Here is a 127,492-nt window from a genome sequence, read left to right on the forward strand (position 1 = left end):
AGTGTGAAAATAAAATTATCTCCCGACCACACTTTATCGGTCGTGTAATCAAAGTACCGGTGTTGACACGTTCGACACGTGAGAGACAGGGGGTGGGGAGGGGGAGAGATTAGCTGCAGCGTCAGCAACAGTGGCTACAGGTAGCAAAGTTAACACGAGAGAGAGTAGCTCTAGTGTCAGAAAGAAGTTGCCACAGGTAGCAAAGTTCACACATTCGACACGAGAGAGAGTAGCTCTAGTGTCAGAAAGAAGTTGCCACAGATAACAAAGTTCACACATTCGGCAAAACTTGATCTGGCAACCCTCTCTCCATCTTTGAAACACCGCTCGCCGAGCTATAAATAGCTTATCAGTTTGTTTACAAACATAGCATAGATTTTCGTGGGTTACTGCCCTTAGACTACAATGTGTTCTAACTCCGAACACCCGGACACAAAGATATACGTGTCCTGTTGCACTACCTCTACACGTGATAAAAATAAACACAATTAAAAACACGTCATGATTATTACAATTGTATATAACTTTATGTAGTTTATTTATAAGTTTTAGAACGTTTAATTACTATTGAATATAATCTGAAACACACACACACACACAAACTTCGCTGTATTAAATCCTAAATTAGACTATATTAATTTTTATCGATGTTTCATCGTTCTTTAATTTATGACATTTTATTTTACTTATACCTGTAAATTGTAATCTACACATTTTTTTAAAATACCGTAATACAAATATATTTAAGACAAGTAATCAAGAATTACCAATACAAATTCTCGACTACTTCACTGCACATGTTTACAAAGAAAACCACATACAAGTGCACCAAAGATTACGTTTGGTTTATCTGCAGCCACATACGTCACCATCCAACTGTCATACATCAATACAACAACAGAGTCATGATACATTTTGTAAACAAAACATAATCAAAGAGAATGTAAAAAATCAAATGGTTTAACTACTGTATACACCTTTGAAAGTCTTCTCCTTGAGCTTACGGAAGATGCTGGTGGTGGAGTAGAGTTGAGGAATAGGCGAAGCATCATTGGTTAATGTACTCATAACACAGCCAATGCTACACTTTGTTTCTCAACTTAATGGAACTAAACTTCACCGAACAGAACTGAACTTGAAAGCAACTGTTCAAACTGTTTTTGTAACTTGCGATCATCTGTCCTCACAGCTTTTCTTTTACTGACCTCGGTGTTTATAGCAACTCTTTCATCATCTTCCTCTCTCACACGCAGGCTGTTTGAAGAAAACTGTCAGAGATTCTGTGTGTCTCAAATCTTACTCGATTCCTTGTATCTCAAATCTTACTCGATTCCTTTATCTCAAATTTTACTCGATTCATTGTTTCTCAAATTTTACTCGATTCCTTGTTTCTCAAATTTTACTCGATTCCTTGTATCTCAAATCTTACTCGATTCCTTGTTTCTCAAATCTTACTCGATTCCTTGTATCTCAAATCTTACTCGATTCCTTGTATCTCAAATCTTACTCGATTCCTTGTATCTCAAATCTTACTCGATTCCTTGTATTACAAATCTTACTCGATTCCTTGTATCTCAAATCTTACTCGATTCCTTGTATCTCAAATCTTACTCGATTCTTTGTATCTCAAATTGTAATCGATTCCTTGTATCTCAAATTGTATTCGCATTTCAAAGCAAAATATCGCTCGATTGACGGTTCGGAAAAAAAAAAATCTCGTACATTGGAACATTTGTAAGTCGGTTACACAAGTACATGTCTTGACACCATTAACATTCCTACAAGCTATAGACATAAAAACAAAAAACAAGGCAACGTTTCTGGATTTCATTTTTTTATTTTACTTTTTTTTAAAATTCCAGACAGAAAAAAAATAGATTTCTCATTTCCAAAAATAAAATGAAATAAAACGTTTGAACATTAGATAAACTGTAATACAGAATCCTAACATGGGTTAGTCCTTATGTACTGTAGTAGACAGCAATGCATCTTATACCACGACACATGCATTACTGGTGTGCCACTGTTGATGGCTGGTGGAATACAGTGCAGTCATTTACCATCTGTGTACTGTATTGTGGGATAGTGCACTGCTCGTGTTATGTGCACTTTAATCATATACATCTAGTGCACTTTGTCCCAGTACACTGCTGCTGCATTCTGTGCAATACTGATGCACCAACTACACAGTCTATGCACTCAGTTGATGTACTCAGTACACAGCTGATGTACTCACTACACCGTCTATGTACTCACTACAAGTCTATGCACTCAGTACACAGTCGATGTACTCAGTACACAGCTGATGTACTCAGTACACAGTCTATGTACTCAGTACACAGTCTACACACTCAGTACATGGCTGATGTACTCAGTACACAGTCTACACACTCAGTACATGGCTGATGTACTCAGTACACAGTCTACACACTCAGTACATGGCTGATGTACTCAGTACACAGTCTACACACTCAGTACATGGCTGATGTACTCAGTACACAGTCTACACACTCAGTACATGGCTGATGTACTCAGTACACAGTCTACACACTCAGTACATGGCTGATGTACTCAGTACACAGTCGATGTACTCAGTACACAATCTACACACTCAGTACATGGCTACCATTGGTGTGTAAAATCTGCACCAGGTTTTAAGGGAGACAAAAAAAAAATCAACAGATCAGGAAAATCATTGGTAACATTTTGTTTAAGATTAACTATCCTACATTAAATTAAACCTAATGCAAAATATAGCCCAACTTCATAAACCAATTGAAAATGATTCATGAAAATAAAAATTGTGTTTGATTTGTCTTTTTGCATTGTTTTAAGTTAAATTACAAACCACAGAAATGGATGCTATAATTACACAAATTTATGAATACCCCACTTCATCTTGATTAATAAAAAGTGGTTCATCTTCAGAAAAATGTTTCCTATAATATAAAAAAATTTCAAACCAAGAAAGACTGTCACATTTCTTACAAATATTAATCCATTGTGAAGGGAGATAATTACTTAAATGATTTTTAATGAAAACAAATTAGATGAGTTGTTTCCCCTACCTCACATTTTTATCCCTTTTCAAAATATTTGTTTTTATAAAATTTTAATTATAAAAAACTGCACGTTTTAAAAATTATTATTTAAGTTAATGACACTCCATCATAATTACATAATTTTTATTGCTCTAACTCGAAAGCACTTTTTGAGAGTCTGTTTAAACTGGGAGCTAGGCTGATAGGGTGCTCTCCCTGCGACTGCCGGGTTTGATGATGACTGAGTCGCCGGTGTAGGTGTGGTTGACGAAGCTGGGCAGCGTGCGGCTGTGGTTGATGCTGCTGTTGGAGCTGGAGGAGCTGGGGGACAGCTGCTTCTGGCGGTGCTGGGCGCCATTTTTCTTTGTGCAACACGCCGCGCACCACTGGTCTCGTACCTTAGGGTGGACAGGTGAACACAGGTGTTTAGATAACACAGGTGTTTCGGGAACACAGGTGTTCAACTAACAGAGATGTTTATTGAACTGTTCGTGTATTTCAATTACTTCAATGTGTATGTGTTAAAACCAGTAATGTGTTTTCCTTCTTGTGTCTAGATCATGTAACCACACAAATCAGCCACATGAAACCACATTATGTAACCACACGAACCAGCCACATGTAACCACATGAACCAACCACGTGTAACCACATGTAACCACATGATGCAACCACAGGAACCAGACACATGCAACCACACGAACCAGCCACATGTAACCACAGGAACCAGCCACATGTAACCACACGAACCAGCCACATGTAACCACAGGAACCAGCCACATGTAACCACACGAACCAGCCACATGTAACCACACGAACCAGCCACATGTAACCACACGAACCAGCCACATGTAACCACACGAACCAGCCACATGTAACCACACGAACCAACCACATACCTGCTTCCTCCGTGCCACCATGAGCACAAAGATGAGAAACCCCTGCAGGGAGCTGAAGATGGTGAAGGCGTATTGGAATGGCAGGCGGGCGTCTTCAACAGCCAGGAACCCAAACAGCCAGGTTAAACCTAAAGGATGGCAAGTTTAACACTCAGGTTAAACCGGTAGAATGTCAAGTTTAACAGTCAGGTTAAACCTGTAGAATGTCAAGTTTAACAGTCAGGTTAAACCTGTAAAATGTCAAGTTTAACAGTCAGGTTAAACCTGTAAAATGTCAAGTTTAACAGTCAGGTTAAACCTGTAGAATGTCAAGTTTAACAGTCAGGCTAAACCTGAGGGGATGTCAAGTTTAACTTTCAACAGTCAGGATAAACATGAAGGGATGTCAAGTTTAACTTTCGACAGTCAGGTTAAACTTGTCAACAAGGAAGTGTCAAGTTTAAGGTTAGGATACAGTTAAACAAGAGGGAAGATTTGGTCAAATGGTAGAGTGTTCGACTGTTAACCCAAGTTTTGATCCCGTGTTTGAGTCGGTAGGACGTCATGAGCCCAAACAAAATGACAGTGACGTCCAAACAAAATGACAGTGACGTCCAAACAAAATGACAGTGACGTCCAAACAAAATGACAGTGACGTCCAAACAAAATGACAGTGACGTCCAAACAAAATGACAGTGACGTCCAAACAAAATGACAGTGACGTCCAAACAAAATGACAGTGACGTCCAAACAAAATGACAGTGACGCCCAAACAAAATGACAGTGACGTCCAAACAAAATGACAGTGACGTCCAAACAAAATGACAGTGACGTCCAAACAAAATGACAGTGACGTCCAAACAAAATGACAGTGACGTCCAAACAAAATGACAGTGACGTCCAAACAAAATGACAGTGACGTCCAAACAAAATGACAGTGACGTCCAAACAAAATGACAGTGACGTCCAAACAAAATGACAGTGACGTCCAAACAAAATGACAGTGACGTCCAAACAAAATGACAGTGACGTCCAAACAAAATGACAGTGACGTCCAAACAAAATGACAGTGACGTCCAAACAAAATGACAGTGACGCCCAAACAAAATGACAGTGACGCCCAAACAAAATGACAGTGACGTCCAAACAAAATGACAGTGACGCCCAAACAAAATGACAGTGACGTCCAAACAAAATGACAGTGACGCCCAAACAAAATGACAGTGACGCCCAAACAAAATGACAGTGACGTCCAAACAAAATGACAGTGACGTCCAAACAAAATGACAATGACGTTAACCTATCGAAGAACAATTTGTCAACGATGTCAAAAGGACACTGTATTGAGACATGACTTTCTCGGCAGGACACAAATGGTGGTCCTGTCTTACCTAACAAGACAAATATAGTGGACCTGTCTTACCTAACAAGACAAATATAGTGGACCTGTCTTACCTAACAAGACAAATATAGTGGACCTGTCTTTCCTAACAAGACAAATATAGTGGACCTGTCTTACCTAACAAGACAAATATAGTGGCCCTGTCTTACCTAACAAGACAAATATAGTGGACCTGTCTTACCTAACAAGACAAATAAAGTGGATCTGTCATACCTAACAAGACAAATATAGTGGACCTGTCTTACCTAACAAGACAAATATAGTGGTCCTGTCTTACCTAACAAGACAAATATAGTGGACCTGTCTTACCTAACAAGACAAATATAGTGGACCTGTCTTTCCTAACAAGACAAATATAGTGGACCTGTCTTACCTAACAAGACAAATATAGTGGTCCTGTCTTACCTAACAAGACAAATATAGTGGTCCTGTCTTACCTAACAAGACAAATATAGTGGCCCTGTCTTACCTAACAAGACAAATATAGTGGACCTGTCTTACCTAACAAGACAAATATAGTGGACCTGTCTTACCTAACAAGACAAATATAGTGGACCTGTCTTACCTAACAAGACAAATATAGTGGACCTGTCTTACCTAACAAGACAAATATAGTGGACCGGTCTTACCTAACAAGACAAATATAGTGGTCCTGTCTTACCTAACAAGACAAATATAGTGGACCTGTCTTACCTAACAAGACAAATATAGTGGACCTGTCTTACCTAACAAGACAAATATAGTGGACCTGTCTTACCTAACAAGACAAATATAGTGGCCCTGTCTTACCTAACAAGACAAATATAGTGGACCTGCCTTACCTAACAAGACAAATATAGTGGTCATGTCTTACATAACAAGACAAATATAGTGGATCTTTCTTACCTAACAAGACAAATATAATGGTCCTGTCTTACATAACAAGACAAATATAGTGGACCTGTCTTACCTAACAATGTCTTACCTAACAAGACAAATATAGTGGCCCTGTCTTACCTAACAATGTCTTACCTAACAAGACAAATATAGTGGCCCTGTCTTACCTAACAAGACAAATATAGTGGCCCTGTCTTACCTAACAAGACAAATATGGTGAATGCGGCCTTGAGGTTTGTCTCCCGTGTCTTGCTGTTGGCCTGGGTACTCCGGAGTCCCTTGGGTCGGGTCACCAGACTGACGATGATGACGAAGAACATGATGATGTTGAAGAGAACGATGATGCCCACTGGCAGGGCGAAGGCGTAGTAGAAGGCGTGCAGGTCCATCCAGCAACTGCGGGGAGAGAGTGTACTCACGAGGTCAAGGTCACGACACCAAGGTCAAGACATCGAGGTAACAACACCAAGGTCACGACATCAATGTCACGACACCAAGGTCAAACACAGATACATCACATCATTGTTTAATGTTGTAAGGAATTAGGTTATAAGATCAAACACTAATCAACACGTAATTGATTAGTTGTAAGAAAGAACTCACTAATTTGACCAAACAATTGAGCCCTAATGAGCACGTAATTAATTAGTTGTAACAACGAACTCACTAATTAGACCGCCCAAGGTAAAGGTTGTAGTCTGTGGCCAACACTGCGATGACAGGCAACAGGGGTAGACCTGGAGAAGACATCAGGGTGGGGCTCGGGTTAAACGGTCAACATTTGGTTAGGTTTAGCTTGGGTTAAATGGTCAACATTTGGTTAGGTTTAGCTTGGGTTAAACGGTCAACATTTGGTTAGGGTAAGATCGGATCAACATTTGGTTAGGTTTAGCTAAGGTTAGATGGTCAACATTTGGTTAGGGTAAGCTCGGGTTAAACGCTCAACATTTGGTTAGGTTTAGCTCGGGTTAAATGGTCAACATTTGGTTAGTGTAAGCTAAGGTTAGAAGCTCATCATATGATGAGATTGTGAGACATTTCAAAGTTAACCCAGCCCTGAGAAGTCGATGGAGTGGAGTGGGGTGGGGGACAGTACACACGGCCAGGCGTGTACCTAGTGCTATCTCAGCTACTACATCGGCCATTGGACTCTCTGGTGTGTTTCACACTGCATGCTGGATCTCTGTGTTGTCAGTGGGGGTCATTTGTGGAAACTTACCCGACAACAACATGGACAATCACACAAACAATCACACCACGTCAACCAGCACAACAGCGACTACACTAACAACTAAAACAACCACAATCAAATCAATGTCAGCCACACATGGTCTAAAAATGCGACTCATCCCACACATATAAGAAAACTGTGACTCACCCCCTAACCACACGTATTCTAAAAGTGTGACCCCCCCCCTCCCCATATATATTCTAATCGTGAAACTCACCTCCCCCTCCCCACACGTATTCTAACCGCGCGACTCACCCTCTCCCCCCCCCCCTTCCCCAAATATTCTAACCATGCGACTCACCACCCCTTCTCCTCACATATTCTAACCGTGCGACTCACCACCCCTTCCCCTCACATATTCTAACCGTGCGACTCACCCCCCCCCCCCCAAATATTCTAACCGTGCGACTCACCACCCCTTCCCCTCACATATTCTAACCGTGCGACTCACCCCCCCTTCCCCTCACATATTCTAACCGTGCGACTCACCCCCCCCCCCCAAATATTCTAACCGTGCGACTCACCACCCCTTCCCCTCACATATTCTAACCGTGCGACTCACCACCCCTTCCCCTCACATATTCTAACCGTGCGACTCACCCCCCCCCCCAAATATTCTAACCGTGCGACTCACCACCCCTTCCCCTCACATATTCTAACCGTGCGACTCACCCCCCCCCCCAAATATTCTAACCGTGCGACTCACCACCCCTTCCCCTCACATATTCTAACCGTGCGACTCACCACCCCTTCCCCTCACATATTCTAACCGTGCGACTCACCCCCCCCCCCCCAAATATTCTAACCGTGCGACTCACCACCCCTTCCCCTCACATATTCTAACCGTGCGACTCACCACCCCTTCCCCTCACATATTCTAACCGTGCGACTCACCACCCCTTCCCCTCACATATTCTAACCGTGCGACTCACCACCCCTTCCCCTCACATATTCTAACCGTGCGACTCACCACCCCTTCCCCTCACATATTCTAACCGTGCGACCCACCCCTCCCCCCACATATGACTCACCCCAGGCCGGCAGCACGGTCTTGAGGGTGTAGCGTGAGATGTAGGTGCCCAACACCTTGACGAATGTCAGGTACTGCAACACGGCCTCTATCAGCATCCAGGCGAAGGAGACCAGGATCAGGTAGTGGAGCAGGACGGAGACGGTCAGACACACAGGCCGGATGCTCGTCTGCTTCACCCCCACCAGGAAGGTCGTCTGGAAACACAGGAGGGCTATGGCCATGTTGAATAACGTCTGCTGGGCCCGACCCTGGCGGAGTTTTCTGGAAGGACCAGACGGTTAGAGGGACAGTGATACAACCGTGTAAGGGGGACAGTGATAAAAGTTAATAAAACGGTACAGGGGGGGGGGGGGGGACAAGTGCCAGGTACGGCCAGGTGAAACGAACAACCTACAGCCTGTGTGTACTCACTTGAAGGCCAGAAACGTGATGATGGTGATAGCCAGACCAAATATGGACAGGCCGATGCCAATTAGAGAGAGAATACTCAAAGACGTCTCGTTTTCAGCGGAGATGGGTTTCTCGTCTCCATAGAAGTCCTGGAGTCAACAGACAAATGATTACTGCTACACGTGAGCAATAACGTGCGATATGGCTACTTAAACGTGAAATTCTAGATTTTTAAATGTAACATTTAGACATAAATCTAACAAAATGTTGACTGTAGACATAAGGAAAGTTTTTAAATTGAACATTTCGACATAAATCTAACAAAATGTTGACTGTAGACGTAAGGAAAGTTCCAGACTAACCAGCAGGATGGCAAAGTTGGTCAGGTGATCACACAGACAGACGTCCCGCCCGTTCAGGGTACCGTTGTAGGTACACCCCTGGTCCGACCACCTGGGGGTGGGGCCGCTCTCCGTGTCCCAGTAGACGCACCTGGTTCGTTTCTCTCGGTCCTTGTCGTCCTGAGCAGTGGAGGGGGGGGGGGGGGGCAGAGAGGGAGGGAGAAATGATCAATGTGGGTGGAGAGAGAGAGAAATGATGTGACTTATCAATGTGGGGAGAGAGATAGAGACAAATGATTTGATTGGTCAATGTGTAATGAGAAACGAGTTAAAATATTGCTGGCCATAGAGAATGTTGTAAATATGCTACAAGCAACAATAAACGAGAAGTTTGGAGCGACACGTCACCAGGAAGGGTTTGAAGACCAGCCGGACCTTCTCCTGTAGCCCGACGATCTTGAGACCCCCCAGACTGGCCGAGATGATGGGGCTGTTGAGGGTGCTCTGGGGGAAGGCTGTCTCGCTGGCCGTGAACAGGGCTGTCTTCCTGTACAGGAACATGGTCAGCCTCAAGGACTTGTCCGGGTCCTCTTTGTACACTGGGGGGGGGGGGGGGGGGGCGGGGGGGGGGGGGGAGAGATCACTATTATGAAATCACATGTTTAACATTGGTACAAATAAGACGTCAAACGGTAAAAAAGCTCTAATGTCTTTTGAGGTACTAACGATATTCAAAACAAGACCCAGAAAATATGTCCATTCATCATACATTCACATATGTGCGGGGTAAATTTTCATTTGATATAACACTTGATAAAACATATAACAAACAAGTCCACTTGATATAACATATAACAAACAAGTCCACTTGACATTACATAAAGCAAATAAGTCTTACTTCTCATTGAGTTTTTGACAAGACTTTCTGGCAACTCAATGGCGATATCAAAACCTGGCAAGTTTTGTTCCGACCAAGTGCGGTTCTGGGATGGAAAAAATATAAACACAAATAAAATGTCGTGGTCAAATGTTTGCATGCAGCAAACCTCAGGTCGTCAAGAGAAGAGTAGGCATCAAGTGAATCAGTGAATCGGACCCAGCTCCACAGAACTTGATAAATCGTATTTGTCTACTTGATAAATCATATTTGTCTACTTGATAAATCATATGTGTCTACTTGATAAATCATATTTGTCTACTTGATAAATCATGTTTGTCTACATTGGACAGTGGTTGACTGGACAGAGGCAGGGAGAGTGTTAGACCAACTCTACTCTACTTACTCTATAAGTGTTGAGTAAATCACTGACCACCGCCATATCATACCTTGATAGTGAGATTACGAGGTTCTGACAGGGTTTAGAAATAACACTGTCCACAATCACGTACCTTGATAGTGAGAATGCGAGGTTCTGCCAGGGTTTAGAAATAACAGTGACCACAATCACGTACCTTGATAGTGAGAATGCGAGGTTCTGCCAGGGTTTAGAAATAACAGTGACCACAATCACGTACCTTGATAGTGAGAATGCGAGGTTCTGCCAGGGTTTAGAAATAACAGTGACCACAATCACGTACCTTGATAGTGAGAATGCGAGGTTCTGCCAGGGTTTAGAAATAACAGTGACCACAATCACGTACCTTGATAGTGAGAATGCGAGGTTCTGCCAGGGTTTAGAAATAACAGTGACCACAATCACGTACCTTGATAGTGAGAATGCGAGGTTCTGCCAGGGTTTAGAAATAACAGTGACCACAATCACCTACCTTGATAGTGAGAATGCGAGGTTCTGACAGGGGATCAAACATGCAATAACTACCATCACCACCTACCTTGATAGTGAGAATGCGAGGTTCTGACAGGGGATCGAACCAGCTCTCCGACTCCGTGGCGCCGAAGCCAATGACGACATCACCGGAGCTCTTGATGTTCCAGAGTTCCATGGCCACGTTGGGGGTCACGTACCGCACCCGGGGGTCGGACCCCATGTCCACCTTAGAGCCGAAACTTTCAAGGTCAGCCACAAGTCTGTCGGGAAACAAGACACAATTAAAGACTTTATTAGATTTGATTCACTAACCAATTCAGACCGACTTCTCCTTTTTTAAAACAATTCAGCTAAGTTTTTTAAGTCAGCGAAAACGATATCCGACATGCTTTGTGTTGTGTTGTTGTATATTGCCTAAAACATTTGATGTAAGGTGCAGATTTGTGTTGGCCTTTTGCTCGTGGTGACCTTTTGCTGGTGGTGACCAACAGAAAAGGTGACCAACGAGATGGTGACAAGAGGAATGATGACCCGTGAATTGGTGACGCCGAGGTACACTATGGATGGTTTACAACTTCACCATCCCGAGATGAAATAAGTCAAAAGTGAAGAAACGTTTTGTATTGACACAAACAGAAATATCTAAACAAATGTTTAGACATCACGCCTTCCTCAGATTCTGTTAACACAGCTACTTCTATAATGATTACCTGGGCACATTATAATTTTTTTTTTCACTGACAAGGCGTCCACCTAGCTAAGGTGAGTACTTGACCCACGTGAGGGGTAGGAAAGGCGACTTGGCCTAGCACTGACCACACTATGTACGAGTCTGCCGATGTCACAAAAACATAAGCTCTACTTCATCTGCCCTATTTGACCGTCAAGTCCAAAATACCTTCACTTTTTACTCTTTACTTTAATGTCTAAAAAAGTTCAGATGTTTGAGATGATTTATGTGATATTAGATAAAAAAAAAAGTCACATGGCCATGGAACCAAGTCACAGCCATCTGCCCAAAACGTAACTCCAATTAACTTCCAAAAAGTCACACTGACAGTATTCTTCAAAAAAAAAAAAACAATTTAAGTTTTTACATGTATGTATGTACAGAATGCTAGAAAAGACAACTCTACGACAACTTGTCTAACCGTTCAAATTTTAATAAGTAGCCAATAAAAATTTAATAAAGAAAATTCTACTACGACTTCAAGCTTTCAAAAGATTTCAAGCAGCAGATAAACAATTGAGTTAGAGAGTACCACGTTCTAATTTTAGCGACACGAGCACTGGACGTTGAAGGGTTATGCGTCGGGTCATCTGTTTATAGGCCAATCGGTTGACACTTTTTTTTACGCGGGATAGCTATACGGGAACAAGTTAAAAATACATGTGACGTTACGTCTGCGACTGGGAGGAAGGGGGTGGGGGTGGGGTGAGGGCTGGAATGTGAGAATTGTTTTTTTTTATTCCCGAAAGGTACAATGTTATAAGACTGCTACATGTAAGAGTAGCATGGCCGCTACAAAAAAAAGGGGGGGGGGAGAGATAAAATTTCGGGGGGTGATGGACGCTGGTTGAAGCCGATATTGTATTTATAAATTCTATTTCAACGGGGTAGATGTGCTTGATAGATACTCAGTGCATTAGGCCTAAAGTTTGCGTGGAGTGGGTGGAGACGGTGGGGTAACTAATTATTAAGGTTGGAAGGATTCCGAAGGATAGTGTCAGAGGCAGGATTTTGTCGTGGTCGGGGTGGGTTTGGGGTGGGGTGGTTAAAAATATGTCCATGTACTGGTCCTGTAACCACAAAAAAAAACGTTAAATTGTGGTTTTATGGCATTTAAAAGTTACCAGCACGAGCCAGACGGTAGCAGAAACATTACGATGTCACAAACTTAAAAACTTCCGATGTGCACAGTGTTCAATATTTTATTCAAGCGGTTCTCAATTTCTTTTTCTTCTCCAAGATCAAACACGTATGTGTAAAAATAAAAGCTTAACTGATTGTAAATAAAGAAACCGATGTATCTCCATGTTTTTGTGTTTACATGGTTTTAGAGATAAATAGCTGAATCAAAGTGTAAAAATAATAAACTTACTATAACCCTAGGTCTAATTCCAAAGACTGAGAACCGTTGGGCCTTAGGGGAGTTTTGGAACAGTTTGTGTAACAATACAGAATCTACACAGCGGGGTCGCAACATTGTGGGTAAAACAGGGATTTATTCGAGCCGGGGTCTAACTTAGAGAATGTTATACACGTTTTTCACGTTGTTTTTTTATAAATCCAGGGAAGGGGGTCTGGTGATCCCTCGAGACAGTGTAAGTCCATGGTATGGGGGTCTTATGACCCCTAAAGCCATAGCTAGTTCTCTCCCATTTCTTGGCTCTTGAAACGAACGTCTCAAAATGAGATATATCTTTTTTGTTGGTGTAAGTAATGATGGGTTGAAAGCTACCCCCCCCCCCTCCCCTGTCACTCACCCCAGCACACAAAAATACACGTGATTACAACGTGATTACAGCATGATTACATCGTGATTACAACGTGATTACATCGTATTACACATGATTACAGCTCAGACTGATGGTATTTTAAAACCCTCTGCTTTTCTTAATAAAAATGTTTACAGTAATTATCTGCTCCTTTTCGGCCTTTTCTTTTTTTAGACATGTCAAAGTGGTGGCAACATGGTGTGTACAAACACACACACATTCAAACACACACACTCACACATTCACACACACTCACACACATACTCACACACACTCACACATTCACACACACACTCACACACTCGTACACACACTCGCAAACACACATACATACACACACACTCACACACGCGCGCGCCCACGCACACTCACACATTCACACACACACTCACACACATACTCACACACACTCACACATTCACACACACACTCACACACATACTCACACACTCGTACACACACTCGCAAACACACACACATACACACACACACTCACACACACGTGCGCCCACTCACACATACACACGCACTCACACATACGCACTGACACTCGCACACTTGCACACACATAAACAACTACACACACATACAAACAAGGACGTCAAACTATATCACACATATTCCATTGCCCGCACATACCCACATATACCTACACAGGCGCAGATTATAGTTTAGGTTATGCCTGTTAACACTGATCTTTTGTTTAGGACCTGATCAGTGACAATGATCTTTTGTTTAGGACCTGTCCAGACCATATCTCACCACTTTAAATAAAAATACCCCCCCCCCCCCCAGTTTAGATAAGCTTCTTTGATTCCTTGCATGACAATACGACTGACATTCCCACGCCAGTAGACTTCACTAAATTACTCCAGCCCCTCCCCCCTCAGTTCTCTCTCACCCTACCCCCCCCCCCCCACCACACACACATTCCCAACTCTCCTTAATACCCTTACAAAACGGATTGGAGCTCTAGAATTAATTGCCTATTGACGTAAGCTCCTAACGGTGGGGGTGAGGGAGATACGGCTAGGAAGAGCTTCACTGAGGTAGGGGGGATATGGCAGGGAGGTGCTCTACTGGAGAGGGGGGGGGTGAGATAAGGCAGTGAGGGCTCTACTCAAGATCTGCTTGCATCGATATTCAAATGATACGTTTGACTTTCCATATCGGTTATTTCTCCTCTGCATTTCACGGCCGTTATTACAAGATGATTTATTCAGTCATGGGGTCTCACAGGGACGGGCCAACGTTGCTTCTCGTGCCACTCCATTACCCCCCCCCCCCACCCCCACCCCATCCCCTCCCAACTTAGCCCGTCCACGGACCTCCATATGGATGGGAATTACAGTAGTTATGTAAAGATTGGCTCCGTAGCTGTAAGATTATATTGACGGCTCTATGGCTCAGGCGGTGCAATCACATATGCTGCAAGATGATCGTATGTTTAGACAGTCAATCGTTGTGTACGGTTTAGACAGTCAATCGTTGTGTACGGTTTAGACAGTCAATCGTTGTGTACGGTTTAGACAGTCAATCGTTGTGTACGGTTTAGACTTTAGACAGTCAATCGTTGTGTACGGTTTAGACATTCAATCGTTGTGTACGGTTTAGACAGTCAATCGTTGTGTACGGTTTAGACTTTAGACAGTCAATCGTTGTGTACGGTTTAGACAGTCAATCGTTGTGTACGGTTTAGACAGTCAATCGTTGTGTACGGTTTAGACAGTCAATCGTTGTGTACGGTTTAGACAGTCAATCGTTGTGTACGGTTTAGACAGTCAATCGTTGTGTACGGTTTAGACAGTCAATCGTTGTGTACGGTTTAGACAGTCAATCGTTGTGTACGGTTCAGTCTTTAGACAGTCAATTGTTGTGTACGGGTGCTAGGGTAGACAGAGCACCGACAGGGCCCTGAGCTAAAGCACCGACAGAGCCATGAGATAGACATAATTTAGTTCTTCAGATTTTCTTTAGATCACGTGATACAGTTCGGTTGACATAGCGTGTATATGTTGGTTTGTCTTGGACTTTGGGCTCGACAGTATTTTATATCTCGCAAGATATAGCTCGTGTTTCTACATGTAGCCAACATAGCTGTTAGTATTTAATGTTGACAACATACCTGTCAGTATGTGACGTGTACACAGTATATCTGTCAGTATTTAACACACTGACAACATATTTGTCAATATGTGGCATGTACACAGTATTTCTGTCAGTATTTAACACACTGACAACATATTTGTCAATATGTGGCATGTACACAGTATATCTGTCAGTATTTAACACACTGACAACATATTTGTCAATATGTGGCATGTACACAGTGTATCTGTCAGTATTTAACACACTGACAACATATTTGTCAATGTGTGGCATGTACACAGTATTTCTTTTAGTATTTAACACACTGACAACATATATGTCACTATGTGACATGTACATTACATATCTATCATCACTCCACATTGTGTAGTGTCAAATGTTTGTTTAAAATAACATTATTTAAAACAAATCGTTCCATCAATAAATCAGCAGAAGTGACCTAACGTTTGTTGTATAGATCTGTAGACACCATTTTTGTTCCATTAACGCCCCAATTAATCGAACATGTTTTAAAGCGCGCCGGTTATGAATATTTATCAGACAATTCGTTTGGCTGTCATTTGCATTCCCCCCCCCCCCCTCTCACCGCGACTCCCCAGACACACACACACACACCCCACATTCTGTTCACACGGGGGTCACGACCCAGATATTGAGAAGGGCCCGGAAACGACAAAATCACGTGATTCTCCAGCCGCAGCCAATGGGTACAGGAGAGGAGAGTTACCTGCCCCTGACTCAAACATTCATGAGAAAACAAAACGGGATGGCTGCGCTTTCGATCAGGGATTTATAATTAACCATGGCGTTGCCGGGTAATTAAGATTTTTTAATGAGTTTTGTTCTCCAGATCTGACCCGGGGAACAGGTACAGACTAGCAGGTGTGGGGCTGGTTTATTATTTAACATGGAGCTAACGATGACAAATTCATTGGCCAGTCATCGATTGGAAGTTAACTTTAAGTAACACGTAACAGTAAACAGTTAACATTAGGTAACGTTAGGTAACAGTTAACTCTAGGAAACAGTTAATTTGAGGTAAACAGTTAACGTTAGGTAACGTAGAGTAACAGTTAACATTTAGTGTTAACTTCAACTTTAACTGCGTGAAAATCTAATGGTCAAATTATCATCTGATAGAGTTAATATTGATCTTAAGACTAGAAATAGGGTAGGAGGAGGTCACTCGCTATTTTAGAAAATATTCCCGCACCAAAACACAGGATGGCGGTAGACTTACTGTGGGCCTACCCATAACTTGCCCAATGGTAAAGAACCCAGGTACAAGAATGCACGCAGACGTGAACTAAAAGCACTCGGCATGGATACGACAGCTAGGGGGTGGACGTGACCCACTAATTTACCGTCCTAGTCCTAATGTTATAGACGGCAGCACAGAATGTCACCGCACTCTTCATCCTGGGTAGGCATACAGTAGGTCTTCTACCATCCTGGGTAGGCATACAGTAGGTCTTCTACCATCCTGGGTAGGCATACAGTAGGTCTTCTACCATCCTGGGTAGGCATACAGTAGGTCTTCTACCATCCTGGGTAGGCATACAGTAGGTCTTCTACCATCCTGGGTAGGCAAACAGTAGGTCTTCTACCATCCTGGGTAGGCAAACAGTAGGTTTTCTACCATCCTGGGTACATGTCCCATTAATCAAAGAAAGCTTTAGCGAAGTACGGTGACCATGCTAGGTAAATTTGCCCGCACCATGTTGTCATACTAGAGACCCATGTCGCCAGAAAGAACAGAACCTACGTCACGTAAAGAACATGATGTTCTCAGTATTTGATCAACATCTGTAAGTTAACATGGCGTCGTAAAGTGGAGCAGCCGCCCCACCATCTCTCACCCCCACCGCCTTCCCGCCAAATTAACTGGTTTTAAAACACACGTCTGCAGAGAGAAGGACGGGGATAGGGAGACGGAAGGGAGACGGAAGGGAAAAGGGGGGGGGGAGAGAAAAAAAACAAGAGACCAAACTTGTGTGCATGTCAGATGGTCCATCACACCTGGTCTAGCTTTCTGACGTCAGTGGTAACCTCCGCTGTAATGTCACCTTGACCTTGTAGATAGCAGTGGGGAATGTGAAGTACTTCGTGTGGAACACAATGACTGCACTCATCATGCGACATCAAATTACTTTAGGTTACTGATTGGTCAATCAAGATTCGCTGAGTTGGTTCTATAAAGCGCCACTTTTAGGGGTGGGGTTGGGGTGTGTAGGAGGGGGTGGGGCAAATAACAGGGTGCTGAGTTGTCAGGTGCAGCCAACCCTGAGCTTAACGAGTGAGTAGTTTTGTTTACGGCGCTCAAACAGTGTGTCTAAAATTAGAACGGCTACCGTGATAAATGACGTCATGGACATGCGCGTCACTGTGTCAATAAAAGATGATAAGCGTCCAGAATAATATCAATGATGTCATAATGCTATTTTTAGATACAGGGACATTAACGATGTGATCAGCTGTAATGTCAGAATCTTAGTTCTCGTGTCAAGGTCGACTAGTGTCAGTCTCCGCGCGCTACGGGGTCAAAGGTTGTGTGATAGCACAGGCCGTTACGTCACCGTGTGATCGCCTTGTTACGGCCTTGTTGTCTAATTAATTAACTGGTGTTGATTGTCAAAATTAGGCGTAAGGTTTCACCGTACAGAGAAAGTTTCAAAGACGTGTAAAGTGCACAACATACATAACAATGGGCACTACACACTACACAGTGCGACACAACACACCAGATGGCAGTCGTGTGATGTGCGAAATATCCTACTTGACACCCCATACTACTGCACCTCCACACCTGGAGATGGAGCCTCCTTCCAACCCCACTCGTGGGAGTAAATTTCCCTCCCCCTCCCCGGCAGTAATTCCCTCATTCCCACCCACCCAACCCCATTCATTTCCATTGATCCCTGCTTCCCACCCCACCCTCTTGCACTTGATCCCCTCCACCACACCCCTTGCAGTATGCCCCACCCCCGGCCATATGTCCCACCCCACCTCTACAGTATTTCCCATGCTGTAGCATGTCATTAACCTACTTGAGTCCCAGATAAAAAGTGCCGCTAAACATTTGTTGACCAGCACGTACCGATGTGCAGAGAGAAATGTCGCTGTTGTCGCTGGTGTCGCTGTTCACTTTTGACACTTGCACCTCGGTGTGTCTCAAGTTCATTTATCCAGCCGATAGCAAGGGTTCTCAAACTTTTACAGTAGCTCACTTTGGATGTAAGGGTGCTAACGTTTGTAGGGGTGCTGAGGTATGTAAGGGTGCTCTCATCTCCCGATGACAACATGTTACAGGACCGCTCGCGTCCCCACATGCCAACATATCTGTCACCACACAAATTAAAATGGTCAGGTTCGTGTAGCTAGCATGCGTAGCTATTTTAGCTAGCACTAGTTGCTGTGTTAGCTAACACTAGCTACCGTGCTACCAGCATCAGATGTGATCCACTGACCTACTGAGGGTGTCTGCACTACGATCACGTGAACATATCATTAGCCTGTTAGCCCGTTGTATTTGCCTTTGTTAATTAGAAGTGTCGAGAACATTCTATAGGAGGGGGTGGCTGGATTAGTTCTTGAAAGGGTACGTGTTAATGTATGTGTACACTAACCCATTACTGCGTGTAACCCAAGTGTGTACATTACATTCTGGTACACTTCAGTGGCGGAACTAGAAAAATTGGGCCACCCCGCACAAATTTTTGTTAGGCCCCCCTCATATATATATATATATATATATATATATATATATATATATATATATATATATATATATATATATATATATATATATATATATATATATATATATATATATATATATATATATATATATATATATATATATCAAACACGACATGCGAACATAGGATATTCATTGCTGGCCTGTTCGGGTTTTCAAAAAATTGTGTTTTTTTTCAATTAAAACAAATTACAACATCATGCCATGTGTGTAAGTGCATTAGTGAGTTTTGAGAAGACAAGCAGTGAGTTTTGTAAAAATCAGTTTTATTTTATTTCTGCTACAAGACCTCGTATCCTCTAGTCGTTCAAAATAATATAAACCATGAAAGCATTGTATGTAAGTTATGGTGTCTCGTGTTATGTTTATTTTCATGTTTTTTTTTCGAATTTATATTATTAATTTTAAATACATTTCCTTTTTATACAATGTTATTCATAAGTAAGTACTTTACAAACAAATTATAATTAAGAGAAGTAATTGCTTTTTAATTTGTTTAGTACAAATCTATTAAAAGGAGCTAATGAGCACCCTTATTTGACTATTTAAAAAAGGGAAATAAGTCATGGAAGTGGTTTGAACGTTTGCTTAGCTTTGATAAGTTTGATTGTAGGAGAAAGGACTTGGCTTTCACAGTGGTTTAAAAACAAAGGGAAACATATACAAGAGCGTGGGATGGTGTCTATAGAAGCTACGGTTATCTTTTTTACAAAACAACCATCAAGTAAAAAAAAAGCAAGGAAATTATTTTTTTTTAAATATAAAAAAATTATTTTGGTCGGATGTGGGCCCCTAAATGGCGTGGGCCCCCCGCATTGCGGGGTCTGGCGGCACTGTAGTTCCGCCCCTGGTACACTTTCACACAAACACACAACGGCTGGTCTTGCTATGTGGTAAAACCTCATTAACCCTTTAGGTAATGCAGTGCTTGGTCGGGTGTGTCTAATACTGTAAGATTTACATTCACATTGCTGCCTTTTCTTACACTTACATCGTTAATTTTGTTAAATATTCAATAAATAGCTGATGATTACAACTAACAATAGCATTGGTTTTCTTAGAACGAAGATTTTGTCCAGATTTGATAAATTCCAACACTATTTTCGCTAATTATATCCATATAACTTTATTTGAGGCGCTCAAAGTAGATTTAATTAGATCTGCTAAATTCGACATATTCCAACGAAAATTGATTTTCTTACAGCCTCATTTGATTTATTCCAACCAGCATAGATTTAATCTAAACATATTTTATCGCCGTTGATCATTTTACTCCACCAAAATTGTAAATAAATCCGTCATAAATTTTGCTTAACACGTGCGACTCTACAGCTCATCTGACAATAATCGCGTCCATCTTTGACCTAGATAAACTGGGCCAGGATCACGTGCCACATACAACTTCCGGGTTATGTATCAGCAGGCACGAAGTAGTTCCGGTGTAGCACATCCCACCAGCAGTAGCAGACGTGACACCACAGGCACTGCTAGAGCAACATTTGTCTAGCGTCACACTCGTGAATGGCCTGCACGTGCAGTGCTGGGAATCTATTCTGCTGAGTCAGCCTTCAATGTATGACTCAGGTAGAATGGTACAAGTTAGTTATTTTAGGCGGTTCTAGATATAAAAAGTTAGAACTGGTCATTGAGACGAGTTCATTGCGCCAATGTAAACAAACCAGGTCTAACTGTTAGCGGTGGTTGTTGGACGAAGATAGCGGTGGTTGTTGGACGAAGGTAGCGGTGGTTGTTGGACGGGTTGGACGAAGTTAGTGGAGGTTGTTGGACGAAGTTAGCGGTGATTGTATGACGGGTTGGACGAGTCAGGAGAATGTTGTTTGTGACAGACGTCACGCCCCGCGTCACACACGAGACATGGTCGTAGCACGTGAAACCTTGTCACGTGTCGTGTCACATGACCTTTGATGTGTTGTGTGTCGTGTGTAGCGGCAGGCTATTTACCTTGACCTAGGCCCACACACGACAGTTTCATGCTTCATCCTCCCCAGTCCCCTCTCTAAACTCTCACTGCTAAACTATGTACGTCCTTTTCCCCATTCCCTCCTCCACACCAGTAAGGCATATACACCCAGTCCCTTCTCCCCAACACCAGACCATATTTACGACCCCTCCCCCCACTGCCTAGTACGACACTATATGCCCCCCCCCCACCTGTTAAACGCTGACGTACTAATCAGGCATGAGTCGGATTTTCTCACCCCAACCACGTGTTCAAGTTGACGCCATCTTGTTTTTTTTTTGTTGATGATTAGTTGTGAGTTGTTTCCCGTGAGCGAGTTATTATTTATAGATGTCTGCTTGGTGTATCCCCGGTAACAGTCGTGTGATGGGGGGGGGGGAGGTGGTCCTCTGATGACTGGTGGTGTGTTTAATGGTGTATCAATTATTGCTGGGCGTAAAGGTCATCGAGTACAGTATAGTTCTAGAACAGTCTGTACAACTAGCCTGCTGGTATAAATACACATTCGCATATTGATACGCATACATTAATCATGGCGTGGATCCGCAGAGCGTATACAACAAACAACAACTCTACAACAACCCTCACATCGACCTACACAACGACCCACACATAAACGAACCCTCACGTTCTAGACACTTATCACAGAACTATCATACAGCAGTAGATACACGCCCTATGACAGGACCAGATTTAACAAAGCAGACTTTCGAGGAACAAATCAAACTGAACTGACATTCGCTGGAGTAAATCAAACTCGGCTAAACTTCAGGGAACAGAGTCTACATTTTGTGGGTATTTAATGTGGTACTTACCCCCCACCCCCACCCTACCCTCTAGTTACTTAAGGTAATGTAAATCTAAAGTTACAATTTTTATATTTTGCTACTCAAAGTTGGTGAAGACAGAAAATATTTCACCAAACGTCGAAGATTCAATAACTGACCTTTGACCTATCCTAGAGGGACAGTTCAAACCCACGTGATCGACAACACGTTTTGTAAACATCCGGTGCTAGGTAAGCGAGACCGGATGTGAGACATGATCGGGTCGGCGTTAATCTAGCTCGGGAGTGTGGCTTTAATCTGTCCACTACCTTAATCCGTCAGATAAACCAATAGGTCAGACATTAAACATGGCATTTGATATGTCAGACATTAAACATGACATTTGAGATGTCAGACATTAAACATGACATTTGATATGTCACACATTAAAGATGGCATTTGATGTGTCAGACATTAAAGATGACATTTGATGTCAGACATTAAACATGACATTTGATATGTCACACATTAAACATGACATTTGATATGTCAGACATTAAACATGGCTGATAATGTCACACATTAAACATGACATTTGATGTCACACATTAAACATGACATTTGATATGTCAGACATTAAACATGACATTTGAGATGTCAGATATTTAACATGACATGTGGCACCACGACACCTGTAGATTCCAGTCCTACGTCTTGTGATGTCATACAGGTGTATAGAGCGCCTGAGTAACCTGAGGTGGCCTTAAGATTTTTTACCTGTAGCATCTCCAGGTTGTAGACCGGCTCAGATCTTACCTGTCTGCCATCTGGCTAGACCAGGTGCGTTGATAGACGGCAGTCATCACATGACCTGCCCCCCCCCCCTACCCCCCACTCCAGACGGACGAAAGCCAAGCACCAGCATTATGACGGGCATAAAGTAATTATTATGGCTTTTTATTTATAGGCAGTTAAGTTTTAACAGCGCGTCCTATTAGCTACAATATATTTTGGGACTTTTGGGTAAGGTTCTCTGTGAGATTTTTTTTCAGTCATCTTTTTGGGTTGATACAGCCCCTATACATGGTCTTTTTGATACAGCCACTATACTTGGTCATCTTGATACAGCCACTATACATGGTCATCTTGATACAGCCCCTATATATGGTCTTGTGTATGGTGGCACATGTTTGATTGGTTATATCAGAATGTTGGCCCAGAAAATATATCAGTATATTGACCCAGATAATATATCGTATGTTGGCCAACTTCTATCAGTATGTTGAAACTGCATCGTTGAGTAGAACCTCCACAAATCTCGCGTGACCCCACCCCACGTGATCCAACCCACGTGATCCGACCCCACGTGATCCCACCCCACGTGATCTCACCCCACGTGATCCGACCGCACGTGATCCACCCCACGCGAACTGACCCCACGTGATCTGACCAAGCGTGATCCAACCCACGTGATCCGACCCCCACGTGATCCAACCCCCACGTGATCCGACCCCACGTGATCCGACCCCACGTGATCCGACCCCACGTGATCCGACCCCACGTGATCGGGCTACATGTGAGCAGATCCCAGCTGATTCCATCACAGGTAAATTGTTTATGACCTAACAAGCGACAGGTGTAAAACCAGTGCTGGGATTGTGTACTCAACTTCAAGCCCACCTAGACATTTCCGGTACTGGCAAACCGGAAGTGACCTTATCTACAAAATGTAATTTTAAACTTGTTAAATTAGTTAGATCTAATTTGCCTAAGGAAATTCTAATTTGTAACAGCTACTATGGACATCATTATTTAAAGTATATTTCATTTATATAATCCTTTAGCGAACATCAATTATGTTTAATTAGTTGGTGTGTGGACCCCTAGAATATATGGTGGTCCAACGGTCCATATAGTGAGTAGTTATCGCCTTTCTAACTGTTCTTAAGTTGTATGGCTATCGGCCTTTGTAACAGTCCATATCGTTGGTGGTTATCAGCCTTTGTAACGGTCCATATAGTGGGTGGTTATCGGCCTTTGTAACAGTCCATATAGTGGGTGGTTATCAGCCTTTGTAAAGGTCCATATCGTGGGTGGTTATCGGCCTTTGTAAAGGTCCATATCGTGGGTGGTTATCAGCCTTTGTAACGGTCCATATAGTGGGTGGTTATCGGCCTTTGTAAAGGTCCATATCGTGGGTGGTTATCGGCCTTTGTAACGGTCCATATTGTGGGTGGTTATCGGCCTTTGAAACGGTCCATATCGTGGGTGGTTATCGGCCTTTGTAACGGTCCATATAGTGGGTGGTTATCGGCCTTTGTAAAGGTCCATATCGTGGGTGGTTATCGGCCTTTGTAACGGTCCATATAGTGGGTGGTTATCGGCCTTTGTAACGGTCCATATAGTGGGTGGTTATTGGTCTTTGTAACGGTCCATATAGTGGGTGGTTATCGGCCTTTGTAACAGTCCATATAGTGGGTGGTTATCGGCCTTTGTAACGGTCCATATAGTGGGTGGTTATCAGCCTTTGTAACGGTCCATATAGTGGGTGGTTATCAATGTGTACCAAGTTTATTACACGGTAGAGAAATCTGTGTCTACTTGATCTTTGTACACAGTGACTGTCACTGTTATACGTGTGTAATGTCCTATTACACGCTGGTTGTCAATGTCCTGTTACACGCATGTAATCACGTGACTTCTAACAGCACGAGACGAGCCCCACCCTCGACAAACCACCAGCAACCGGAAGTGTGGTTGACTTGATATCACCCAGGGTACACGGTGACAAAGTATCGAAGCTTATCTTGAGCTAATAAAAATCATTATCGTTGCCCTTAAGGGTGCCCGGGTCAAAGGTTGGACACGCCTACAGGTAAACATGGGACCCACCCGTTTAACAGGAGGTGTGGGTTACCAGGTGACCTGCGGGGACCTACCGCAGGGTTTGTTTCCACACGTGTGTCATTTGGTTAAAGGTATCGGGACATTTGGGGTTATGACATGTGATATTATGACATTTGGGGTTGTGACATGTGATATTATGACATTTGGGGTTATGACATGTGATATTATGACATTAGGAGTTTTGACATATGATAATAACATTCAGGGTTGTGAGTTTTGTTGATGTGACATTTGATATATCATCCAATTAGGGCGTCCAACCGTTGGCAGAGTTTCTTTCATGCATATCATCAGACGGGGAGGGGGGGGGGGGCGGACAGTTACCTCTCCCCCTCCTCATTCTGATGAGATGTCTGACAGAAACTGACCGTTAGATTTAGTCAAGCAGTCACTAGCGGTACCAAACCTGCCTAATTTGACGTAGAACGCATTCTTTAAACAGACTGCACGAGAGTACCCGTTTCCCATAGGACGTTAAGCCGCGCAAAACGTTGAGGAAATAAATTCGTTTGAAAATCCAATAAAAATTGTATTCCCATTTGTCCGTGGTTGCCAATGATACGGAAAGAAATGTACCCATTGATATATTTGAAAAACTGTTTTGTACCGTCAAGATCCACTTTTATCGGCGTTTAATTCTTCATCTTCGTCGTCGTTCTTGGCGTTATTTACATCGGCGGGGTCAGATAACAGGTCAAACGTCGTGGACCAACTGGACAGTGGTCTCGGTGGTCTCCTGGTCTCGGTGGTCTCCTGGTCTGCGGTGGTCTGCGGTGGTCTCCTGGTCTGCGGTGGTCTGCGGTGGTTTCCAGGTTTGCGGGCACCCTGTACAGGTTTTTTCTGAGTGGGGTGTATTGGTGCCAGTCTAGATGGCGCCATATGGTACATGTAGAAGCACAGCATGACATGTGCGACGCTCTCTGGGCCATGCCACATGGGCCATCTAACTGACCTCATGTGGTTGGGCCATTTGGGGCCATGCCACATGGACCATCTAACTGAAATCTCCTGTAGTTGGGCCATCTGGGGCCACGCCACATGGGCCATCTAACTGACCTCATGTGGTTGGGCTATCTGGGTCATGCCACAAGGGCCATCTAACTGACCTCCTGTGTTGTTTCTCCCATCCATCGAAAAGTGGGTTAAATATTTCCCGTGACGTCACCTAATTATTCCGTGAATCTCTCCAGTGAGGCGCTATATACCGCATGCTAATTTATGTCACATTCTTGCCGCGGCGCGTATGGCACACAGAAGCAACGCCAACAGTTGTAATATTAAAATAGCCCGTCAGTCTAGCCCCACCCCCCATCTGTTGCACAGAAAACAAAACCTGGCGTAAACAACTTAAGCCCCTTGCAGTTTAAAACGGAAGCGAATAATTTAACCCAACGTTCGCGGAGACACCAAAATATTCATGCGACACTATCACAACGTCGAGAGTTTCACCTTGGAGTCTTAAAGTCCGCTTTTATCATGTGAAAGAAATGTCATTCTGAAATGTTATCATTCCAATTGTTGCTGTCTCGAGATGGAGTGGATGTTTTGATGGTGTTGTGACAAGCATACCAACACACCCTCGCCACATCCACAACAGCCGACGTGTTTTGATTTGCTTTAAATCATCGCTGTCACAGCGAGGCTGTCTAATGTTATAAAATTAGTTTTCGTTTTACGTCTCGGGTTTTTGAACAGCAACAGCGAAATGTGACGTGGGCTGACCGCGCCACTCTAGACCTGACTAGGCAAACACAGACAGGCCGAGCCGGCGACGCGTTGCCTCCCCTTGCAGACATTTTGTAGCTGGAGTTGTCGTCCCCGCGCGGGTTGTCCGCCCCATATAATAGCAGAACTGAGTCGTCTGACTTGATTCTATTAGCGGCCTCAAGATCACACGCCACATGGACTATTCTATACCCCATTTAGGGTAAGTACTTGGTAATAGTTTTTTTCTGTACTAAATGGGACGAGGAGGGGGGGGGGGGGTAGTACAGTCAATGGGAGAAAAATGGAAGTCAAAATAACGGAATTTATTTTACCGTTTTCATCTTGTAAACCGAGAACTTATGGTAGTATGTGCGTAATAGATTCTGATTTAGCACAGAGCGCCCTATCAGACCCAATGGTGACAGATTTAGCAGATAAAGAACCAGTCTATCCTCGCAGTGACAAGGTGATTTCAAGCATTAATCTGGGAGTGTGTTGGATTAGGGGGATGTGATGTCTATATTTGGGATATTGTATGTCCTCTATATTAGGGATACAGGATGTCCTATAAATTAGTTCTTGCTATGTGTATAAGGGACTGTTACAGCTGTATAAAGCGTGTGTGTGGGGGGGGGGGGGATGTTATTCGTCTTTATCTGGGAGTGTTATATGTCTGTAAATGGAAGTGTTATACGCCTGTATATAGAAGTGTTATAGGTCTGTATATGGAAGTGTTATAGGTCTGTATATAGGAGTGTTATAAGTCTGTATATGGAAGTGTTATACGCCTGTATATAGGAGTGTTATAGGTCTGTACAATGGTGTTTTTAAGGTCGTGTATAAGGTCTGTATCAGGAAATGTCCAGATTAGTGGGTGGTTTACACTGATCGCAGAATGTCTGTTTTAGAAAGTATTGTAAGTCTGTATTAGAAAGTATTGTAAGTCTGTATTAGAAAGTATTGTAAGTCTGTATTAGAAAGTGATGTAAGTCTGTATTTAATGTATTGTATGTATGTATTAGAAAGTATTGTAAGTCTGTATTAGAAAGTATTGTAAGTCTGTATTAGAAAATGTAAGTCTGTATTAGAAAGTATTGTAAGTCTGTATTAGAAAGTATTGTAAGTCTGTATTAGAAAATGTAAGTCTGTATTATTTAAAGTATATTTCATTTATATAATCCTTTATCAGTGTTATAATTTTAGCGAACATCAATTATGTTAAATTAGTTGGTGTGTGGACCCCTAGAATATATGGTGGTCCAACGGTCCATATAGTGAGTAGTTATCGCCTTTCTGTATTAGAAAGTGATGTAAGTCTGTATTTAATGTATTGTATGTATGTATTAGAAAGTATTGTAAGTCTGTATTAGAAAGTATTGTAAGTCTGTATTAGAAAGTATTGTAAGTCTGTATTAGAAAGTGTGTTAAGCCTGTATTAAGGTGGGTCTCAACTAACGGACACTGTGTCACATTATAGAACCAGAGTGTGTCGTATTAGATAGGCAGAATGTGTCGTATTAGATAGGCAGAGTGTGTCGTATTAGATAGCCAGAGTGTGATAGAGACACAACGTCAAGTTGCGACACAGTGTGTCTTGTGCTTGTCAAGAGTTTAGGGTCAAGTACCCAACACACACAGACAGACGCAGTTACCCGCCCTTGTAGTCTGGTGATCAAATTTGTCAACACGCGTGAAAGTTGTATGTTGTATGTACAAGTCTTAGTGAATGTTGAATGTTGAAATATACACGTTTTAATGAATGTTGTATGTTGTATGTACACGTTTTAATGAATGTTGTATGTTGTATGTACAAGTTTTAATGAATGTTGTATGTTGTATGTACAAGTTTTAATGAATGTTGAATGTTGTATGTACACGTTTTAATGAATGTTGAATGTTGTATGTACACGTTTTAATGAATGTTGAATGTTGTATGTACAAGTTTTAATGAATGTTGTATGTTGTAAGTACAAGTCATATTGTATGTTATAATGTACAAGTCTTAATGAATATTGTATGTTGTATGTATGCATTTGTGTATGTTGTATGTGCAAGTGTTAATGAATGTTTTATTTTGCATGTATACATCTTAAATCATGTTGGATCTTGTATGAGCAAGTCTTGATGAATGTTGTATGATCTACGTGATATCTGGATGAATGTTGTAAACTGGAATAGATTCGCGTGAAATGGTGACAGGGGTCAGTTTGCTGGTGGTGGTGGTGGTTGTGTGAATGTGTGTGTTTATGTGTGTGTGTGTTTGTGTGTGTGTGTGTATGAGTGTGTGTGTGTATTTGTGTGTGTGTGTGGGGGGGGTTGAATGCTGACCTTTTTGTTAGTTTGTAGCTTAGTAAACACGAGATCGTCATCACTGGCTTAAACAAACACATTCTGTGCTGCTTCAGTGGGAATGGTGGGGGTAAGCATGCAACTAGGCAAACTAGGCAATCAAGAAACTAGGCAAACTAGGCAATCATGCAGCTAGGCAAACTAGGCAATCAGGCAGCTAGGCAATCAGGCAGCTAGGCAAACTAGACAATCAGGCAGCTAGGCAATCAGGCAGCTAGGCAAACTAGGCAATCAGGCAGCTAGGCAATCAGGCAGCTAGCCAATCAGGCAACTAGGCAATCAGGAAATTAGGCAATAAGACAACTAGGCAATCAGGAAACTAAACAATCAGGCAACTAGGCAATCAGGCAACTAGGCAATCAGGAAACTAGGCAAACTAGGCAATCAAGAAGCTAGGAAATCATGCAATTAGGCAATCTGAAAACTAGGCAATCAGGCAACTAAGTGATCTAAGCAATCATACAACTAGGCAATTAGGAAAACAAGGCCACTGGACAATCAATTTACTAGGCAAATTAGGCAATCGAGTAACTAAACAATCAGAAACAAGGCTACCAGACATGTAGGAAATCAGACCACATAGTATCAAACTAGACTTGATCCAGACCACAAAGTATCAAACTAGACTTGATGTAGACCACAAAGTATCAAACTAGACTTGATCCAGACCACAAAGTATCAAACTAGACTTGATGCAGACCACATAGTATCAAACTAGACTTGATGCAGACCACATAGTATCAAACTAGACTTGATGCAGACCACAAAGTATCAAACTAAAACTTGATGCAGACCACATAGTATCAAACTAGACTTAATCCAGACCACATAGTATCAAACTAGACTTGATGCAGACCACAAAGTATCAAACTAGACTTGATGCAGACCACAAAGTATCAAACTAGACTTGATGCAGACCACATAGTATCAAACTAGACTTGATGTAGACCACATAGTATCAAACTAGACTTGATCCAGACCACAAAGTATCAAACTAGACTTGATGCAGACCACATAGTATCAAACTAGACTTGATGCAGACCACAAAGTATCAAACTAGACTTGATCCAGACCACAAAGTATCAAACTAGACTTGATGCAGACCACAAAGTATCAAACTAGACTTGATCCAGACCACAAAGTATCAAACTAGACTTGATGCAGACCACATAGTATCAAACTAGACTTGATGTAGACCACATAGTATCAAACTAGACTTGATGTAGACCACAAAGTATCAAACTAGACTTGATCCAGACCACATAGTATCAAACTAGACTTGATGCAGACCACAAAGTATCAAACTAGACTTGATGCAGACCACATAGGATCAAACTAGACTTGATGCTGTTTATGCCCCCTAGTCATTAGACCATTGCTGAAGACAATACGATCAGCCATTCAAATTACTAAACAACTGAGCTAATGGAAAATCAGACCATGAAGCAATCAAATAACTAAGACAGTCAGACAACTAAGACAGCCAGACAACTAAGACAGCCAGAAAACCAAGCATTCAGTCAGACAACTAAGACAGTCAGACAACTAAGACAGTCAGACGACTAAGACAGTCAGACAACTAAGACAGTAAGACTACTAAGACAGACTACTAAGACAGTCAGACAACTAAGACAGACAACTAAGACAGTCAGACGACTAAGACAGTTAGACAACTAAGACAGTCAGACAACTAAGACAGTCAAACAACTAAGACAGACAACCAACCAAGCATTCAGTCAAACAAGCAGGCCATACCAACAAGACCAGTTTTTTTCAACTATCTCAGTGGCGCAGGTTTAGCTCTGGTGTAGAATGTCGTCTGGAATTTCAAGAATTAGTCACGTGATACGGACACTGACTCTTGTCAGTCTCTTCTGTCCTGTCAAGTTTTGGTCGTGTCTTTGACGTCACGGTACTGTTGGTCATGTGTGTGACGTCACTCACGTTTTGGTCTATTTGGTCGTGTCTTTGACGTCATTGAAGTGTTGGTTGTGTCTGTTTGTGTGTGTGTGCATGGACATAGAAAAATAGCAGCTGAAACTTAAAACAAAAGGCTATATTCTTGATTCAAGTATGTAGATGATGATCGCGTGATGTTGTATTCTTATAACTCGGTGAAGTTGTGTTCAAGTGTTATGGATTGTTGAGAAGACAGTTTGTGAACTATGGTCGGCTTTAGCCTGCAACCGATAGGGGGCGCTGAGCTAATTACTTTGTGGATTAGTTAGACAAGTAAAAAGTATCCACATCCACAGACAATTGGTGAGCATCCAATTCCACATAGTCAGCCACAGATAACAAATGTTTACAACATCCACATAGCCACAGATAACAAATGTTTACAATATCCAGATAGCCACAGATAACAAATGTTTACAACATCCACATAGCCACATATAACAAATGTTTACAATATCCAGATAGCCACAGATAAGAAATGTTTACAACATCCAGATAGCCACATATAACAAATGTTTACAACATCCAGATAGCCACATATAACAAATGTTTACAATATCCAGATAGCCACAGATAAGAAATGTTTACAACATCCAGATAGCCACAGATAACAAATGTTTACAACATCCAGATAGCCACAGATAACAAATGTTGTTGACTTACACCCACAATACTGAAGGGCAGCTACAAACTTATGTCAGCGTGTTTGTGTGTATGTGTGTCTGTGTGTATGCGTGTGTATTTGTGTGTGTGTGTGTGTGTTTGTGTGTGTCTATGTGTGTGTGACCATTCCACCAAACCATGTCACAATACAGTTGTCTGACGTATCCAGTAAACCAAACATTGGGGGGGGGGGTCAAGTCAGTCACAGTCCCCACTATTCCGTTATACGGCCCCAGGCTGACGTCATCGTCTTGTGTCGATCCATCGCCACCTACTGCTTAAATTTGTCTTAATCTGAATCCTAACACATTAACAGTGCCATTAGTCACTACCATTAGCCACTACCATTAGCCACTACCATAAGAGTGGGATAACACTAATGTAAGATGTCACCACTGACTTGTGAATTACCCTAACGTTATGTGTATGCTATGTTATGTTGCCTGATTATGTTTGCCATAATCCTTGCTTTAAGCAGCCTTAATTAACTGTTTGTTTAAACATATCCAATTAAAAGCTAAGCTGAGACACACATCACCCCCTCCCCTACCCCCTGCCCTACGTATCAATGGGGGGGGGGGCTGTTGTGACAACCAAGTATAGCTTTAATGAGTGCTTAATATTCCGATCAGATTTAGTTTAAGAAAGCACTACCGACTTTTTTTGGAGTATTCCCACGATATGAACATCAGCGATAACCCTTCGGAGAAGGAAAATGTTGTAAATGGGTCGCCCATAAAACTGTCCAATAAAATAAACACAGGAAAAAATCTTTCATATCAAATTTTAACTCCATTACGACAGCTGGAATATTGCTGGGGTCTTTTTGACTACCGCGTTTGTCGGTGGTTTATTCGTTAGTTTAACACCCACATAAGGTGTGGACACACGATCCGGTGGACTGTGTCCAAGCACTTCTGTGTCTGTCTGTGTCTAGAGACCGACACACGTGTGTCACCAGGGTCGGTTTGTTTGTGACATCATGACATGACTGTCATAATTAAACTTCACAGACCTCAATAAAAGGCAATTCACATTATGATTCATATATTGTGAGTCAACTATACATTCTGAGTCAACTTAACAATTGTTGAGTCAACTTTACACTGTTGAGAGAGGATCTAATTTGTGTTACACTTGTGGACTCTGTGCCCGACTGTACTTGACTCCGGATATGACTCTCATATGACTCCGGGTATGACTTTCATATGACTCTTATATGACTGGGCCTTCAAATTCTCACACAAACTTTGGGTACTACAATATTAGGGTTGGGTTTGAAGCAAAACACTATGTCCCCAACCCTAACATTGTAGTAGCCAAAGTTGTAAACTGCCCACAACCCTGGGATTCTACATTACACCGAACCCAGAATTTCTCAACCCGGTTTAAAAGCAGGTAAAGGAGGTCATTAACCCCGCCAGATAGACCCCCAGCCTATTTTGTGGACCCCCTCATTTTACAGACCCCTTCATTTGGTAGACGTTTAATATTGTGGACCCCTTCTTATTGAGGACCCCCTCATTTCGTGGACCCCCTCATTTTACGGACCCCATCATTTGGTGGACCCCTGTATATTGTGGACCCCCTAATTTTGTGGACCCCCCATGCCCTCCTGACAACGGTCCCTTTATGTAAGATTGGCTTGTCACCACACCGTTATCTTTCCTTCTGGGAAACAACTCTACATTCTACCCCGTCATGTGGAGTCTAGTTCGTCGCTGACTCAAGTCTTTCTAAATGTATGACTCAAGTCTGTCTACCAGCACAAAATGTCTGCCAAGACTTCCTCAGATTGCTGGGTGGGATGGGACACTTTTGTCAGGCCAGGCTATAAATAACGCCCCCATTGATACATGCGTCACGTGATTTGAGGAGGGAGGGTCAGGGGAGGGGACTAGAGACCTGATCAGGTCACACTGTGAGACTGGCGCAGGGAGAAAGGTCTTCCGTAAGGAGAAAGGTCTTCCGTAGGGAGAAAGGTCTTCCGTAGGGAGAAAGGTCTTACGGTCTGTTTATAGGTGGCATCACAGGTATGTTCAAAGATATTGTGATGGTATTTTAAAGGTATTGTGATGGTATTTTAAAGGTATTGTGATGGTATTTTAAAGGTATTGTGATGGTATTTTAAAGGTATTGTGATGGTATTTTAAAGGTATTGTGATGGTATTTTAAAGGTATTGTGATGGTATTTTAAAGGTATTGTGATGGTATTTTAAAGGTATTGTGGTGAAGCCAGGCTTGAATATTCTAGGCGTCGAAAGAGTCCTAAGGTTTCAAGGATTCTAGACAGATACCAATTAGCCAGAGGACATTTCGTCTGTTCGCTGTTTGTTCGTGTGTATATCTCTACGTCGTGGTTTCGCATAACAAATAATGTTATACACAACGTCGATTCATACCGTTGTGTTACACGTTCGCATGTACTAGCGTGTTGGTAGACTTCGTCTTCTAACGGTCGTGGACACGCTTGAATGAACATCTGTGCTTCTGCCTCCCATCTGACATGGAACCAGTGTGGTCGTGTCGCTAGCTGTTAGCACTACAACCTCAGCGTCCGAGGTTCGGAGACCAATATTATAAGCATGATGAGCACACAGAACAGGCTTGTAGGAGAACTGTGTAGCACATCCCTGTCCTCCCCTTGCCAGTCTAGTACTGATGGGGTACTGATGGGGTACTGGGGGCGTATCATGTTGTGTCATTCATGTACTTGCCTTCCCGCCCACCCACCAACCCGCCCACCATGTGTTGTGCTGTAGTGAAATATGTTCACCGCAGTTTCGCAATATAAAAAAATAATAATCAAAAGGTAATCTCACGTGATTTAGTCAACCGTGACGGGAGACAGACGAATTACGTGAGAGAGGTTTACTCTAGCCATCTGATTTGGGATGGGTTCAAGACGGATTTGGCTTAACGGATTTGGTTTAACGCTCCGGTAAGAAGTAAAGCAGCCCTTCTTTCCTCCCACGATGAAGGCTACATGAGATCGTAGGGAGGTATGGGGGGGGGGGGGGGGTGAATACAATCTCTAAACACCAGCGGGGGAGGAAGGGTGGGGTTCTGTCGCCCAGGTAGACTGGCTTGAAATTATGAATGGATTGAACACCTGACATGACCCTCTCTCGCCTGACACACTTTTTTCACCCCCCCCCCCTCCCGCAGGTAAAGTGGGATGGGAAAAAAAACTCTTTCATTTTGTGACGTTTCATTTTCGACTAGCTATCAGCTCGCTCGATCACAGCAGATTAATTTACCGTTCGTTAGTTGTACAGCGATGAAAGACATTTTGTCCAATCACAGCTTAAACTCGGCTAAATGACGGGATGACTAACTAGGTAGTGGAGCTACACATTAGTGAAGCTAACTACACATTAGGTGGAGGCTAAAGATGACTAACTAGGTGGTTAATTGCTACTAACTACGCGTCAGGTTAAGCTAAAGATGACTAACTAACATTGACTAGCTATGATGTGAAGAAGTAGCTGTCTGTACTGCTACCAAATCGTGTCCACATCAGCTTTAAGTTGGTGAGGTCATTAGCTGAAAGAGATTAGATCGAATGCTCCGATATCTTCACTAGTCGTTGGTTTCATCGAGATATTTGGACCAGTTCATGTGCGTTGATTGTTGTAATCGATATTATTAGCTGCTTTGACGGTTGTAATCAATGTTTTTAGTTGTTTTTTATACATTTCACTTTGTTTATATGTACAGCCTGGTATTTATAACAACCTATTATATCTTGATGCTAACCTACTAATTGTGGCTGCTTTGTATTCTATAGTGCAACAATGTTTTTTTTTCTTGTTAAAAATATTTATTCCATTCAAGTAATGCAGTTCGATAAATAAATAAATGCCATTTTAAAACATTTTTTCGTGACTTTACTTTTGGTCTCCTCAAAGGATTTATAGTTTATCTAAATCTTGGACTCGTGTATTTGTGAGCAAATCATCAGGCAAGTTACGTTATTTAATTGATATTGTTTATTTCCCCCCCCCCTCCTTTACCGGAGCAGTCCCGTGGTAGTGACGTCACCAGCATGAGATGACCTGACGGGCCATGGCCAACTACGTCAAGCGGCTGCGGGCCTGCCTGGCCCCCCTCCTCCTCATCTACACCGTGTCCGTCACCTACTTCCTCGCCCAGACGGCCTGGGGTAACGCCCCCGAGGAGGGCGTGTCCAACCGGAAGCACCCAGCCGTCATTGACGTCTTGGTGCAGGAGGAGAGACGTCACCTGAGGAGTTTCCAGGACATCGTCCAGAGCAACCGGTAATCACGTGACACATAGATAACAAACGTAACCCTAACCACTGCACAGCTTTTAGAAGTTAAAGGATGTCATAAACCATGTTTAGACTTAACTCTGGATTAGCCTTCAAGAAACTTCCATCCCTAATCTCAATTAGCTTTATAAAACTTAACTATAATCTTTAGTACACGTGTCAAGCAATGTCTTACTTAAATGCAGTTTACAACTTAATCTAAACTTTCACTATCGTTTAGCTAACGTTTATCTCAGTGTCTCATATTGATGTCAAGTTTAAACCATATTTCAGTAACTAACTTTCTTTTCTCCCAGGGATTCGAACCCGCCCTCTTACATCGCTGGCAGAACACGTCGGAACCTCCAGGTGACCAACTCCAGCGTCATGGACCAGGTGTTGATTCTAGACGAGATGGGGACAGACGGAGTCAGGGAAGACGCAGGCAGCGTCAGACACCCTGGTGACGTCACAGTTGCCAGCGACGAGGGACTGGTCGGAAAAAGTGACCGCGACCTCGGACAGAATTCCGACTCGCAGAAGCAGACGTTCACAGACACGAAGCAGACGTTCAAAGTGGAGGTGGAGCAGTGGGACCACGGGGAGGGGCATAGGGGAGGTCACGTGATGAACAAGGCGGTCCACAGACCGGCGCCCAGTCTCCCGAAATGGCCGGCCCAGCAGAAGATCGGCCCCCGACACGCCGAGGTCAAATACTCCATCGAATACTGCGACGGCATCTTCAAAGACCTGGGTACCACCAGCAACATCTGCGAGAGAAGGCTGGCCACTGAAGGTTCTGACCAGCACATCCCGCCCAGCAAAACTTCCTTGTCTTTCATCGTCCTGGGGGACGTCTACATCTTCTCGTCCTTTCTCGACACGAGGGTCACCCCGCCCTTGGTTCGTTTCATTACCATAGGGATTCAAGGTCGCGACCTGACGAAATCCTACTATTGGTGTGTTTTTGATGTTCCAGTCAGAGGAAGTAACGACACACACACGGACACACACACGGACACAGCGACACACACGGACACAGCGACACAGCTGGAGTACTGGGCAGCCAGCGACGGACATAAAAAACCTGCCCAGTTTTACATCCTGTCATGTCCGGTTCCAGACCTCGCCCTGCCGTCCTTCTACTGGCGGCACCAGGGGACGATCCGTGTGGTCATCGGTGACCAGCACAGCCCGCGGCTCAACCCCGGCCAGGTGGGCGTCACCGTCCCCGTGGTCAACAACCTGGCGGGGTCAGCTCGACCCAGGGGCGGTAACTCGTCAGGAAACAAGCGGGAGTATTTCCAAAAGATGGAGCAGGACCTACAGCTGTTGACCAACGTCATACAGGCAGATAACAACGACGATGAAGATGTTAGTGTAGATAATAAAAACAACGGCGATGATAATATCAATAACGGTAACAAATTCTTTTTCCAAACCCCAAACTTGGAACAGCCTGATGGCGATGTAAATAATAAAAATGTAAACATTTTCGCCGAACCGGAAGTGGAGAACTCTGAGTCATTTTCGGAAATTTCCGACTACAAAATTGTTGCCTGCGTGGCCCCACTTCAGGGCAACATCGGGGTCATCCAGCTGATTGAGTTCATAGAGCTTCAGCTGTTGCTAGGCAACCACCACATCGTCTTCTACGCATTCCAAAGCTCGGAAGAGATGAGCAGCATCTTGCGGATGTACGAGAGGCGAGGCCTGGCGACTGTCCTGGCCTGGAAAGTTCCGAGCCCTGGCTCCATCTGGGCCAACGGTCGAGACGTGGCCCTCAACGACTGCCTGTACCGGACCATGCATTTATTCCACTACGCCATCTTTCTAGACATCGACGAGTTCTTCGTCCCGAGGGCCACGCCGGACATGCCGTCCTTCCTGCGCTACCTGAAGGCCGTGCACCACTTCAACGCTTCCAGAATCTCCGACCTGGTCTTCAGCTCGGCCTACTTCCCGGCGCCCACCAAGCAGGAGTACAAGAACGTCAGCCTGGCGCCAGACTTCACCAAGGACGTCAGCCGCATGGCCACCCTGAAGAGCGTGTTCAGGTCGTACCACAACCAGCAGCACACGCTGCGCATGCTCAGGGGCGAGAAGGCGTTTCGAGTGGGGCCGGGGGAGCGCCGGAAGACGTCGTTCAACATCAGCCCGCGCTACGCCGCTGTACACCACTACAGCTTCTGTCCGCGGGTCACGGCTGACCCAGGCAAGACCCAGGCTGGTCTTAACGTCAGTAAAACTTTCAACGACAACAACGTTTTGACGCAAAATCAAAATACCGGGGAGTCAAGACAACAGATTCCCCGCGAAGACAAGGCAGCTGTTTCCGGTGACCTGACGAAAGGTCACGTTTTAGTGACGTCATCGCCGGCAAGCACGGCCCCTGTGGATATGTGCCTACACAAAAAGGTGGATTGGATTATGTGGAGGTACAAGGCCAAGTTAATCGAACGGACTAAAGAAAGTATTCGCCGCCTAAACAAAGGTTCAGGGTGAAGTGGGTCAAGTGGGAGTTGCCAGATAAATATTTATAAAAGCTGCCGAACGGGACCTGGGTCACGCGACAAACAAAATTAAAAACCTGCTTTGTAGATCGCTCGGCTAGTTTTGACAAATCGGGCTTTGTAAATAGCCTGTGTAAATGGTAGGTGTAAATGGTCGGCATAAATGGACGGTGTAAATGTTTGATGTGAAACATGGGTGTGAGTGTTATAATTACGGCTGATTTTAAACGAGCCATTGATGGAGGTTTGGTCCCTCCTCAGCAAACGTGACCAGTTCGTCGGTTCAACATCCACGCTAACCTTGACCTTTTGACACGTCGGCCTCTGTACCACGTGATGTTGACCCGTATACGCAGACAACTAGGCCGTTGTTCATCTCATGTAACTGACCCAGTAACCCCTCCCTCCCCCCCTCCTCACTCCAACCTGGAGTGTCAGAGACCACAGGAAAACAACTGGGATGTGACGTCATGGGGCCAATGTGCTGGCTCGTGCAACACCACAACACCGATATCTGATTGGATGTTTGATCTCTACCGTCTAGAACGTATAGCAGTGGTCAAACTTCACACGGCCAAATTTTTATCAGTATCATATTAGACGGTCAATTTTGTACCAGTAGCAAACTTTATTCGGCCAAGTTTGTAAGAGAAGCAAAGATTTAGTCAGTAGCAAACTTAAGACGGCCTAGAATGTATCAGTTTCAAACTTCAGAAAGTTTATTTTAGCAACAGGCTAATTTTTTACCCTCTCCCCCCCCCCCCCATCCGCCTCCCCCTGCCCGCCGGGGTGGAGTGACAGACGCCTTACGTCACACCAGCAGACGGTACACATGGCCTGACATTGTGGCGGGATTTTTTCGCGGGCTGTCGTCTGCAAAAGGTCTTCGCTGTGGCATAAAGCACACAGGTTTTGCTAACGACAAGCACACGTTGCCTATGTACACCTTGAAAATAAATACAAAAGCTATTTATAAATGTTGAAGAATTTTCACGATTTGATTTTAAGGTGTGTTGAATCTTTGTAATGAAACATTTATGTAGCACGATAAAATGGCTGTTTCGTGATGTTGTTCCGTTGTGGTGTGTGTATGTTGTTCTGTGCTGGCGTCTGTACCAACAGTAAATTAATGACATGTAATTGTATAATTTAGAGAACAGCCCATCACACCCATAAGAACAAATGTTACTAATTACTAAATCTTTGTTACAAACGTTATAAATCTTCCTAACTCTTAACATTCGTTGGTTGCAGTTTGTGCGCTGACCCAGTTATTTCCCTGACCCAGTTATTTGACCCAGTTGTTCACCTGACCCAGATTCCAAACAAACCGTTTGTTCCTGTTTGTCTGGCAGTGACTTCCGGTCGGTCCTGGAATGACCACATAGGTTCCAGGTCAAACATTACCACGTGCCACGCACGTGCATACGTCATGTTTACTTGTTCTAAAAATATCCAGAACTGACCTACATATCAGACAGTAAGAATTTGTTTGATCCAAAACCCTGATGGTGGTGGGGGGGGGGGGGGGGGTGTGTTTGTTATAGGACTAGGGGTGCTAGGGGGTACACAAGTAAATGTGTTTATACTTTAGTGTACCTAATACTTTTAGTACAGAGGTATCAGATGTAGAGGGAGGTAATCGAATAATTCAGTGTTGACATTTTAGCTGTAGCAGTCTTAGAGTTATCCTTGTTTACATACGGTACGGTGACCTAAGGAAGGTCTTGTATAAACGTCAGGAAAACGGCGATTTGGCAGAAAAGGGTATCATAAATAGAATAAAGCTTACGGGAAATAAATCACACGAAACTATAAGCTAAAATAAGGGAAACGTATAGTAAGTTAAACACAGAAAGCTAAACACAAAGACAGCTAACAAAGTGTTTACCTGTAGCCAGTTAGAGAGTTAACTTTAGTTAACCTGACCTTTTGTTGACAATCTAGTTGGGGTAGTGGTACTAGGAGCTGGAGGAGGGTTGGGGGGGGGGGGGTGTGGACTGCAAAGGAAGTCACCATCTAAGGGGGTGACACCAAAACAAAATAAAGCTAATTTTGAAGTCTGGTTTCTCATATAGTCTAATAACGTATTAAAGTTTCATGAAACATTAGACTCAACAGAACATCACGTAGTTTGGGGTGACATTACAATTTATATTGCCTATAGATGTAAAAAGTAAATATTCCTCTTTAGACCTGTTGATCCATTAGGAAGATGAAGTAGAGTTCATGTTACTTGACGAAGAGATAATGTGCGTATAGTTGTACAACATTATATTAGGAGAAGCTTGGAGAGGAGATTGGCGTCCCGGGTTATCGCATTCGCCCATTAAAGATACCGGGGGGGGGGGGGGGTAAATATACCCTAACGCCACTGAGTTAGGGTAAGGGCGTGGCTTATTGTCGACCATCTAGTTAGGGCGTGGCTTATTGTCGACCATCTAGTTAGGGCGTGGCTTATTATCGACCATCTAGTTAGGGCGTGGCTTACTGTCGACCATCTAGTTAGGGCGTGGCTTACCTTGAGGTGGCCTTACTGCCCGTCTCTGCCTGCACCAGTTCCTCCTCTGGGGCCTCCATCACTTTATTGATTGTATCCACCAGCTGTTGGCTAATCTGTGGGTCAAAGGGGGGGGGGGGTAGGATTAGAGCTTTTAATGTAGTAGTTAGTGTGGTGTAGATCATACCAAGTTAAATCAAATACAAATATTCTCGAACATCATATTATGTGCTAAAATCTGTACAAAAGTTCAGCAAGATGTTGACATTTGGTACAAAAGTTCTACAACATGTTGACATTGAGCACAAAAGTTCCGCAACATGTTGACATTGAGTACAAAAGTTCTGCAACATGTTGACATTGAGTACAAAAGTTCAGCAACATGTTGACATTGAGTACAAAAGTTCTACAACATGTTGACATTTGGTACAAAAGTTCAGCAAGATGTTGACATTGAGTACAAAAGTTTTGCAACATGTTGACATTGAGTACAAAAGTTCTGCAACATGTTGACATTGAGTACAAAAGTTCTGCAAGATGTTGACATTGAGTACAAAAGTTCTGCAACATGTTGACATTTGGTACAAAAGTTCTGCAACATGTTGACATTGAGTACAAAAGTTCTGCAACATGTTGACATTGAGTACAAAAGTTCTGCAACATGTTGACATTTGGTACAAAAGTTCTGCAACATGTTGACATTGAGTACAAAAGTTCTGCAACATGTTGACATTGAGTACAAAAGTTCAGCAACATGTTGACATTACAAAAGTTCTGCAACATGTTGACATTTGGTACAAAAGTTCTGCAACATGTTGACCTACCTCCCGTGGTGGTTTCTCCACTGCCACAATCCTGCCAACCTCGTCTGCCACTGTCTGGATGTCCAGCTTGGTCAAGTCACCTGGTTGGTTGACCACACTGTTCAGACGTTCACTGGCATTGCCCACGTTGTCTGGCACTATCACCTGCTCAACATACAACATATCACATAGTCAACATACAACATATCACATAGTCAACATACAACATATCATAGTCAACATACAACATATCACCTGGCCAAAAAGTGTATTTTTGTTCAAACCACATACACACTTAATCACATTAATAAATAACATTCACACATATGTACTCTCATACACACACAGACAGGTATGTGTATGCATATATGCCTATGTGCATCATGCACATCACACAGGATTCAGCCAAAGGACTAGGTCAGACATGCACTTGAGCAATCAATGACCACAGGTACCTGCTCTGGATTGTGTAGATCTGAAGAGATGGGCGTGTCGAAACCTTTCCGTGTGGTGTTGTTGGGCCGAGGTGTGGAGGAGGCGGTTCGAATCCCACTGGACGTGAAGCAGGAGGTGGTGACCTTCCATGTGTCCCAGTAGGCGCCGGTCTGAAGGTCACCTTTACAGAAGGCTGACCCTGAGGGCTGACCGTTGGCTGTAGGCAGGACAAGTACAGGACATTGGTAGGACATTCTAGACAAGTTCAGGACTTAGTGGTAGGACATTCTAGACAATTACAGGACAGTGGTAGGACATTCTATACAATAACAGGACATTGGTGGGACATTCTAGAGAAGTATAGGCCTTAATGGTAGGACATTCTAGACAAGGACTTAATAATAGGACATTCAAAACAAGGACATAATAGTAGGACATTCAAAAGATTCGAGTGTTGTAGGACAATCAGGAGGAGTTTGTGTTAATACATCAAAAACTAATTTCCTACTACCCCCAAAAGTTATCGCAAACCTCAAGTATACAAAAGTTATGTGTATTCCCAATAGAGACACGTGTACTCACCACTAAAGTCTCATGTACTAAAGTCCCTGTACAAAAATCCTGTGTACTAAAGTCCTATGTACAAAAGTCCCATGCACTCACCACAAAAGTCCCATGCACTCACCACAAAAGTCCCATGCACTCACCACAAAAGTCCCATGTACTCACCACAAAAGTCCCATGCACTCACCACAAAAGTCCCATGCACTCACCACAAAAGTCCCATGCACTCACCACAAAAGTCCCATGCACTCACCACAAAAGTCCCATGTACTCACCACAAAAGTCCCGTGTACAAAAGTCCCGTGTACTCACCACAAAAGTCCCATGTACTCACCACAAAAGTCCCATGTACTCACCACAAAAGTCCCATGTACTCACCACAAAAGTCCCATGTACTCACCACAAAAGTCCCATGTACTCACCACAAAAGTCCCATGTACTCACCACAAAAGTCCCATGTACTCACCACAAAAGTCCCATGTACTCACCACAAAAGTCCCATGTACTCACCACAAAAGTCCCATGTACTCACCACAAAAGTTCCATGTACTCACCACAAAAGTCCCGTGTACAAAAGTCCCGTGTACTCACCACAAAAGTCCCATGTACTCACCACAAAAGTCCCATGTACTCACCACAAAAGTCCCTGCTTGTGGCGTAGGTGTTGACCGTGGTACTGGGGAATGTGGCGTTGTAGCCGGTTGTCTTGTCATACAGGCTGGTCTCTGGACACATGTCTGTGGTACAGGAGGTTAGTGGGGGTTACTTACATGTCACAATACTGACCACTACATGTCACAATACTGACAACTAACTCACAATACTGACCACTACCTGTCACACTACTGACCACTACCTGTCACAATACTGACAACTAACTCACAATACTGACCACTACCTGTCACAACACTGACCACTACATGTCACAATACTGACCACTACCTGTCACAATACTGACCACTACCTGTCACAACACTGACCACTACATGTCACAATACTGACCACTACCTGTCACAATACTGATCACTACCTGTCACAATACTGACCACTACCTGTCACAATACTGACCACTACCTGTCACAATACTGACCACTACCTGTCACAACACTGACCACTACATGTCACAATACTGACCACTACCTGTCACATTACTGACCACTAACTGTCACAATACTGACCACTACATGTCACAATACTGACCACTACCTGCCACACTACTGACCACTACCTGCCACAATACTGACCACTACCTGTCACAATACTGACCACTACCTGCCACAATACTGACCACTACCTGCCACAATACTGACCACTACCTGCCACAATACTGACCACTACCTGCCACAATACTGACCACTACCTGCCACAATACTGACCACTACCTGCCACAATACTGACCACTAACTGTCACAATACTGACCACTACCTGCCACAATACTGACCACTACCTGCCATAATACTGACCACTACATGTCACAATACTGACCACTACCTGTCACATTACTGACCACTAACTGTCACAATACTGACCACTACATGTCACAATACTGACCACTACCTGCCACACTACTGACCACTACCTGCCACAATACTGACCACTACCTGTCACAATACTGACCACTACCTGCCACAATACTGACCACTACCTGCCACAATACTGACCACTACCTGCCACAATACTGACCACTACCTGCCACAATACTGACCACTACCTGCCACAATACTGACCACTACCTGTCACAATACTGACCACTACCTGTCACAATACTGACCACTACCTGCCACAATACTGACCACTACCTGCCACAATACTGACCACTACCTGCCACAATACTGACCACTACCTGCCACAATACTGACCACTACCTGTCACAATACTGACCACTACCTGTCACAATACTGACCACTATCTGTCACAATACTGACCACTACCTGTCACAATACTGACCACTACCTGCCACAATACTGACCACTACCTGCCACAATACTGACCACTATCTGTCACAATACTGACCACTACCTGTCACAATACTGACCACTACCTGTCACAATACTGACCACTACCTGTCACAATACTGACCACTACCTGTCACAATACTGACCACTACCTGCCACAATACTGACCACTACCTGCCACAATACTGACCACTATCTGTCACAATACTGACCACTACCTGTCACAATACTGACCACTACCTGTCACAATACTGACCACTATCTGTCACAATACTGACCACTACCTGTCACAATACTGACCACTACCTGCCACAATACTGACCACTACCTGTCACAATACTGACCACTACCCATCACAATACTGACCACTACCTGTCACACAAGTGCCCACTGCCTGTCACACAAGTGCCCTACCTGTCATAGAGACTGACACAGCTGATATAAAGGGCAGCGTCACGTTCCACTGGGCACGTATCATGTCCTCGTTCTGCACCAGCGCGTCGTAGAACGAGGACAGGTACATGTCAGCCAAGTTCCCGCGCATGGGCATTGAGAGGTCTCCTGTTGCAATGGTGATGTAAGTCACGAATTCCGTTCGTCCATCCTCTGGGCTGGAACCAATTGTTTGAGAAATTGGTTTTACAATCAGTTTTAAAATGGATCATCAAAAACTTGATTTAATCAGTTTTAAAATGGATCATCAAAAACTTGATTTAATCAGTTTTAAAATGGATCATCAAAAACTTGATTTAATCAGTTTTAGAATGGATCATCAAAAACTTGATTTAATCAGTTTTAAAATGGATCATCAAAAACTTGATTTAATCAGTTTTAAAATGGATAATCAAAAACTTGATTTACGATCAGTTTTAAAATGGATAATCAAAAACTTGATTTACGATCAGTTTTAAAATGGATCATCAAAAACTTGTTTGACTATCAGTTTCAAAATGGATCACCTAAAGCTGATTTTTATTTTTTACAATGATTAAAAAAATGATTGTAAGATGTATGTATACGTTCTTGTAGTGTTAAATTTAGAAATCTGATTAAAACAGTAAATGAAAACCAATAAAAATATATATGACCGAATTAAAATCGGGGAATAAACACCAAAATATGACCACAATGGAATGACACAGAAAAGATGTTTCCAATTATAAATGTCAATGTTTGATACAGCTAATACCTTCTCATATGGGAAAACAATACACGCTAAACGTAGAATAATTAATTTTAACATTTAACATTGAGAAGGGGAAATAACTGAGTAAAAGTTGTTACTCCATCAATCAAGGCAGTGTTAACGCTCTTGAATGTGTTTGACAAAATTAATGAACCACAAGATTCACAAGCAGTTAAACAGCAAAATTTTAATAAGAAGTGGCTATTAGTAAGATTGATTTATTTTAAAACCCCAAGAAACCACGTACCTGGTCCGTTTGATGAAAGTGATGACGTCACGGACGATGGGTAGGACCGCCCTGAGGGTGTGGGTGATGTTCTTGTTCATCACCGCCATCAGCGTCTCCATGCGGGCTGGTAGCCCCACCATCACCCCCATCCTGTTGAATAGCGCCGCCTCCCTGAAGGTGGGGGGCTTTGTTTGAATGACCCCCCTCAGTGTAATCACATCTGCAATATCATGTACACAGTCATTGGGATGGTATGTACACAAAGTTATTGGAATGGCATGTACACAAAGTTATTGGGATGGTATATACACAAAGTTATTGGGATGGCATGTACACAAAGTTATTGGGATGGTATGTACACAAAGTTATTGGGATGGTATGTACACAAAGTTATGGGATGGTATGTACACATTCATTGGGATGGTATGTACACAAAGTTATTGGATGGTATGTACACATTCATTGGGATGGTATGTACACAAAGTTATTGGATGGTATGTACACATTCATTGGGATGGTATGTACACAAAGTTATTGGATGGTATGTACACATTCATTGGGATGGTTTGTACACAAAGTTATTGGGATGTCACATTAGATTAGATGGGGTTGCTTTTGAGCAAATGTAAATAACACTGCCATTGCATATCTTTGTTCCAAGGTTCGTGAATAATCTGCTAAGTGATAAAGAAAACACAACAAGCTTAGCAATTGTCTCTAGACAAAATGATGTCATTCCAGGAGTTTCATTCAATAAATTTAGTATTCAATGTTGTCTTATGGGGAGGGGGAGGGTGTTAAAAATATTATAAACTAGAAGTGGTAATGATCTGTGAAATGGTAGTTTAACTTTATGTAGGGGAGAAACAGGTCAAGTTTAAACCATTTATCACTCACCTGTAAACTTGAGGAAGATCTTATGACACCAAGATCACTTACACATGATCTTATGACACCAAGATCACTTACACATGATCTTATGACACCAAGATCACTTACACATGATCTTATGACACCAAGATCACTCACCTGTAAACTTGAGGAAGATCTCATGACACCAAGATCACCTACCTGTAAACTTGAGGAAGATCTTATGACACCAAGATCACTTACACATGATCTTATGACACCAAGATCACTCACCTGTAAACTTGAGGAAGATCTTATGACACCAAGATCACTCACCTGTAAACTTGAGGAAGATCTTATGACACCAAGATCACTCACCTGTAAACTTGAGGAAGATCTTATGACACCAAGATCACTTACACATGATCTTATGACACCAAGATCAATCACCTGTAAACTTGAGGAAGATCTTATGACACCAAGATCACTCACCTGTAAACTTGAGGAAGATCTTATGACACCAAGATCACTCACCTGTAAACTTGAGGAAGATCTTATGACACCAAGATCACTTACACATGATCTTATGACACCAAGATCACTCACCTGTAAACTTGAGGAAGATCTTATGACACCAAGATCACTTACACATGATCTTATGACACCAAGATCACTCACCTGTAAACTTGAGGAAGATCTTATGACACCAAGATCACTTACACATGATCTTATGAGACCAAGATCCCTCACCTGTAAACTTCAGGAAGATCTTATGACACCAAGATCACTCACCTGTAAACTTGAGGAAGATCTTATGACACCAAGATCACTCACCAGTAAACTTGAGGAAGATCTTATGACACCAAGATCACTTACACAAGATCTTATGACACCAAGATCACTCACCTGTAAACTTGAGGAAGATCTTATGACACCAAGATCACTCACCAGTAAACTTGAGGAAGATCTTATCACACTAAGATCACTTAAACAAGATCTTATTACACCAAGATGACTTACACAATATCTTATTACACCAAGATGACTTACACAAGATCTTATTACACACAAGATCTTCCTCAAGTTTACAGGTGAGTGATCTTGGTGTCATAAGATCTTGTGTAAGTCATCTTGGTGTAATAAGATCGTATGTAAGAGATCTTAGTGTAATAAGATCTCTTACATACCATCTTATTACACCAAGATGACTTACACAAGATCTTATGACACCAAGATCACTCACCTGTAAACTTGAGGAAGATCTTATGATACCAAGATCACCTACCTGTAAACTTGAGGAAGATCTTATGATACCAAGATCACCTACCTGTAAACTTGAGGAAGATCTTGTCAGACACGACCCTGTGAAAGGGCTGGGGCCTCCATATCTCACACCAGTACTCCCCCTGCAGCATGGCCTGTTTGGGGATCCTCGCCCCTCCCTCCCCCACCCTCTCCAGAATGCTGTAGTCGATTTCCAGATTGTTTGGCAGTTCTGAAACAAAATGGCGCGGGTCACGTGTCTAACCAATCATGTGACTAACATTAAAAACGATATATTAATTAGAAAACGAACAGTTTTCAATTTCTTGAAATATTTTGCTCACGTCCATTCCTTTGTCCATAGGATGACCTCTGGTCATCTGTCATGTCAATGAGAGGGCGGCCATCTTTGAACCAAACTATGACCTCATCAAACGCGGACATGCTCAGGGGGCAGGGCAGGGTTTGGGGCTGGAATGACGTCATGTTTTGGACCACGGTCACTGTATTCACTTCAACGTTGTCAGCAAAAGTTTGGACTGGATAGAAAAGTTATACACACGAAAAGTAAAGACACAAAATCTATGAGACGTGATACTCAAAGCTTGAACACATGAATCGTGTTGACATTCATGAGCCCTACCACACGACCTAGGAGATGAAGCATGAGCCCTATAGGAGATGAAGGATGAGCCCTATAGGAGATGAAGGATGAGCCCTATAGGAGATGAAGCATGAGCCCTATAGGCAATGAAGCATAAGCCCTATAGGAGATGAAGTATGAGCCCTACCCCACGACCTAGGGGATGAAGCATGAGCCCTACCCCGCGACCTACAAAATGACGAATGAGCCCTACCAAACTTGGCATCCTTCTGGCAGATGAACGGCAAGCTCAGGTCACACCTGACTTTTTGGATGGTGCCGTCCTCCAACAGTGAGCAGTTGCCGTCTACAGGTAGGTCAAGGTTCAAGGTCGTGTCCAGCCAGATTCTCCTGCCTGGAATTGAGATCAAGACAATATTTTCACAAACTTTTCTAGTGTCTCAACACTCTCCCAGCACTGGCGCCCCAACTCACCCAGACCTCTGGCGCCCCAACTCACGCAGACCTCTGGCGCCCCAACTCACCCAGAACTTTACTGGCTACGAATCCATCGAGCAGCATGGCGGTGATGTTGCCGTAGAAAGAGTTGTCTGCCGTAGCGAGGGTGGCGCCACTTTGCTTACACATCTCGCGAGCTCGAATCTCAGTCAGCAGTGACCCCTGGGGCTTGTAGCACCTGTCCAACAGGCGGTGACCGTACCAGTTCTTGTCGCAGTGGCTCACTGTTAAGTATACCAAATGTCAGAGGTCATGTATGGCTCAGTGGCTCACTGTCAAGTACACCAAAGGTCAAGGGTCATGTATGGCTCAGTGGCTAACAGTCAAGAGAAGTGTGTTGAATAAATGTGAAATTTTTTTCTAGCAATGCTGAAAAATATTTTAAATTTTGTTTCAGGCTAAAATCTAGTTTAATTAAAGCTGAAATTTTGATTCATTAAGGCTATAATATTTATATTACTTATATAGTGAATGCTAAAGCGTATTGCACTATTACAGAACGAGAGCATGCCGCACCCAATGAAAGCTCCTCTATGGCCTCAGACACACAGACAGACGGGTGAATCTCGTCACAGTCCTTCAGTGCCATCACGTCTATCGGCTCCATCAGCTGACTCTGACGCAGCACTGACGCCGCGTCGATGTCAACCTTTTCCGACGACTCGCTAGAGACGGGTTCCATCCTCTCTGTGGAGAAAAGTTCCCAGTCTCTGTTGGTGGGCGTGTCCAGGCTCGGCTTCTCTAGGCTGGCGTCGATCTCCACGCTGATTGGTTCCTTGCGTGGTTCCTCGTTCACCTGGCCAGGTTTGACTGTAGTCGTGTCTCTGCCAGTTTGTATTGTGACGACCGGGGGAGGTTTGGATGTGGTCGAGGTGGGGGGAGACTCGGATGTTGGTTTCTGTGGCGTGGGTGTGGTGGTTGTGGTGGATGTGGTTACTGATGTTGTTGTGGTCTGTGAGGTTGTGGTTGTGGCTGCTGCACTAGCTATCGCTGCGCCGGCTGGAGGATTTAGTGCCGCGCCAAAAAGATCCAGATCAAAACTGCCGAGCATCTTGTTTAGAGATTCGTCAGACTCGGAGCCTAGGTCAAGGTCAATGCTAGAGGTGTCCTGGGTCCTGTTGGCTCGGTGGTGTTTGATGCGGGTGGTGTTTGCTGATGGTGTCACGTCTTCTTCACCACTGTTGCCGTCTGTGGTAGAGTTATCAGACGTTGAGTTGAGATCTAAGGACGTGGGTGACGTCTTGTCTATGGTGCTGGATGAGTTTGAGGAAACGCTGTCTGTGTTTTCTTTAGAGCTATCCAGGTCAAAGCTCAGAGGGGCGGATGTTGTGTTCTGGAGCGGAAGCAGCCGTTGGAGCAAAGGCTCGATTAAAGATTTGATTGGAGGTAGGGTTGCTCTATTTAGGTTGTCGTTAGATTTGAGTAAATCTTTGAGTGATGATGCATTTTTGGACGTAGTTGTAGTTGGGGTTGTTAGTCGTGTTGTGGTTTGTGATGGTGTTGGTTGAGTTGTTGTAGAAGAGGTTGTTTGTGTTGTTGATGTCGATGTCGATGTATCTGTTGTCGTAGACGATGCTTGCTGAGCTGTTGTAGTTGATGTAGATAATGTACTTGTTGGTTCTGTTGTTGATGTGGTTGTCAAAGACTTTGGCGTCGTGTTGAAGAATGACGTCAGACTAAGACTTGCGGTGGGTCTGAGCAGGGTGCTGGGTTTGGGTGACGTCAGAACGAGGCTGGGTCGGGTCTCTGGTGTTTTCTCCTGCATCTGTGTCACGGTGACCCGTGACGTGTTTAGCGGGGGTGGGGTGGTGCTAGTCAGGTTCTGGACGAGTGGGATTTTTGTCGTGGTGGGCGGAAGTTTTGCTGTGGTGTTTTGTTGTTGCATTGTGCGGACCAGTGCCCGCAGCGGGTTGGATGTTGTGTTGGAGGTCCGCGTGCCGGCCATCAGGTTGGGGAGCAGCAGCTGGGCTATCTCGTTACTGTCCCAGCTCTCGGAGGAGAGCAGGGGCGAGCGGGCCTGCTGGATGGCGTGCTGGGTCTCAGAGGCGTAGGCTACCTGCGGCTGGAGGACACGCAGGAGGGGGTCGTCGTGGGCGGCAATGTCGTGGTCGTTGCCGGGGTTGTCCAGGGGACTGCGGAAACTGTCGATGATAGACGCGGGGTCAGGGGTCGTGGTGCCGGAAATCGTGGTGTCAGGGGATGATGACGTAGTCGTCTGTCCGGATGTCTCGTTTGGAGGGGGTGGGGATTTGGTGGTGGCGCCGCTTAAAGCTGTCTTGGCGTCTGTGGGCGTGGCCTGGATGGTGGGCGGCTGCTCGATGTCTTCAAGGTCCGATGGATCGGTGGTTGTTGTTGTGGTGGTCTGCTGACCTCTTGACCCTAGCGTCGATTGGTCGAGTGGTTTAGGAACTTGTCCGCGCTGAAATGAAGTTGAGTCCATGACAATGTCAGCGTTTATAAACATATCAAATCTTTATGTACGGTATGATATTGTGTAACAATTAGAAAATACAAATCAAGCAAATTTACATAATACTACATATTATTAACATCCAATATGACTTAATTATTACCTATCATAATCCCATAATCTACATCGTATAAACTAACGGTAATCTATCGTTTTAGCGTAATCAATTCGGCTGCAGTAGAAATGTGCGGGAGAGGTAACTGATGAATATATTTTTTTATATAAGTATAATTTAAGTCAAATGTTACAAAACATAACAGATAATTGATTTAATATAACAATCACTGACCAAAACAATTTAAAATATCATGAAACTAACTTTAAACAAGGTGTTTGAGATAAATATTAGCAGATAAAAACAGCGGCCATCTTTCCAAATAAAATTTGGAGTAGTTTCCCTTGATACACATGTCTATTCGTATGTATATTGTGTTGATTTTGTTGTTGAATATACATAGCTGTCTTGTATGACGTCATTTATGGGCGATCCATTTAATTAAGCCTAGTTGTTGTTTTTTTGTCTGTAGACATTAGTCTTAGGCCTACACCTTTTCTGAATTAAGATTATTGTGTTTTTTTAAAATAGGTTCAAATTTTAATTAGTTACATTTGAATACCACATGGTTTGTTTTTTTTTTTTTGGGTTTTTTTTCCTTCTGCTATCATCAGTTTTTTTATTTCTTCAGTAGTCAATGTTTACCCCTCCCCACCACACATTATTACAAAAACAAAATACCACCCACTATATATGTCATAGCGTAGATATATAGAGTTAGACTAGACGAGTAGAGGTTACCATAGGACGGTACGAACTTGACAGTAGACGATTTGGTGCGAGAGTATTGTGCGCGTGTTCAATAAAATTTGTGTGGCGTGAGTGTGACGTGAGCATGGTGCGACAATGTACCGATGACGTAAGACGCAGCAGTGAAGTTAGTTGGGGGTTAGATATAGTAGAAGACGGACGTATTTTTTGATATTGTACAAATGATCTATAAGTGTGTGTTAATAAAGTTCATGTTATTTCATAAACGAAGTTGTTGACATTGTTAATTAGTGTCTGCGGAACATAAAACATAAGAGTGATTCCAGTCCTCCTCACGAGTATAATGGTTGCCGTATGAATAGTAGTAGATCAGAATATATTGAGATTATATATAAATCCCCCCCCCCCCCCCCATCACAATATAGTGATATCTCCCTCTAGAAAAAAAAATTAGATGAACCTATAGTTCGTAGGAAAATTAGAATCTATCACTTAAAAAAAAAGAAATACGTCATTTTTCTAAACCACGCCGTTTCATCCCCCAATAAGCACAACGTCACAAAGTTCGCGGCGCGTGTGACGTCATTTGTCATTAGGCTAATGTTTAAGAAAGAGATACCGCGTAATTAAAAAAAAATCAAAACAGGCACTAAATGACCATGACGATGAGACTAGCGACATTTAGCCTGACGAATAGATCTAAATGACTTTAGTTCGGTGAATTATATTGGTGTTTAATTTATTACAGTGGCATGATGTTCTCCCTCTACTATACAAATTCACGTGCTTTTAATTTCTGCAACATGCTGCCCTGAGATGTTCGGCTCTAAAATGCCCGTGACACAGCGGCTTCGGTAAATGCATTTAGGCTCCCGGTCCCACCTATAAACGTCTGTCCATTAAGCTCCACGCAAAACGTGTGATTAATATGTGGACATAAGCGGCGCTAGTGGTGGTGTCAACAGGGGCCAAGCTCAGCTCTTAAAGGTGCTCCGCACTTCATGAAAGACAAAATTAATGTTCAGATATCGTCGGACTCAGGCGTTTTGCCGACGGCCGTACTCCTAATGCACAGTCTTAGAGGCTGTCCACTGCTAACACTATTTTATGTTAAATTTAAGCCAATACTGAGCTGTGGCTTTACATTAGCTCAGTGGCGTAGCGAGGTCGAGTGTCACCTGGTGCAGCACTTAATGGTGTCTTGGACTCTTGTCGAATATTGTTGACAGGAGCTACTTGGTTTGAGCCTTATTGTCAGAAGTTATTTCATTTGGAGTCAATATAGTGCGGCTTATTTTCGTCGGTAGGCATTTAGTGGCAGGCCCTTTTTGGCGGGGATGATGTGCTCAGGTTGTTAAACACCGCTTAGGACAACAGGCATGCAATAGTTATGATCATTCGTTATGAACAAATGTATGCATGAAAACGAACGCTTTATGTTCCTCAATTTCATTGAGCACAGCTTTAAAGATTCCAAAATAGGCGTCACGCATCCCCCCCCCCCCGGACCACCCTGCGTAAGTTGACGGCACATTAGCATAGCATATGTGACATCGTTTATGGATAACACCATATAACTCATTTTGGGTATTTGGTATCAACATTTTGACAACAAAGGTTATTCAAAATGTATATAGGACTTGACATCTACCATAAATGACATCGCACACTTAAGGGGTGGAGTAACTGGTTTTGAGACGACGTTTTACGCGGGAAATGGGAGGGGTAAGAAACGTGAAACGTTATGTATTTCGCCAAATACAAAAATGCTGAATATATCGTTTTCATTAGAATTATGGCTTGACTTTTTAACAGGCAGGGCAAAAAGGTAATTTTCGACATTACGACTATTTCGTAACGGCGAAAATGAGGGGGGGGGGTTAAGGTGAAGAAAGGTCAAAAAACGGGACGTCATTTATGATTAAATCACTAATTAAAGGAAAAAAGCATGAAAATATTACATGAAAATAGCAAACAAACAATAACACAAACAATAAGAATTAACTCAAACTAATATTTAAATAAACATTAGATATGTAGTGGTAGCTCTATAAAAATAGGGAGTATCTTAATGTGTAAAAATTGCATCTCATAATAATAATTCTAGAACTGATGTTTATTGTCAGTCAATTAAATTGTTTAAAGGGCAGAATTTAAAAAAAAAACGCATGCTTTGTATTTAAACACAAGACTAACGTATTTAATAGCAAACATCAATACATTTCCATACAAATAGAAATTAAAGGGAAATGACTCAAAATAATATTTTCTTAAGATGGCCGCTGTTTTTTCCCACGTTTTCTTTAACTTGCTTTCTCTGTTTGTGTGTTTGTCTTTCCAATCAAATCTTGCGATCGAAATTTCTGGCACTTCCCAGTTAGCTAGCGCGCTGAAATTTTCAGGGAAGCTTTCTTTTGGATGACCATTGAATATTCAATTGTTATTATTACTAAATTGATCAATGGAAACATTTTATTGAGCATTTTAGACCGCTATATAATCTATATATATAATTCTCCTCTGCTAGCCATTAGAAAAAAAACCAGCGACGCGTACCTCGCGCGCAGTGAAGCGAACGATCACATGTCGCCACAGGCTTAGGGGCAGAGAATTTAGCTTGAACCGAGTTTAAACTTACAGGAGGTAGGCCAGTTTGGGGGAGACGATATGGTCGAGTGGTTGGGCACACGATTGCTATCCCACTCGACACGGGTTCAAATCTATGTGTTCTAGTCAGTAACGTATTCAAACAACGTGTTTTTTACGAGTTGTCTTTTTACGAGTTGTCTTTTTACGAGTTGTCTTTTTACGAGTTGTCTTTTTACGAGTTGTCTTTTTACGAGTTGTCTTCGTTTACCCAAAAAAAGTGAAAAGATAAAATCGATAGCAAGATTTTAATGCAAACAAACAGACAAAGACTAAAAAGTAGAAAATAATAATCATTAAAAAAGTTTTAAAAAACCCACGTTTTCTGATTGAACTAAAAAGTAGAAAATAAATGCTATAGGCCCTACATCACAATAATGCAAGCGATCACTCTACTATAAGCGAGCAAAAACGTGGGGCGCCGTGATTTTCTTACAGTTTCTAATACTGTTGACTCTCTACAAGCTCCCTAATAAAAGTCAATAGTATTATCTAATCAATAGTAATATAACTTTTACTTCGGCGCCCCACGTTTTTCATCGCTTATAGTAGAGTGATCGCTTGCATTATTGTGATGTAGGGCCTATAGCATTTATTTTCTACTTTTTAGTTCAATCAGAAAACGTGGGTTTTTTAAAACTTTTTTAATGATTATTATTAATAGCAAATTTAGTATCTGGAACATCGATGTTAAACCTTAATTTCATGACATTTTTATTGATTTAAACCTTAAATGTGGTTTAATATTCGATTATCTTTAGTATTTTAGTAAAATATGCAAAAATATATTCACATCTAAGCCATATTTGATAGTTACCTTATCCCTACATTACTAGTGACGGCCGAATTGATTACGCTAAAGCGATAGATTACCTAAACTAACTATAATCTAACTAACGAAACATAATCTTCGATCTAAACAATCTAGCCTATGACGTCATACCCAGCTCTCAGACGTTGAAGCAGCTTGCAGTGTTGGTGCCAGCTTTTCTGTTGGAGCCGTTGGCCGAGCACTGGAACCCGCGCCCTGGCTCGTTGACCCGGGCTTTGTCTGGGGTTTTGGCGTCACTGTGGCCGCGGGGGAGGCGGCCCTGCGCTTGACCACCCGCCTGTCTGCAGGAGCCAGGGCCCTTCTGACCCTGGGATCCCCCAGGTCTAGGGCCCCGCAGGTTTTGTTCCCCAGCCTGTAGGAGCTGGAGTCGAACTTCCAGCCTCGCTTGTTCCATCCGTAGCGCTCGCTCTCTCTGTGGCCAGATCAAAATACAGAAACTTGGTGAACTTTTAAAATGACAAGGCTTGCCACATTGAAACCAATAAATATGATATTTTGGGTAGTTAAAGTTGTTTATCTTTAAAGATAATAGACACATTATAAACCTTTATTATCATCAAACTTATATTTTACCAAAACATATTCATAAGCACTAATCTTATAAGAGATGTTTCAAGTAGTAATCACTTTCCGAGGTGTGCAAGCAATCACCATTACATGATGTATGCAAACATCATCATTACCCGAATTATGCTTTGAGAAACAATCATTACCCGAGGTATGCTTTAAGCATCCGTGGCTTCATCTCGTCCCAGAGCAGCGTGCCGTACTTGTGGTGTACACCTGTCCAGATGGTACGTACACCTGCAACAAACATGAAACAGGTGCGTGAGTAGACTGACCACTGGTCAAAACCCAACATGACACGAAGGGGGGGGGGGGGGTGAGAAGACTGACCACTGGTCAAAACACAGCTAGACACAGGTGCGTGAGAAGACTGACCACTGGTCAAAACCCAACATGACACGAGGGGGGGGGTGAGAAGACTGACCACTGGTCAAAACACAGCTAGACACAGGAGCGTGAGAAGACTGACCACTGGTCAAAACCCAACATGACACGAGGGGGGGGGTGAGAAGACTGACCACTGGTCAAAACACAGCTAGACACAGGTGCGTGAGAAGACTGACCACTGGTCAAAACCCAACATGACACGAGGGGGGGGGGGGGTGAGAAGACTGACCACTGGTCAAAACACAGCTAGACACAGGTGCGTGAGTAGACTGACCACTGGTCAAAACACAACATGACACAGGTGCGTGAGTAGACGGACCACTGGTCAAAACACAACATGACACAGGTGGGTGAGTAGACTGACCACTGGTCAAAACACAGCTAGACACAGGTGCGTGAGTAGACTGACCACTGGTCAAAACACAACATGACACAGGTGCGTGAGTAGACGGACCACTGGTCAAAACACAACATGACACAGGTGGGTGAGTAGACTGACCACTGGTCAAACACACAACATGACACAGGTGCGTGAGTAGACGGACCACTGGTCAAACACACAACATCACACAGGTGCGACAGACCACTGGTCAAAACAAAACATGACAGGTGGGTGAGAAGACTGACCACTGGTCAAAACACAACATGACACAGGTGGGTGAGTAGACTGACCACTGGTCAAACACACAACATCACACAGGTGCGACAGACCACTGGTCAAAACACAACATGACAGGCGCGTGAGTAGACTGACCACTGGTCAAACTCATGACACAGGTGGGTGAGTAGACTGACCACTGGTCAAACTCATGACACAGGTGGATGAGTAGACTGACCACTGGTCAAAACACAACATGACACAGGCGCGTGAGTAGACTGACCACTGGTCAAAACCCAACATCACACAGGTGACAAAACTCAACAAGACACTAGGGGGGGGGGTGAGAAGACTGACTTACCTATGAGGTAATGTCTAGCTTACCTCTCTGCCGCAGGTAATCAAACAGCGACTCCCCGCCCAAGGTGACGATCGAGTCCAGTTTGACCAGAAACGCCCGCCCCGCCCGACACAGTCCCAGAGCCTCCGTCCATCGCCTCTCCAAGTTGACCTTGACACAGATCCTAGACCGGACCAGCTCAAAACCAGCCTTTGGCACGGACGCCGGGAGCCATCCCGGGGGGCAGAGGGCGCGGCCACTACCCACAGCAGACGGTACGAGGGGTAGTTGCTGGGTCAGTGTTGTGGGCCATGGTACCAATACTGGGGAGTTCATTATGGTCAATGTAGGAATTTTGATAAATTAGGTCGAGTCTAATTTCAGTTATCAGTTTGTTGTACTACTCTAGGGTCGTTTATATACACATATTGGGGAGGGGGGGGGTTGTACATGGATAGGCTATACGTTATAGGAAAATTCTTACTAGACAAGTATGTCATAGAATCCACGATGATCACGAAACAAACGGAGAACAAAAACATCAGGTCAAATGAAAATGATGGAATTAGACCTAATCCAAAATTTGACACCCCCCCAGGCGCCGTGACCGACTGCTAGTCACTAGCGGACATCAAAGGGCGGGGGGGGGGGCTGGATTTGTAGTGAGATGACCTGCGGGTAGCTGCTGCTACCTACTACACTAGCTGTAGCTGCTACTACCTCTACACTAGCTGTAGCTGCTGCTACCTCTACACTAGCTACATCCGGATATATGACCGCGTTTTAATTATCCATCTAAGTACGAGCAAGGATCACCAAGTAGGCTAGGTAGACAGTTTGGTTAGGGCTAGTATAGAGGTTATGTACGGAGTTAAAGAAGTTTGTGACTTGAAAAGTTGTCGTTAGCTGCGTGTGGGCATGTCAAGGTATGTCTTTAGTGGGGAGAGGGGAGGGGGGGTGAAACATTTCGCCTATGTAACAGGATGGACGCTGTATGTGTGTGTGTGTGTATGTATGTGTGCATGAGTGTGATAGCTGAACAGGTGGATGTCATGTGACAACCTACATCTGTCACAATGAGGGGTAACTAAAGTACATGTCAGGACCCGAGTGTCGATAGGTCAGGTGAAGTAGAGTTCACCTCATTCACATCGGGACAATGCGATAGCTGGTCTCTATTGAATATGTTGTAACATGCTAAAAATTGTTTACATTTTTTGCATTATCGTCACGTGATGAGTTCAGTAGAAGTTAGAGCTATCAGCTTCAACAGGCTGGGAAAACATGACATGCGAACTCTCTAGGCTAGGAGAAAATTAAAAACATGGGGTCAAGAGGTCAGTGAATGCTCTGCACGGTTCGATGGACTGCCTGATTGTAGCAGATTAATTAGGATTGATGAGATACCGACTGTCAACCTCTTTATTAGCCGGCTAATTAGGTGACGTCACGGATGTTTCTGACACCCATGAGATGGAGATTAATTGGGGAAGATGACAGACAACGACGACATTTTGGCGAATCTTTCATGGGTGAGGGCCCCAAGTTGGGGGGGGGGGACCCAGTTTAGTGGTGTTTTGTACAGGATCGGGGCGGTGGGGTGGGGCGTGGGTGGGGTGGGGCGTGGGGTGGGGTGTGTGGTGGTGTGGGGCGTGGGATAAGGCGTGAGGCGTGGGATAAGGCGTGGGGTGGGGCGTAAAACCCCAAGTTGGGGAGACGAAGTTTAGTGGCGTTTTGTACATGATTTCTGCTAGTATCTCTAATCTGAACATAATCCTCGACTATCCAAATCGTGGCCATAGTAGCGTCAACAGCGTATAATTAAATCTTCACAGTTGGACTATGTTATTTTCACATGATTACATTAATTACATCAACAATTATTACATTAGTTTTTACACCAATTGGAAGATCAATTCTTACACTAATTATTGAGTCTATCCATTTGAACTTTTCCTGGTGTTTAGATACAAAGGGAAGTATAAAAACAAAGTGTCTTACTATAATTTGTATTCTATTTTAATATTTCTTAATTAGCGTCACCATTCCTAATTAACTTAACTGACAACCAGATTAACCAGGATTAAGGATGTGTTGTACAACAGATTAGTACACTGACTTGTACAGGAAGTGTACAAAGTTTGAAGATACAGTGTACATAATGTTTGTGTTAAACTGTGTGTGTACAAAATGTCTGGAGAATGTTATGCGTAGCGGGGGGGGGGGGGGGTGCGGAACGCACCCGGTGACACCATTTAGGTGGTGACGCAAAGACAAATAATAGTAAAATATATAGAGAAAAATTTGAGGGGGGTGGAAATCGAAAGTTTGAGGGGGGGGGGGGTGCAAATCGAAAATTGAAACTTTGTCCCCGGGAAGAGTCGCTACGCCTCTGGGGGGGGGGGGGGGGGGTGACACCATTACGTACCGCACCGAGTGACACCCGACCTCGCTACGCCACTGTGTGTACATAACATATCAATTACGCAGTGTAGAGTGTATTTATATGTGTACATAACATATCAATTATGTAGTGTATAGTGTATTTCTGTGTACATAACATATCAATTATGTAGTGTATAGAGTGTATTTATATGTGTACATAACATATCAATGATGTAGTGTATAGAGTGTATTTATATGTGTACATAACATATCAATGATGTAGTGTATAGAGTGTATTTATATGTGTACATAACATATCAATGATGTAGTGTATAGAGTGTATTTATATGTGTACATAACATATCAATGATGTAGTGTATAGAGTGTATTTATATGTGTACATAACATATCAATGATGTAGTGTATAGAGTGTATTTATATGTGTACATAACATATCAATGATGTAGTGTAGAGTGTATTTATATGTGTACATAACATATCAGTTATGCAGTGTATAGAGTGTATTTATATGTGTACATAACATCAGGTATGCAGTGTATAGAGTGTCTTAATGTGTGTACATAACATATCAGTTATGCAGTGTATAGAGTGCATTTCTATGTGTACATAACATCAGGTATGCAGTGTATAGAGTGTATTGCTGTGTGTACATAGTGTGGCTGGTAATAATGTTGGACGAGTGTGTAATGTGTTGGATGTGAATACTGTGTGTTCAATGTGTATTGCGCTTGGTGTGTATTTATTGTACACAGTGTCTAAAGTGTGTACTGTAGTGTGTACTGTAGTGTGTATACAGATATGAGAGTGCATGGCGTAAATAGGGTGTTGTTTGTGTAGAATCCTTTATCGAGAGTTTATGTGTTTGTGTTTAACCCATCCGCGGTGTGTATGTTACGTGTAGATTGTGTCAAGTTTGCACAGTGTTTAAAGTACATATGACACGAGTGTGTAGTGTGTAGTGTGTAGCGTGTAGTGTGTAGTGTGTAGTGTCTTGTGTGTAGTGTATAGTGTGAAGTGTGTTGTGTGTATTGTGTAGCGTGTATCCCTGCTGGGTGTGTACAGGTCCGCCTTGTTAAAATGTCCAGCCAATTAATCTGGCCATTTGTTAAGTGTGACAACCACACTCTACAACCTGCATCAAAACCTCATTAAAACGGCATTTGAAGGTCAGGGGAGAAAGTAGGTCACCGAAGGACGTCATCTTACACCTGACTCTGGACAGTATAGACAATGACGTCACGTACGTCTTGCGTCGAAAATTTGTGTTCAAATATTGGACGATACGTGTTTCTGACGCAGCTACAGTCACTACAAGTAATGAAATTTGAGATGTGGCAGAACTGGGTAGAGGCCGACTACAAACATGTTAAGGGGCATGTTTGCCTGGTGGGGAATTCATATTTTAAACCATCATCCCAGATTTAGATTATTTATCCCAATCAGATTTTGATTATTTATCCCCATCAGATTTTTACTATTCATCCCACTCATAATGTTGAGGTGAACGGAAAAAAAGTCACAGGAAAAAAAAAACACAAAAAAGTCACAGTTTTTGCTAGGAACAAAAGTCACAGAAAAAAAGTCACAGTGGAAAAATTTTATCGGAAAAAAAGTCACAGAAATAAAGTCACAGAAAAAAGGTCACAAAAATCTTTTTAGAAATCTTTTTATTAATTTGTTAAGAATTGTAAAATTTTGTATGTTTATTGTTGTGGGTTGTATATTTTGATAGCATAAATTATTTATAGACGTTAAAAGCATTATGATTTATAACAATTGTAAGTAAAAAATACTCTAAGATAATTAACACAACAATCTCAACTTTTGTTACGTATTTAGTTAAATAAGCGGTAGAAAAGTTAATTATAAAAGAAATTTAGGCACATTTTGCCGTAGGCTATTCTCTGGTCGGACTCTCCTCAGTAGGCATTGTCCGAACATATTTTGTGTTGTTGACGTTATTCGTCAACGACAGCCTTTGAACCTTGTCGGCTTTCTGTTTTGATCCTAAATTTTGTTATGTAATGAGCGTGATAAATGTTGGCAGTAAAGGTGGTTGAACTAAACATAACTATTGTTGCCATGAGTTGAGGGCAGCAAGTCAGATGAACTTACCATTTCACGGTAATTTAATATTGGTATTTAAAAAAAAAACACGATGAAAACCGTGGACTTTAGAGCATTCTATTAAATGCTACTAATCTTAAGTTTAAAATAATTAGAATCTACATACTTCATAATAAATATTTTTAGATGAATTATAAAAATTCATATGCGTATACAGCCTACAAACATTACATTACATTTAATTAATCCTAAGTTAATTTGCTCTCTCTAAATATTTAATCGCATCATCATTGAACAGACCCAAGAGTGGAACTCATCTCTCTATATTAATTTCATAGACTATGAGAAGGCCTTTGATAGCCTGGATAGGCAGTCAATGTGGAAATTGTTGAGACACTACGGGGTGCCACAGAAAATAGTCAACATTATTATGTCTTCATATGAAGGTCTCAAATGTAGAGTAGTGCATGGCCAACAGACTACAGAGGCCTTCCCAGTACGGACCGGAGTAAGGCAGGGTTGCCTACTTTCACCATTCCTGTTCCTACTGGCCATAGACTGGATTATGAAGATGTCAACAGAGAAAACGCGAAACGGTATACAGTGGACATTGTGGAGCCAGCTGGATGACCTGGACTTTGCTGACGACCTGGCCCTCCTTTCTCACACACAACAGCAAATGCAGGATAAAACCAACAGGGTTGCAAATTTTTCTACAAGCCTGGGTCTGAACATCCACAGAGGGAAAAGTAAAGTTCTCAAAGTCAATGCATCAAACAACAACCCTATAACACTGGCAGAAGAAGCCCTAGAAGAAGTGGATAGATTCACCTACCTTGGAAGTATTGTTGATAAGCAGGGTGGGACAGAAGCAGACATAAAAATAAGGACGGGTAAGGCAAGAGCAGTCTTCAACCAACTAAAAAATGTTTGGGGTTCGGGAGATTTAACCCTTAGAATAAAAATCCGGATCTTCAACACACTAGTAAAACCTGTTTTACTCTATGGAGCCGAGACATGGAGAATAACTGCTATAAATAAGAAGAAAATACAATCATTTATAAACGCATGTCTCAGAAAGATCCTGCGAATTCGCTGGCCTAAAACCATCAGAAATGATGTTCTATGGCAACGGACAAATCAACTGCCAGTGGAAGTAGAGATCCTCCAGAGAAAATGGAAATGGATTGGCCACACACTCAGGAAGCCTGTATCCAGCATAACAAGACAGGCCCTCACCTGGAATTCACAAGGCAGGAGGAGGAGAGGCAGACCAAGAAAGACCTGGAGACGTGACCTGGAAGAAGACACCAAGAAGATTGGATACACCTGGGGACAGTTGGAGAGACTAGCCCTGGACAGAGACGTCTGGAAAGCTCTTGTCAGCGGCCTATGTCCCAGTAGGGACGACAGGCAAACATGACATGACATGAAATATTTAATACATAAAAGTATCAACAAATATCATGAAAATATATATTTGTGACTTTTTTTCCTGTGACTTTTTTTCCTGTGACTTTTTTCCTGTGACTTATTTTCTGTGTTTTTTTTTTCCTGTGTTTTTTTTTCCTGTGACTTTTTTTCCTACTATCAATGTTGATTATTATTCAGATATTGATTATTTAACCCAATCCGTTTTAACAATAATCAGATGTTTATTATTTATCTTAATACATTTTGATTATTTAACCCACTCAGATTTTGATTATTTATTCCAATAAGGGTCTGCGTGTTCGGACGAGAAACCGCTTAGCTTCTAACCTGAAAAGTCCCGAGTTCGAATCCCCAGGAAGATGAGGCTCTTTAGCTAAGGACAGCAACCCATCCAGGAGAAATAACTCAGAAATGAAACAGGAATGGCGCCCCTTAGGTGCTAGGATTACCAACTCTGGTTTCATTTAGCAGACCCTGGTGCCAAGCTGTCTTGGTGACGCCTCTTCCTTGGGCCCAACAGATAAATTTATCCCAAACCAATTTCGGCCACTTCGAACACGCAGATTTCAGATGACGACATACTTCATGACGAGAAAAAAAAACTTTCAATTTTTTACGGCATGTTTTTTTTTTAGCGTTCTTGTAGGTCTACCATAACATGGGCCATTTTTGTTATCCATTTGCATTATCATATCCATAATGATCATCATATCCATATGGATCATCGGTTTGAACCCACCCACCCCCCACCTTGTAATAAAATCCTCTTACGACGCTTATTTTCGCTAATTAATCATTAAGCTTTAATTCTTTGATCTAAATTAAGATGATGACGTATGACCATAAAAGCACAGACGTCATGACAGCAAGCTCGTGCTCATTAACATAAACTTTGAGCTATTTCCGGCAACATCAGAAATACTTGATGGCATTTGATGGCATTTGATGAAATGATCTATTTTTAGCTTCCAAAATAATAGGCTGTCCTCAGTATGACGTAACGTATTTTAAAGCTAAAAATATTTTAATTAACCAGGGCTAAATATACGTACAGTTAAATTTTAATATGTAAACATACAATTAAAATGGGAGCTTGGATGTGTGTTTGGGGGGGGGGGGGGGTTGAGAACGGATATTACAAAATGACGTAACGTGTTTTAAGGCTAAAAATAATTTAACTAACGAGGGCTAAATATATGTACATCAAACTTTTTAATATGTAAACTTAAAATGAAGATGGAATATTCGGTGCGTGGTGGGGGGGGGGGAGGTTACAAAATTAAAGACACGACTCCGTGCTTCTCAAAATATAAGTGACCTTGAAATAATTGACCTTGAAATCTAAGCCCAGCCAACAGCGATCATGCGATTTCTTACATTTTTGTTACTATAAATAGATTTTCCCTATATTATACATCAAAGGATTTTAAAAGGAGAAAAAAGTTCGCCTTTAGGCAGGATTCAATAAACTACGGGGTTAATGTTGGGTTAAACACGGAGTTAGTGTTAGGCTAAACATGGGGTTGGCGTTAAGAACTGACACGTTAGTTTAGTACGGGTTGGGTTTAGGTACTCAGATGAGTAGCAAGATTATTGTCAGGGTTGGTTGATTAAGGGGTGGGGTTAGATCATCGGGTGTGGGGGGGGGGGGGGGGGGCGACGTTGGATTGTCAGGGTGGGGGGGGTGGCAGAAGATCAGGAGCGGGTGATGTGGTAGGGATGGTGTTGGACGATGAGGGGGGTATCGGGTTGTATGATGGGGCATTATTGGTCACGCTTGAGTGAGTTATCTAAGTATAAACACAGACTATGAGACAGACCATAACAGACAGACCATAACAGACAGACCGCGACAGACATAACATGACATGACAGACAGACTATGACAGATAGACTATGACAGATAGACCATGACAGACAGACCATGACAGATAGACCATGACAGACAGACTATGACAGACAGACTATGACAGACAGACTATGACAGACAGATCATGACAGACAGACCATGACAGACAGACCATAACAGACAGACCACGACAGACAGACTATGACAGACAGATCATGACAGATAGACCATGACAGACAGACCATGACTGACAGACCACGACAGACAGACCATGACAGACAGACTATGACAGACAGACCATGACAGACAGACCATGACAGACGGACTATGACAGACACCAGACGAACCTGCTAATAGAATCAGTATCCAAATATTCCCGCTTGGTTGATTCAACATTGCTCATCCTTGACGGATCATCGTCTGTAATTAATTAGTAATCAATTAATTAACTGACAGGACGCTTAACAACGAGGACTGGACCTTACCTGGGCAGTCGCTACTAAGCTTGTTAGCTAGTTTACAAAACGTGTTAGCTAGTTTACAAAACATTTCAGCTAGTTTAGAAAACGTATCAGCTAGTTTACAAAACTTGTCAGCTAGTTTCGAAAACTTGTTACTTGGTTCACACAACTTGTTAGTTGGTTTACTTACAAAACTTGTAGAAAAACACATCAAAATTGTAAGATTATTTTTGTTTTAATTTCACATTATTTTTAAAAAGTATCTAATCCCTGTCAAATGATTAACGTGTTTCTGGCGATTTAAAACTAGATCAATATACAAATTCAACAAACATGTTGTATGTGTGGATACTAGATGTCAACAAAGATGTTGATATTAATATCAACAGAAATATTGATACTAGTTCTCAACAAATAAGTTTTTTTAACAAAGATTTTGGAATTTCTTTGCAGTAATTTAATTCATTACAATGTTTCTGTAAATAAAAAAAATAAAAACCTTAAACGAAACAACCTTCTAACGAAACCACCAATAAAACACACCCAACAAGCAGGACAACAACAGTACTAAAAGACGTAGTTCAACATTCTTACTTTAGTTAGAACAGTCTCATTTCTTTAGCTACACTATCTTTACTTTAACTACAGTATGTTTACGATAGCTACACTATCTTTACTTTAGCTACACTATCTTTACTTAAACTACAGAATCTTTACTATAGCCACAGTATCTTTACTTTAGCCACAATATCTTTACTTTAGCTACACTATCTTTACTTTAGCTACACTATCTTTACTTTAGCTAACGTATTTTTACTTTAGCTACACTATCTTTACTTTAGCTACAGTATCTTTACTTTAGCTACACTATCTTTACTTTAGCTACACTATCTTTACTTTAGCTACACTATCTTTACTTTAGCTACATTATCTTTACTTTAGCTACATTATCTTTACTTTAGCTACACTATCTTTACATTAGCTAACGTATTTTTACTTTAGCTACATTATCTTTACTTTAGCCACACTATCTTTACTTTAGATACACTATCTTTACTTTAGCTACACTATCTTTACTTTAGCTACAGTATCTTTACTTTAGCTACAGTATCTTTACTTTAGCTACACTATCTTTACTTTAGCTACAGTATCTTTAGATTCTTTACTATAGCTAAACCATCTTTACTTTAGCTACAATATCTTTACTTTAGCCACACTATCTTTACTTTAGCTACAGTATCTTTACTTTAGCTACACTATCTTTACTTTAGCTACAGTATCTTTAGATTCTTTACTATAGCTACACTATCTTTACTTTAGCTACACTATCTTTACTTTAGCTACACTATCTTTACTTTAGCTACACTATCTTTACTTTAGCTACACTATCTTTACTTTAGCTACACTATCTTTACTATAGCTACACTATCTTTACTTTAGCTACACTATCTTTACTTTAGCTACACTATCTTTACTAAAGCTACACTATCTTTACTTTAGCTACACTATTTTTACTTTAGCTACACTATCTTTACTTTAGCTACACTATCTTTACTTTAGCTACACTATTTTTACTTTAGCTACACTATCTTTACTATAGCTACGGTATGTTTACTTTAGCTACAGTATCTTTACTTTAACTACATTATCTTTACTATAGCTACGGTATCTTTACTAAAGCTACACTATCTTTACTTAAACTACAGAATCTTTACTATAGATACACTATCTTTACTTTAGCTACACTATCTTTACTTTAGCTACACTATCTTTACTTTAGCTACACTATCTTTACTTTACTATCTTTAGCTACACTATCTTTACTTTAGCTACACTATCTTTACTTTAGCTACACTATCTTTACTTTAGCTACACTATTTTTACTTTAGCTACACTATCTTTACTATAGCTACGGTATGTTTACTTTAGCTACAGTATCTTTACTTTAACTACATTATCTTTACTATAGCTACGGTATCTTTACTAAAGCTACACTATCTTTACTTAAACTACAGAATCTTTACCATAGATACACTATCTTTACTTTAGCTACACTATCTTTACTTTAGCTACACTATCTTTACTTTAGCTACACTATCTTTACTTTACTATCTTTAGCTACACTATCTTTACTTTAGCTACAGTATCTTTAGATTCTTTACTATAGCTACACCATCTTTACTTTAGCTACAATATCTTTACTTTAGCCACACTATCTTTACTTTAGCTACAGTATCTTTACTTTAGCTACACTATCTTTACTTTAGCTACAGTATCTTTAGATTCTTTACTATAGCTACACTATCTTTACTTTAGCTACACTATCTTTACTTTAGCTACACTATCTTTACTTTAGCTACACTATCTTTACTTTAGCTACACTATCTTTACTTTAGCTACACTATCTTTACTATAGCTACACTATCTTTACTTTAGCTACACTATCTTTACTTTAGCTACACTATCTTTACTAAAGCTACACTATCTTTACTTTAGCTACACTATTTTTACTTTAGCTACACTATCTTTACTTTAGCTACACTATCTTTACTTTAGCTACACTATTTTTACTTTAGCTACACTATCTTTACTATAGCTACGGTATGTTTACTTTAGCTACAGTATCTTTACTTTAACTACATTATCTTTACTATAGCTACGGTATCTTTACTAAAGCTACACTATCTTTACTTAAACTACAGAATCTTTACTATAGATACACTATCTTTACTTTAGCTACACTATCTTTACTTTAGCTACACTATCTTTACTTTACTATCTTTAGCTACACTATCTTTACTTTAGCTACACTATCTTTACTTTAGCTACACTATCTTTACTTTAGCTACACTATTTTTACTTTAGCTACACTATCTTTACTATAGCTACTGTATGTTTACTTTAGCTACAGTATCTTTACTTTAACTACATTATCTTTACTATAGCTACGGTATCTTTACTAAAGCTACACTATCTTTACTTAAACTACAGAATCTTTACCATAGATACACTATCTTTACTTTAGCTACACTATCTTTACTTTAGCTACACTATCTTTACTTTAGCTACACTATCTTTACTTTACTATCTTTAGCTACACTATCTTTACTTTAGCTACACTATCTTTACTTTAGCTACACTATCTTTACTTTAGCTACACTATCTTTACTTTAGCTACACTATCTTTACTATAACTACATTATCTTTACTTTAGCTACACTATCTTTACTTTACTATCTTTAGCTACACTATCTTTACTTTAGCTACGGTATCTTTACTTTATCAAAGATATCTTTACTTTAACACAAAGTACTATTCTTACATTCCACCCTATAATGTAGCTTACATAAGGTCCTTACTTGACTTACACCCCTAGTCTGTGTGAAGAAGATGAATCGCTTGTTTTGAAATCTGCCTGCATTTCTTGGTTGGTAAAGCTATTTTTAGACGTTTACTTTTCCTTAAAACGGGACAAAACAACGTAACAACGAACGGGAAACAAGAATTTAGGCAACAAATAACATGTTTACGTAACAACAATTGGAAAAAGAAAACAGTTTTAGGTGAAGCTAAATGTTTACCTAATTCGATCTTCCGTCCACACCACACACCACACCACACACCACACCACACACCACACCCACACACTGACAAAGTCTGTGGGGGTGGGGGCTGTTAATCCACAGAATAGGTTAAATAATCCAGGAACAATTAAATCCACAGAGAATTATCCGAGTGTTACAGTCTAGAGAGCGAAGATTTACTCGGTTCAATCTATCACTAACACAACTTCTTAATCACACAATTAGGCTATACAGGAAGTTTACAAAAAAAAAATAAAAAAATAAAAGCTAAATTTAATTAGAAACATATTAGCAATCACTGTCTACAAAAATCTAGAAAAATTACAATCAAAACGTTATCAAATCAAATGAATGTTTACCAAGTATTATTGTTTATTTATCTCAGTGCAGAGAGTACGGTAGATCAGAGACCAAACTACATCAAATCACGTTCACCTAACCGTGGGATTGGGTTGGGGGAGGGGGGTGGTGCTTGGTTTTGCTACAGATCTGCCCACCCAATATCCCATAAAGTAGATGTCACTTTTGTCAGAAGATGAATTTGTGAATCGAGTCCCAGCAGTAAAAAAAAACCTTGAATCAACCCTGTCCAAATACACAGCACAGTCAGAACACTTTGATCTAAATTTAGCGGATAACATCTACAGGCTATTTTAACTACCGACGTTACTAGCTGCAGCTAGAGATAACAGTAGCTGCAGCCGTCAAGCTATACTTCACAGCTAGAGCTAAGAGCCGCTCACACGATGAAATCTAGGAGGGACAGAATGAACTCCACTCGACTCTTGGTCAACAGTGGCACCCCCCCCCACCCCCCTCCCCCACCCCCCGGGCCGTCGATGTAGCACGGACCCCCGGGATATAACTAGAGCACGGTGTGTTTACATAGCGGGTCACGTGATGAGGTACACGGCGATCAGATCTACTAATCCGCTACAAGATTAAAAACAAATTCCTGCGACCGTTAACCCAGGGCCCTAGGGCATGTCAGACCCGGGCGCTTACACCACTTACACATGTAATCTTCGCTTACAGATATCATTCACTTCATGTTTGCTTCGTTACAGATCCCTCGAATACTTGAAGTTATATCCACAAACTTTCCAGAACATGAAAATCTTACACTCCTTATCTGATGTAAGTCAATTAAGAACTGACCAAGTAGCCAGGTATAGTTTCAAATCTCTGTAGATTTCCACAAAACGGCTTTACCTATGGCAAGTTAGGGGACGCTCCCACATGCAGCACATACGTCGATCACTGCTACATGCGAGGTTTCCGAACTGTACGTTGATATAGCAACCAAATTTAGCTGGGTGTTGTGAACTGAACACTTAGGTTGTAGTCGATGTTAAAAACAGCTAAATGTATGACCTAATATTTTTATCTCAACCATTTAAAATCTAAAACGATAAAAGCTGCATTACGCCAGTATGACCTTGTCGAAAGCGACCTAGCGCACAAGCCTGTAGCAGAATTAAACTTTCAAAAAACGACGTACACTTCTGCTTGTCTTACCTGACGACATCTTGACGGCATGAGTTATTGCCCTTCCTCACCTCTGTCTTCTTCCTCCTTTTTCACCACAGGTCTAACACTCCTCCCTTTCAACACTCCAACACTCCTCCCTTCCAACACTCCTCCCATCCAACACTCCTCCCATCCAACACTCCTCCCATCTAACATTCCTCCCATCCAACACTCCTCCCATCCAACACTCCTCCCATCCAACACTCCTCCCATCCAACACTCCTCCCATCTAACATTCCTCCCATCCAACACTCCTCCCATCCAACACTCCTCCCATCCAACACTCCTCCCATCCAACACTCCTCCCATCCAACACACCTTTCATTTAACACTTAAACAACACCTTAAATGTCCTCATTAATTTGAATGATTGCCTATTTCTCACCTTCTTATATTGTTGTACCCCACACCCCCCTCACAAACGTAGATGACTAAATGGTGACACCATCTGTGACAGGAGTACCAAAGGTGACTAAATGGTGACAAGACAAGATCGTGTCTGTAAAGTCACATGACTAAACTGCTGAATACAAAAAAATTGTAAAGCTCTTTCAACTGCCTTATTTGTAATATCAAATGAACACTACGGGTTGTTTTTTTTTTGGGGGGGGGGGGGGTTAGTTTTTTTTATGTTTATTTTTTTTTTTTTTTTGAGTTTAAATTTAATAGTATTTGAAAATATAATTTTAAAAGTTAATTTGTTGACTAAACTTTTGTTAAAGGGAGGCTATTCCTTAAACGCTTATTGTTTGTTGTTTTCTTGGGTTATCTAACTTGCCGTATAACAGGGAGTGCGAGATCAAGGGGGCTAACTCCATATAAATTGTGGAGTTGCTATTTTTCGAGTTACCCAACCTAGCGAATAAAACAGGTTTTTAATAGCGAGCGTGCTGAGTCAAAACAGCCCCTACAAATCGACCAAGTCAAAAGAGTAAACGACTAATGGACTCATCGTATAGACTCCGACATTTTATCCCAACTTGTCAGGTACCCATCAGAGCTGGGTGGAGTTGAGTCAGGTACCCATCAGAGCTGGGTGGAGTTGAGTCAGGTACCCATCAAAGTTGGGTGGACTAGAGTCAGGTACCCATCAGAGCTGGGTGGAGTTGAGTCAGGTACCCATCAGAGTTGGGTGGACTAGAGTCAGGTATCAGAGTTGGGTGGAGTAGAGTCAAGCACCCATCAGAGCTGGGTGCACTTAGTGGAACAGCTGTATGGTGCTGGCTTACATCCATGTGAGTAGATTTTAAAGATGCATTTATTGAAATATTTTTTGCAGTTTCCTGCAGACACAACAGCCTGATACAAACTGGTACAAAAGTGTACTGCAAGATGGTAAGTCACTGTAAGACAAGGTGAATGACTAGAGATGTCATTACATGACTAGGTAAATGACTACAAGTTAGTTAACCATTTCTCATGGTGCAATAAAAAAAGTCAAGACTCAGTGAAACATGAACATTGTGTTTTAATGTTTAACAATTTGAACATTTGACATGGTAATCAAATTCATTTCATTAGCTAAATTTGTCTTAAATAAAATATCAATTTAAAAAACAAACTATTCACAGTCAAGCCACAGCCTCAATAAAACAACTGTACAAGCAGGTCTGGTTGGTTTCTAGACAAGTCTAGGACTAACCGACAAGTCTTAATAAGATTGGCAAGTTTTATGAAACTGACAAGTCTCTATATTATTGCCAAGTCTTAATAAAACTGACAAGTCTCAATAAGATTGGCAAGTTTTATGAAACTGACAAGTCTCAATATTATTGGCAAGTCTTAATAAAACTGACAAGTCTCAATATTATTGGCAAGTCTTAATAAAACTGACAAGTCTCAATAAGATTGGCAAGTCTTAATAAAACTGACAAGGATTATACTGCTAAGTCTGATACTGAATGACAAACAAGGTAATATAATTTAAAAAAATTAATTAATTGCCATTAAAAGAAAACAAAACTAGCTTTGTGAGCTGCAATACTACTTGTTGCATGAAGAAATGCTCTGTTGACTGCACATATAGTGTAAACTAACAGAACACAGAAATGTAACACAAAAACACATAGCACTTGTTATAGCCTGAAAGCTATAACAAATGTAATACTACTCAACTACTGCATTGTTATACAAATTATAACAAACATAATACTTAAACTAGTGCATTGGTACAAGTTGTTGTTTTGTTACTTTAACTAGGAAACATTTGAAAGAATATTGTGAAGAAAATGTTTACAACAAAATTAGTGCAAAGGAGAATCTTTGTTTCAACCAAGTCATCTCCCCTTGTACACAGAGTAACCATTCATGTGTCAGTACAATGGTAACCCTGCACAATCTACACACTAAACAAGTTTAGCCTACACACAGGGTAGCCCACAGACAGGTAGCCTACACACAGGGTAGCCCACAGACAGGTAGCCTACACACAGGGTAGCCTACACACAGGGTAGCCCACTGACAGGGTAGCCTATAGACAGGGTAGCCCACAGACATGTAGCCCACAGACTAGCTCAGAGACAGGGTAGCCTAGTTACAGGGTAACTTACATATTGGGTATATTATATACAGAGAGAAGGCTCACAGTCAGAATAACACAGTCAAAAAATGAAACAAATGCTGTACAAATGAAGAAAACTATTGACAACAGAATGCTGTACAAATGATGAAATCTATTGACAACAGAATCCTGTACAACTGATGAAATCTCTTGACAACAGACTACTGTACAACTGAGACATCATCAGCCCAATCAAAAACATCCAGATGTGGTGCCTGCATATCCAGTGCAACATCCTCCAGTGGTTCAAACATTGGTGACATACAAAGCTTGTGATTGGTCAATCCCATGTGACCCAACCAATCACATTAAGCCTACAACAATGGTGGACTGGATAGCTTGCTTGATCAGTGAAACAAATTTGAATTTGGTGGAACAGATGTGGTCAAGTTAACTGCTTGGGAACTGTCTCAAGCTACCACACCATCAAACATCCCCTGACGCGGCCACAACAACCTAGTATCCAGGACAGTGAGAGCCTCTGATGCAACTGAAGGATGATTTGTTTCTGGCTAAAATAGACATTTTTGGGCTCTATGACCCAGAGCTTGTCTGAACTCAAGTCACATGACTCACAGCTATTTTTAACCTGAGTGCAAATTATAACACAGATAAAGCCATGCTTTAATCCAGTGATTAAGGTGAAAACAGAAGCATAATAAAAGCAGAACTACTAATCCACCTAATCCTAAATGACTGGTCCTCAGCTCACATGGATGTCAACATCTGTTTGTTGGAACTTCACTTCCCAGCAACAATCACTGACCTCAATCTTAACCCCAACTGGCATCAAAGCAACACACATTTCTGTCAACATGGATCATACACCCAGCCTTCAAGTTCTAGTGCTGTGTGTGTGAGGTGTGTGTGAGGTATGTACTCCCACACATCTGAACACACAGCTGTGTGAGCTGTTTACCCCCACACATTGTTCCCATCTCTCTCAGTATTTACACATCTAGAGATGATGGTGTAGATATTGGCCTGCCCTGCTAACTGCCATCTAGCTCTGCTATGATGATTCATCAAATGAGTTTCCCCACAAAAGTATTTTTAGCTTGGGTTTTGAAGAAGTGACAATCCTTAGGCGATACCTGAAAAATAAACAAAATCTGTCATACATTGTGTACTGTTTAATTATCTTAAAATATCCTTCATGGTATATCTAATTTAAAACTTCAAACACCAAAACAAAAACTAATCATCAATCCATGCACCAAATGACACCACTATATAACACAACCCACACAAAAAAAGACTACCCACTCAACGAATGACCCACCCACACAAAAAAAATGACTCCACCCATACATCAAACAACCACAAAGATGTAACAAATTCACCCCCCATCCCTCTAACAAATCATCCCCCACCCCACTATAGAAGAAATGAGAAGCAATGAGCCAACCTGAGGTTGTCCACCGTGGCTGAAGGGTTGCTGAACTCCCTGCCCAGCCGGTTGTAGCAAAGCTTCATGTGGTCAATGGATGTGTTCTTCTCCAGTACATCCAGCAGTTTAGAGAAGCCATCATTGGTGATGCCACACATGTTCAGGCCCAGGTTCTGGAACAATACAGGTAAGTCAGGTCAACAGGTGACAATTGTACAGGTGAGTCAGGAACAGGGCATTCCCCCCCCCCATCAATTACCCCCCCCCCCCCGGAGTAATTACCCCCTGTCAATTACCCCCCCCCCCCCCCGGACAGGTTAGAGTTAGGGTTAGGGCTAGGTTTAAGGCTAGGGCTAGGGTTAGGGTAAGGTTTATTGCTAGGGTTAGGGTTAGGTTTAGGGTTAGGCTTAAAACAATGTTAAACGTTAGTTTTGGTTTTGTGTTGTCTTAGGCTAAGGTGGATGCTTAGCTTTTGGTCTTTTTCTTAAGGTTAGGATTAAAGTAGTATATAGGTATAGAATTCTAATTAAGGATTCTAACTTGAGAGGGGGGGTAATTGACAGGGGGTTATTGACAGGTGGGTAATTGCTCCGGGGGGGGGGGAATTACGGGGAAATGTCCGGGGGGGGGGGGAGGGGGTAATGTCCTGTAGCCAGATAAGTCAGACCAACACTTCTATATAAGCCTGGGCCTAGCAGTGCCAGACGCTGTATGACAGACTGTACAAGCCCAACCTACCTGCAAGGTTGACGACCTCTCTATGGCAGCCGCCAGCTTGAAGATACCAGCGTCCATCAGCAGGTTGGTGCTGAGGTCCAGGTGCCGCAGCTTCTTGCAGTGTGTGACCAGCTCGGCCAGAGCCTCGCAGCCAGCGCTGGTGATGCCACAGTTCTCCACACACAGCTCACTGACACTAGACTCTGGCAGGAATTTGGCCAGTGCCTACAGCAGACAACAAATAACTCATTTGGAAACCAATGAACTGACTACAAGAAATTACACTGTCATTTGGAAACCAATGGACTGACTATAAGAAATTACACTGTCATTTGGAAACCAATGGATTGACTACAAGAAATTACACTGTCATTTGGAAACCAATGGACTGACTACAAGAAATTACACTGTCATTTGGAAACCAATGGACTGACTACAAGGAATTACACTGTCATTTGGAAACCAATGGATCAACTACAAGAAATTACATTGTCATTTGGAAACCAATGGATTGACTACAAGAAATTACACTGTCATTTGGAAACCTATGGACCGACTACAAGAAATTACACTGTCATTTGGAAACCAATGGACTGACTACAAGAAATTACACTGTCATTTGGAAACCAATGGACTGACTACAAGAAATTACACTGTCATTTGGAAACCAATGGACTGACTACAAGAAATTACACTGTCATTTGGAAACCAATGGACTGACTACAAGAAATTACACTGTCATTTGGAAACCAATGGACTGACTACAAGAAATTACACTGTCATTTGGAAACCAATGGACTGACTACAAGAAATTACACTGTCATTTGGAAACCAATGGACTGACTACAAGAAATTACACTGTCATTTGGAAACCTATGGACTGACTACAAGAAATTACACTGTCATTTGGGAACCAATGGACTGACTACAAGAAATTACACTGTCATTTGGAAACCTATGGACCGACTACAAGAAATTACACTGTCATTTGGAAACCAATGCATTGACTACAAGAAATTACACTGTCATTTGGAAACCAATGGACTGACTACAAGAAATTACACGGTCATTTGGAAACCAATGGACTGACTACAACAAATAATAACACGTCATTTGGAAACCAATGGATTGACTACAAGAAATTATACTGTCATTTGGAAACCAATGGATTGACTACAAGAAATTACACTGTCATTTGGAAACCAATGGACTGACTACAAGAAATTACACAAGTAAACCCTAACATAAATAGAAGTACAGCTATAGAACTTCTACTGTATCAGGCTCAAGAAGTTAAATAACTTTGTTCATTCCTAATGCATAACTTCAAATGTTTGTCTATTACAGTCTCCCCACCCTCAACAGTAAAGCACCCCGACAGACATTCAATGGTTTATTACATCTACAAATATCAGACAAAATGCTATATTTTAAATACTTTCTGTGTTTTTATAACCTAGAATATACCCAGGAGATGTAGCCTACAACAGTGAGTGAGTGAGTGAGTGAGACAAGTCCATTCAGTACAATGGTCTGGTTATCATCAACAAGGAGTGTCACAGTTCAAGTGATTTACACTTTTATGCTAATTAAACAATCTAATTAGGACCATCCCACTTTTAGCTAATGTTTAAGTTATCAATGTGGCTAAAGATTTATAAAAGTATAAATCCTAACAACTCCTAACAACTCATCTATCTAGTTGAGCTATTTGAAGTAAGAATCGTTACAACTCATCTATCCAGCACCCACTGACCTGAATCCCCTCATCAGCTATAGGGTTCCTGCTGAGGTCAAGGACGTTGAGACTCAGGTTGCGCACCAGCCCCTCTGCGATGAGGTAGCAGCCAGACCAGGTGAGGTTGTTGCTGCGCAGTCTGACCTTCTGCAGGGTGGTGTTGGCGCGCAGCATGTCCTGCAGACACTGGCAGCTGTCGTCTGTCATCTCCAGGAAACTCATGTCCAGGTCCAGCAGGCTGCGGTTGCTGGCCATGGCTGCAGCTATGGCCTTGATGCTGGAGTAGTCCAGGCCACAGGAGGACAGGTTGAGCAGGCGCAGGGACCTTGTCTTGACCAGCAGCTCCGCTATGGCCTGCGCACCAGACAGGTCAATGTTGTTGAGGCGAAGGTCCAGGGAGTGGATTGTTCTGTTTCCTTCCAAAGCTTTACAGATGACTTGGATGTCCTCACCACACAGCTGGGTTTTCCCGATGCGCAGCTCACAAATACAGTTGTGGTTTTTGATGACTTGGGCCAAAGCTTGTGACCTCTGACCTGACAAATTATGACCTGTGACACAAACACTCATCATAATGAGGCCGGGGAAGATCCCGTTCTCCCCGTTCTTGGAAGACTCGCTGTCCCCGCCCTCCAGCAGGGAGTAGGCGGAGTTTCTTGAGGAAGCTTTGCTGAGTCTCTTGTCCGTACTGGCCCGTACCCTCTCCAGCTCCACCAGGGGCTTGAGGGTGTGGTCGGGGGCCAGGTAGCCGATCTCGTAGTTGATGTTCTTCTCATCAGCCAGCACGGGGGTCTCGTAGTGCACGTTGTAGGGGACGTCATGGATGACCCGGTCCATCTCTCTCATCACTTGCAGAACCTGTAACAAAAAATCCACAGATGCCTCTTAAATAAGAGTTGTAAAACTAAGCAGGGAGTGAACTCTCCATTACAGGAAACCTTTACTGATGAAACTGATACACACCAAATCATTTAACTAATGTGTAGCCTACAGAGAACTGACCTCCAACCTTTATAAATGAGACTGATACATATACAAGCATATAACTATAGAGAACTAACCTAGACTGATACATACCCAAACATTTAACTAATATGTAGGCTATAGAGAACTGACCTAGACTGATACATACCCAAACATTTAACTAATATGTAGGCTATAGAGAACTGACCTAGACTGATACATACCCAAACATTTAACTAATGTGTAGCCTATAGAGAACTGACCTCCAGAATCTCCGTACAGTTGCCGGACTGGTTCATGACGTCACAGAAGACAGGCAGCACGTCAGGGGTGCTGTCCCCTATCAGCTGGACCAGGCTCTCACACACAGACTTGCGGTCATGGTGACCCAGGAAAAACTGGACGTCGATGTTGGTCAGCACCCCCAGCCTCTTGAGCTGGTCCAGCAGGGGGTAGGGGTCCAGCCTCTGCCTGAGTAGCTCGGCCACGCTGCTCATGATGTGCTTCTGCCGGCTCATCTCCCCCTTGTCGCTGGACTTTCTCCGAGGGCGACCTGCACGCTTCATTTCTGGTGTTTTGATTTTAGGCTTGCGTTGGATTGAATTGTGAAGAGTGTTTTCTGGAATGGTTTTGATCCTGGAGCCTGCGGGGGTTGAGACTTGTGGACTGATGTGGAAAGACACAGATAAAGGTTCCCTGAAGGAAGCGTCGCAGCTTCCTGTCCTCTCGGACTCGTTCTTGGAGATGTGCTCCAAGAGGTTGTTGTTCTCGTTCATGTCTGAGAGTTTGAGAGTTTTCACGTAGTTGGCCGCCATGACCAGGCTCTGGGACTGGGACGAGTCTGTGGATGAGTTGTGGGACTTGAGCTCAGTCACCTGCTCGCTGTTCATGTAGGTTGGGTCAGTTTCTGTGTCCGTGGAATGTTTGGTAACTGTGGAGGGGGTCCTAGAAATATAGCAAACATTAGTGTGAGTTAAGCAAACTAATGCAACATCAATGAAACAACACTTATTTAACCAAACTGACAGAGGCCAGAACTTGAAATGGAGAAATGTTACCTGAATAAAAACAATCGTGGTGGTTTTGGAGGTGGTACCCCATTGCTGCTAAACCTGGGCACACCTGGAGCTTTCTCTACAACATCTGGTAATGGTCGACAGACTGGTCCTAAGGTGGACAGGGGTCGATGGTCAGCTATCTCAGGGGGGTTCTGTGAGTAAAACATGACTTCAATGTAAGGCCCAGGGTCCAAGCAAAATGTTCAAAGTGATTTGTAAATAGGTTAATCTAGTAAACACACATGTATAACAAAACAAATGTATGAAAATATTTTAATCTTATAAACACCCATGTACACCAAAACACCCATGTGCACCAAAACACCCATGTACACCAAAACACCCATGTACACCAAAACACCCATGTACACCAAAACACCCATGTGCACCAAAACACCCATGTACACCAAAACACCCATGTAAACACTCATGTACACAAAAATACCCATATGCACCAAAACACCCATGTACACCAAAACACCCATGTACACCAAAACACCCATGTGCACCAAAACACCCATGTACACCAAAACACCCATGTGCACCAAAACACCCATGTAAACACTCATGTACACAAAAATACCCATATGCACCAAAACACCCATGTACACCAAAACACCCATGTACACCAAAACACCCATGTGCACCAAAACACCCATATACACCAAAACACACATGAAAATCAAGTGGTCACCACTAACCTGTGACGTGTCAGACTTTTCCAGTAGAACAATAGTTGGCTTCTCCTTACGGCCCAGTGGCTTGTGGTCATGGCGACTACGTCCAGACAGTCGGCGCCAGAACTTCCAGGGCGAGGAACTGGAATCTGTGTGGCATGTTTCTGAAAAGTCAAGGTCAAGGCTCATTACCTGAGGTCAAGACTCAATTCCCGAGGTCAAGGCTCATTACTTGACGTGCAAGCTTTGAATGAGTTAAAGACCATGTGAAACCAAGAGCTGTTGTCGGGGCTGATTACTTGACATGTCAACTTGACACAAATCAGAAAACGTGTGAACTCAGGAGCTGAAGACCTTGACACATCATTTCTTCGGGTGCTGGGTTCAAACCCAACACAGACCAACTAACACATCCAGCTACTGCAGCAGGCATTATGTCTCAACATGTTTCATACACTCAAGTAATACAGCACAAATATACCGTCTGTCAGAGCACAAATATCCGGCCCATTATGCCTACTATTGTTACCGTAATTGAATAAATAAATAAATAAATAGTAACAAAACCTTGCACATGAGTTCTATAAGTCATCATATAACAGGGCCGTATATTATAAAGATAAATAAAAACCTGCTGTACCTGTGGTAAGAAACAAGTGAACAAACATTTGTAACCAAGTTATCCTGCTCCCACTAACCACACCAGTGTAAGTAGAGACAGTGGAGAAATGTTTTATATAGAGGACATAGCGGGCTTGTATGGGCGAAGGACTGGTCCGACTTCATTGTTCCCCCTGCATGAAGTAGATTGTGTTCAAGTGGATTTGACACTGGGTGGCGACATTTTCCCACACTCGTTAGGACTGTCTGACCCATTCATAACTTTCACACTGTGACAGATATAGAAACTGTTGAGTTTCTAGTTCTTGAGCTGGGTTTTTTATACAGGGAGTGACTTGATCTACTTGTAGGGACAACTGGGTTACAATATGTGTAGACCATGTAGGCCATGGCAAGTCTCAAAGATACAGCTAAATAATATTAACGAGTCTTATAAGATAGGTTAACATAAATTCAAGTCTTAAAAAGACAGCTGCTTAAAATGTCAAGTCTCAAAGAGATAACTTAACCTAATGTCAAGTCTCAAAGAGACGGCCTAATACTATTAACAAGTCTTAAAGAGACAGCTTAACACAAAAGTCTTAAAGACAGATAGTTGCCTACAAATATAACAATATCAAGTCTAAGAAAAGTAGAGCGCAACAGTCAAGTCTAAGAAAAGTAGAGCGCAACAGTCAAGTCTAAGAAAAGTAGAGCGCAACAGTCAAGTCTAAGAAAAGTAGAGCGCAACAGTCAAGTCTGAGAAGAGTTGAGCGCAACAGTCAAGTCTGAGAAGAGTTGAGTGCAACAGTCAAGTCTGAGAAGAGTTGAGCGCAACAGTCAAGTCTGAGAAGAGTCTAGTACAACAGTCAATTCTGAGAAGAGTTGAGCGCAACAGTCAAGTCTGAGAAGAGTTGAGCGCAACAGTCAAGTCTGAGAAGAGTTGAGTGCAACAGTCAAGTCTGAGGTTGAGTGCAACAGTCAAGTCTGAGAAGAGTTGAGCGCAACAGTCTGAGAAGAGTTGAGTGCAACAGTCAAGTCTGAGAAGAGTCGAGTGCAACAGTCAAGTCTGATAAGAGTCGAGTGCAACAGTCAAGTCTGAGAAGAGTCTAGTACAACAGTCAATTCTGAGAAGAGTTGAGTGCAACAGTCAAGTCTGAGAAGAGTTGAGTGCAACAGTCAAGTCTAAGAAGAGTTGAGTACAACAGTCAAGTCTGAGAAGAGTTGAGCGCAACAGTCAAGTCTGAGAAGAGTTGAGTACAACAGTCAAGTCTGAGAAGAGTTGAGTACAACAGTCAAGTCTGAGAAGAGTTGAGTGCAACAGTCAAGTCTGAGAAGAGTTGAGTGCAACAGTCAAGTCTGAGAAGAGTTGAGTGCAACAGTCAAGTCTGAGAAGAGTTGAGTGCAACAGTCAAGTCTGAGAAGAGTTGAGTGCAACAGTCAAGTCTGAGAAGAGTTGAGTGCAACAGTCAAGTCTGAGAAGAGTTGAGTGCAACAGTCAAGTCTGAGAAGAGTTGAGTGCAACAGTCAAGTCTGAGAAGAGTTGAGTGCAACAGTCAAGTCTGACATTGAGTGCAACAGTCAAGTCTGAGAAGAGTTGAGTGCAACAGTCAAGTCTGAGAAGAGTTGAGTGCAACAGTCAAGTCTGACATTGAGTGCAACAGTCAAGTCTGAGAAGAGTTGAGTGCAACAGTCAAGTCTGAGAAGAGTTGAGTGCAACAGTCAAGTCTGAGAAGAGTTGAGTGCAACAGTCAAGTCTGACATTGAGTGCAACAGTCAAGTCTGAGAAGAGTTGAGTGCAACAGTCAAGTCTGAGAAGAGTTGAGTGCAACAGTCAAGTCTGAGAAGAGTTGAGTGCAACAGTCAAGTCTGACATTGAGTGCAACAGTCAAGTCTGACATTGAGTGCAACAGTCAAGTCTGAGAAGAGTTGAGTGCAACAGTCAAGTCTGAGAAGAGTTGAGTGCAACAGTCAAGTCTGAGAAGAGTTGAGTGCAACAGTCAAGTCTGAGAAGAGTTGAGTACAACAGTCAAGTTTGACATTGAGTGCAACAGTCAAGTCTGAGAAGAGTTGAGTGCAACAGTCAAGTCTGAGAAGAGTTGAGTGCAACAGTCAAGTCTGAGAAGAGTTGAGTGCAACAGTCAAGTCTGAGAAGAGTTGAGTGCAACAGTCAAGTCTGAGAAGAGACGAGCGCAACAGTCAAGTCTGAGAAGAGTTGAGTGCAACAGTCAAATCTGAGAAGAGTTGAGTGCAACAGTCAAGTCTGAGGTTAAGTGCAACAGTCAAGTCTGACATTGAGTGCAACAGTCAAGTCTGAGGTTGAGTGCAACAGTCACGTCTGAGGTTGAGTGCAACAGTCAAGTCTGAGAAGAGTTGAGCGCAACAGTCAAGTCTGAGAAGAGTTGAGTGCAACCGTCAAGTCTGAGAAGAGTTGAGTGCAACAGTCAAGTCTGAGAAGAGTTGAGTGCAACAGTCAAGTCTGAGGTTGAGTGCAACAGTCAAGTCTGAGGTTGAGTGCAACAGTCAAGTCTGAGAAGAGTTGAGTGCAACAGTCAAGTCTGAGAAGAGTTGAGTACAACAGTCAAGTCTGAGGTTGAGTGCAACAGTCAAGTCTGAGAAGAGTTGAGTGCAACAGTCAAGTCTGAGAAGAGTCGAGTGCAACAGTCAAGTCTGAGGTTGAGTGCAACAGTCAAGTCTGAGAAGAGTTGAGTTCAACAGTCAAGTCTAAGAAGAGTTGAGTGCAACAGTCAAGTCTGAGAAGAGTTGAGCGCAACAGTCAAGTCTGAGAAGAGTTGAGTGCAACAGTCAAGTCTGAGGTTGAGTGCAACAGTCAAGTCTGAGAAGAGTTGAGTGCAACAGTCAAGTCTGAGAAGAGTTGAGTACAACAGTCAAGTCTGAGGTTGAGTACAACAGTCAAGTCTGACATTGAGTGCAACAGTCAAGTCTGAGAAGAGTTGAGTGCAACAGTCAAGTCTGAGAAGAGTCGAGTGCAACAGTCAAGTCTGAGAAGAGTCGAGTGCAACAGTCAAGTCTGAGAAGAGTCTAGTACAACAGTCAATTCTGAGAAGAGTTGAGTGCAACAGTCAAGTCTGAGAAGAGTTGAGTGCAACAGTCAAGTCTAAGAAGAGTTGAGTACAACAGTCAAGTCTGAGAAGAGTTGAGCGCAACAGTCAAGTCTGAGAAGAGTTGAGTACAACAGTCAAGTCTGAGAAGAGTTGAGTGCAACAGTCAAGTCTGAGAAGAGTTGAGCGCAACAGTCAAGTCTGAGAAGAGTTGAGTGCAACAGTCAAGTCTGAGAAGAGTTGAGTGCAACAGTCACGTCTGAGGTTGAGTGCAACAGTCAAGTCTGAGAAGAGTTGAGCGCAACAGTCAAGTCTGAGAAGAGTTGAGTGCAACAGTCAAGTCTGAGGTTGAGTACAACAGTCAAGTCTGAGAAGAGTTGAGTACAACAGTCAAGTCTGAGAAGAGTTGAGTGCAACAGTCAACTCTGAGAAGAGTTGAGTACAACAGTCAAGCCTGAGAAGAGTTGAGCGCAACAGTCAAGTCTGAGAAGAGCTGAGTGCAACAGTCAAGTCTGAGAGCTCACCAGCTATGTCCAGCATCTGTATCCCAGCATGCCCATCCCTCAGGGGACAAGTCTCCTGGGTCGCGGCGTTCCACGAGGACCTGGCACAGAAGGCTCGCTCCACCCCACGGAGAAGGGAGCAGATACTCATTGCCTCAGGTGCTGGGTTCAAACCCAACACAGACCAACTAGCTCATCCAGCTACTGTAGCAGGCATAATGTCTCAACATGTTTCATACACTCAAGTAATACAGCACAAATATACCGTCTGTCAGAGCACAAATATCCGGTCTGTTTGAACACAAATATCCGGCCCATTAAAAATTGTCAGAACACAAATATCCCGTTGTCCAGAAGAGATGAATGTTGTACAGAGCTGAACAATGGACAAAATCCTCACAGTAATCCTCAATTATTGTCTCACTGTTCAAACCAACGTTTCATTACACGCATCACGAGAGCGGTAACTGGGCGCAGTTACAATTATAATAAAACATGGAATGGAATTATGATGACAGCAAAGCATGTAATGGAACATGTCATTTATAATTGAAGGCATGTATAGTAGCTGGAGAAGATAAAATTATCAGCATGTAGGCAATATGAGGAAGGTGAAGGTCAAATATGTAGATAAGCTGCAGGTCATGTAGCAAAGGTGTAGGTCATATAGACAGATACGTGTGTGTTGTTTATTCTAGCTCTAATACAAAACTTAAAGGTGTGATCAGTGTCTTTATGTTGTACTTATGGTGTGTGTGTAATATACTTATAGCAATGCACATTGAATTAGTTGTTATATCTATGTTTTTCGTCTAATTAAAACAGTTTCTGACACAAGCCACTTCAACCCTCAAGGTATTCACAAGATCGCGACCCATATCCAATACAATGCTAGAACACGACATTCTTGTGTTTAAGAAAAAATTCCAGAACATGTTACAATACGAATCACTACACAAATTGAGTAAAACCATCCGGTAAGAAAGTATTGTTAAGACTCTAGAGATGCTACTTGAAGCAGTAAGAAAGTGCTGTTTAGACGTCTGACTAGAGATGCTACTTGAAGCAGTAAGAAAGTATAAGAGATGCTACACATCAGGTCCAGGAACTATCGATCACCCTCCTGTCCCCAACAGCTGGCCGTCTTGTATTGATTGCTGCTCCTGTCATCGGTTCTCACACACCTACACGGTCACTCCAGGACACGGCACTAGGCTGGCACTACACGTCTGGCAGCTACACACCAGATGTGACCTACAACACACCAGACGTGACCTGTTACACGCTAGACTACAAGCTACTACACACTAGACGTAACCTGCGACACACTAGACGTGACCTACTACACACTAGACGTGACCTACTACACACCAGACGTGACCTACTAAACACTAGACGTGACCTACTACACACCAGACGTAACCTGCGACACACTAGACGTAACCTGCGACACACTAGACGTAACCTGCGACACACTAGACGTAACCTGCGACACACTAGACGTAACCTGCGACACACTACACGTAACCTGCTACACACTAGACGTGACCTACTAAACACTAGACGTGACCTACTACACACCAGACGTAACCTGCGACACACTAGACGTAACCTGTGACACACTAGACGTAACCTGCGACACACTAGACGTAACCTGCGACACACTAGACGTAACCTGCGACACACTAGACGTGACCTGCTACACACCAGACGTAACCTACTAAACACCAGACGACAACCTACTGTCCTGGAGGAACACCTAAACTTCACGAATGTCCAGCTTATCCTAAAGAGAGCGATGATTTAAAACACAGGTTGTAAATTAGTCGTTGAATCCAGGGGACGCGAAATATCGCAGGTTAGAGCTCACAGTGTGAGTGACTGGCAGCCATGTTCTCATGCCCATCCCACCTTACTCATCATCGATTAGGTCATCGATCGGGATCAATCGTGCTGCGGTCACGAGAAGGCTAAAGGTGAATATAATAGATGACCCATTAGGTGACGTCATATGACTGGTGAAGCAAGTGACATCCCAGTCGCATAGTTTATTCTAGATGTAGGCTACTAGCCTTTACTAGCCTTCACTCTCGAACCACGTCCTCACACGTTTCAACAGATGACAACATCCCAATGTGGACTACTGACTGACAGACTGACTGACACTACGATTGCTGGACAGGATAAGGATACTCAACTGAATGCACAAACTGTTGCTATAGCCCATACATCACCCCCCCCCCCACCCACATACGACGTAAAGGGTGACAGAGGTACGACTGGCACCAAATCACGTGACAGTGAGGTTGACGGTTGGGAAATCACGTGACAGTGAGGTTGACTGTTGGACCAGACAACAGAAAACAAACTTTGGGTTCCAGCACATTACAGCGTGAGGAAAATGTCACAACACCCCCCCCCGACGTTACAACCAGGGGCATGTAGCTCTATAGGTCAACTGTAATCTCATTTCTGCTGTCGGCTGGTGAGGTGGACCGGGTGTCTCGTCCTCAACAGGCCGCCTCTCTCTGCTGACCTTTGGCTCGCCACAACAAGAAAGTAGGTCACAGATCAATACACCAGATGCTTCAACTGACCAGCGGAAGTGGAGAGGGGCAATAAAAAAAATGGGTACATTAGACGACTGGGTAGGGTACATTAGACGACTGGGTAGGGTACATTAGACGACTGGGTAGGGTACATTAGACGACTGGGTAGGGTACATTAGACGACTGGGTAGGGTACATTAGACGACTGGGTAGGGTACATTAGACGACTGGGTAGGGTACATTAGACGACTGGGTAGGGTACATTAGACGACTGGGTAGGGTACATTAGACGACTGGGTAGGGTACATTAGACGACTGGGTAGGGTACATTAGACGACTGGGTAGGGTACATTAGACGACTGGGTAGGGTACATTAGACGACTGGGTAGGGTACATTAGACGACTGGGTAGGGTACATTAGACGGACAGTAGACAATTTCCTGCTGAGTCCCACTCTGTTCAAATCTTAACCAAGAACTGGACGGGTCCCCTGACTTATGACCTTAACGTATGGTCACTGAAATCATCAGCCCACACGGACCCCAGTAATGTATTAAGATAGGGGCCTACACCAGCAACAAACAGTGAGCTGAGGTTAGAAAAGGCTTTGTTTTAAATCTCGATGAAATGTCAATAAAAAAAAGACATGTCAGCCATAAAAAAAGCGGTGAATATCTGACACGTCATGAATGTCGGACGGAAATAGCAAATAGCTGAGATGATTGATACAGGCAGAAATCGATGGGAACCAGTGAACCAACAAGCAGGTATGTGACGGAATGAGGAGATCGATGGCCAACCTTAGATGTGTGCCTGACTCACCGGCACAATACTGGCTAGCCGGCACAGTGCGGTACAACACGGCTTTACCGGCACACACCGGTACAACAAGCTTTACCGGTACACACCGGTACAATACTGGCTAGCCGGCACAGTGCGGTACAACACGGCTTTACCGGCACACACCGGTACAACAAGCTTTACCGGTACACACCGGTACAATACTGGCTAGCCGGCACAGTGCGGTACAACAGGCTTTACCGGCAAATACCGGTATAAAACGGCTTTACCGGTACATACCCAGCCATGTTGTATCCTCTGGGCTGTGCTGACCACAGGATACCAAAACTTACACCATCCATTCACAAGCGTCAAGGAAAGATGTTAGACAACCATCAACACACCCAGCCTTGTTGTACCATCCATTCACAAGCGTCAAGTAAAGATGTTAGACAACCATCAACACACCCAGCCTTGTTGTACCATCCATTCACAAGCGTCAAGGAAAGATGTTAGACAACCATCAACACACCCAGCCTTGTTGTACCATCCATTCACAAGCGTCAAGTAAAGATGTTAGACAACCATCAACACACCCAGCCTTGTTGTACCATCCATTCACAAGCGTCAAGGAAAGATGTTAGACAACCATCAACACACCCAGCCTTGTTGTACCATCCATTCACAAGCGTCAAGTAAAGATGTTAGACAACCATCAACACACCCAGCCTTGTTGTACCATCCATTCACAAGCGTCAAGTAAAGATGTTAGACAACCATCAACACACCCAGCCTTGTTGTACCATCCATTCACAAGCGTCAAGGAAAGATGTTAGACAACCATCAACACACCCAGCCTTGTTGTACCATCCATTCACAAGCGTCAAGGAAAGATGTTAGACAACCATCAACACACCCAGCCTTGTTGTACCATCCATTCACAAGCGTCAAGTAAAGATGTTAGACAACCATCAACACACCCAGCCTTGTTGTACCATCCATTCACAAGCGTCAAGGAAAGATGTTAGACAACCATCAACACACCCAGCCTTGTTGTACCATCCATTCACAAGCGTCAAGTAAAGATGTTAGACAACCATCAACACACCCAGCCTTGTTGTACCATCCATTCACAAGCGTCAAGGAAAGATGTTAGACAACCATCAACACACCCAGCCTTGTTGTACCATCCATTCACAAGCGTCAAGGAAAGATGTTAGACAACCATCAACACACCAAGCATTGACCGATTGTCCCAGAGGTTAAAATAGCTCCTACAGCTCCTACCCACCCTACCTACACCCTCCCTTAAGCAGTTACAGCACTGTTTGACACAATAGACTTAAAAGCTGAATGGACCTTCTAATGATCACACAGAACGGTTCCTATATTTCTACCACCACAAAGTTGAATGATCACACATAAATCTTCCTATATTTCTACCACCACAAAGTTGAATGATCACACATAAATCTTCCTATATTTCTACCACCACAAAGTTGAATGATCACACATAAATCTTCCTATATTTATACCACCACAAAGTTGAATTATCACACATAAATCTTCCTATATTTATACCATTACAAAGTTGAATGATCACACAGAAGTGTTGCCTGTATTTCTATCACCAAAAAGTTGAATGATCACACACCACTGCTATCTGTATTTCTATCACCAAAAAGTTGAATGATCACACAGAACGGTTGCCTGTATTTCTACCATTACAAAGTTGAATGATCACACAGAACGGTTGCCTGTATTTCTAGCACCAAAAAGTTGAATGATCACACACCACTGCTGCCTGTATTTCTAGCACCAAAAAGTTGAATGATCACACCCCACTGTTGCTATCCCCCTATATTTCTATCACCAAAAAGTTGAATGATCACACAGAACGGTTGCCTATATTTCTATCACCAAAAAGTTGAGTGATCACAAAGAACTGTTGCTATCCCCCTATATTTCTAGCACCAAAGAGTTGAATGATCACAAAGAACTGTTGCTATCCCCCTATATTTCTAGCACCAAAAAGTTGAATGATCACACAGAACTGTTGCCTGTATTTCTAGCACAAAACAGTTGAATGATCACACGCCACTGTTCCTATCCCCTGTATTTCTATCACCAAAAAGTTGCACTGTTCCCACGGGACCAGGAAACGTGTGACAGCCGGCTCTCTCCCCACAGTTCCAGACCTACGTGACAGTCTGGCTACAGAACCCCATCCTTGGCACCAGTGCTAAACTAGGTTATCTCGCGGGTTACTTCTCCTGTTTTAATGTCTCGGTAAAACAAGGGGGGGGGATTAAAATACCGGAAGTTGTATCGATTATCAACCATCCCTACATAGTTACAAAAACAATGGGTGGCACACAAACGTTCAGGTTTTTTTCAAGGCCTTGGTCTACAAACTTTGTTCTAGTGATGGCCATTGGCCTACAGACATACAGGTGTGTACTAGTGATGGCCACATGGCCATTGATTAACTTAAAGACCAGTCTCTAGAAGCACGAATGGTATGCTGCAATTAGATTAATATTTTTTAATTAGACGCTAGTCTGCATGAACTAGCCATCGACCTGTATGAACTAGCCATCGACCAACATGAACTAGCCATCGACCTGCATGAACTAGCCATCGACCATCATGAACTAGCCATCGACCAACATGAACTAGCCATCGACCATAATGAACTAGCCATCGACCAACATGAACTAGCCATCGACCAGCATGAACTAGCCATCGACCAACATGAACTAGCCATCGACCAGCATGAACTAGCCATCGACCAGCATAAACTAGCCATCGACCTGCATGAACTAGCCATCGACCAGCATGAACTAGCCATCGACCAACATGAACTAGCCATCGACCAGCATGAACTAGCCATCGACCAACATGAACTAGCCATCGACCAACATGAACTAGCCATCGACCAGCATGAACTAGCCATCGACCAACATGAACTAGCCATCGACCAGCATGAACTAGCCATCGACCATAATGAACTAGCCATCGACCATAATGAACTAGCCATCGACCAACATGAACTAGCCATCGACCAGCATGAACTAGCCATCGACCAGCATGAACTAGCCATCGACCAGCATGCACTAGTAATTCTGTCAGAACAGAACAGGCTAGCTGAAACCAATGAGGAACAACCAACCAATTACAACAACAACCTTAGCCATTGAAAAACCCCACTCCCCGCGGTAATGGAAAAAGTGAAGGTATGAAACGACCGGCCGGCGTCTATTGATTGCAGGGGTCCCTGTGGAATCATCCAGTTAGAGAAGAAAGTGTTGAAGGTTTTTACCAAACAGCTATGTTACAAATATGCACGTCATTTCTTGCTGTGGTCTTCACAACATAACAGCTATAACATGTTCCTTAAAATGTCTTTAGTTTCAAAACCTAAGGTACTCTTGTCATTCTTTGGTAGGTTGTCAATGTAACATTCAATAGTCGAGAATGTTGACACAGAGAAAACACGCCATCCAAACCAAACACAAACACACAACGTAACCACACCAAATGAAAATCGCACCATTTCACCAACTCGAACACACACCCACACAAAACACACAACTTTATCTCACCAATAAAAATTTAATTTTTAAAAAAAAAACGTTTAAATAACAAACGCAAATAATAGCGCGATAAAATGAGAGCTTTAAATAGGAAACTAATTAATCCATAGAAATTAATTAAGAATCCAATGAAGTCAACTTATTTGTCACAGTCACGTAGGTCAAGTCTGAACCTACGACCCTAGTTTGAAAGAAATCGGTTCGGTAAAAGTGGTCGTAATTTGGACTCATGACGGAAGGAGCACGACAAAAGCAAGTACGAGGAAGTGATAAAACAGCTTGTAAAATGCCAGACCAACTCACCCAGTACTCCCTCTGACTTCCGTCTCTGGGTCCACCTGGATGAAATGGAATACATGATGTAGAGAGATGGACGGCCTACACCATCAGAGACTTGTGTACACACTCCCACTGGTAACACACTCTACGGGATCCAGCTTGAAGGTCTAGCACTACACTGTGCTCCATTGTCCCCAGCTGCAACTTGCTCCACTCAATAGACTTACAGTGCTGTCCTATGTGTCAATTATGTGAATTACACTTTTCAATAGGGTCCTATGCGTGAATTACACGGTGCAAATATTCCACATAACAGCATCCCGTGGGGGCGTACAGTGCCGTCAAGATTCCTGTGTGTGTGTATTTGTAGAGTGACGGCCTGTTGACGTGTGTCGTGAGGTGGCTGTGTCCGGCAACTCACTCACGACTCAATGACTAAACCGTGGCACCGGGTCAGTGGATTTCTCATTCCGCGCGCCATCCGCGCACGTGCTGACAAAAGGGCAGGAGCTGACAAATACGTGTGTGAGTAATTCAAGACCAATCAATGTCGGCAGCCATCTCGCGCTGTTTGCTCATCAATAATTTCACAGCCAGTGTCTTAAGTTTAATGACAGGCTATGTGTCTTAAGTTTAATGACAGCCTCTGTGTCTTAAGTTTAATGACAGGCTATCTGTATGACAGGCTATGTGTCTTAAGTTTAATGACAGACTATGTGTCTTAAGTTTAATGACAGGCTATCTGTATGACAGGCTATGTGTCTTAAGTTTAATGACAGACTATGTGTCTTAAGTTTAATGACAGACTATGTGTCTTTAGTTTAATGACAGGCTATGTGTCTTAAGTTTAATGACAGCCTGTGTCTTAAGTTTAATAACAGGCTATGTGTCTTAAGTTTAATGACAGGCTATGTGTCTTAAGTTTAATGACAGCCTATGTGTCTTAAGTTTAATGACAGGCTATGTGTCTTATGTATCACATACTATTTAAGCTAGTTTCAATTATTATTTTCATTTAGAGGGAATTATATCTACACATTAAGTTAACGTTCGTAAGGTCACAGCCTAAACATGTGACTTAGAATAAGCGGTAATGCTGCACATCACACACACAAGTCGGGCTCCCTATATATCGACAGAAGTCGGGCTCCGTATATATCGACACACAAGTAGGGCTCGCTATATATCAACACACAAGTAGGGCTCGCTATATATCGACACACAAGTCAGGCTCCCTATATATCGACAGAAGTCGGGCTCCCTATATATCAACACACAAGTAGGGCTCGCTATATATCGACACACAAGTAGGGCTCGCTATATATCGACACACAAGTCAGGCTCCCTATATATCGACAGAAGTCGGGCTCCCTATATATCAACACACAAGTAGGGCTCAATATATATCGACACACAAGTCGGGCCCCTATATATCGACACACAAGTCGGGCCCCTATATATCGACACAAGTCGGGCTCCCTATATATCGACACACAAGTCGGGCCCCTATATATCGACACAAGTCGGGCTCCCTATATATCGACACACAAGTCGGGCCCCTATATATCGACACAAGTCGGGCTCCCTATATATCGACACACAAGTCGGGCCCCTATATATCGACACATAAGTAGGGCTCTCTATATATCGACACATAAGTAGGGCTCTCTATATATCGACACATAAGTAGGGCTCCCTATATATCGACACACAAGTCGGGCTCCCTATATATCGACACATAAGTAGGGCTCCCTATATATCGACACACAAGTCGGGCTCCCTATATATCGACACATAAGTAGGGCTCTCTATATATCGACACACAAGTCGGGCTCCCTATATATCGACACATAAGTAGGGCTCTCTATATATCGACACACAAGTCGGGCTCCCTATATATCGACACATAAGTAGGGCTCTCTATATATCGACACATATGTCGGGCTCCCCATAACCTCACACTTCCACACACGATTACATATGTAAAGAGAATGTTAGCCTACATGTATGTAACACTTAAGCCTCCCCCCCCCCCCCCACAACGAGATAATTATCGTGTCTGTTTGCTGCAGCTATTGTTATCTTTTGCCTGCGTCAATAACCAGCTGAAAGATCTATATTGTAAGAAAAATGTCAACACACGATTCCCAATACCGTCAGTGCTGCTCTCCCTGAAACTGATATTAGAGCTCTCAGGTGAGCAGGCATGCAATGAGCTGGGTGAACGTGATATTAGAGTTATCAAATGAGCAGGCATGCAATGGGTTGGGTGAACATGATATTAGAGTTATCAGATGAGCAGGCATGCAATGGGATGGGTGAACATGATATTAGAGTTATCAGATGAGCAGACATGCAATGGGATGGGTGAACATGATATTAGAGTTATCAGATGAGCAGGCATGCAATGGGATTGGTGAACATGATATTAGAGTTATCAGATGAGCATGCATGCAATGGGATGGGTGAACGTGTATTACTAGAACAGTTGCATTTAACACTAGAAAATTATCACATACTGTTTGGACGGTCGAACATAATATCCGTTTATGTTTGAGACCAACCAACGTGAAATGGATGCTTCGATACCCGCCTACAATAAACTACTCACAGCCTTGGCAACATTAGGCTAAACCCTCCATAGAAAGGAGATTTGAATTCAAACTTTATTTATTGCATGTAAATCACACACTGTTTACCTAAAGTGTGTTTGTAGGGGTCGGAAGGGGGCGGGGTTAACGTAAATAAAACTTAGCAGGCCTGCGATGGTTTTTTTTCGAAATTAGCTTCAATATAAATACAAGGAATTAAAAGATAACAGTAAACTTGTTTAATAACACATTTTTTTTAAAATACAAGAAGTTGATTGGGAGAAAAAATATTGTGTATCTAGAAACTAGATGAACAGGTGCTAAATGTAAACATTCACCTACACAGTGTGGGAGTGGGGAGGAGTGGGGTGTGGGGAGGAGTGGGGTGTGGGGAGGGGTGGGGTGTGAGGAGGCATGTCGGGCGAGGTGGGGGAACTGACTGAATCTCTTGTCTGGCATATTGAGGTCACGGCAACAAGTACGGGAATTCCCGGCCTCCATCAGCCGTGGTGTTTGAGCGATAATGTTAAAAGGATTAGCAGCAAGCCAGAGACCAAACACGTTTTTCTCTCTGGCCTTTGAGTTACATGTATCTCACACAACTCCAATGTTTCTGGAAGCAAACACTCACGTCAAACAAAGACAAACATACCAGATCTAGTACGGAGCTGTAGATAGGTCGTCATTTAGCATTGCAGGTTTCTAAGTGATGTAATAATAATAGACATTTGTGTCTATCTACAAGAGAGTGGAACTGGCTATGTGGTGCCAGAGTGTGTTGTACCAGACAATGAACCCCTTGTTCTTGTATCACAACACAGAGCTGATACAGGCACACACACAGGGTACTAGTGTACTGAGTTCAGAGTTCACTGTAACAAACCAGAGAGGAAAGCCAAAGATATCACGTTCAATAGAGAACAATAGTATCACCTCACAGACCACAGGAAATGTGATAGTTCTACCATCCCTAGCCCTCCCCACCTAGGCCCAGTTATCTAAAGAGCGTGCAAATCTTGAAAGCCAACTACAAACACGACAAGATCCTCGCTAGTCTTGTGTGGACATGTCGCTTGGTTTAGCGGCACAGGGAGAGAAAACAGCAAGAAAACATCAGAATGGATGTAGCGTTGGGACCTTGAGTTTTACACCAAACGTAACTAGAGTTGTAGGTTGGACCTTGAGTTTTACACCAAACGTAACTAGAGTTGTAGGTTGGACCTTGAGTTTTACACCAAACGTAACTAGAGTTGTAGGTTGGACCTTGAGTTTTACACCAAACGTAACTAGAGTTGTAGGTTGGACCTTGAGTTCTACACCAAACGTAACTAGAGTTGTAGGTTGGACCTTGAGTTTTACACCAAACGTAACTAGAGTTGTAGGTTGAACCTTGAGTTTTACACCAAACGTAACTAGAGTTGTAGGTTGAACCTTGAGTTTTACACCAAACGTAACTAGAGTTGTAGGTTGAACCTTGAGTTTTACAACAAACGTAACTAGAGTTGTAGGTTGAACCTTGAGTTTTACACCAAACGTAACTAGAGTTGTAGGTTGGACCTTGAGTTTTACACCAAACGTAACTAGAGTTGTAGGTTGGACCTTGAGTTTTACACCAAACGTAACTAGAGTTGTAGGTTGGACCTTGAGTTTTACACCAAACGTAACTAGAGTTGTAGGTTGGACCTTGAGTTTTACATCAAACGTAACTAGAGTTGTAGGTTGAACCTTGAGTTTTACACCAAACGTAACTAGAGTTGTAGGTTGGACCTTGAGTTTTACACCAAACGTAACTAGAGTTGTAGGTTGGACCTTGAGTTTTACACCAAACGTAACTAGAGTTGTAGGTTGGACCTTGGGTTTTACTCCAAACGTAACTAGAGTTGTAGGTTGGACCTTGAGTTTTACACCAAACGTAACTAGAGTTGTAGGTTGGACCTTGAGTTTTACACCAAACGTAACTAGAGTTGTAGGTTGGAGCTTGAGTTTTACACCAAACGTAACTAGAGTTGTAGGTTGAACCTTGAGTTTTACACCAAACGTAACTAGAGTTGTAGGTTGGACCTTGAGTTTTACACCAAACGTAACTAGAGTTGTAGGTTGGACCTTGAGTTTTACACCAAACGTAACTAGAGTTGTAGGTTGGACCTTGAGTTTTACACCAAACGTAACTAGAGTTGTAGGTTGGACCTTGAGTTTTACACCAAACGTAACTAGAGTTGTAGGTTGGACCTTGAGTTTTACACCAAACGTAACTAGAGTTGTAGGTTGGACCTTGAGTTTTACACCAAACGTAACTAGAGTTGTAGGTTGGACCTTGAGTTTTACACCAAACGTAACTAGAGTTGTAGGTTGGACCTTGAGTTTTACACCAAACGTAACTAGAGTTGTAGGTTGGACCTTGAGTTTTACACCAAACGTAACTAGAGTTGTAGGTTGGACCTTGAGTTTTACACCAAACGTAACTAGAGTTGTAGGTTGGACCTTGAGTTTTACACCAAACGTAACTAGAGTTGTAGGTTGGACCTTGAGTTTTACACCAAACGTAACTAGAGTTGTAGGTTGGACCTTGAGTTTTACACCAAACGTAACTAGAGTTGTAGGTTGGACCTTGAGTTTTACACCAAACGTAACTAGAGTTGTAGGTTGGACCTTGAGTTTTACACCAAACGTAACTAGAGTTGTAGGTTGGACCTTGAGTTTTACACCAAACGTGACTAGAGTTGTATGCTGGACCTTGAGTTTTACACCAAACGTAACTAGAGTTGTAGGTTGGACCTTGAGTTTTACACCAAACGTAACTAGAGTTGTAGGTTGGACCTTGAGTTTTACACCAAACGTAACTAGAGTTGTAGGTTGGACCTTGAGTTTTACACCAAACGTAACTAGAGTTGTAGGTTGGACCTTGAGTTTTACACCAAACGTGACTAGAGTTGTATGCTGGACCTTGAGTTTTACACCAAACGTAACTAGAGTTGTAGGTTGGACCTTGAGTTTTACACCAAACGTAACTAGAGTTGTAGGTTGGACCTTGAGTTTTACACCAAACGTAACTAGAGTTGTAGGTTGGACCTTGAGTTTTACACCAAACGTAACTAGAGTTGTAGGTTGGACCTTGAGTTTTACACCAAACGTAACTAGAGTTGTAGGTTGGACCTTGAGTTTTACACCAAACGTAACTGTAGTTGTAGGTTGGACCTTGAGCCCAGACAATGAGATATAGCTGTAGTTGTATGCTGTAATGTTCCCAGAAATTAGTGCATTTTTCTTTGAGCACTTTATCTATGAGCGCTTTATCAGTGCGCGCAATTTTTCGTTGCGCATTTTCCGGTGCCTATTTTTTTAGTTTCCCAAATCTATCTCGGTTGTAGATAAGGTCAGTGTTAGCTCAAAGAAAACTCTGTGCTTAATGCACATTTTGCACCCTCTACGTCACGTGCCTGGGTCTGTATGTCTATCCCACTCAGATTTTTTAATATCTTAACTCTCTTCTAGTGAACAAAGCAGACATTGGTTGGCTATATTGGAGTAGAACTGCCGCGAGTATTGCGTGTGATGTAGACTAGTCATGTATACACATTCATTACAATACTAATGCGTGTGATGTAGACTAGTCATGTCTACATATTCAGTACAAATTGAAAGTGGAGAGCGAGTGCTAGGGCTCTTTGTGATTCAGAAACACATGAAATATCTACACATGTTTACTCGAGTCAATAAGAACACAATCAGCAGGCAGGTTAACCCCACACCAATAGCCAACAACAACAACGACAGTAAAGACACCCACTTAGTGTCAGCAGCTAGTGTAGCAGACAAGAGCCGCGTAGAGCCAACAACAAAATCAAACAAACCTACGCTACAAACATGCAGCTTCAAATGGCCAGGTAAACGGACGAATATTCAGACAGCTTATAAAGTAAACAGTTGGTTTATCCTTTTTTTTTTTACTTGAACCCTGGGAGCGCCAAGTAACGGTGGGGTGGGGTCAAATTACTGCGCGAGCAAACGACGGAGAAAGAATGGGCGTGAGGGAGGAGAGGGGTCGGATTACAGAGTGAGTTAAAATTTAGTGAGGATGGAGGGGTGGGAAGGTGGGGCGTGATATTAAAGAGCGAGTAAAATTGGTGAATGTGAGGGGGAGCTGAGAGGGGAGGGGTGTAATATTACGGGGTAAGCTAGAGTCACGGGGTTAGGAGTTCGCTCAAAACCCAGCAGAAAGAAAGGGCAGATATAAAAATAAAAGGTTATTGAGATAACTTGCAGCACGAACATCTTTTCGCACAAGCTGGTCAATAAACAAAGCAGAATATAAGTTGTCAATAAACAAAGCAGAATATAAGAAAACCGTCTTTTTGCCAATAAACAAAGTAGAATATAAGACAAGCGGCTTTTTGCCAATAAACAAAGTAGAATATAAGACAAGCGGCTTTTGGTCAATAAACAAAGAAGAATATAAGCGACTTTTAAATCAAGACAGCGCCACGGCGTCATTCATATGTGTAGCTATTAGGGTGTTGGCTGTTGCAGTAATTAACTAGCCAGACCTGGACTGTTGTGGACTTTATACACGATCATGAGACGGCTGGTATATGAGAACATTTTCTACCAGCTGACGAGAATATTCTCCCTGTTTGCACCCAAAATATAGACCAAAAACTTTAGAAGGGACGGTAATGGCGCAGGGAGAGAGTTGAATGCCTTCAATTAAACGTGTTATTGGGCGGATCAAACATGACATGCACATGTGAAGCAGTGGCGCTAATGGGGGCTGAGCTAGGACCTTTTAGCTGAGGTCATTGCTCCACACAACCATGGCTCGCTATGGTAACATTTGATCTAATGTGGTCCTGTCGTAACATTTGATCTAATGTGGTCCCTATGGTAACATTTGATCTAATGTGGTCCCTATGGTAACATTTGATCTAATGTGGTTCTGTGGTAACATTTGATCTAATGTGGTCCCTATGGTAACATTTGATCTAATGTGGTCCCTATGGTAACATTTGATCTAATGTGGTCCTGTGGTAACATTTGATCTAATGTGGTCACTATGGTAACATTTGATCTAATGTGGTCCTGTGGTAACATTTGATCTAATGTGGTCCTGTGGTAACATTTGATCTAATGTGGTCACTATGGTAACATTTGATCTAATGTGGTCCTGTGGTAACATTTGATCTAATGTGGTCCTGTCGTAACATTTGATCTAATGTGGTCCCTATGGTAACATTTGATCTAATGTGGTCCTGTGGTAACATTTGATCTAATGTGGTCCCTATGGTAACATTTGATCTAATGTGGTCCTGTGGTAACATTTGATCTAATGTGGTCACTATGGTAACATTTGATCTAATGTGGTCCTGTGGTAACATTTGATCTAATGTGGTCCTGTGGTAACATTTGATCTAATGTGGTCACTATGGTAACATTTGATCTAATGTGGTCCTGTGGTAACATTTGATCTAATGTGGTCCTGTGGTAACATTTGATCTAATGTGGTCCTGTGGTAACATTTGATCTAATGTGGTCCTGTGGTAACATTTGATCTAATGTGGTCCTGTGGTAACATTTGATCTAATGTGGTCCTGTGGTAACATTTGATCTAATGTGGTCACTATGGTAACATTTGATCTAATGTGGTCCCTATGGTAACATTTGATCTAATGTGGTCCTGTGGTAACATTTGATCTAATGTGGTCCCTATGGTAACATTTGATCTAATGTGGTCCCTATGGTAACATTTGATCTAATGTGGTCCTGTGGTAACATTTGATCTAATGTGGTCACTATGGTAACATTTGATCTAATGTGGTCCTGTGGTAACATTTGATCTAATGTGGTCCTGTGGTAACATTTGATCTAATGTGGTCACTATGGTAACATTTGATCTAATGTGGTCCTGTGGTAACATTTGATCTAATGTGGTCCTGTGGTAACATTTGATCTAATGTGGTCCTGTGGTAACATTTGATCTAATGTGGTCCTGTGGTAACATTTGATCTAATGTGGTCCTGTGGTAACATTTGATCTAATGTGGTCCTGTGGTAACATTTGATCTAATGTGGTCACTATGGTAACATTTGATCTAATGTGGTCCCTATGGTAACATTTGATCTAATGTGGTCCTGTGGTAACATTTGATCTAATGTGGTCCTGTGGTAACATTTGATCTAATGTGGTCCTGTGGTAACATTTGATCTAATGTGGTCACTATGGTAACATTTGATCTAATGTGGTCCTGTGGTAACATTTGATCTAATGTGGTCCTGTGGTAACATTTGATCTAATGTGGTCCTGTGGTAACATTTGATCTAATGTGGTCCTGTGGTAACATTTGATCTAATGTGGTCCTGTGGTAACATTTGATCTAATGTGGTCCTGTGGTAACATTTGATCTAATGTGGTCACTATGGTAACATTTGATCTAATGTGGTCCCTATGGTAACATTTGATCTAATGTGGTCCTGTGGTAACATTTGATCTAATGTGGTCCTGTGGTAACATTTGATCTAATGTGGTCCTGTGGTAACATTTGATCTAATGTGGTCACTATGGTAACATTTGATCTAATGTGGTCATGTGGTAACATTTGATCTAATGTGGTCCGTCGACAGGACACTACAATATCGTAACGTTATTTTAATAATAGAATCGCTGGTAGGGTTAGGATTAGGGTTAGAACTACGCATTTTTCTGTTAGCGCTTTTTTCTGTGTGCTCTTTTTTCCGTTACGCAATTTGTTTTGCGCTTTTTTTCCGTTCCACATTTTTCCGGGAACCTAGGATTAGACTAGCAAATAAGCAGCCGACTTATTTACAAGTATAAGGTTTAGAGAAAATATGCGACAGAACATATGAATAGGTCAAACATGAGAAATGTCATCAAACAGTTTTCAACATGTTTGTTGTTTGTTTAGCTGTTGGGGCTTTCAGTAGAAACATAAACAGTGGTCGGTAGAGATCTTTGTTTATATTTATATTACTGTCCTCATTTATGTTGATAGGAAACTATGAACCTGAGTGATCATAATACGCTGTAGAAAGGGTTAGGTTGTTGATACACAGCCTGAGTTACCATTATACGCTGTAGAAAGGGTTAGGTTGTTGATACACAACCTGAGTTATCATAATACGCTGTAGAAAGGGTTAGGTTGTTGATACACAACCTGAGTTATCATAATACGCTGTAGAAAGGGTTAGGTTGTTGATACACAACCTGAGTTATCATAATACGCCGTAGAAAGGGTTAGGTTGTTGATACACAACCTGAGTTATCATAATACGCTGTAGAAAGGGTTAGGTTGTTGATATACAGATTGGAGGTGACAGGGTTGTAGACGGAATGAGAGAAGTGTGTGAGGGTGTGTGGGTGTGTGGGAGAGTGAATGAGACATCCGTTCCCACACGGGCCCATCTAATTGCTAGTTAACATTCCTAGGCTGAAGCGGAAGTTGTGTGAGCAGGTGGGGCCAGTCATTATGTCGGCCCGTGACGGATTCACGTTTCACTCAATTTATCCCGTGACGGATTCACGTTTCACTAAATTTATCCAGTGACGGATTCACGTTTCACCAAATTTATCCAGTCATGGATTCACGTTTCACTAAATTTATCCAGAGACGGATTCACGTTTCACCAAATTTATCCAGTCATGGATTCACGTTTCACTAAATTTATCCAGAGACGGATTCACGTTTCACCAAATTTATCCAGTCATTGATTCACGTTTCACTAAATTTATCCAGAGACGGATTCACGTTTCACCAAATTTATCCAGTCATGGATTCACGTTTCACTAAATTTATCCAGAGACGGATTCACGTTTCACCAAATTTATCCAGTGACGGATTCACGTTTCACTAAATTTATCCAGTCATGGATTCACGTTTCACTAAATTTATCCAGAGACGGATTCACGTTTCACCAAATTTATCCAGTGACGGATTCACGTTTTCTTAAATTTATCCAGTGACGGATTCACGTTTGACCAAATTTATCCAGTGGTGGATTCACGTCTCACCAAACTAAACGTCAAGTGATGGGAAGGTCAATACAAAGCAGACACATGACATGGGTAAAACAAAGATTTGTATAGCAATTCGTACTGACAAAATAAGGCAATAGAGGATTTTTATAAAGACTGCCTATAGTGTTAGTGTTACTCTAGTTCAGTGGTTCCCAACCTTTTTTGAGTGGCGACCCCCTTTTATAAAAAGTAAGTGACCCGCGACCCCATAGAATTAAAAAGCTGAAATTAGTATGGAAATTAATAAGCACTAAAATAAGATTTTATATTAGATTTTCAATATGAACTACTCTTGATAACTATTTTAATAGCATGAGTAAAATTGCATACTATTCACTAAACCTTCGTGGTTAAGTTTTTAATTTTAATTTTTTTTTTGTTAACGCCAACCTATGTCATTATAATTATCTTAATTTTGTTTTTAATCGAAGAATAGTGTTAAAAATGTATTCTCGAAAAGTCAATCAATTTTACGTTTGGGTATGAATTGTGTCTGCAGTTTTTCATCTTACTCGGAATCATTCTGCAAATCAAAGAATTAATCTTGTAATTCACCGGGAATGGTGGCAACATCAAGGGAAGAAGAGAATGGGTAATGTGTAATAGCGATGCAGTTCGTTTTCAAGAGATTCAATATGCCCAGAAATTGATTCTTTCAAAATTTTAATTATCTCACAATCAGATTCATCTACCACACCGCAGAGTTTCTCAAATTTACAGTATTTCCAAGATTTATTTTCTTTACCGATTTTGCAGCTTTGATAAAAATGCCCCGAGATTATCATGGAAAGTTGTAATATTCGTTCATTTTTCCTGAAGCTTCAGGTTAAGCTTATCTTGATGTTCGAACATATCTGCTAGGTATGATACTCTCTCCAACCACTCTATGTCGTTTTATGTATACCAAAAAGTCTTGTTTCCTTTGCACTTCCAAGAACAATTTGATTTCAGATTTCAATTCAAAAACACAATTTACAACATTTCGTTTGACAGCCAGCGTACTGTAGTGTAGAAGAGCAGAACCTCGTGATCTATATTAATGTTTTTTGCTCAGTTCATTGAAGGCTCCATATTTTATATAATTTACGACTTGTACTAGCAATGGATTCTTGACGTCGATTGGTTAGGGCAGTGGTTAGGGAGCTAAGTCTTTTCTGTTTTCTGAAAGCCCGATTTTGAGCTAAACATAGATGGCGCACCATCCGTTTAAACCCCCACAGCCGTTCTAACCCATTTTAATCATCCAATTTCAAAAAAGGTATTTATTTTCCCCATGCTATCTTCACAAAAGAGCAACTCTTCTTTGCTATCATCCGCATGAATATAGACACAGACCAGCAACTGCGAACACGATCTCACGTCTGTTGATTTATCAACTTGAAAAGCAAACAATGGTGAAAGTTTAATTTCGATAAAAATGTGTTATTTAACATTTACGAACATGCAGCGTTTGATGAGATTTTCTCCTATTTTTTTTTTTTTTTTTTTTTTTTTTTGCTTCTTGGCATTGTCTATCGCGACTTCATTTGATGCTTGCACTAATGCTGGTGAAAACTTCCTGTTCGATCAAGTCTCTGGCCTTTGCAACTAGCTTCTTACCGACGAAAGAACTCCATATATTTTTGGTGTGTTCCGAATGACTCGTCTCAAATGACGTTTTAGTTTTGAAGATTTCATAGATTCGTGACTGAGAACAACTTTGTACAGGCGCTTTGTTTCTTCTCTATTACATTTCCAGTGATGTTAATGAAGCCGAATTTCAAAAAATTCTTCTAAATATTTATGTTTTGTTTCAAATTACTAAGGTTTAGTATACCAGTTGGCGACCCCCCAGAAAGACCTTCGCGACCCCCAGGGGGGTCGCGACCCCCAGGTTGGGAACCCGTGCTCTAGTTAAAATGAAGTAATGTCCTAAACACGCAATATATAAAGTTACCTATGTGTGTTTACCTTCTGTACATCTAGTTCGACAGACCCAGTGTTAAAACCCTGACAACACAGACCGCCCCCCCCCCACCATACAATGTCTGATTCTGCATCAAACTTCAGTTTTTCCTCAGATTGTAAAACAAGTAAAAGTTGTACCAGTTATTAACATTCTATAGGGGTCCAGATGAGTTGTGCTACATTGATGAAAGATGGCCTAGTAAGGAATTTAACCCTCTTTATGTCTGGGTGGCTTTATATTAAAAGTCCAATCCTCTGTATGTGTAGGTAGCTTTACAAGTCTAACCCTGAGTAGGTCTAGGTGACCTTATGTTACAAGTCTAACCCTGAGTAGGTCTAGGTGACCTTATGTTACAAGTCTAACCCTGAGTAGGTCTAGGTGACCTTATGTTACAAGTCTAACCCTGAGTAGGTCTAGGTGACCTTATGTTACAAGTCTAACCCTGAGTAGGTCTAGGTGACCTTATGTTACAAGTCTAACCCTGAGTAGGTCTAGGTGACCTTATGTTACAAGTCTAACCCTGAGTAGGTCTAGGTGACCTTATGTTACAAGTCTAACCCTGAGTAGGTCTAGGTGACCTTATGTTACAAGTCTAACCCTGAGTAGGTCTAGGTGACCTTATGTTACAAGTCTAACCCTGAGTAGGTCTAGGTGACCTTATGTTACAAGTCTAACCCTGAGTAGGTCTAGGTGACCTTATGTTACAAGTCTAACCCTGAGTAGGTCTAGGTGACCTTATGTTACAAGTCTAACCCTGAGTAGGTCTAGGTGACGTTATGTTACCAGTCCAACACTGAGTAGGTCTAGGTGACCTTATGTTACCAGTCCAACACTGAGTAGGTCTAGGTGACCTTATGTTACAAGTCTAACCCTGAGTAGGTCTAGGTGACCTTATGTTACAAGTCTAACCCTGAGTAGGTCTAGGTGACCTTATGTTACAAGTCTAACCCTGAGTAGGTCTAGGTGACCTTATGTTACCAGTCCAACACTGAGTAGGTCTAGGTGACCTTATGTTACCAGTCCAACACTGAGTAGGTCTAGGTGACCTTATGTTACCAGTCCAACACTGAGTAGGTCTAGGTGACCTTATGTTACAAGTCTAACCCTGAGTAGGTCTAGGTGACCTTATGTTACCAGTCCAACACTGAGTAGGTCTAGGTGACCTTATGTTACAAGTCTAACCCTGAGTAGGTCTAGGTGACCTTATGTTACAAGTCTAACCCTGAGTAGGTCTAGGTGACCTTATGTTACAAGTCTAACCCTGAGTAGGTCTAGGTGACCTTACATTATAAGTTCAGCTTTCTGTGGGTCGACCATATGTTATCAATATAACTAAAATCATGTCAAGCTGAACTTGTATTAATAATCGGGGATATTGTGATGTGTCTCCTATAAGATATCGGATGTCAGATTCGTATGATCAAATGTAAGTAATGTCGGCATATCGTGTGTCCTATAGACCAGGGTATTAGACACGTGATCAAATGTAAGTAGTGTGTCCTATAGACCAGGGTATTAGACACGTGATCAAATGTAAGTAGTGTGTCCTATAGACCAGGGTATTAGACACGTGATCAAATGTAAGTAGTGTGTCCTGTAGACCAGGGTATTAGACACGTGATCAAACAGTTAAACCAATCACCTAGTCACATTACAAGAGTAATTAACATTGGGGGAGGATCAACTCTTTAAATAAAGACGGTACTTACCCTTGTTAGAAGGTCTCCGAGTTATCACGGAGAAACTTCTGGACAAACGATTCGTGTATTTATCCATCATGTTACAGTTGTCTTATGGCTTCATCCAGTTTTTATCCCAACTACTGTGGATTCTTACAGAACAATGAGAGACGTATCCACAAGATCCAATGTTTAGAAAGAACGACCACGTGACATAGATACTGCTACAACGGTATCGGCTAGAACTAGAAGTCAGATTTGAATGTGGCAACACTGCTGTCCGTGTGAGCATGAATACTTGATGTACGCGCCGTGTTTCATGTGTTGGAGCATCTAAACAGCCGAGCCATGCTGTCTGTACACTATCGATCTCTGGCACCAGCTCAAGACGCCATCCTCGACATTACAACCTCACGCCATCAACCAGCGGGAACACAGTTTTACACACACCAACAACGAAAAATATAATTCCAATTAAAACGGCCTAGCTCGTCAAATGATCGATCAGAAAATGTTTCAAATAACTCACAAGACTGCAGAAACAAATGTCTGGGTCAAATCTCAAGCTAGAAAAAATAAACTGGCACTAGAAGAGGCAATCTATTTCCACTTGATGGAGTATCAGACGGCAGTCACCCTCGCGACTCTACCCTGGGATGGGAAGCTCGTCCGTTAACGCCTTCATTTAGGAGAAAATACAAACGTTTGTGCGAATCCAATCCCTCTTATTGCCTTCAACACTTCCCGCCCAGCGAGCTGAAGTTTGTATATCCTGTACGGTGCGCCCAGCGTCTAGCGGGCTCGGTAAACCAACGAATGCCAACATACCAAGGTTCACACATTTTATATCGCCTTATGATATGGTATACCATCATGGCTAGATAATGTTTGCATGTGTTTATTGCGATAGACGTTGTTAGAGTTGAAAAATATACCGGGGGTTACAAACTTACATCAACAGACTACCCACACGAATCTAACATGATATCAAAATATGAAACACGATGGTGAAATTCTTCATCTTGTTCAAATAAGTAACGGATGTGGCTGCAAGATTTAAGAGGGTAATTAGCGAGTCATTGATTAGATACGGGAGACAGAGCACACGAGTTACAGCCATTATCGCTTGAATGTTGAGTGACATGAGTTAATATTTAGACCACAACATTTTAATAAAGAGGGGACTATTTCACGTGACTATACCATACGCTTTTTGAAAAGGTCCTACAACACTTTCACCAATGTCCTACCACTTTTTTCACCAATGTCCTACCACACTCTACCACTGTCCTACTACACTTTCGCTAATGTCCCACCATTGTCCTCTCATATTTCCACCATTGTCCTACCACACTTTCCCCAATGTCCTACCACACTTCCAGCAATGTCCTCCCACATTTTCACCAATGTCCTATAACACTTTACCAATGTCCTACCACACTTTCACCAATGTCCTACCACACTTTCACCAATGTCCTACCACACTTTCACCAATGTCCTACCACACTTTCACCAATGTCCTACCACACTTTCACCAATGTCCTACCACACTTTCACCAATGTCCTACCACACTTTCACCAATGTCCTACCACACTTTCACCAATGTCCTACCACACTTTCACCAATGTCCTACCAGAGTTTCATGTATGTAGCCTAAAAAACACTTTAAAAAAAACTTTGATTCGCTGAGCCGCTGATAGAGTGGCAGTTTCAAACTACACAGAAACTGCAGAGGTGCAGTTCGGTGCAGCCATCAAGTGGCACAGATGTGCCATTCAATGCCACTCTAGACCGTTCCAATTTTAACGTGTCCGTTATCACCTAGAAATCTAAGAAGACTCACTTGAATCTGTAGATTGGGACTGTTGACAAGATGAGGTGCTCACGACATTTCCATGAGCGCATATCGTCGCAGCCTCGTTACTCTCTGTGGTTTAGCCGTGATAACAATCAAACTTAATGGGCGTGGCCGGGGGTGGGGAGGGTCGTGAAATAACTAGATGAGAATCTACACGTGCGGTGAGTTCACGGTAAATAAAGAGCTGTGGGAGATGGGGAGATGTGGCGCGAGTTGGACGGGGAGGTTGACGGGGGGGGGGGGGGGGGTTGACGGGGGGACTTTTAAACAAAGGCCATTCAAACGGTGACTCAAGATCTACACCACTGCCAGCGCTAACGATAACAAATGGGTGGAGTCTGCTAATTACTCAGCACACACAATGCTTAATTAACAGAATAATTCTAGATGAGAAACTTTTGGTCATTCGACCAGATCTCCATATTTTGTCTAGCTAAAGCAACAAGTCGCGTGCGAGATGACGTAAACCCACAAAATGGGCTTCCTGTTTGTGCCTATCATACAAGCAGTCAACATGGAGGATTGGAAGGTAAACAAATCCAGATCTCAGGATAAGATCACTCTGTTTGGTCTACACTTGCATGGAGGTGGATACATGAGTTGCGGCCCTTATCTGTCACTCTCATACATTCTGACACAATCCATCCTCGCCGTGGGATTGTTTTCATTTCAATGTAAACAATGACGTCATCTGGACACCGTCCAACAAATTGTTTGAGGTGTGGATGACCACAGCTTCACAACTTAAACGACGCAATTTATAGCGGAAGTAATTCGGTTTTTATCGTATAACCTTTTTTACCTTTTCAGTAGTGAATAAATGCAAAACGATTTTGTAAAAAACAACACGAAATTGTGCACATAGCACACACACATAAGAGAACTAACATATCGTAAGTATCTATCACTGCACCAGGACTGAAAGAAAGAAGGCATCCAGTAATCTGCTGTCATGACGTGTGAATTGACTTAGTGCCAGTGGTAATTTGGACGGCCAACATGAAGCAGACGAGAGGCTGCAAACAACAAACACAAGGCAGGGAGGTGTTTAGGGATCCAAGCACGTCCGTTCCCGCGCTGCTGGACACGACAGCCATTGACCATTGTGTGGGACAGCTTTGTGCTGTCACCGTTCCCATGGTGGAGAAATGCCGGCCCTGTCCCTGGCTCATTGGCATTCAGAGCGTCAAGCGCTGGGAATGGCTGGGGGGACGAGGACAATGGGTGGGACTATGGCCAGTAATTGTCACTGTGTGTGGGGGGGGAGGGGGGAGGTGTATTCTGGGTGAGTGGGTGTTTGTAGCGCCGTAACCAGCCCAGCACCCGCTGTGACCGAACTCTGGACGTTCAATCATTGTTTAGGGAAAAAGTTATCTATTTCATGGTCCAACCCTTTTAGTAGCGTTGACAAAGCTGCAAGCCAGTTCTGCTCACACAGCCTATCAGGTCATTACACACTAGGTCAGCACATATCAGGTCATTACACATCAGGTCAGCACGTATTAGGTCATTACACACCAGGTCAGCACATATCAGGTCATTACACATCAGGTCACACACATATCCGGTCAGCACACAAAAGGCCAGCACAAAACAGGTCAGCACACATTCCAGACTTACAAGCCCAGAACGCCGTACAATGCAGGATATGAACTCAACTAATTGACCTCAGTATTGTATGGAGCAGCCGTGTTATGTCAAATGTCAATACCTCATAAATGGCGTCATTAGAAAGTAAAGCGTGTACATTTCGGTCAAATGTCAATACCTCACAATTGGCGTCATTAGAAAGCAAGGCGTGTACATTTCGGTCAAAAGTCGATATCGGCAGCACCACATAAACAACATTCTTAGAAAGCAAGAAGTGAAAACTAAGGTTTTATTCTGTGCAAGTAAACAGCTGGACTTAGAAGTCACTGACGCAAATCTTGTATTGAAGTGGGTAACGGATACGATTTAACCTCGCATGTTTGTTTGGCTTAAGCCATACAAATCAATGAACTATTAATCTCATGGTAACATTTACATCTTTACTGCAGTAAAGCACAGTTCTGGGCCCTTTGATGAAAAATGTAAATGTGTTGCATGATTAAGAATAGTTTGCAGGTGGGCTGACCATCTGACCTCTACGACTGGACCTACATGCACCTAGTGGGCTGACCATCTGACCTTTACTACTAGACCTAAATGCACCGAGTGGGCTGACCTATACCACTGGACCTACATGCACCTAGTGGGGTGACCATTTACAAAACAATTATTGATGACAAATGCAAGTATTTAGTCAACAGATGAAAGATATTTCTGGAATCGATTCACGCTGTGCACCATGGGTTGTATGTTTTCATCCTTAAGTTATAATAAGATAGACGTACGCATCGACCACTCAATGCACGTAGGTATCGACCAATGAATGAAAACAGCAACGATTTAGTCACCATTGAGGGACTACTGATAGAGACCAGTGGTTGGACCCACACATTTGATAGATGCTCCTTGTTTACATTCAGATCCTGTCTGGAACCAAGATGCCAGTTTTAAAAGCCCAATAAGAGTGGAAGAAACGCTTACCTCTGCTGTCTCCCATAGCCTTGTCTTCGTGTGATAGACTTGTCACCACCAGCTTGTGTTCAATGGTCCCGCCACTTCCATTCATTTTTATTTTACTTGACTTAGGTTTATTCCATGATCGGACCTCGAGGGTCGAATCAGATCAACTACAGTGTGTAGTTACAGGTCGAATAAGATCAACTACAGTGTGTAGTTACAGGTTAAACCAGTGACACAGCCTTTAGTGAATTGTCTTAGATATTTACAAGCTAGATCATAGACTATCTGTCAACACTTCTATACCAAATAATAAGCGCGAAGTTTAAAAATCAATTTAATATCTTTACCTAGTTATATCTGGAACAAAATTTCACCAATGGAACAACTATGCAGGTATAGAAAGACAGCAATATCGACAGCATGCCGACAGTATCTGCATGTGTGAGCTATAAAACACACTAACTAGACCAATCAGTCGAACGTTAAAAATAGCTCCATCGCTACAGCTGCTAAACGGATCATTCCTCTGCACCATTTATTACACATATCGTATTTACGCAAAGTAATCAATTCATCATTTTAAAAACGAAGGCTGCAGTAAGCCAAATTATAACCTCGCCTGTTATAATGGCATGTATCATTGATCGGTTAGTTATTTGGTTGTGCTTTAAACTAGTTAAATAGCTAGTCTACTGATGGTAACTGTCGCTTGGTTTAATAGCAAGTCTAGTGGTGGAAACTGTCGACTGGTTAAATAGCAAGTCTAGTGATGGTAACTGTCGCATAGTTAAATAACAAGTTTAGTAGTAAATGTCAACTGGTTAAATAACAATTCTATGGATGATACTTGACAATAGGTTAAATATCATGTTAACTGGTAATATGGTTCATTCAATACAGCCTACAAAACGTGGACACTATTAGTATATTCAACACAATCTCCGGAATGAAAACACCATGAATCTACCATCACCAGCATCATAGAACGTCACAATAATTTATATCGGTTATTATTTGCACACTGGCAGCTCCATAATGACCTTGACCTAATATTTGTAACGGATTCTTGAAATTCCCCACCGGCCGCCAATATTTGAGCACACAACACACACACCAACACACACACGAACACACACGTTTCTCAACAATAAGGTTCAAGTAAGACTTGACCAGCCAACACACACACCAACACACATGTTTCTCAACAATAAGGTTCAAGTAAGACTTCACCGGCCAACACATCCGTCAGACAAATATGACAGCTTGACAATCAGGGGCGGTCACTTGTCTGCTGAATATGGAAGTTGTTTAACACAGCAGGTAGCACGTATAACATCACACAAGTCTTAAACACATCAGGTAGCACGTATAACACCATACAGGTGTTGAACACAGTATAAAGCACCTATGACACCCTAAAGGTGTATTACACAGCACGAAGCACCTATGAAAACTTAAAGGTGTTCAACACATAATGAAAGCACCTATGACACCATAAAGATGTTTAACTCATCATAAAGCACCTATGACACCATAAAGGTGTTGAACACATCATGAAGCACATATGAGACCATAAAGATGTTTAACACATAATGAAGCACCTATGACACCATAAAGATGTTTAACAGCGTGAAGCACCTATGGCACATTAAAGGTGTTAACGCAACAGGTAATACCTATGACACGGTGATTACTGATGTCTCTAAGAGTACAACCAACTCCAGTATGACTGTAAAAACCAAAGTCATGACTGGAATAGTTAACAGCGGTAGACTGGCGCCATCAAGCGTAAAACCCAAACATTTTTTGAATATCTGTTATTGTTACACAAATCTCTCCATTCAGACGCTCGATTTAGTGGATCATGTTGGGGGGGGGGGGGGAGATTTACTGCAGGAAACTGTATGACGAATCGAAAGTTCACGGGGTGACTGCCAGTCACTAGAGGAGCTTGGTACACGCATGCTATGGGCGTCTTGGATAGACGCTGAGATTTTTTAGTTCCCTGTCGAATGTGAAGGTTCATGGTGCAAGTGGAGTAGAGTTTACCTGTTTCTGTGACCTCTGCATATGAAGGGGTAGTGTGGTCAGCACTAAGCCCTAACGTGGGTCAGGTACCCATCAGCGCTGGGTGGACTCAGTAGTGCTCTACAGATTTGAACCCAGGTTCGAACTTTCGTGTTAACAATAGTGTCTCTACCTTTTGATCACACTGTCCGAGCTTGGAACATACATGTTATGTAAGCTTTATCGTTACAGATAAGATGCTTAGTATATGTTGTTTGTATATTATACATCACGGCAACAGTATAGGTTCAGTTTATAGCGCACACAAAGTGACTCATACGTTTACCCAGATGGTTTAACACTAACACCGACATAATGGTTGATGAAAGATGAGGGTATCACAACATGACCTGGAGTTAATGAGGTAGTGATGGCAGTTCCAACACTATGAACTGTAACAATGTGTAGCTGATGCAGCGAAGTGGACGACACAAGAGATGAGCGTACACAATCCATTCACATCATATACCCTATATATAGTCGTCGGTTTTGTTATAGCCTTGGACAGTCTGTGAACAACTAACAATTGGGACATGGCTGAACAGTTCCAGTCAGCGACACCGTCACCAAAGTCCCCCCCCCCCCCCCCCGTACATCCACACCCACAAGTACAAGTTTTGTTTTGTTTTGTTGACGGGCTGGGGAAATACCTGGTGTTTGTATCATCGATGTAGTACCGGTTCACATTTTTGTCACATGATTCGCACAATTTATAGGGGAACAATAGGTAGAATAGGCCTGTGTAATACCATCCAACCTAGCATTAGCAGACAGGATATTGATCTACCAGGGTACAGTTGCTCATAACTCACTTCCTTTTCTAATCTGGTGTAGGTTTTCTTACACAAATCTGATACAGACGGATTTAGACGGCAGATTACAGATTCTATTTTGTTTGATAGTGTTTACTTGATGGTAAAACGACTGGTTTGTTTTATGGCAGCTTAAGGGGGTGGGGGGGGGGGGGGAATTATTTTGTTTTATTATTTATGAATGACGTCACCCAACATGGCTAGGCCCAGATTTATTGTGACAATTCACAAAGTCGGGCCAGGGTGTGGAGATAAGAACAATTTACAGCATATATTTTTGTGCATTGTTAACAATAGTGATAAACACGTTTATTTCCGTTTATAATATAGGAGAGGGATCTCATGTTCTTGTGACGATGTGTGATATAAACAAGGGGGGGGGCAGGGTGGTGAGAGGTGTAAACATCGATTAATCTGGGTGACATTATTTAAAGACGACTCGTATCCAGTGTTTCTTACAGACTTGTCTCCGGGAGAAGGGGGGGGGGCAATTGAAATTTTCGGGGGTTCTATATAAAATATATTTGCCCCCCCCCCCCTCCGTAAACATGTCTGTATCGTTTACTTAAAGAAGCTGAAGTACTCACTCTGAAGCCTGTCAACTCCGTTAACAATGAATCCATTCGAGACGAGCGTCTTGTCGATGTCAGCAGGTCTGGTCTGGTAGGGCAGGAACTGGTCCCCGATGTAATCCTGGTGGAGTGAGGCCAAACTGGACGTGTCCAGCTCCTCACTGGGGTGGATGGTCACACTGTAGTCAAACGTGCCTTTCTGCTTGCTTCTAGAGGCACAGGACAGGGAGCCGCCCATGGCTCGGCTGATGGACACTAGACTTGTATGTTACTGCCAGATAGTCCAGATCTGCTTCAGACAATTGGTGGAGGTGTGGTGTCTGGTAGAGGTGGTAGGTACAGGCCTGGTATACATCTACTGGCGGTGTAGACAGATGTTAGGTGCTGATGGCAGTGTACACAGGTGTTAGGTCCTATTGGCAGTGTACACAGGTGTTAGGTCCTTCTGGTAGTGTACACAGGTGCTAGGTCCTGCTGGTAGTGTACACAGGTGTTAGGTCCTACTGGTAGTGTACACAGGTGTTAGGTCCTACTGGTAGTGTACACAGGTGTTAGGTCCTTCTGGTAGTGTACACAGGTGTTAGGTCCTACAGGCAAGGCACACAGGTGTTAGGTCCTGCTAGTAGTGTACATAGGTGTTAGGTCCTGATGGCAGTGTACACAGGTGTTAGGTCCTATTGGCAGTGTACACAGGTGTTAGGTCCTTCTGGTAGTGTACACAGGTGCTAGGTCCTGCTGGTAGTGTACACAGGTGTTAGGTCCTACTGGTAGTGTACACAGGTGTTAGGTCCTACTGGTAGTGTACACAGGTGTTAGGTCCTATTGGCCGTGTACACAGGTGCTAGGTCCTGCTGGTAGTGTACACAGGTGTTAGGTCCTATTGGCAGTGTACACAGATGTTAGGTCCTTCTGGTAGTGTACACAGGTGTTAGGTCCTACAGGCAAGGCACACAGGTGTTAGGTCCTGCTGGTAGTGTACATAGGTGTTAGGTCCTGATGGCAGTGTACACAGGTGTTAGGTCCTGCTGGCCGTGTATACAGGTGTTAGGTCCTACTGGTAGTGTACACAGGTGTTAGGTCCTTCTGGCAGTGTACACAGGTGTTAGGTCCTGATGGCAGTGTACACAGGTGTTAGGTCCTACTGGTAGTGTACACAGGTGTTAGGTCCTGATGGCAGTGTACACAGGTGTTAGGTCCTACAGGCAAGGCACACAGGTGTTAGGTCCTGCTGGTATTGTACACACGTTAGGTCCTGATGGCAGTGTACACACGTTAGGTCCTACTGGTAGCGCCCACAGGTGTAACAACTTGAGACAGCTAGGTGCAGGTTGACACTCACAACAAATACACAATATTAAACTCCCTTGTGCAAACCTGTCAATAAAATAATGATTTTTTTAACAATGTTATGGCTTTTATCACAATGAAAAAAATAATTTCATTTATTCCACATATTGTATAGACACGCCTACATTACAAATATTGGGAATCTCCAAACCAATCTAACTTTATTTTTAAACAATGATTTCACAGAGCACAGTGACACCTCCCCACCTATACAACACCACGTGACCCAGCAAGTCCTACCACACGACTGTAATGTCACAGAAAGGTGTATTGTTCTAACAAAACCTGCCGCGTTACATGTACAGTTTTAAGATGATAAAATCCTATTGTTGACATGTGCCCTGGTTACCTCACATCAATACACCTGCCGAGGTACATGTACAGTTTTAAGATGATAAAATCCTTGTGTTGACATGTGCCTTGGTTACCTCACGTCAATACACCTGCCGAGGTACATGTACAGTTTTAAGACGATAAAATCCTTGTGTTGACATGTGCCTTGGTTACCTCACGTCAATACACCTGGCGAGGTACATGTACAGTTTTAAGATGATAAAATCCTTGTGTTGACATGTGCCTTGGTTACCTCACGTCAATACACCTGCCGAGGTACATGTACAGTTTTAAGACGATAAAATCCTTGTGTTGACATGTGCCCTGGTTACCTCACGCCAATACTCGATCTACAATAGACGTATAGAGAAGTCCAACAGGTTAATCGAAGTCACTTTAAAAACAGCAAACTTAGCTCATCCAGTTCGATATGAAACACATCTAATCAAATGATTTAATTAACACACTTGTTACAGTACACACGAGAGTCCAGTATGTAGCACACGACACACATTGAAGAGGCGAGTCCTTACAGAAGCCCAGCTAAATCCCAATGGTAACCCGACTCACAGCTATTCATCACTGAAGGACCCCAAACATTCCTCCAACCCCCCACCCCCACCCCCCCCCCACCCCACGGACTGGGTGACTCACACTGTCATCAAGATGTCAGTCCATCATCAAAGACAACATCGGCCACGGGCGCCGTGTGAAAATTGATTGGTTTAACTTTGTGAAATGTACGGGGGTGGGGGCTGGGTGGGTGAGGGAGGAATGAGGCCATTTTGTGAGGCTAGGGACAAAAATAGGGCAATGGTGGTCAAGGTTAGTTGCCAGACTTGATCCCTTGAGAAATGTCCGAGGACCCGCTGTTGTGTGTGTCAGTGGTGGGGAAGGGGTGGCTAGATGGTGTGCAACAAGTCGGTACACACTGTACGGCTTATAACCTTAACGTTGACTACAACTACTACAACTAAGTATGTAGACTTTAACACATTAATTTATTGTGATGACAACACAAAAATGAATAGGTAAACAAATAGCATATGGAACGTAATGGCACCTCTATAAGTTCATGAAATAACAATCTTTTTTTTTTAATTTAAATAAAGCAAATTGTTGCCCCACTAAATTTTTGGATATGGTTAAAAAAAAAGTTCTAATCCGCAAATCAACAAAAAAAAATTAGAAAAATTAGAAAAAAAAATCAATAACTCACATGTGTTAAGATAAGACTGAATGTAGGCACATTGTAATGTAAGTTGACACCGGAGTTAAGGTAGCACAACAGCCGTTAAAATAATACAACTTGTAAAGGACAACAAAAGGACAGGGGTACAACTGTCTTGTGCTGCATTCAATCAGCTGTGTGTGGGGGTTGGGCAGGGAGTGGGGCTGAGAGGGGTGTTTGGATTCAACAGTCGATTGAATGGTGCAACCAAGGCCAGGGGAGGGCCGGGCAGGAAAAAAGGGGGTGATGTTGAGTGAGAGGTGACCCGACCCCGTCAGAGCGGGGATGGATTAATGACCTCCTTAAATCTTCAAGTTTTTAAAGGGCAGCCAGCAGGATAATTTACTGCTAGACAAATACAACAAGAAATTAGCGCTATATGGGCGTGCTGCCATGTAACCAAAATACAAAAACATACAATATGGTAAGACCTATGCTACCTAATTACAACAACATACAATATGGTAAGACCTATGTGGCAAGCTACCTCAATACAATCTAAGCTTTGTGTGCTGGTGGCTGGTTATAAAACAACAACCAACAATAGACGAGAGTCATGCTCTCCCTACATCTTCACCACTCTCAACATTCCACTTTGTATAGCTCTATGACTCTCCCACTTCAGAGATCCAATACTTGTGTTTACATTGACACGGAGCTGGGTGCCAGAGAAGACAAGAGAGTACAGTGAGAAAATAGAAGAAAGGGAGAATGATCGAGAGAAGAAAGAAAGAAGAAGAGAAAAGAGGACGAAGGAAGAAAAGAGAAGAAATGACGCTTGATATAGAGAAGAAAGGAAGAGATATAAGAAGAAAAGAAAGAGAACGAAGGAAGGAAGAACAGAAAGCACATAAAGGAATGAAGACCGTCGTTTTACGCTTGATTGGTAATGTTTTTTTCAACAGGCTATTATTTGAGATATGGCGGTAATAACGGGCGCATGGTTGGGGAGGGAGGGAGGGGAGGAAGATTAATGGTTGGGCGTTGCTAGAGACTTTAGTCGTGTCGGAAGTTGCTAGAGACTTTAGTCGTGTCGGAAGTGGCTAGAGACTTTAGTCGTGTCGGAAGTGGCTAGAGACTTTAGTCGTGTCGGAAGTTGCTAGAGACTTTAGTCGTGTCGGAAGTTGCTAGAGACTTTAGTCGTGTCGGAAGTTGCTAGAGACTTTAGTCGTGTCGGAAGTTGCTAGAGACTTTAGTCGTGTCGGAAGTTGCTAGAGACTTTAGTCGTGTCGGAAGTTGCTAGAGACTTTAGTCGTGTCGTGAGTTGCTGTGCACTTCAGCAGCTTATTCCTGTAGGAACCGCATATATTGTGCTGATCCCACTCTATACCTGCTATAAAACCCAACATTACCCACCAGTCCCTGTGACGCACCCACCTCAGCTGGTAGTGACACGCCGTTACGTAAACAATAAAATGCGAACTTGTCAAGACACAAAGTCATCACAGCGTCGACTAGTTGTATCTGCGTCATGTCTAGTACAAACTAGAAAACTGGCTAGCCATATCTACGTCATATAAGGTACAAATAAACAACCAGCTAGCCATATGTCCATCAACACACTACTTAAGTGTCCAGCGCCACGCCCATTCATTGGTCTAACTTATAATTGGTGTTACCATAAATAGCCATGGCCATTGCTCGCGGTGCACGTGACCAGGAATGTTATATTTAATGAGTCGTGCTAATCATTAAGTTGTGTCTACATACAAGTAGACACGGGGCATCAGAAATGTTATATTTGATGAGGCGTGCTAATCATTAAGTTGTGTCTATAAGCAGACACTGGTTATGAGGACAGTCTCACACAAACCCACTAAAACAGTGGCAAGATAGGGTAAGTAAAAGATGATATAAGATATAGCAACAATGTCTGTCCGCGGTAAGTTACATTTCCAGCCTTCCTATACTGAAACAATTGTTGACAAATAAATAGAAGATCTAAAGACAACAGAGGTAGGAGATTGACGTCCATTCGTCAGCTGAGATGTATGGCCATCGATGACATTAGATGGCCCTTAGTCAAGGCTGAGGCCATCACAAGACCATGAGTGGTCAACTTTTATTCCGACTGGATGGAACTATTCGATTAGTATCTACCGAGGCGCAATAATGGCGGACCAACATGATCAATATTGGGAAAACTCGGGGCGATAAGGGGAAGTAAATCAACGCTTTAGCCAGTTCACGTCCTCCCTACATCATTGACGCGAATCTACGGGGAGGTGATGGACAAAATAATAGCAAGGTATCGGCCATAGCTCATATCTACTGTAAAGAAAGTGGCCATCTTGTAAAACAATGTTTATAATAACATGGAATCGAACTGTTTAGTAATCAAAATGAGAAGCCGGCTACAAGTTTAGGTTTGTAAATAGCAACCTAACCTACTTAAAGTATTGGCATGTGTAATCTTAAGGACTATAACCTGGATTTACTAACCAATGTTTTCAATACAAACAACAAAAGCTAGACAAAAGACATGTAGCAACTTACGGTGTTGGGCTGAAGCACAAAGTCAAGTGGCGTCAACTCCTTCAACCTGACTAACCTACCGTTACACATCCGCACGTAATAAATCACAGGCCTACCTAAGACAAACATCTATTATCAAGTTCAGTAAATAAAGAACGCCCGTCTACCCACTTGATCCAAGTACAACGTATTTCCTGGGATGTGTAGACCCCTACGGCAGGTATGAGTAAAGCAAGTGATTCGAATGGAAGACATAAGGAAGATAGTTATTTACGTCGGCCCATCAGCCGGCTATACATCAGATAGAGTTGAGATCAAACACGTCCTGCGCTTGTTGACTGACTAGTTTGTGTACAGTTACCGTAGGTCGAAGCGGGTTAATTCAATTTATGATCTAATCAAGAGTCATCAGTATAAATCATAGCAGTCGCTCTCAATACATGCTTCGTTACTTACACGTAAATACACTATGTACCAAGGTGATGTAATTAAGAGCGGGCGTAGGAGGATGGGTGTGGACATTTCTTAAATATAAGAAAAAGAAAAGAGTGTGCATTTAATATACCGCCATAATGTACCACACTACAATACCACATTTCTACAAGTTACACAGATATGCACCGGGGCAACAGAACTCATATTAAAAATGTCATCTTGATTATTTCTGTCATTGTTTTCAACTTCTAGCACTTGGTTTGGTTAGTGAAATTCATTGTAGAATCCACAACACAATATACAAGATACATTTTAAAAATGTAAAACTGGACTATATTAAATATGTATTCACGGCACGGTGCACGATACTTGAAAATTTCTGCATATTTTATGGATGTGTACCTGACGTGTGTAAACACAACCTTGTGGCACAGACGTCGGAGAAAGATTAGGATTATATCAGATTATAACAGAGAGCTGATATCAGATATAACAGCAAGGTGATAACAGATAGGCTGATATAACAATCTTTCCCACGGTGACTATACAACATCTACCTGTTGCGGTAGCTCTAGTCTAGTCCGACACTCGAACATATCACGACACACCTGCAACAAGCGACACACCTGCAACAAGCGACACACCTGCAACAAGCGACACACCTGCAACAAGCGACACACCTGCAACAAGCGACACACCTGCAACAAGCGACACACCTGCAACAAGCGACACTCGAACATATCACGACACACCTGCAACAAGCGACACTCAACACGACACACCTGCAACAAGCGACACTCGAACATATCACGACACACCTGCAACAAGCGACACACCTGCAACAAGCGACACACCTGCAACAAGCGACACTCAAACATATCACGACACACCTGCAACAAGCGACACACCTGCAACAAGCGACACTCAAACATATCACGACACACCTGCAACAAGCGACACTCAAACATATCACGACACACCTGCAACAAGCGACACTCAAACATATCACGACACACCTGCAACAAGCGACACTCAAACATATCACGACACACCTGCAACAAGCGACACTCGAACATATCACGACACACCTGCAACAAGCGACACTCAAACATATCACGACACACCTGCAACAAGCGACACTCGAACATATCACGACACACCTGCAACAAGCGACACTCGAACATATCACGACACACCTGCAACAAGCGACACTCAAACATATCACGACACACCTGCAACAAGCGACACTCAAACATATCACGACACACCTGCACAACAAAGCTATAGAGCAAAAAAATAATTCTTGGAATTCCCTTTAACATTCACCTAAGACACGGGTTCATTATTTTACCCTAAACGTAAACAGCCAATTATCTCCAAACTAAAGTATCCTAGAGAGTTAATACTTACGATTTTATATTGACATGTCACTGATATGAAATTAAGTACCGTATAAATATAACTACACCGATAGTATAACGTGAAGCAGCATCCAATTAGTCGACAGAAACATCAGCAACTTGACACAACATCAACAGCCGACACCTCTAGATGGAGATGATGTTATCACCCTCACGTCCAGATTACATCTCAATAAACTGATTAAACCACTTGACAAGTGTCATTAAGTCAGACATCTAATAATAACTCACACCACTGCAATCTTCTCTCGACACTTAGCGATACGTGAGCGATATAAGAATCAATACACTAACTTGTACAACACAGAGACAGCTGAATGAAATCGGCTATTTCCCCAAGCCGGATCAATGGATGATTGCATTAGCAAATTGTTCCTAATGATCGATGGCTTATCGAGGCGATCCACGAGAGGCAGAGTGTTGACTTAGCGAGGGTTCCCACAGTCTACCGCCGGTGCGTGAAATAGCTGGTCAAGGAACAAATCCCACACAGCACGAGAAAGGAACAATGCACCTCCCAGACGTGTCGGGAGATTAAGACTAAAGGAGTTAGTACAGGTGTGCTATAACACCGGCAGGTCGGGGATCCCAAACACCGACACAAAACTAGGGCAAGGTTCACGCAGGTAACTTCATTGATTGAAATCATGTTACCGGTAACAATCAGAAGGTAATTTCACGGCAAGGGGGGATACTTTCTTAAAGCTGGGCCCACAGATGGTGGGCGTGGACACGGACAACCCGAGGTGGGTGTGTGTGTGGGGAGGGGGGGGGGGAGAACAGAAACAGCTAGATCTAAATCCACCGCAGAATTAGTTGAGTCCATAAACGAAAACATCTCGAAAATGGCATTGTTATACGACGTAGAAAATGTTACCATAAAGAATGTCATGCGTTTAACTTAAGGAAAAGAAAAGTGTGTGGGGGGGGGGGGGGGGGCAGTAGATCTTGCAATCGTTTTTTTTTTTTAGCTCAGTGGGGATTATTAGACCTTCAGCCGTAAGCTTTAACGAGTAATTTTTTACGCTATTGATCGATTGTTCTGTATTAATGAGAAGTAATTAATTATCTGCGGCGTCACGTGGGATAGGGGGAGGGTCTGGTAGAGTGGATTCTTGTAACAACACTGGAAGGGGGAGAGATTGTATACAGACGCTTGGCAGTATTTGTGTGAGCCGTTGTGTCAAAACACAGGAGCAAACATGTAGTGATGTGTTCACGTAAGTTGTGGTAAAAGGTAGATAAGCTGGTGGTTACAGCATCTGCAGATGGTTCGCAGACTGAAGACAACGCCTTAATGCTGGCGGGTGGGGAATACTGTTTAATGTTATCCCATTGACCGAATATCTGCTGATTCATAAAGAAGTTCTGGATCAGGCTAAAAGGTTTGGAGCTAAAAGGGTCTCTACAGATGAAAAGGCTGTCTTATTGGATCCGTGCACATAGTTCACACCACTGTTTATATCTCTTGCTGCTAGTTCTAATGCTCTGATTGTATTTTGGGAGTTCCGTAAACTGTCTTCTTGCAATTCTCGTGGGGGCGGAGGCCCAGTTCGGGTGGGAAGGACGGGGAGGGGGAGGAATGGCAAGTGCTACAGTGAAGTAGCTTTACCAATATTGATCCAGGTACCATTTTGTGATCGAATTCTCTACATACCAGCACAACTATCGGGCACATTAACAATCATATTACAGCAACTATTTTCAACTATTAGATGTTTGTTTAACATCCAAGTACGGAGCCGCATTAAGTTGAACAATAACAACAACAAAGATATAAGTATAAGATGTCATATTTTAAAGGGATCGAGGTTTATCATTTTTTTTATAACAACAGAGCCAATCTTATATTTAACTTCACAACTCGATGCTTCTATGTTGGGTAGTGGGCTAATAAAGTTATACCACGCAAACAATATAATGTTTCGCCATTTGATGTTTCTATGCTGAGTAGTGGGCTAATAAGGTTATACCACGCAAACAATATAATGTTTCCCCATTTGTTTTGTTGTTTCTATGTTGTAAAGTAGGCCTGTCAAATGACACCACAACAACCGTCTAATGTTTCTCCCCCTAAAATCTAGTAAACACGATCCTTGCTGGTTTAAACCCCACCAGTCCTGTAGCTGGTTGTCACTGGCGGTCTGGTATTTGTATCGTCCCCCAACTTAAATCTCACAATGACTTAACTAGACCTCGGCTCTGCAGACCTTAACACGGTGCCCCAAACAATGTGCATTGTTCTAATGCCAGTACACGTATCTTAAAGAGGGTTCCAAGACACGACATTCGAAACACTCTTAAGACAAGCCCTAGACACAACAAACGGCACCTAACGCCTGGCCCTAAGAGGGCAGACAGACCGGAACCAGGAGAGAAGAGATCTACTCACATGATACTCCATCTCCAGGCGAAAAGTTCCAGAACTAAAGTGACGTATTTCACATTTTTATACACACCGTTTATTGACACAGGCTGGCTTAAAATGGTGATGTAACTGAAGCTTGATGCCGGGCAACACGTGACATGTAAGACCGGTCTATACGAGGGATGTTTGTTGTAGCAAACCTAGCCTGGATACAGCCGGGCCCGATAGTAAACAGCCCACGGTATCCTCGTGGGCTGTTGACATTCCGCGGAGCATGAAAGCACAGGGAGGAACCTTTCCCCACCCCAGCTGTTGTTCTCACACACACACCGCAGTCATCAGCACCGGGGCACTATTTCATATCCCCACACACTCAAGTGTGGGAAGCGGCAACCTGACAAATGTTAGAATAATACGCGCTGTCTTTGTTCCGTGGAATGTCTAGCACCACTTCCCTCTATTACACCGACAGCTCCCAATCGCATGGAGATGTTATAGAAATATGCCGACACGTCTTTTTATTCAAATAAAGTACTTTTTATATAACTCGGTGTATTTGTGATATGTGTTGATGCTTTCGTTTCAGCAAGCATGTTTACATAGAATTGGCCCCATTATCATTATCTAGTCTTTATCATAGCAAAACAGCAGCTAGACATCTCAAGTCAAACAGAACTTATCCATCAAGATGTACCGATGTGTCGTTACAGAGTTCTACCCTTGTATATGCTCCATTAGACACTTGCCAGCATCTCGACAAGGTTGTTATCCCCACAGCCGCGCCGTTTAAACCATTACAAACCAATCCATAAGGTGAGGGCAGGGGGGGGGGGATCACTCACACCACAGTATCATCAGAGAATGGGAATAACACACTCAACGTGTTTGCCAAAATGGCAATGCTCTATTTATATTGTCGACATACCTTTTGCACCTGGATTTCTCTGCTCAGGTAAAATCCCCAGAGATAGAGATCTTAATCTAAAATAGTTTCACAGGAATATCCGGAGAAGAAATATATAAATAATTCGAGATGCAACAATAGGTTTTCGTGTGTCAAAAGTTCAACTTGTGCCAAAGTATTTTGTAACTGTTACGTTGGGGGGGGGGGAGGGGATATACAAAATATATTTAAAGAAATTACTCGTCTGGCTTAGAATCATAACACAAAAACTAACACAAAAACTAACACAGAATCGCGTTTTATCTTCTCACATAATATAGAACCATCTATAGAATTCTTAAGTAAAAATGCTAGTATAATTATTAAAGAAAAGGACTAACTTTCAAGGCATCCACGTGTTACACAAGTCAATATAAGAAAACAGCACAATATCATGACAGCAACACTCCAATTAAAGAGGCTATTGATTATCTATCTGTACAAATGGCACCGGCTGGCCTAGTCTAGAACTGTTAGTCTCACTCACTCTGGCCATTGACCCAACCTTTGTATAACCTCCCTTACCTCCACCTCTCCCCCCCCCCCTTTCAACCAGCAACAGACAGCAGTAGACAGCCCTTCCCGTGCCTAGGAGAGCTTTCTTTGTTCCCATAAGTTATTCATCAGCATAAAGGACTAGACTAGAGATCTAAACTCAACACCTCAAAGATTTATATTTAGATCGTATTAGAGCTTTTTAGTCATGCTAGCAGTAAAAGAAAACTTACAAGGGGTTATATGATTCACTCTTGAACTATGCATTATAATATATTTAGAACATATGTACACAGTAATCTTGCTGTAATGGTGTGTGTGCGTGCGTGCGTGTGCGCGCGTATGTGTGTGTGTTAATTGGTTTGAAAACAAACTTGTAAAATGAAAGTATAACTGTAACACCAGCCTATAAAACTAATCACACCTCCCTATTATACTTTTGCAGCATAAAACTAATCACACCTCCCTTTTATACTTTTACAGCATAAAACTAATCACACCTTCCTATTATACTTTTGCAGCATAAAACTAATCACACCTCCCTATTATACTTTTACAGCATAAAACTAATCACACCTTCTTATCCTACTTCTGGGCGATGAGGGGAAAAGATGAGGGGGGGGGGAAGCACATTTAAATGCAATAAGTTAATTAGGGAAGACTCACTAGCAAGGACTAATAAAATGAAATACGCTCAAAAGTGAATAGATCGAGGAGAAGCCTAGATCTATATAATTGCCCTAAATAGTAGATCTAGGCCTGCCCCTAACTAAGCCCAAAAAGGCCTAAATTATAACAAGACTGTAGATCTAGATCTATAGATCTAACCAATCCGAACCAATCAGCGTACTCACACAGAGATTAGTAAGAATGTTTGTATAAGAGTATAGTATAAAAGTATTTGTTTACGATGAAGTTAGTTAGAAGTTAGGTTAGAAGGATAGAGGCGCCACTGAGATTAGGGTAGGCTATGAAAATAATAAAAAAAAGTTAGTCAAAACAACTTTGAAATTCTTTCTAGAATCTAGACCTAGATCTAGATAATAGATAATCTAGATCTAGATTCTATATCTAGATCTAGATTCTAGGTCTAGTGGCAGACGATCGTAAGAAAGAATCGACCATTGAACATAAATCAATTAATAAATAATCGAAATCTAGATCTTAGATTCTAGATTCTAAATAAAAAAATATAGACTCTAGAATCTAGATTTTCAGATTTAGATCTAGATCTAGATCTAGATCTAGAATCCATATATATTTTTTAAAATGCAGTGCTAATGCTTACCTTTAAATACAATTTTAAAATGGTAGATCTAGATCTACTTATTTTGTAATTGGAGTTAGATTCTAGAACTAGAATAATGAATAGCTGAATATTGAATATTTTCACATTGTTTATTGTAATAAAACAAGTAAAGCAAGACGTTGCATAATACATTTCTTCAAAGGAGAGTTCTTTTTCAAAAAAAGTTTCTCGCATTTAAATTATAAACTTGTATTTTGGTTTGGTTGCTTTATGTACAGGATAGAAGTAGGCTAGACTCTATAAACTATAAATTCAGCATTTAGAAGTAAAATGAAATCTCCGAAAGTAAGCCTATAGAATATAGAATATAGATAGAGTATAGCAGAAGACACAAATGGGAAATAATCTAACAATAATATAATTTTGCTTAAATCACTAAGTACCTCCCTTTAAACTTCATACAGACTATTTTTTATAGACCTAGATTGGCTAAATTCTAGATCTACGTTCTTTAATAAACGATTACACTTGAAAAAGTTTCGCATCAAGCTAGACTCCAGATTTTGGTTTTCAATCATTAATTTTATCATTCATTAAATAAACTATTCATAATTTATAGATCTATCTAGTTGTATAATTTATAGTATTAAGTTTCATTCAAATCTAGATCCATGTTCATTTCATTTCTATTTAATCCTTTATTTAAAAATGAAAAATCAAATTTTATAAAAGTAATCAATAAAATGGGTATAGTGGTGGATTAAACAGTAGCGCCACAGGCGGGGACGGGCGGTAGAGACCGCACCAGGTGACTCAATGTTTTCATTAGTTTACTCATTAGGCTATAGTGATACAGGGCCTACATCTTTGGGCACAGTTTGACACCTGGTTTAGGGGATGACGTCGACACCAAATCGCGCATAGTTTTAGTAAGGGGGTGGTGGCTGGCGCCACTGATATTAGGTTTTGAAAATAATAATGAAACATTTAGTCAAAACAACTTTGAAATGCTTTCTAGATAAAAAATCTTAAAACCAAAGTTACTTTTATCTATTTAATATATTCTGGGTACATTATTAGATGTGTTATTTTAATTTTAACCAATAACGTGTGTTATCTAAAAATGTAACTAGAGCCGCAACAGTATACTTAATAATAAATCTATATGACCGTCATAGAGCATACATACGGTTTGAGAAGACTCCAATATCTCTACAAGATTTTGCTTCTGCCTACAAAAAGAGTAATACAGATGTATCCATGGTATCGGTAGCCCCTGTGTGCATAGCGAAAGAACGGTCCAAGTTTACGAAGATAGAAATCGAAATAGATTCCTGGCTAAGTCTCAGCT

At 42.2% G+C, this 127,492-nt stretch overlaps 3 protein-coding genes across 9 annotated transcripts; 1 reads left to right on the forward strand and 2 right to left on the reverse strand.

Moving 5' to 3' along the window:
- Positions 1-1,836: 1,836 nt before the first annotated feature.
- LOC131948042 (uncharacterized) lies at positions 1,837-70,912 on the reverse strand. The gene is made up of 26 exons (XM_059309508.1): positions 70,773-70,912; positions 66,042-66,114; positions 57,983-58,261; positions 56,760-56,850; positions 56,158-56,458; positions 49,849-51,751; positions 49,359-49,556; positions 49,088-49,228; positions 48,575-48,769; positions 48,295-48,462; positions 46,137-46,338; positions 45,118-45,314; positions 43,383-43,484; positions 42,204-42,400; positions 41,770-41,913; positions 40,967-41,061; positions 11,026-11,221; positions 10,091-10,175; positions 9,601-9,791; positions 9,214-9,372; positions 8,873-9,000; positions 8,460-8,722; positions 6,865-6,934; positions 6,397-6,593; positions 3,941-4,068; positions 1,837-3,439 (listed from the first exon to the last, which is right to left on the reverse strand). Exons 2-26 carry the CDS (start codon positions 66,088-66,090, stop codon positions 3,236-3,238), a joined length of 5,883 nt encoding a protein of 1,960 aa, XP_059165491.1. The 5' UTR covers positions 66,091-66,114; positions 70,773-70,912; the 3' UTR covers positions 1,837-3,235.
- Positions 26,414-39,434, forward strand: LOC131948036 (uncharacterized). The gene is made up of 3 exons (XM_059309504.1): positions 26,414-26,908; positions 35,684-35,939; positions 36,250-39,434. The coding sequence occupies exons 2-3, from the start codon at positions 35,728-35,730 to the stop codon at positions 38,435-38,437; spliced, it is 2,400 nt and encodes a 799-aa protein (XP_059165487.1). The 5' UTR covers positions 26,414-26,908; positions 35,684-35,727; the 3' UTR covers positions 38,438-39,434.
- A 1,805-nt stretch (positions 70,913-72,717) lies between the features above and the next one.
- On the reverse strand, positions 72,718-121,588 carry LOC131948059 (uncharacterized). Of its 7 annotated transcripts, none has more exons than XM_059309535.1 (9): positions 121,076-121,588; positions 113,860-115,218; positions 80,397-80,536; positions 79,696-79,847; positions 78,901-79,582; positions 77,693-78,532; positions 75,958-76,161; positions 75,238-75,392; positions 72,718-74,923 (listed from the first exon to the last, which is right to left on the reverse strand). In XM_059309535.1, exons 2-9 carry the CDS (start codon positions 114,080-114,082, stop codon positions 74,842-74,844), a joined length of 2,478 nt encoding a protein of 825 aa, XP_059165518.1. In that variant the 5' UTR covers positions 114,083-115,218; positions 121,076-121,588; the 3' UTR covers positions 72,718-74,841. The 7 variants fall into 7 exon arrangements, with proteins under 7 accessions (XP_059165518.1, XP_059165522.1, XP_059165521.1 ...); XM_059309539.1 differs by lacking the exons at positions 113,860-115,218; positions 121,076-121,588 and adding exons at positions 110,415-110,750; positions 112,070-112,147; XM_059309538.1 differs by lacking the exons at positions 113,860-115,218; positions 121,076-121,588 and adding exons at positions 84,559-85,004; positions 112,070-112,080.
- Between the last annotated feature and the right edge of the window lie 5,904 nt (positions 121,589-127,492).

This window comes from Physella acuta, unplaced genomic scaffold (assembly GCF_028476545.2).
Source record: "Physella acuta isolate Inbredline_101_S28 unplaced genomic scaffold, ASM2847654v3 ptg000622l, whole genome shotgun sequence".
In the NCBI taxonomy this organism is placed as follows: Eukaryota; Metazoa; Mollusca; class Gastropoda; family Physidae; genus Physella; species Physella acuta.

Bases quoted from the DNA above. Each gene is read 5' to 3' on its own strand.
- LOC131948036 (XM_059309504.1), top strand. From the start codon at position 35,728: ATGGCCAACTACGTCAAGCGGCTGCGGGCCTGCCTGGCCCCCCTCCTC. The intron at 35,940-36,249 runs GTAATCACGTGA...CTTTTCTCCCAG, and splicing joins GACATCGTCCAGAGCAACCG to GGATTCGAACCCGCCCTCTT.
- LOC131948042 (XM_059309508.1), bottom strand. From the start codon at position 66,090: ATGTTGAATCAACCAAGCGGGAATATTTGGATACTGATTCTATTAGCA. The intron at 58,262-66,041 runs GTTCGTCTGGTG...TGAACTCCCCAG, and splicing joins GATACTGATTCTATTAGCAG to TATTGGTACCATGGCCCACA. The intron at 43,485-45,117 runs GTAGGGCACTTG...CCTGTACCACAG, and splicing joins TGTGTCAGTCTCTATGACAG to ACATGTGTCCAGAGACCAGC.
- LOC131948059 (XM_059309535.1), bottom strand. From the start codon at position 114,082: ATGGGCGGCTCCCTGTCCTGTGCCTCTAGAAGCAAGCAGAAAGGCACG. The intron at 79,848-80,396 runs GTTAGTGGTGAC...TTTTACTCACAG, and splicing joins AAAAGTCTGACACGTCACAG to AACCCCCCTGAGATAGCTGA. The intron at 76,162-77,692 runs GTCAGTGGGTGC...TGTCTGCTGTAG, and splicing joins TAGCTGATGAGGGGATTCAG to GCACTGGCCAAATTCCTGCC.